The sequence below is a fragment of the Xiphophorus couchianus genome, chromosome 10, assembly GCF_001444195.1.
Source record: "Xiphophorus couchianus chromosome 10, X_couchianus-1.0, whole genome shotgun sequence".
Taxonomy (NCBI): domain Eukaryota; kingdom Metazoa; phylum Chordata; class Actinopteri; order Cyprinodontiformes; family Poeciliidae; genus Xiphophorus; species Xiphophorus couchianus.
Genome location: NC_040237.1, coordinates 14,497,991 through 14,642,169, shown reverse-complemented (window position 1 = coordinate 14,642,169; position 144,179 = coordinate 14,497,991). Strand labels below are relative to the sequence as shown.

General features: G+C 40.5%; 4 protein-coding genes across 7 annotated transcripts; 3 read left to right on the top strand and 1 right to left on the bottom strand.

The window, feature by feature from the left end:
* The first annotated feature begins 9,711 nt into the window (after positions 1-9,711).
* On the top strand, positions 9,712-17,159 carry glp2r (glucagon-like peptide 2 receptor). The gene is made up of 13 exons (XM_028030211.1): positions 9,712-10,565; positions 12,017-12,116; positions 12,188-12,292; positions 12,754-12,875; positions 13,004-13,110; positions 13,588-13,744; positions 13,853-14,012; positions 14,490-14,550; positions 14,640-14,706; positions 14,990-15,078; positions 15,346-15,484; positions 15,582-15,623; positions 16,250-17,159. Exons 1-13 carry the CDS (start codon positions 10,488-10,490, stop codon positions 16,616-16,618), a joined length of 1,596 nt encoding a protein of 531 aa, XP_027886012.1. The 5' UTR covers positions 9,712-10,487; the 3' UTR covers positions 16,619-17,159.
* Positions 17,160-24,240: 7,081 nt separating this feature from the next.
* On the top strand, positions 24,241-28,512 carry pts (6-pyruvoyltetrahydropterin synthase). The gene is made up of 6 exons (XM_028030212.1): positions 24,241-25,790; positions 26,814-26,893; positions 26,996-27,018; positions 27,131-27,187; positions 28,022-28,092; positions 28,166-28,512. The coding sequence occupies exons 1-6, from the start codon at positions 25,699-25,701 to the stop codon at positions 28,287-28,289; spliced, it is 447 nt and encodes a 148-aa protein (XP_027886013.1). The 5' UTR covers positions 24,241-25,698; the 3' UTR covers positions 28,290-28,512.
* Positions 28,513-35,532: 7,020 nt separating this feature from the next.
* LOC114151983 (myosin-16) lies at positions 35,533-85,649 on the top strand. Of its 3 annotated transcripts, none has more exons than XM_028029571.1 (23): positions 35,533-35,738; positions 52,164-52,391; positions 55,191-55,295; positions 56,836-56,922; positions 57,329-57,468; positions 60,577-60,667; positions 69,991-70,047; positions 74,400-74,486; positions 75,389-75,634; positions 75,734-75,851; positions 77,070-77,197; positions 77,270-77,466; positions 77,540-77,672; positions 78,981-79,197; positions 79,411-79,547; positions 79,638-79,741; positions 80,571-80,763; positions 81,946-82,149; positions 82,248-82,373; positions 82,442-82,612; positions 83,226-83,426; positions 83,506-83,652; positions 84,816-85,649. In XM_028029571.1, the coding sequence occupies exons 1-23, from the start codon at positions 35,655-35,657 to the stop codon at positions 84,966-84,968; spliced, it is 3,354 nt and encodes a 1,117-aa protein (XP_027885372.1). In that variant the 5' UTR covers positions 35,533-35,654; the 3' UTR covers positions 84,969-85,649. The 3 variants fall into 3 exon arrangements, with proteins under 3 accessions (XP_027885372.1, XP_027885371.1, XP_027885373.1); XM_028029570.1 differs by lacking the exon at positions 35,533-35,738 and adding an exon at positions 49,825-50,917; XM_028029572.1 differs by lacking the exons at positions 35,533-35,738; positions 52,164-52,391; positions 55,191-55,295; ... (1 more) ...; positions 57,329-57,468; positions 60,577-60,667 and adding an exon at positions 67,455-67,569.
* A 1,008-nt stretch (positions 85,650-86,657) lies between these two features.
* gas7b (growth arrest-specific 7b) lies at positions 86,658-143,261 on the bottom strand. 2 transcript variants are annotated; one of them, XM_028029573.1, is made up of 14 exons: positions 142,653-143,261; positions 120,184-120,301; positions 112,043-112,120; positions 111,030-111,118; positions 109,147-109,200; positions 104,797-104,886; positions 101,953-102,068; positions 101,633-101,707; positions 94,981-95,059; positions 92,750-92,878; positions 92,431-92,554; positions 88,952-89,031; positions 88,662-88,760; positions 86,658-87,764 (listed from the first exon to the last, which is right to left on the bottom strand). In XM_028029573.1, the coding sequence occupies exons 1-14, from the start codon at positions 142,830-142,832 to the stop codon at positions 87,651-87,653; spliced, it is 1,425 nt and encodes a 474-aa protein (XP_027885374.1). In that variant the 5' UTR covers positions 142,833-143,261; the 3' UTR covers positions 86,658-87,650. The 2 variants fall into 2 exon arrangements, with proteins under 2 accessions (XP_027885374.1, XP_027885375.1); XM_028029574.1 differs by lacking the exon at positions 142,653-143,261 and adding an exon at positions 120,457-120,560.
* Positions 143,262-144,179: the final 918 nt, after the last annotated feature.

Genomic DNA, 144,179 nt, shown 5'->3' with positions numbered 1-144,179 from the left:
TGAGAAACGCTAAAGAAAAAAACCACAAAAAAAAACCAGCATAGAAATCATGTTTTTCATTAGAATTGATATTTCATGGATCTCTCTTTGCATGCTGAACTGAACTTCTCACCTTCTCTTGCACACCCTGTTGATTATAGTCAACATTCTGCAAAACATTTCTTGATAGTTGTAGATGCAACAGCTAATTTATTTTATTTTATATTTTTTGGTGCGTCCCAATGGTCTGGTTTTTCTGGAAAAGTTCAGAAAACATGCTCTTGTTGAAAAACGGCCATAAACACAGTACCACCAATCAGAAGACAGTAAAGTTGAACCCATGTAGCCCAGATTCAAAACATGCCAAAGAACTGACACCCCTAACATGGCGGTGGCCTACAAACCTGGCCAGGACTGGACCAGGACTGGTCCAGCAAACTACTGTGAGAAGCTTCTGGAAAAAAAAAAAAAAAAGCTTTTTTTTAAAAGACATTTTGTACTGATACTACTCAAACATACGCAAACTTCTGAATCAAAAGAAGAAAAAAAAATTGTTCTGACTAAGTTTTTTGGCAATCAGCAAATATGAACAATATTGATAATTCTTACTAACCTAAAACAAGAATAGTTTGGTCTGATTTTAACTTTAGACGATGAGCAAAATCTTCCGTCTGCGCAAGTCCAACACTGATGGAGACGTGTCCCGAAAGACAGAGTATAATCGCCACTAAAGGTGGTGGAAGGAAAATGTAACTTCAGAATCGTGTTGGTTAAAATGCCCCAAAAATACATGGAAGATTGTGGTTGAAATGTGACCAAAGGAGGAAAAGTTCAATAAGGGGTGTCTTTACTTTTGCACATATTGCTGTGAGACGTTTTCCAACCTGCCACTCGAACATAAACAACAAAGATGTTTGATCGAAATCGCTTTCAATACTACTGGGAAAAAAAAAAAAAGATCCACGGCGATCGATAACAAATCATCTCGAATGTCAATGAGCTCATAAGCGACGCCGGTCTGTGTTTTGTTTACATATTAATAATATGTGACGATAATAACACGACTAAAAATAATCAACGGAAAGCTTCCATGTTCTTGCATGTGGGGTTATTTAGGAGACTTTTGCCCCCTGTGTTTACTCTGCCGTGCTGAGTGTGTGTTTGGGAGAATGTAGATGGGCGATAAATCTGCGCTTGACATCGCTCTCCCTCACCCCCGTTCCTCCCCTTCGTCTTCTCTACTTCCACCCCTCTTCATCCCTCCAACCCTGCCATCTCTAGCGTTTGCCTCTTCTCACATGTTACCAATATGAATCTGGGATTACGTGTGACTGCTGCATATTTAGGAAAAAGTGGAGCGGAGGTGTTGCGGATGCCAGGTTGGACGGATGAGAGGCATCGATCACCGCGTCAGCCCCGAGGACGCGTGGGGCTGCCGAAAGAGTATTAGAGGGTTGAGCCGGGTGTCACGGCCTTGTTAACAGCTTCATTGGCCAATGTTTTGTCCAGCAGCGGCCGTTGAAAAGTGCCCTCAGCTATTTATGGAAAAAGTGTGTGGAAAATATACCAGCAACACCCTATAGTATGATAGTGAAACCCAGAGGAAAAGTACCAGCTTGTGTGAGGCGTATATTTATGTCTCCCCCTCCCTTTATTTCCTCCTCCAATATTCTTGAGCTTCACATTCACCTTCCTTGTGTCCCTAATGAGTCACACCAGGAAATGTGGTGTCATAGCTACCAAAGTCGTGGATTTCTCTTGTCGGCTTGGACGTTTATCTCCATCGGGTCTTTCAGGTCAAATTCACTGCGGTTGGTGTTTGTACGGCTAACGTGTTTCTACAGGGCGTAGCTAAAGCATTCGATGCAATACAAGGCAAAGCCGGCAAATGTACCGAAGAAACGTGAAGGAATTTTCTGTCAAAGACTTTTAAAAAAATGTTTTTCCGGTATTTTCTACTTTGAGTCAATGTTTTTGTTGTTGCTTTATGCTGTGAAAATACAGAAAATTTCTTTTTTAAACCCGAAACGTTTGTGAATATACCAAGAGATATCTGATCCAAAAAAAATGGAAAATGTAAGGGTTTTTTATTATTATTTTAACAAATGTTTGTAGATGTATCAAATATACAAAAGCTATTTCTGACAAAAAAAAAATACTTTCTTTCTTCCAGTTTGTAAATAGAGTTGTCACACAACTGGTGCTGCCAATTCCTGAATGTTCATATGTTGTTGTTTATGACAATATCACAGAAACTAATCCTCGTTCCCTCGGCACAGGAAAAATTCATTGGTTATTATCTATTTTAGTTTTCCTCCGTAATTAAAACCATACTTAATCCCATTCAGTTTACAACATAGCAACATTATGGCAGAAATATTCTTTTTTTTTTATAAAGACCCGGCTATATGTGAATACAGCCTCAGAGTGATTTTAGTGACATTTTTCCCACTTTTTAAAAAAAGAAAATCATCATTTGAAACCGTTTGCTATAGAAGACCTGCTAATTAGCGTCGGTTTTACACTAGCAACCGCCAAGAAAAAAAAAAAAATACAAAACCATCTTCACATTAGTCACATTCACACCAGGCAGTTGCCAGAGCCCAACTTCCAGGAAAGCAGATAAATAAATCAGCTGATATTTAATTATCATTGATGCCGCTTTGATGTGTTTCTGTCCGCGGAATCAGACATCAATTTCCTCCCCTCACCGCCCTGATGCTACCCTGATGCTGTTATTTGGCTACGGAGCGACGTGGTGCCTGGAGCTGTGTCCACTATTGACTGAAGCCGTCCAGTGGACAGGATGTTCCTGAGTGTCCCCAGGCTCCAGGTGGGCTACTTTCTCTCTCTCTTTTTCTCTCTCCCTCTGATTCTCCGCGGACCTACAGGCTGTTTGTTTTTCCGGCTGAGAGCCGCCATTTGCCCCCCTGTGATCCCAACCCATCTCCTCTCTCCGCCTGGGGAAGAATGTAAACACAAGGCAAAGACGTTAGCATGTGCTGCTGTATGTGTTTATTCATCTGCAGGCAGAGTTAGTGTCCACCGCTAAATCTGCAAAAAAATAAAATCTTATCAAAGTATTTGTGGTCTACTTTCTAATAATAATAATAATAAAAATCTTAGTACACTTGAAATAAGGCAAAACTAACTTTACTTTTCTTATCTTCCTCCTGCACCTAAAAATGGACTCAGATTTTATTTTTCTGGCTGATGTTTACAGAGGTATTTAGGCATATATGCGCAAATTAATTATTCCTGTTGTCCTTCTGCTTCATTATAACACAGCAGCCTAATGTCTTCACACCATGCAGCCCCTTTACCGAGAAATGTTGGCGCTGTGAACGTGAAAGATGGCCGCGGCTCTCCCACCAGAGCAGAGCGCGGCAGGCCTGCAGGCATCAGAGACCCAAACAGTTTACACACCGGAACCGCAACATCTTAAACTTCGCACATAGCACCTGTCGTGTCTGCTAAACACTTTCTAACCCATTTAGAGCGGATCATAAACATTGGCAGGACCAGCGCTTACCTAATATGCGTTTCGAGCGGCCTTAGCTCAAGCGGGCGACCAGCACTGAGCAGGTGGTCCAAAGGGGCAAAATGCGCCTGACCTTTTATTTTTTTTAATTTGTATTTTTTACAACTTTCACTTAAAATTCACTCCCTGATTTCCAGGCTGTTTGTTTGGGTCTGAGGCTCGATTTACGTAACCGTGTTCATAACAGAAAGTCAGTTTGATTAGTGGAAAGAGAGGCGAAGTTATTTAATAATATTTCAAGCAGATTAACAGTTCCATCTGTCTGTCCAAAAGCGAGATCACACCCAGGTATTCCAGTCAGTTTCAGATAAAAATAAAAGGAGGTATTTTAACATCAAAATGACCAAAGGGTAATATTTGTTGAAATAGCTGATCATCAAGGACAAGGAGAAAATCTCTGAAGATTTTATGTGACTTTTTTGTTGTTTTATTTTTTCTTGTCACATGTATCTAAATGTGATGTGATTGTTGAATTTCTCTCGTTTTTCTTGATCTTGGACACAATTGGAAATGAGGTTTTTCATTTTAGCAACTTTTTATCCCATAAATCTCCGTTGCCGGAATTCAAAAGCTTGGATAGCTAACAAACCGACACCACACCTGGAGATTTAAAAGCTCACTGCATTGTAAATCACCCTTTGAGACCACAAACTGAGTGACTCTGATGTGCACAAGCATTGATTATAGATTTATTTTTCCTCTGTTTCACTTTACATTCTGTTGCACCACAATGGTGCATAGAAGAAAAGACAAAATACTGACATGCATGTAAATCGCAGAACACTAGTAGGCTACGTTGACACAGCAGGTCTTGATGCTCAATTCTGATTTATTTATTTATTTGTCATTAAATAACTAATAAATAATGGTCGTTCATACTACTTAATACTGCAACCAAAATCAGACTTATGTGTGAACGATTTACGAACCTAAAGTGCCCAGCATTTGCAGAAGAACAGGGTAGACGTCACACGGAGCACCGTTTGCAGAAGTAATAATGGATGCTGCTGTTTTTGTAAACACACAAACTGCCAAATCACGTTGGAAAGCTGTTCAACGTTTTGGGGAAGATGGAGATAAAAACTGTGAAATTCTGGCAGAAATGTTGCTGGAGACTTGAGACCGGTGAGGAGGTTCATCTTTCGGCAGCACAATTACATGGAATGTTACAATGTATTGGAATGGTCCAGTCAAAGTACCTTATCACGCTTAAAAGACAGCTCAGGGACCGGATCAACTTTTAGCCACATAAAACCAGATAAATTAGGCGCTTTGTAAATGTGAAAAAAAAAATTGGATTGTTTGGCAAGAAGCCACAGAAAAATTGTTTCCTTATTAAAAAATAACGTGTTTATGTTTTAGCCTGCTACAGTCCAGTTCCGGGTTCTCGACGTGACGCCTTTCACACGCTCCCAGGAAAAATCCTGGCTCATCTCACTGATGAATTCTGTAATAACCTTTGTTGGATACATACAGTAAATACTGAATTGTCATTTAGATGTAGCCGTCTTATTTAATTATTCGGCTGCATACATTTATATAGTTCTGCCTAAATACAGTTAAAGTTTGGATTTCTGGGAAGTACAAGCATCTTAACCTCTCTTAAAGATTGGTTGTAGACTCTTAACCAAGAGTTCATAGCATCTTGGTTAGCTTTTACTGCACACAACAATCTTGCTTTTCAGATCTGTAAGCCTTTATTTAAATTTGCTAGCTGCTTCTTAGATACTTCTAGATAAATTCAGTTGCATTACTGTTGGTGAAAACTGGGGTAACAGTGTTGATTTTCGAAAGACTCACCATGCAATTTATTATCTCAGATGCTAAGGAAATTTTCCTAGATACCTAGACTATGTGTTAAGAGAAGCTAAAATCCATCTACCAAATATAGTTTCCAATCAGTCCTTTGCGATTATAGCCCAAAGGACTTGTGCTACATCCTCAAACAAGGACCAGTCTGAGGCAGAAATACATTACAGTTGGCGTCAACAAGGTAATTGTGTATTAGTAGTTAGCATGACATAGTTCTTTTCTTGCTCTAAATAGACACATATGCATTACAAACAACCCATAAGATGACATAATTGGTCTGTGTCCCCCAACTAATGCTCCATTGACGCACTTCATTATCAATCATGATTATCCGGACACTGCTCTGAGCAAATGCACAAAGAGAACCGTCCTCTCTGCGACTGTGACTGTGCAAGAGAGTCAGAACAGATAAGCAGACCAGACTGCATTGTCTGCTGAATGCCCTGTCCCGTCAGGTCTGTCCCAACTGGCTGTATTTCTCTAAAAACACTGGGTCACAGCTGATTTTTTTCTCCCCCACATATTTCCTTCCCCTTATACTGGCACTTAGAAAAGTATTCATATCCCTCTCGTGTTGGAACAGGAAGGGGCCTTTTCCCAAACTGTTCCCACAGAGATGAAAGCATGAAGTTGTCCAAAATGTCTTGCATTGAGAGATCCTTTTAGCTGGAGCTATGGGAACTAAGCTCAACTCCTGAACAACGGCTCTACAACATAACCCCCTCTGCACCAAACGTTACACTTGACACAAACCAAACAATTACCATTCTCCTAGAAATTGACGAACTCTAAACTCCTCCATTGGATTTCCAGACAGCCTGGCATGACTAATCACTCCAGAGTCCTTGGTGATGCGAGGTTTGAATTAAGTAGCTCAGACATAAAAACCCATTACATGAATCTCTCCATGCACAGCTAATCTAATGGCAACATGAAGTTTGGAGGTCTGGTGACTCTATAGAAAGTTGGCAACCTCTGCACCTCAACATTGGTTTTGCTTCACCTACCACTAAATTGCTTCCACTTTTAACTTATCCATGACAAAACCATCGAATTGAACTGAAAAGTATTCCCGTTGTAAATAAATAGCGATTAGCATTTCTGATCAGTGATCTGTGTTGAAATTGAAGGATTTTCTGGAGGTTTTATGGTTTGGGGGCCCCATGCCGCAGCTTAGTACACTTCTACCTTGGGCCGATTCTGCCTTGACGGTAGAAGAGATTGGAATTCTAATTCATTAAATTTAGATGAGAGAGCAAATACTTTTAAATGAAAAATTTTGTCATCTGAAATACGTGAAGTAAATCCGCACCGTTACTTACGTCACCATCTAGACATTCATGTATCTTACTACGTTATGATGCACATTAACATCAATGGCTGTGAGAGCTTGACGTATAAATTTGTTTCTCGGCTTAGTTTTTCACAACTTTGTCAAACTGATCTTTGACCACGGGATTTATGAACCCCAGAAATGTGCAAAAAAGGATCGTCAACTCCTCTTCCTCACACCGAACGCATCTGTCACCGCGCCCTGCGGCCATGGCTCTACCTCACAATGATTCGCCGTTATCTAAAATGTTCCGATTTATGAGGTTTTTGATCTATGGACAGTATTTTCTCTGTAACCTGAACCTCATTTTCAACCTCTGTTATTCAGCCACACAGTGAGGATATATGACCCAATCGGTGCACTATATTGTCATGCTTCCAGAGCCAAAGAAATGTAATTTCAACACCACGTTACTCCCAAGTGATTGCCATATATATTACCATATCTTTTTTATTTTTTTCTGGAAGTGGATGCTGTCACATTCATTCCAGAAGAAACTTTGAAAAGCTTTATCACTGGGGAATAAGAGCTAAATTACCGTTCCACATGATGCATCGCTGAGGTTTATTCCTTTACAGATAAATATCTTTCTTCGGTTCGCACGCCTCAGGCATATTGCCTTTGTTTTTGAATCGCCTTGCTTCTCCATTTTCACCTGCAGTCATAAGTATTTGTTATGTTTGTCTCTGATATCATGAACTGAGCTTAGCTAGAGCCACAGACAGGAACAGTTTGAGGAGCTGATGAAGAAGCTGATTGTTTTCCACATAATCAATACCATGTATTAAAGCCCTGCCATCGGTAGGGTTTTCACAAATCTTACGGTTAACATAACCCGGCAAATATTGACATTTTTAGGAGAAAATTAATTATTTAAGTTTCAGTTTTATATGTAAGTAGTTGTGGGAAGCCATTTTATTCAACTGTTTTTGTTCTTTTTCAATCTTATTGACAAAAGAAATTTTCCACATGACGCTGATTGAACGGTTACATAACCATAGATGTTGAACTGTGCATTGCCCTTTTGACATCAACAGCAACTTGACGTTTTTTGTGATAGTTGAAGATGAGGCACTTAATTTTTTCAGTAAATCCTCCCATTCTTGGCAAAAAGCCGCCAGTTCCTGTAACTTCTTGGGCTGTTTTGCACAAACTGCACGTTTGCGATTTTCCCCAAAGCTGCTCAATGATACTGCGTTTAGAAAACAATGTTTTTTTTGCCAATGACGACTTGGCCCTGTGTTCTGAATTATTGTTATAGCAGAAAGTCCAGCGACATCATATGCAGCTTTTATCAGGTTGACAAAAGCTCATTTTCCTCCCGTGTTTTCTGATAACTTTCTATTTCCATCTTGCCATCAATTTTGACCAAGTTCCTTGTGCCTGTGTCACTCACACACCCTAAAATAATTATTGTTCCACCTTCATGTTTTACAGTAGGAATGGTGTACCTTTATTATATAGGGTTTTGTTGTCCTTAAATTAAATTAAACAGCTACAGAAGACTATTTTTAGAGAATCCCTGGTGTCAGCTAACGTTACTTTAGGTTCTTTTTTGCATGTCAAACATTCTGTCATGTGAACACACATTTTTTCTTAATCGTTTACAAAGATATAAACGATCTCCGTGTGTACAGGGCCACTGAAGCCTTAGACATTTCCTTGCTAACAACTTGGGAGTGTGTTAGCAAGGAAGATTAGAAGTGCTCGTCAACAAAAGATGGCGTAATCCACGACATGATGTGAATCATGGTCTTTACAGTCCATATATAAAGCTGTTAACTGTAAGTATTCATATTATCTACAGTAGGAATTGATAAGCGCTATGTTAGCAACAAGAGTTGCTAACATAGCAACTCCTGTTGCTATGTTAAAGTACAGACATGACATGCCAATGAGTGAGTGGCGAGTTGTGGAGATTTTAACACTTCAGTCTTTGCATTTACATTTCAACAATTTTTAAGCTGCTCTATGATTCTATGAGAGAAGACTTGCTCTTGGAAAAACAGATCTTGTTTTTGTTTTTAAAATTCTGTGGACAACACCTCATCACTTCCAGAATAGTGGAATACTTCCCCAGTAGTAAACCACGGATAACCAGTGACCTGGAAGACATGCTGGACAACAAAAAGGTGTTCCAGAAGGGAGACGGGATCATTGAAGAGTGTACAAAGTCAAGATTATATTGTATTCAGCATCATTTGAGCTACTGCGTTATGCCATAAACTACGGTTTTATAGGTGGTGGGCTCCACAATTTCGTGGTGAAAATGAGGCTTTTTGGAAGATGAAAAGATAGTTTTTGACCAAAGGATCACCCCAGGGGACTGTACGCTCACCATTTCTTTTCTCTTTGTAGATACCAAGTTCATAGTACAAGTCAAAGGCCTGGATGACTCTGCAGTTGTGGCTTGTGTTTGAGATGGACAACAGACCTTATAAAGAGAGACACTTTGTGGCCTGGTGTAAGACTAGAAGTCTTACGTCAAGTGTGAACAAAAGGATATAGATTTTATAAGAAAGAGGAGTATATCAAATACTATTTCCATCATGTTAGAAGTTGTAGTGGTGATGGAGGAATGTAAGTATCTGTTTGGCCACCGAAGACGGCAGGTCGAACTGGAGAGGCAACAGTGAAGCTGTATACATAAAGGTGTAGAGCAGAATCTTTAGTTCTTTCAGTATTTATATTTGAAAAAACAGAACAATCTCACTGATTTTATCTCAAACCATACGAGTGAGATTCATTATTAGGCCTAAAGTGTCCTCAGTCAAAAAAATACATTTTTGTTGAGATTTTTTGTTTAATGACACAAAATTTAATAAAGTCAAATTTTGTCGTGCAGCTGCAATTGAAACAAAAAGATTAGTTTAGACATCAATATGCAAACATTTACACCTAAAAACAAACCAAAAAAATAATTAGTAAACCTTATTCCTCGCAAACAATCTTACATGTACTGCTGCATAATTAATAAAGGCTTTGACTTGTAAAAGAACTTTAATGCGCGACATCCGGCTCCGTGCTGGCACCTCTGGCGCTCTGCTCCTCCATTTTCTCCCCTGTGTTTGGCTTCAGTGCACTTGGCTTAAACAAAGATCCCCATTAGTGTCAGAGATGCTGTTTGATGCCCCTTAACTAAGTGGGATAGTTAAACAGAAGGAAAAGCTCAGTGTATTCCCCGTCTCTCCAGTTACTGGTGCTTGCATGGCTGTATTATGATTTTTTTTAAATAGTTGGTAGTTCTTGGAATGGTAAACCTTTAGTCGTAGGTTTTATAAGTGATCATTTGCTTCTGTGTGACCAGTTTTCCTGGACAGCAGCGAGTCCAGTTATACAGGCAGCTCCCTCAGGAACTTGTCTTGATTGGTTAGGGGCTGACAGGGTGGGAGAGGCGCTCCGTCTGCTCCCAGCTGAGCTGAGTCTATAGGGAGTACAGCCTTCACAGCCTTTTCCTCATGGAAAGATGAGGTCTTCATCACCGGTAACCCTCCTGCTCTGCGACCAGCCACTTTCAGATGCCCTTCAAACACTCCTTCCATGGATTTTTGGATCCAGAAGACATTTTTAATACTTAAAGCTGGAAACCCGGTTGAGTGAGCACCACGCCATGGTTTTCGATGATCACCCTCCAACCAAAACCCCCACCGGTTCTTAAAAGGATTTTACGCAAAAGAACAAGCGAGTTCAAACAAACCTTGACCTTCCACTGTGCCGGGAGGAAGTTGGAATGAGCAAGGGGCCCTGAGGAGTCGGCGGAGGAGGATTAGGATCAGTGAAGAGAGCAGGAATGAGCTGCTTTATATGTGAACTTCCAGCACCATGCCAAACCTGCTGGCAGCCCAGCACAAGAGGATCAAACTCCTGCTTTCTCTACTTCTACTGGTCATCAGCGAGCAGGTAGTGTGCCAACGAGGCGTTTAAAACTGGATTATGACACGTAAAACACCAAAGAATCATCTTTAAGTCCTTTCGTTAACTCTGTTGGTTCTTTTCAAAAGATGGAAGGCATTTTTTAGGTGGAAGAGCTCCCTTTATACTACACATTGATGTGTAAATTTAATCTCCTATTGGAATGTCAGACTGAAAGAATAAAAATGGATGACAGAGAGAGAGAGATTAGGTCTTGTTTTTTTCCTACTTTCAGAATGGTTTTTGTCAACGAGTTATGGATCAGGTTGCGCTCTATCAATCAGCTCACACATAAACTGTCTTGCAGAACAGAAATCGGAGTGAGGCTCAGTGTTTGAGTTTTAGATGCTGTGATTGCGCTGACCTCACAAAAAACAGAAAATCAGGACTGCCTGGTCATAATATGAGAGGAACTTTGATTTTTAATCAAACCAGGTTAAACGCAACAAACCAGAATTATAATGAATCTCATTTACACAAATAGTATGGGGAAAATTTTTTTTGGCATTCATTTTTAAGTCAGATCATTTGGTAAATGGTCTGAGTATTGGTCTCAGTTTTCCCTTTGCCAGTGAAATCCATCCTGGTCAAACACTCCCACCTAGTGGACCAATTTAGATACTGCAGAATCAATTTAATTTCGATATAAGTCAACGAAAACACTAGGAAAACAGAACACAGAAATGTCCCATAAAGACAAAAACATGTTTTATGATCTGTTGGGTATTAGTAACACCTATTTTTTCGAAGTTGGTTGCAGATTTTTAAATACATTTTTATGTTTATGTAAATAATATACATCTGTAAAGACTTATGTCCAGGTTTTGATACAAAAATCTACTGTAAAGATCCACCATTTTATGTTTTGAGTGTTTTTTCACCAATATGTAACCTTTACTGGTGCTAGAGAAGAATAAATATCAAATTAATTTAAAAAACAATGTGTATACACAGTATATATATATTTCAATTTAAACATTTATTTCATAACCACTTGCTAAATATTCAGTAGCATCAACACTTTACAGTAAAAGTAATCATAAATATGAAAGTATATATAAAGAAGGTTTTAAATGAGTTTGCTATTTGGTTGTTGCCTGAAGATAACATATTACACCCTTACAAGACAACCTACTGGAATTAATGTCTTGTCCTTTCACATTTTATATATTGCTTTGATATTCACAAGTAAATTAAAATAAATTAGATGTTGACTGCAGTAAGGTTTCAGCCTTTAATACTAGACCTTGCCCTTTCAGTGGGTCTTTGCAAGAAAAATGAAAACCCCTGTCATGAGTGCATGTTATTGTTACCTTAGGACATTGAAAATAAAGGCATATCTATTTTATCCAATTCCTCTTAAAAATAAGTTATTTTCCAATAAAGCATTGAGAAACCCAACTTTATGAATTTTCTCTTCTTTTGCTGTGACTCTGCAGAAAGCGACAGCCTCGTTGCTCGAAAGCCTCATTTCGAAACGCATGGAGTACTGGCAAAACTGCAACAGCACCCTGACGTCTGCTCCTTTTCCAGCAAGTGGTGAGCAAATGGTGGTGATTTATGCATCTCAAACGGACTGCCTAGACATAATGTTCCTTTTCTTTTTTTAGGCAACTACTGTAAAGGAAGTTTCGATATGTTTGTGTGCTGGCCCCATTCATCTCCAGGGAATGTGTCTGTCCCCTGTCCTCCCTTCTTACCGTGGATCACAGAGGGTAACGTGTTTAACGTCTAATCTCATATGAGGACAAATCTGTTAGTCTGAGTTCCCATGCTTCCCTTTCACCGTTGATTCAGGTGTCGCATCTATCACCACACTTTCTCCTCTCAGGAACAAGTGTCACTAGTGCAAATGGATGTTTAAAACTGTAAAATAAAATATAATATTCAAATCTATGTTTGCATTAGGTTGGCTAACGTTCAGGGTTTCCTACACCTAAAATTTATTACGCTTAAATGTTAACACTGAGAAAAGTGGTCTGTACTCTATTTCCAACTCCTTTGGTTTTTTCTTTTCAACATTTTAAACACGTTACCTGATACAACTTGTGTAAATACCCATTAGCAGCTAAAGAGCTCATTGAAATTTAGTGAAAGTGTTTTTGCCCCTCATCAATTTGTTGTGTCAAAAATGACGTTGACCGTTTTTATTGCGCATTTTCTCTTGTTGCTTCAGACGGCAACAGGAGGGCATATCGGGAATGCTTGGAGAATGGCAGCTGGAGAAAGATGAAGAACTCCTCAGATCCCTGGCGACATGATTCTGAATGTAAGGAGGACCAATACTTTAAAGACAAGGTAGTGGGATTTTTCTTTGTTTTAAGAACCTTTACTAGTTCAAATTTCACTTTGTCTTTACAAATGACTCTACAATCCCATTTCATGACAATTAATTGAGCGTTAAGTCTCTTGTATTTTGCATCTAGGAGGATGAATTGCTGCGTCATTCCGCCCTCCGGCTCATCTCTGTTATTGGCTATTCCCTGTCGCTGTTCTCCCTCACTCTGGCCACTCTCCTCATGGGTATGCTGAGGTCAGTAGATGTTGGAGGGTGGCTCCGGTGGCCATAAAAATAAAGTTAACATTTTCATTACACAAGTGGGTACTTTAGCTCAACTTTGAAGGTTTGGAGGACAGCGGACTTAAACAAACACTCGATTAGAGGTTATAGAAACACCAGCCGTCTTTCCCACCACGGTCATTTTAAAGGGAAAAGGATTTTGGCCGTTCGAAGAAGTTTGCCCATTTATGAAAGTTGTAATTTTCATTTGTGTTTTAGCGGGGCCATGCTGCACATTCACTCGCTTCAAACGTATGGAGAGCTAAGGCAACACGTGATTAATAAATCCATTGAGCTGATCAGTCATCACTAACAACATTAAAACCACGAGACAGTTTTACCTGTAGCTCCATCATTTCCATTTCCTCCTATTTTACGGCGAGCGCCCTGGTTAATGCTGTTAAAGTTGCGCAGGAAGTTCCGATCAATGCTCCCGTATCTGCTTACCAGGAAGCTGCACTGCACCAGAAACTACATCCACATGAACCTGTTTGTGTCATTCATCCTGCGGGCGGCCGCCGTCATTTCGAAGGAAATCATCTTCCATCTCATGTACTCCAACCTGCCCAAGAACGACCCGGGGTGGAACTCCTACTCCAGCTCTGCGGTACTCTCAGCGCTGCCTTGTTTTTCATGTATAAGCAGGTTTAACTTTAACAACTTTTGCCTCATTCGTCCAAAGCGTACGCTTCAGCTTGATCTTTTCCCTCAACAGATAGTGCTACTGTGCAAGGTCTCCAAAGTGTGCATGGAGTACTTTGTGGCGTGTAATTACTTCTGGCTCTTGGTGGAGGCTATTTTCCTTCACACGCTGCTCTTCACTGCGGTGCTGACCAAGAGGTGCCTGTTGAAGAAATACATTCTGCTAGGATGGGGTAAGTCATGGGCGCATGCAGACTTTGTTACGGGGAAGCGAGGCTTTAAAAATGTCTGTCAAAAGTTGTGTAATTACTATGTACAATTGGTGTCATTGGGCTCCTTAAATCACCCTAATTGTGTTGTTGGAAGGTCCATTGGTTGAACACCCAAAGAGCCTTCCTGAATTTACACCTTGTTACGCCTGGAGGAACTCATGATGATGAGTGCCTTTAAGACATTTTCTTAAAGGCACTGTATAAAGGATCATATTACTGAATACAATCACTTATAAGTAAAAACACAACTAAAAACAAAAATATTTTCACTGTAACAGAATCGACATCATATCTATATCCTCTGAGATCCAATTCTAAGCTATTTCTGTCATGTATAAATGGTTAGGTTTTTCAAAAATAATTAGTCTGAGAAATAACAGTTTTAAAATGCTGATGTACTCGGGGAGAACAGCATATCTCGCTTCTGTCATGTTCCAGGGACTCCCGTCCTGTTCGTGACGCCGTGGACCGTGGTTAAGATTCTGTATGAGAACACGGGGTGAGTGTTTAAACACATGGAGTCCAAGTTTCTCCTTGAACCGATTAACATGCTCTCTGTTCACACTTAGCGCTTCTTTCACTCTCAAGGTGCTGGTCAATCATGAACAGATGGTTCTGGTGGATAATAAGAGGCCCGATTACTCTATCAGTGCTGGTAAGAGATGTTCCTCAGGCCACTCTGTGGTCAAGTTGACTTCAGAAATTGATATCAACTAGATTTCTGTTTGATTGAACAATGCATTGCTCAATCTGGATGGTTGCTATAAAGGAGAATCACGTGACAATGTGGTGATGCAACTATAGTCACAAGCATATTTGATATTTACTATTTCTTTTGCTAATAAAGGCGTCTTACCTGTTATGTTTGACGTTAGTGGTCATCTTACACTCCAGTCCAATGCGATGCGTTGAAATGTACCATTAATATGTTTATGCAGGTCATTTTCTTCATATTCATCAAAATTCTGATGCTGCTGTTGTCGAAGCTGAAAGCCGATCAGGTGAAATTCACCGACTACAGATACAGGTACTCAAGCCGCTGAAGCCAACTCTGGGACAAGTTTGACGTTGACATTTAGCTCCAACATTTGTAGGTTCCTGATTTAAATATACTGGTAAAATGTTAATCCCACATCACAAATTTAAATGTCACACCCATAAATTGTGGGCGTAAATGTCACCAAGCAAACAAAACCAGTGTACATACTTCAGAAACTTCTTTCCTTTTTCTACTGCAGTATTTTCTGCCTAGCTAAATTATAATAAATCTGATCGGCCTGTTTGTACCTTGCAGTTTGGCCAGGGCAACGTTGGTGCTGATTCCCCTGCTGGGAATCCATGAAGTGGTCTTCACAGTGCTAATAGATGAATGTATGGAAGGCAGCAGCCGCTATGCCCGGAACTTCATTAACCTCACCCTCAGTTCCTTCCAGGTAGTACAAAAACATTCATATTTGTACACAGGGTGTTCATTTTGGTTTTGTTCACCAACATCATCACGCTCTAAAATTTGTTCCATGTGTTTTTCAGGGATTCTTGGTTGCTGTGCTGTACTGTTTTGCTAATGGAGAGGTATGGTTTTGGTCACAGTATTGTTCTATATGAGGAAGGAATAATTAGGTTGAGTGTAACAGTGCATGTATCAATCTGCCATCAGTTTGGTGGACGCAATTATATGGTGAAAATAAAGGTAATAAACAAATATTTAAAAATAATAGACAGAAGACCACATTTTCTTTCATTTTGGTATCCGCCAGGATAGTTGGTAAAGTTTCCACACTAAAGCTAATAATAATAATGACAGACATGAGCTTAGAACCAACCAAACAGTTTGTAATCAACAGTCTGAAAACGGTTCTGGATTGTGATCAGTGGTTTCAGTGGAGTGCAAGGGGTAGACATATGGGAAGCCAAATGCGTCATAATTCTCCCAGAGATCTAAAATGTCCTGTTACACCTCTAAAAACTTTAAGTTACGCTGTGAAAGCTTGTAGCTTACTTCTAATGGGAGAGGCAGGGCTACTCTCTATGGAAAAATGTAATTTGTGTAAGCACACAGCTACAAAACCGTAATCAAACTTACTAGTGAGAAATCTCGCTGCTTAAGTAATAAGTTATGGAAAAAGACTCAAACTTGCAGCGAATACCATGGCGTAGTACTGTACCGACAGTTAACATGTAATGCTGTTTTCTTGTAGGTCCAAACTGAGCTGAAAAAGCGCTGGCAACTGTTTTTGTTCACAAACCATTTCAAGGTCCGGACCTGTTTTCGAGGAGCAAATCTCAAGCACCTTTGGAAGTGTACTCGGCGGCAGCACAGGAAGCGCTCTCGGCAATTTGACTCCTATGGCGAAGGCCCCATTTCGACGGCTCGCCCACACCTCCTCCAGGTGGCTGTGCAAGCGGGAAGTAGGCCTCTTGGACTCTGGCCACTTAAAGGCCAGGAACTTGAGGGCTACGACTCAGCAGGGCTCGACATTCTTACCAGGAAGAGTCTTTCCAGTAGCGACGGTGAGATGACGCTGGGAGAGACGATGGAGGAGATTTTGGAAGAGAGTCAGTTTTGAACTCAGTTGGTAAAATCCAACCAAATTTGATGTGCAGACAATGAATGTATTCTCCAAGTAGAATGAGCCAACTTCAGGGGATGGGAAAATGGTTTTAGAAATGCAGCTTGTTCTACAGAGACTTGTATTACCTGTACAAAAAAAAAAGAAATTCCGGTTTATGTGGCAAGGATTTATTTGCCTATATCTCTCTGGGGGTTGTGATAAAGATTCCAACCCTAGGTTTAATCCTGTGCACAAAATGGATAGGTGATGCAGCCAAAAAGACTTTTACTCACGAGCCACTCGAGCCAACCACCTACTCTGACACTTACCTTAAAGAAGCTGGAATTGCCAAACCAGCAACAGACATCTGTGTCACTGGTTACGATGGAACGCTGCTCCAAACCCCAACTTCCATCGCATTTTTACCGCAAACTCGGCTCTCCGACTACCTCCATTATCGGCTTTGAGGAGCAACAGCAGCAGGTCTCCAATGCTGCCATGGTCTTTTCCAAGGTCACACAGAGACAGTATAAAAAGCATCTCGGACTTGGCTCGTGAAAAGTGCTTTTGAATCCTTGTCATTTTCTGCAAAAATACTGATTTCAACACAGGGAGTGAAGGAAAGGAAAGCAGAACTTATGGTATAACTTCATGGTAATATGGAAGACAGCCTATCTGTGAAAAACGTGGTGTTCATTGGCTCCTTCTAGTGATTCACTCAAAGCCTCATGTAGTCTCCACCCAGTACCAATCGCTGTAACCCCTACAAATACTGCATCCATCATCTTCTGTGAATAGAAAAACTTGTAATTTGCCTTCTTTTTCTTGATTTTTGATCATGTGAAGATAATTTGCATTTTCCTGTGAATTATCGTCGCATTATAATTTACGTTAACTCTTATGTGCTAAAGTATTTCATAGTCTTCTATATTTTGGATCAACGCTGCCTCCTTTGGTACTTCTATGTTTATGTGAAAAAGCATAGAGGTTCCTCACAACCACAAGCCAAACTATTCTGCCTTCATATAATTTAAATGCAGAATTCTCCGTGAATTTAATCTGGGCGTTCTTGTGATAAAATGGACTCGACATTCCTTCAAATTGTTACTATAATAGTGAACTGATGTAGAATGAAAGTGTTTTTCTTTATAATCTCCAAACTACCATAGGGTAGGTTATTTTTGATGCAAGGAATGAAAACTTATTAGAAGTACTTCTGTAATCAGTTGCTGCTTCCTGACTTCTTTTTTTTATGAATATGGTTACCGTTCTCTTAAATTCCACAGGAACCGTAAAGGGTTAACTTGGAGTTTATTAATTTCAGTTCTTTGAAGTTAATTGTTCCTTAATCCCTTGTGAGCGTTTAGGAAAATGAAATGCATCGCTAAAAGTGGTCGAAGCTAACCAAGCTAACTGTAGCTTGTTAGCTTCGACCGCTGACGTGGGGGAACAGCTGATGGGAAAGCCGGGGGTAATTTCCAAACAAGTATAAAACCCGGAAAGCACAAAAACAAACATCTTCGTACATGTAAAAGTTTATTCTCGATGGAGTCAGACTGCACTGGAGGGGTGCAGCGGATTTGGTAAGGTATTGCAGCCGCCACGTTCAGTCAACGTTAGTAAATATAGAAACATGAAATATAGACGTAGCAACTGTTTGATGTGAAACTCTAAATTGTTAATATTCCCTAATTAGCGTTGTATTCTAGCGATATAAATATTTTTATTTCGAGATAATTTAAGTAGCTAAAATCTGCTTAAAAAGGAGGTGGTATACATTTCACTAGCCTGTGGACTTATTGACATAATTTGAACACGATAAGTTGGCATGTCATTTTAATAAAGGTGAGGGAATTACTCTATTTGGTTCACTCGTCATCCTGGTGTTTTCTTACAGTTAACCTAATCTGAAGGTGTCACAAAACACATTATATGATACTGTATTTACATTTTCAGGGTTTTATTTGTTGCTATTTCTCAGATACTAAAAAATAGTTCTGTCATGTTTTCGTTGGCAAAAAAGCCAAAACCATCTTCAAAGAGCAATTTCATATATTTAGCCAAATATTATCATGTTAATGTTGATGTGTTTAGGTTTACGCAACAAACTTTCCTATCTCTCACAAAATTTATAGCAGTATTAATCTTTTTATACTGATTTTGGTGATTTATTTTGTAAACTATGATATGGCAGGCCAGTGAAATATATCCAAATGTCACGTCATCTGGATTGAAGTGTGCATATAAATACAATGTATTTGTTTTTTGAATGTGAATAATACTGGGTCTAAAGTATATATAGCAGGCTTTAACTTGCTTTGTATCCATGTGATGCTTCAGTAATTACTGTACATACTGAACTATGAAATGTTTGTACATATCAACACTGTGATGTATGTGCACAAATAAAAACAAGTGAATTGTCATGAAATACCGCGTTCTGTTTTTCCTTCTGTTTCTTATAAAATGTCAGTCTCTAATTTTTGTGCAAATTAAAAAAAACAACAACAAAAGAAAAGTAAAGTAGGTTTTTTAGGGGGGCTTTTTTTCTGTGAATTTCTGGCTATTAAACTGGGAAGTTCCCTACAGTCTTTGACAGAATCTCTCTGTCAAAGAGAAAAACTGGACAAATGCACACTGCATGAAAAGTGGGATTTCCGACAGCTATTGACACCTTGCACTGCCGTGCGCTAAGAGATTGAGGGCCATCGGCAAGAGTTTTTTGTCAGAATGGGAACTTGTAGGGAACTGCGAAGAATTGTCAAAAACTGTGTCTGTGTTGCACTATCACCCCTGTCCCCTTGGGCCTTGGTGAGGCTTTCATATTTAAAAGAAGTTGCTGGGAGCCATACAAATGCAAATCAACTCTTGAGCACCGGCCTTTCTGACTGTCGTTCCTGTTGTAGCTCACCCATTTTCCCTTCTGTGCACCACCCAGGTTACTTTTAAGATATTTTTAAGTCAAGTATGATTCAAAATTTTAAATATGATAGAATGATTAAAAAAAAATAGATCTAGGACATAGATCTATGTCATAGATCAAAGAACATCTGGGGTTATGAATGCTTCCATCTCAAAACATCAGGTATTCTACAAGCATCTCTTGGACCATTAGCACTTTCACCGTAGCACTGCCTTTTGCAACAATTTTTAAAATGGAAAAGCTATTAATGGCCACTGTGTTTTTTCCCATATCTTTTGGAGCTGGATACTTAATAACCACTGGAGTGAGAAAAGTGGTCACCACACTATTTCTTGGTGTCACATTTGACACGAGTAACTCTGAGGACGAGAACACCGACTATGATGTTTATCTTTTCGATGGGAAGCAAACGTCAATGGATGGAGAAAGCCCACAGCAAACTGAGTTTTCAGATGCTCTTGAAGAAACTTCCCCGGCTGGGGAAGTTAGCACTGAAAATAAAGCGGCCATAAAAGACCAGACCCATAAAAAGAGATCTGTTGTAGGGGACAATTACCCCAATCTTCCCAAATCTCAAAAGATCCTAAAACCTTGGGAGATCTTACCAGGCTGCAACATTTGTAATGAGGAACAAAGACGTCGAGCAGAAAGGAATAAACGTTCGCTCAGACGTGACACTAAGAAATTTTGTTGCACCGCATTTTGAAGGACACCATATCACATCTGTCACGCTCCTCCTGATTTTTAGTAGTTACATGGAGAGACCTTGGAGAAAGACTTCCATACGGCTTCCAAGGCGATTCTGGTCCACCATCCGGCGTCTCTGGAGGGGTAAGCACTGCAGCACCAACACTGTTTACAGGGTTGCTGCAGCATCTTGTTGCAAACCTTGAAGAATCTTAGCCTCCTCCAGTCTGCTCTGTCCCTTCTTATAGACGCTTCACTGTTCGTCTTGGTCCAGTCTGTTGTCCAGATCAACACTGAGGTGTTCATATTGTTCAACAACCATCACTTCTTCTCCCATGATGGAAATCCCAGCCTGGTTCTTTATGCATGGGGTTTGCATGTTATCCATGTGCATTAATGGGTTCTCTCCGGGTGCTCCGGCTTCCTCCCACAGTACAAAAAGATTTTGTGCACACTAGATAATAAATGGATGATGGACATTTTTTTTACTTGTTTATATGAATAATTATTATTATTAGTAACAACTTAATTTCACTCTTCACCAAGTTGAAGACAAAGCAAAGCTTCTTTTCTTACTTTCACAGCAAAGACTAGCAAACAGCAGCACAAAAGCTAACCCCATTATTTTCTATGATAATACAGAAGACGATACTCTTGAAGATACGACTATAGTACGTAACGACTTCTCCAATCTTTCTAAACGTTGTGACTTACCAGGCCATTGTGGGAGTTTTCAGACAGTTCAGTCTGAAAACTCAACTTCTGAGAAAAAGGTATTTGAAGACAAGACGCATGTAGAGACTGCTCTCTTAGGGAACAATTGATCTAATTTTCCCAAAGAAGAAACTTCCCCGGCTGGGGAAGTTTGCAATGAAAAGACAGTCGAGTCTAAAAACTTAACCTCCGCTTTAACAAAAGCAGCTTTAGAAGACTGGACCCATGAAGAGAAATCTGACCCAGGGAACGATTTCTCTGATCCCAAAGAAGAAACTTCCCCGGCTGGGGACGTTTGCAGTGAAATGAAGCAAACTTCACAAAAGCAGAGGTTGAGTTTTTAGATGGGTGAAGAACTGATGGTTGTTGAACAATATGAACACCTCAGTGTTGATCTGGACAACAGACTGGACCAAGATCGGTCTTTGGACCTTGGGAGATTTGATGAAAATTGGGTTTGATTTAATCTTGTTCCTCCTGAAATGAGCAATCATCTCCTTTGTTCTCTGGTGCTCAACCTCTGCTTTGTGATTTCACTGTTGCCTTGTAGCAAATAAAGTCTTGGGTTTGAATCCCAGTCTGGTTCTGTATGCATGGGGTTTGCATGTTATCCATGTGCATTAATGGGTTCTCTCCGGGTGCTCTGGCTTCCTCCCACAGTACAAAAAGATTTTGTGCACACTAGATAATAAATGGATGATGGAATTTTTTTTACTTGTTTATATTAATAATGATTATTAGTAGTAATAATAATATCAATCAATCAATCAAATTTTATTTGTATAGCTCATTTCAGCAGCAAGGCATTTCAAAGTGCTTTACATCATATCAAACAGAGAAACACAAAGCAACATAGAATCAACAATCAAAACACGACATTAAGTCAAGTTCCATCAATAAATTTGTAATTGATTACATTTCAAATACAATCCTAAACAGGTGGGTTTTTAGTTGAGTTTGCATCCATAGAAGGTTTACCTGCTACACTCCTACTGTGTTATATGGAACAAAATACCTATTGCTATTTTTATTCCCACTCACGCTCACAATCACACAGTTTAAAACGATGTCAACAGCATTTTAATGAGCTTCTGGCACAAGGCTCCGTACACGTCTTACACGGAATTTCGAGCAGGGACTCCTCCGTCCCTCACGGATTTTTGTGCAATTCTATGGTACCTGTTAGTGTCTAGAATTTACAGGGTTTGTGTTATGCGCAGTGACCCTCAGCCACTCGCCGTAATAGCAATATTAATGTGAACATGAACATATTAGTATGTTAATCAATATACAATTAATTATATAAAATATAATTAATATGATACTTAGTAATATAGTTATTATATTGCTAAGACTATACTAAAATGATTCTAATAAATCATAATAATTATTGTTAATAATAAATAATTATTACCTGTATGATAAATAATAATTAGTATTATTTATATTGGTAATTATTATTACTATTGATAATGATAGTAGTAATAATATAATATAATTTCCAGGATTAAAGGACTAATGTCTCAGCAAAATCTAGAGAAACTCATCCATGCGTTCATCTTCAGTCGTATTGATTATTGCAACAGCGTCTTCACAGGTCTGTCCAACAAATCAATCAAACAGCTGCAGCTGATCCAGAATGCTGCTGCTCGCGTTCTCACTAAAACCAGGAAGATAGAGCACATAACACCAGTTTTAAAGTCCCTCCACTGGCTCCCTGTAGCTCAGAGAATAGACTTTAAAATACTGTTGTTAGTTTATAAATTACTGACCGGCTTAGCACCACAATACATTAAAGATCTGCTGTTGTTGTATCAGCCTTCCAGACCTCTCAGGTCTTCCGGTTCTGGTTCTGCTCTGCATCCCCAGAACCAGAACCAAACGAGGAGAAGCAGCTTTCAGCATCTATGCACCACAAATTTGGAACAAACTTCCAGAGAACTGTAAAACAGCTGAAACACTGACTTCTTTTAAATCTCAACTAAAAACCCACCTGTTTAGAATTGTATTTGAAATGTAATCAATTACAAATTTATTGATGGAACTTGACTTAATGCTGTTTTGATTATTGATTCTATGTTTCTGTGTTTGTAATGATGTAAAGCACTTTGAAATGCCTTGCTGCTGAAATGTGCTATACAAATAAAATTTGATCTTTTCCCTTTTTTTCCACAGAACCAGGACAAAACAAGAAATGTCCAATTATATCAATTATAAACAAAATGTAACCCAGTCAGCTAGTTACTCACGACCTCCAGCAGTGTGTGAAAACGTTGCAGGCCTGCTAGAAAACAAAGAGTTGAAATCCCATTGGAAAACATTGAGAGCGTTGCAATGCGCTGCCCTCCCGCAGAACGCTGCCCCGTTGAACGCAGCTGAACACGTGGTAATGAAACTGCTAGCTCACGTAGCTTAGCTCAAAACCCCTCAGGACTACTTGCGTCTATCTCCTCTGGTCCCGTCCCTCTCGCGGTGACCAAGCTCTTCTAACGTCTCCTGAATTTCGTCCTCCTCCGTGCTTTTGTCCAGTTTTCCTCTCCCTTGAGTGTGTTTTCTTCGCTTCTTGTCCGCTTGTCTCACCCTCCGTTCTCCACCATCACCGTTCTCCTGTCCTTTCCCGCCCTCCTCCTCCTCTCAACCAATCACAAGTCACGCCTCAGACGTACTGTCTCAGTGACCAATCAAATGGCAAATCCAAACAAACTACACAGCGCATCTTACATCACACCAATGCTTTCAATTGCAATATTTAGATAAAAATAATGCTCTTAGTCGACTTACAAATAATACCGTTTTAACTACTAAATAAACAATATACTTAATAGCTCCCTTTACTCTTTATATTATTTAAATATTAAAATAAAGGAAAATCCTGGTGTATTTCTTTCAGAGACAAGAATATGAAATCCATAGTTATCGCCAATGTTATGCATTAGTAAATAAACGTTCACTTTTACTATATTTGAGTCTTGTCTTGACCTATGTAAAATTTCTATTAACCTCTGGGTCATACAGTAACCTCGGTTTAACACTGGGCTACATATATTTTAAAATGTCAAAAACATTCTTATTTCTAAAACATCAAAAGATTTTATTTTTTACGTCTTTGGATTAAGAAAGCCTGAAGGTGGCACCATAAAGTCTATAATCACGTGTCCCAGACATTTTTCAGTGTCTCAGATTTTCGAGAGCACCAGCTCTTTTGTCACATTTGAAATACTTTATATCATATTTAAAGGAATATGAAACTGAAGGGACATTTATTTCTCAGCTGCTACATCATCTCATTTCTCAACGTTGCCAGGGCAAAAAGACAGCGTGAAATATGAAATATGAACAAGATAAGTTGACATAAAAAACATTCCTTTTGTTTCTGCTATTAGGACAACATAAACTAAAGCTCCTAACACTAACAGACCAAAGAACAGCCCTGTTAGTGTCTTACAACATTCTGGTAAATTACAGTTGGGAGGATTAAAAAAAAAACACAGATGGCTTTGGGATGCTTGTTTAATCTAATAAGATACAATAATATGATAATATAAGGATGAAAAGGGTAAAAAATGCTTGAATGAAAGGAGTAATTCTAAGCGGAAACCATCTGGTGACTCTCATATGACAACTGTAGAGCGTTAAGAGCCAACATGTGAACTTAAAGCGTGAAACGAGTGTGAAAATGTTGTTAGAAACGGGGCTTTCTGACATATCAAGCTAAAAAGCCAGCAGCAGGAAAGGTTTGCTGTGAGCAAAGGTTGGTGACTGGAGCGGGTTCTTCTCTGGGCTTCGTGACTTCTCGGATAAAACGCCACCAACAATTAAACACGGGGTATAAAGACAACACAAACAGCCACCAGCAGGCTGTGTCTTGAATAAATCTAGTTTGTTTTTTGTTGTTTGTTTTGGGTTCGCCCATTTAAACTGACAGAGAAGAGCAGGTTAAAATATCACACAATGTGCAAAAATAGCAATAAAAAGATTTGCACCTAGATCTGTTTCAAATGAAGTATCCTCCATCATTTTCATATTACTTCACAATTATGCCACAGTTAGTGTTGGCAACAAATCCACAAAAAAATATAAAGTGGAACATTTAACATTTCCGAGGCACTGTGTCTGCGATTCAACGGCAAAGTAATGTGATTCAAAGTCAAATGTAACATAAGAGGTAATAAACATAAGGTATAAATTGTGAAATATGAAACCATGATTGTGAATTTCTGACATAAGTTCAAAAGTTTACGAAGACCTATTTATAATTTATGATAGCATATATTGTTGTCAAAAAATATTCACGTTTTAACTAAATATTTTTTTCTAATGTCACATTTTCTAGTCCCATTTAATAGTTATTACGGTGATAAGGTCAAAGTAATTTTTTAATTGAAGTTATGGTCATGATCAAACACTAATTCCGACACTGAAAGACTTAATTATGACTCTTTTTTTTACCCTCATAATCAGGACTTTTTAGTCTCCGTTACCACACAATGCATGAGCTTGTTTTTCTGTCATGTAGTGGAAAATGCCTCCGCAGAAATACCAAACATTTTGAACAAAGATTTCTTTACTACTCAGTAACAGCCAGTTTGTGGTTCGCTGTGCTTCAACCACGTTCGGCTCCAGGTTTGACACTCATGCGGCCATGTGAGCCGTATTTACGCCCCGAAATGAGCCAATCACGGGCGGCGTGAGTCACGGTGGGGGACAGCCGGCTGTAACTCCTCTCTGTTCGGCATCAGCGGTTATTCTCCATCCTCCACTTCTGCCAAACATGGCCGAATCCTCCGGGAGCAACAAGGCAGCGGAGCGCATAGGATACATCACCCGAGTCCAGAGCTTCAGCGCCTGCCACCGGCTCCACAGGTACCCTAGCTACTACCGCTGTGTCTGAGGGAATACGACGTAGGAGGAACCCATAGTGGACACGTAATGGAGGTTAAAGTCACAGAATAGAAAGGGTTTGGATGAAACAAGACCGCTGTGCTGCCGCTGCTGGTTTTCCTGATAAGCGATAGAATATGCGGGAAATCCCGTGTAATTACATAGAAACTCGCGATGTTTTGGCTGTGACCGCACACGTCGGCGTATTTCAAAAAGCAGAGCTTATATAAAACGGGGACAAAAAATGAACTATGGAGGAGTTTATACGTTAACTACTTTAAAGAAAACGCAGGTAGGAACAAGTAATTTCGGAATTGTCTTCCAGATAAACGTGCCAAGCTTTAATGATGCATTTAGGTGCAGTCAATAGCGTCGTAAAATATAAACCCTCTTCAGGAAATTAATACAGAAACCCTTTGCTATTAGACAAAATTTAAAGGAAATATGTTAATATTTTCTTTGCTAACTATCTTTAATAACGTACTCAACCACTTTAAAATAGCTTTATTAGAGTTCACAACAGTTCAATTATTATTTTTATTGATTTATTGTATTAAAATAATTTATCTTTTACATGTATTAGACATATAAATACATCTACCTAAATTGTATCATTCCAATTTTTTTTCAAAAATGTCTTTTGTTCAAAGCAAAATAACAATAACTATTATTAGTCATGTAAAACTACTATTATTGATTTCATTTGTATTATTTGATTTAAATGATCACCTTTAACCTTTTTAAATTGGCTCCATTCTTTTTTTATGAAGAACCGTTCTAAATCATGTATAAATCTATTAAGTTGTAATATACGAAATGTTCTTAAATGCAACATACGTCAATAACCCATTGCCACATTTTTTCTTGTTTGACCTGCACTAACGGTACAAAATCTCTAACCCCTTGCCATAAAAACTGCAAAAACAAAACCAATATATATATGCATATATATATATATATGACTCCAGGAGTTTTAATTAATATATTCTCTACAACCTCTTCTAGTCTTCACCTGAGTGACGAGGAGAATAAAGAAGTCTACGGAAAGTGCAACAATCCCTACGGTCATGGACACAACTACAAGGGTTTGTCCTGCTATTACATAAACCAAATATAGTCTCAAATAAAGCGTAGATCCTGTTCCTGTTTCTACCGATTCACCTGAGCGCTCTCATTTTACTCCACAGTGGAGGTGACTGTACGTGGAAAAGTGAGTATCACACAAATAGTTTTGATAAAAGGTCGTAGTTCCACTGAAGGAACAACTACGCAATCACAACCAGTTAGCTAAAACCGTCTTTATATGCGACACCTGTTCACAGATTGATCCCGTCACCGGCATGGTCATGAATCTGACGGACCTGAAGAGGTGTATTGAGGTAAGGTCACTGCAAACACACCATCTTGAAGCTAATGCTAAAGAAAATTGATACATTTTACATATTAAACGGCAACTATCCTTTCCGAAGTTAACGTTATACAGTAAATCTGCATTTCTCTCTTCATAATTCACTTACATTTAAATCACTTCATGTTATTGTGCTGCAGGAAAGCCTGTTGGATTAAACTATGACCAGCGTTACTTGCTAGATTTTGCCGCCAACAATCCTCACATCTGATATAAAACTCCGTGACTGAGATGCTAAAGCTAATGGCTAATGGTGTTAGACTTTGACTTACACTTATAACTTCAACTTTTTTTAACATACAGAAGCCACGAATGATAGTCAAGTGTCTGTAAGTGGTCCTATGGAAGAAATGTCTTAATAAAAGACAACAAAACTTGTTTTATTGTGTAACAAGGTCAGTAGTGGGATAATGCTAAGCTTTAAGCATTTGGTATTTGGATTGTTGGCACTTTTTGTTGACCTTTCTTGCCTGCAGAGTCGAATCAGACATAAAGCTTATCATCAGATGTAAATGCTTTAAAATGTTACTACCGAACAGCTGTGCTAGTGTTAATCACTGACCGTATAAATTTCCCTCCAGTCCTCGGGAAACTTGTGGTCAAACTCTGAAACTTTCACAAATTAAATAAAAAATTTACTTTAATCTGAAAAGAGAACTTTGGACCATCGAACAAGGAACTTCCATTCAGCTCTTAAATCTTATCCTTGTTCCTTGTAAGCTTTTTTCTACTTCTACATTTTTTTTATATTGTGTTTTTGCTGTCGTATGAATATCTGGCTGACACCGCCCTGTTCATCCAACAGGAAGTCATCATGATTCCTCTGGACCACAAAAACCTGGACAAGGATGTTCCGTACTTTGCCAACGTTGTGAGGTCTGTAACCTTCCGTGATCGTCTCTCTTGACTGCAGATACGCACGTTTTACCAGATGTTTCTCGTTCACCAGCACCACGGAAAACCTGGCCGTTTACATCTGGGACAACATGGCGAAGGCTCTTCCCGCCAGCCTGCTCTACGAGATCCGGGTTCACGAGACGGATAAGAACATCGTAGTATACCGAGGAGAGTGAGCCTCAGGAGCGTTAAGTCAGTTCTGATTCTGCTCCTCGACTGATGGGAGGCTCAAATAATGTGATCTTAAGTACGTTTGGCAGAGTATGAAGGTTTTTCCATTTAATTTTACTCTTAATTGTCATTTAATGTTCAGGGGCCTCATGCATAAAAGAGTGCGCAGTTTTCACACCAAAACTTGGCGTATGGAAAAATTTAGAAAAGTGCGGCGCACAAAAAAAATCGGATGCATAAAACCGTCCGCTCACCTTTCCTTTTTAAATCATAATTTGTGGGAAATAGAGCACCGCTGCTGGTCCGCCCTGTCGCCACCCATAAATACATATGTAAATTAGTATAAATACCCGGAAGTCTGCCACCACGGGAAGCAGTAACCATGGCAACGTCCTTGTTTGAAGCAGTATAAGTATTTATAATAAGAAAAATTATATTTTTTTATTTAAAAGGTGCTTTGAGGACACATAATGTCACCTCATAAAAATAAAAAAAACATTTTAAAGAAAAAAAAAATCCAAATTAAAAAAAATAAAATAAAGAGATCCTGCAAATGCCTGTTTGAACAGCAGCGCGTTCAGCCGGGATTTAAAGACAGACAGCGAGTCAGAGAGTCCTTTGAGTGGGGAATGTGGACGTTTATTCTAAATACTAGGATGCTTTATGTCCATAAGGCGCATTCACAAAGCGGGCGACTGGACCGAAGGAAGACTGCAGCTGGACCGGTACCGGTACCGCACGGCTCTTTACGTTTCGCTCAGAGCTCCAGGATGATTAGTCTGGATTAATCTAAACACTCATAAACCATCATCAACATTTCCCAGCAGATCAATATGATCTCTGATCAATTGCTCCCTTGTAAGGAAAAATCCTTCCGTTGGCGATGTTCTCCATCAGAGCCAAAGCGCTCCACAATTACCCGGCACACCTTTACGCAGCTACTTATATACGTGTGATTGCATACACACCTGGATCACCTTAAAAATAATCAAACCTGTTGATTATTTTTAATCAGCAGGTTGGAGTTAATCTGCTGAACCAACCTTGTTTTCTTCTTTTAGTGAGAATGAAATGACCCCATAAATGCATTTCATGCGTTTCAGCGCACGGACCAATGCGTTACATCTTTATGAGACAAAAACTGGGAAAAAGTATTATTTACATTCGAGCGAGGTTTTCACGTACTTTTATTTTTATTTTCTTTATTTTGTGTGCGTGTTAGCGTCTGAGGATAAATGTGTTCAGTTTCATCATTTACGTTTAAAAAGTAAAATATTAAAATCATAAAAAACATCGGGTTTGATGCTTCTTGGTCTAAATAACACCGAATGTAGTCAGATTTTGGTGTATTTAGGTGAGTTTTGACGCTTAGTAGTATGATATTGTCCACAGAAAACGTTTGCGTGGCTGCCGCACATTTTCACGCCAGCAAAAAAGTGTGCGTATATTTACGCAAACTTTGACACAAAGTACATTTTTATACATGCCAACTTGTGCGTAAAATATGGCGCCGCACATTTTTTGTGCGCACGCACGCTTTATGCATGAGGCCCCTGAGCCACACATTTGACCGCCGTTTGGACAGTGAGAGTCATCAGCTGTATGTTTATTTTTAAAGTTTTATTCTATTTACCATTTTATGATTGTTGGTGTTATTGTGAAGCACTTTTATCCACTGCTGTTGTTTTTGAATGTGCTGCATAAATAAAGTCGACATTGAGTTGAGCTTTTTACTGTATTTAGTGTTGAATGCAGTGAGAGAAACCTCATGACGGTGCTGGTAATTTCCTACTTTTCTTGTCTTGGTTGGTTCATATACACAGAGTTGTCTCAAATAATGCCACTGGACACATCATACTCTAAATTATCTGTTCCTTTTGTGTTTGAATGCATGAGAAATATCTAATAAATAAACAAGCGAATCACAGCGATTCATTTGGACTTGCACCAAAAACAGTCGGTTGTGACATCATCGTCAGTTTCCGACTCCAGGTCCGATTTCCGAGATTTCGGGAAGCAGCAGTACAACTGTTGATTTTTTTAAAACAAATTTTTTTATTTCTTAAACAGGTTTTCCTTAGTCCTGTTGATGGGTTAAAGCGCAAAGGATGATGGGAGATGGAATGAACTGGGATATAACTTCAGACATGCACTGTGTAAATAAAGCTAGCTTGACTAATAATATCCCTCAGCCTAATGCATTTATTTATTTTATATTAGGCGTTTTTCCACATAGAGGAACTTTATAGGTTCAGCCAGTTGATTATCTTTACCTGAAAAGTTAACGTGAACTGCACTGAGGCTTTTTAACCTTTAGAGGGCGCCAAATCGTTTCACAGAAGCACGTCTTTGCTGTCAGTGACGGAAAAATGAATGAGATTTGTAATGCGAGGAGATTTTAACTATCAGAATAGCTAAGCGTCGTTAATATTTCTGTTTCTCATCAAACGTCCCAGCGGGTTCCACATAAATCCCGTCGTGCGGAAACGTATCCATGTGAGACGCTGCATTAGGGCGTTTAGTAATTCTTCTGCATTAACGGGAGGGAATCATCCGTCACGCAGACACAAAATAACACACGCCATGCCATTTTTTACAATTCATTACACAGCGTTCAGCGCCGAATGCATGCAGCCGTGGAGTCGTCTCGGTGGAGTTGGAAGAGCTACAATGACAAATCACAGAGTAAATACAGGTGGAGGTTTACTCGGCAGTCGTTGTTCAGCTTTTCTATCATGTCAAATGTTTGTTTTTCTTTCTTTAATCCCCCCAAATTGTGTCAAAATCCTTCTGCGTCCTTTCCCCCCATTTATATTATCATAGGAAACTCACAGACAACTTTTGTGAAGTAAAACAGAAGATCAGGAGGAATCATTTCTAAACTCTTAACACATATCACGTGATATTTATCTTGTAAAGTTCAAAGCGGCGTTAACCAGGTTGCATCAATGTGACCCTCCTTAAAGAAGTACCTTGAAGTGTGTGTTTAAGTGGTTAAATTAACAGTAAAAGTGCCTCCGTATTTTTGTCTTTTAGATATCTTTTTGCTGCGTCTCAATTATGCAGGAGATTTAGGACTAGTGTGTCAACAGGATGTTTAAGCACTGGGTGGAAACCCTGCCAGGAAGCGAACCCCGCGGGTACCCTTCCTGTTTTATGGCAGCTGAAACATCGTCATTATAGTTTCAGCAAAAATGATTTGCAATTTGATGTTGCTGGGATCAACCATTACAGTTTTGAAGCGTGTTGAGCCATTTCAACATCCTGCAAAGCGAGTTCAGACAATAAAATATATTTATATTTTTATTCCACCCTATGCTTCATTGCATCCTGGGAAATATGGAATAGTTTTTTGTTTTGTTTTTTTGCTTTTGTTTAAGCAGATCCTCATGCCAAGACTTAATTGAAGACTTTACAGTTTCATATGATCCCAAAGTTTTCAGATTTCGTATTCAGAGGCAGAAATTAGTACTTTTTGCCAAACATCCAAAGGTCCTGGGATCAAAGTTTCAATGTTTAGAACTTAGACACATTATCATTTACGGTATGTAGAGCAGAAAAAGTTTAGGACCAAGAATCCATCCTTGTGGTACTCCACTTCTGTCATGTCTTTGTGCCAAGCTAATTTTACAGCACCTGAGCGACCAGGCAGAAATAAAATTATAAAAACGAATTTGTTCATGTTGGTAGATGCCAACCGTATTTTTATAGTTATTTATATTGTTGTTCTTCCTCTAACAACTATATGAATTCAGGCCCCAATAGGCAGAAAATGTCACTGTGACAAAGCCCCAGGGCCGGCCCAAAACCTTCATGGGGCCCCTGAGCGAAATTTGGCTTTGGGGGGCCTCTGTTTCTGCTAATAATGTGGATTGTTGCACTCAACAGTCAGACAATATGATCCTTCGCACTCCACTTATTGTAACGTGAAGAGTGACATACCACGGCCACCAGGGGGCCCCCAAGAGCGATTAATATTTTTCTTTTGCCTCTATAAAAATGATTTCTACATGATTATGGTTTTAAAAGATCACAATTTTATAATGAAATTGTGCAATTTTGTTAAAATAATCACATAAAAATGATTACGTAAGGGAGAAAAAAATCTGTTCCATTTAGGGGTCCCCTTAGTGGGCCCGGAGCCCAAAGCAGCCAGCTTAGTTTGCTTCTGCCTTGGGCCGACCCTGCAAAGCCCACTTCTTTTTTTAGCTGTTCTTATAATTGTCAAGATTGAGCTGCCAGCTCAAACCTTTAATTAATCAAATTCCACAAGCATGCCTCACGCTCAGGCAGACAACCTTCGTCCGACAAGCCGGAGCAAGACAGCAGGAGAACCGCTTCCTGACCGAAATGCCCCTTATTTTGATTCTTTATCTCCTGTTTAGATTCCAGAAGCGTTGAGCTGATCCCAGGTCGGCGATGAATCCAGCCAGACAGCAGAGGCTTCTTACAGCGGTGGGTTGATGCGCAACAAATCACAGTGTTAATTATACACTGGCAGAAACACGATGGATGACTACTATTAACAAATAAAAGCCAATCATTATCTTGATGCCTCATGGAAAAAGATTTTTTTTTTGAGCCAGAATTATTAGTTTAATGATTATTTACCTCTATACCTCAGCAGGAGCAGTTTGCTTTTCAATTTCATCTATTTGGTTTCAGATTACGTCCACTAACGGCCCATGTGTACACTGTGTTGATTTCAGTTAATAGTGGTTTTCTCTGGGTTCCTTCATTCTCTGAAAGTCTGGACTGCAAAACATAAGACCCACAAAGACATATCCGTTCCTGTTAAATCTGGAATGCTCTCATAAAAACAAACAACCTGTGAAGAAGAAATCACAGAATGATATGATGAGTGTATTTTTTCCCCTCCTTGAGGTCATCAGTTATTGGGGAAACTGGTGTTATCTTCAGATAGGAGGCTGTAGGAATTGTACCTTTTCCAATAATAATATTCCAAAGGTCCCAGCTGTTTTACTGCGTTTAACATTTTAAATATTTACCTATTGACCCAAACAAATAACCTTTATTTATTTATTTTTTTAGGTAAAATTCAAACCAATTCAGTACTATACCAGAGAGTCCAACCAGCTCTCCACCTCTCCAAATGTTGCACTAAGTTCAAACAGAACTAACAAAAAATTAGGTGACACATTACGACCTTTCGTAGGAACGGTACAATATGAAGAATATGAAGATATTTGACTCAAACTGACTGATGTGCAGCACATTTCCCTTGCGTAGGAAACTCTGCACAACCTAACTTGCGCACAACTTAGCGCTCCAGGCAGCATCAGCCTCTGCGATCTGATTCCGTCAGAAAATAAGCCTGTAAAAAGTTTCCGCTGTCTGCCTCATTAAAACCTTCAGTGTCCTCAAGACGAAACAAGATCAATAACCCCCTCCTGTCGGTTTTTCACCTCCCCCCCACCATCTTTTCCAAGGAAAACACATCACCATGAGGGTTTTTTTTCTCCAATCCTCCCTGCAGCCAGGGGATGCCAGCCATAGATCTTTACCGAATAGAAGAGTGACGGATGTATTGGCACATCAAGCGAGACAAGCAGATAAATTAGGCCCAATGGGAGGGATTATACCCTTATTATTTGATGTAACCTTTGTAAGACCTGCTAATTCCCGTGAATAACAACTGCTCAGAGAGTTTGACGAAAACACAGATTTGCAAACAGATTTTTCATACTTTTTGATCGCGTGCTGTTTCTCTCTTCGAAGAGGCTTAAAAAGTCCACCAAACGAGATCTGGTTGCCCCTCACACTTGTTGGTTCGAGAAATCCCTTAAATAGAAACCGTCTTCGAAGTGAAGCAGGTTAAAAAATGTCAACATCGTGTTCGGATCTGAAGAAACTGAAGAGCAGACAAAACAAAGCCCCGAAATGGTTACGAAGCCACAGGCTTTGGGACTCCAGCGAATATTTAATCTACAAATAAATGATGGGAGGAAGCCGGGGTGAACATGAACACTCCATACAGAAAGACCCCAGGCTCTAGTCCCTGTCGCTGCAGTGTTCATAATTCAAAAATAATAAGGAGACTTGGCAAAGATGGCATTCGTGTAAGAAGTCCTAGGGGAAAAAAACACAGCTTTATCAAAAGAGATACAAAAGGCCATTCTCATTTTCAGAAAAGCATCTCAATGATTGAAGACTTTTGAGAATATATTCTGTGGAGTGGACAAAACAAAAGTTGAGCTTTTCAGAAGATGTACGTCCTATGAAATGTAATCTGGTGTAAAACTAAGAACATTTCAGCCAAGCAGACCAGAGAGCGCTCCGAAAGCAGGATGTGGACTACAGCGCTGGAGCTTCTGGGTCAATACAACCACAACGAGGCCTGTCACAATAATCAAGTAATCAATTAATCACATGATAAATTAAAACAAACTCAACAATTCCATTGGCATAATTTATCGGGGGGTTTTCTCTCTCTAACAAAAACCGGATGATAAAAGTCTTCAGTTTGGTACTTTGGTCTCAACTAGCTTTTTTAAGGACAATTTTGTTTACAAAGACTTCATTTTATTAGTTATTTTGTTTATTTATTTTGGATGTTGCAACAAATGTGCAAGTCTAGCTGTCACATGAGAAACAGCTCAACAAAGGCATAAAATGTAAAAGAAAAATCTTTACTTCTACATTTTGTGAAGAAGGAAGTTGCGCTCAGTGTCTTCTTCAGAGGTTTACGTGTCACTTCCTGTAGTGGTTCTTGGTGCAGCGCCCCCACAGGCGAGGAGGGGGACAGGTTTTTCACACCGTGCAGTGTGAAAGTGACCCACACCAGCTGAAAATGTGACAAATGTTGCATATTTGTTCCCCGATCGAGTCGAGTCTACCAAATTGTCAGGCGTAAAATTCTGTTTTTCCCAGCGACTCTCACAGAAAAACGCTTGGACGAACCGGTGGTGTCTGTAGAGGAATGCGCTGCTCAGAAAAAGATAACAAAGACACCAACTTTATGTTTCAGTTTTCTCAGGGGAGGAGAAGAAACACATTGTTGCGGTGGAGGCTGACAATTTGTCTCCGTGTGTTTCCCTGCTGTCACAAGGTGGTTTGGCTTCAGGCAGGGAGACAGAAAGAGATGTGCCTGTATCTGTGGGTGTGTATGTGTGTGTGGGTGTGTGTGTACGGAGGGAGTTGTGCGTGGGGGGGTTGACACCTCCTTCCATCTCTCCATTCCTTCCACACACCCTCCCTCTCAGGGTCAGGTAGCAGGCACGGCGCACCCCCCTCACACACACACACACTCCCACTGACTTGGAGCAGCCTCCAGGGAGCACACACGTGCTTCACTCCCTCCCTGGACCGCGCTCGGGCGAAGACAGCATGGGAGGCTGGGAGCCGTGAGGATGGAAAAGAGAGTGTGTGTGATCCAGACCGACTTCCACCAGTACAGACCCACCGTCGGCCTGCACGGCAGACCCCTGGCACATGTAAGTAACCTGCTATTAGTCCTCTGACGGTGTGCTCTTTTGGCTTTTGTCTTCCTGTAATCTTCTCGATCTATTCATCATCTCTTTTTTTTTTTTTTCGGCTCAGTGTTTAATTTTCGCCTCTGTCAGAGTTTGTTTTCACTGAGCTCTAAAAGCCTGTTGAACGAGCGGCTCCTCCTCTCAGGATGCCCCACGCCTTCACAGAATGGGGTTTCTCTCATCAGCAGGGGGCGATAGAGTGTGTGAGGTTGATTCTTAAGGGTTTTATATTTCTAGATTATAGTAAATCCCTCAATGTAAATCCATTTTAATCCATTTCTAATGTCTCTTCTGTTTCTCCATTGTTTCTCTTTTTCACACACACACACTCACACACATGTGCTACACACAAACTGCTAAGGAATGCAAACACAGAGAAGCATGAGGGGCCCTGAAGGCACTACCTTTGCATATTGGATTAACTAGAAACCAGATTTGAGGTTTAGATGAGAAATCCCTCAGACCTTGAAACAGATTGTCAGTTTTTCAGTACTAACATTTTTGTGCCTTTTGCTGACGGGCACGCGTAATGGATGACCCCAACATGTTTTCTGACTTTCATCAGGCAGAAGCAACTCATAAGGCAACTAATCCTGGCAGTAAGCCATGATGACTTTCCTAATCCCTATCCAAGTTAAGATTGTACTGCTGCTGCAAATTTCACTCAAACCACTTTTGGTCTTAAGAGTTTTTATTTTCAGCCATAGCATCTCATGCCTCACATGGAGATAGAAATGTTTAAATTAAGGAACATTATGTTGTATGCCGCACAATCCATTGACTTGATTGGACGAGTCTTGCCTTACCCGTTTCATCATCCTTGACCATGAGTTTGTTTTTGTGAGAAAGTTGCCAATTTTAGGACATTTAGCTGCATCTGTTTCCACAGCTTCCTCTTCTTGATTCTACCCTTCACCACACCATCCTTGCTCTTCCAACTTTCCATCTGCAGCGACCTACTGGTTCTCCCAGGGTACTCCAGTTTTCTTCCATCGTCCAAAAACATGACTGTTTGGTTCATTGGTCTCTCTACATTGCCCTTGTGGGTGTGTACATCCTGAGTGTCTCTGTGTTGCCCTGTCATGGACGGGGGATATTCAGATTGTTCCCGTTTCTCCTTTTCATTTTGCCAACCACAGATATTTTACTAGAGTTTCTGCAGAACAGCTGAAATATGATGCTGTAATATGATGCTAACAGCGTTAGAAAACCTGCTCTGACTATGTGTGGCTGTGAATCTTCATAGCTTCATCCATTAATGCACTCATCCCCTATCTGCTTCTCTAAAATTAAGTTGTAGGGGTAAACAGTCTACAAGGGAGACCCAGATCATCTCAGTGCCTGGATTAATTTTCAATTTTACAAAAGTTGCTTAAAGTTGTCTAGCATGTCGAAACACGCTGTTACTTTGAAAACAGCTTTTTGGCTGTAAGGCTCACTGGTGTCCAAATTGACTTAAGTCAGGGAATCCCATGCTGGTCGTAGAAAATGCCTTGAACAGATCTTCAATTCTGTATGATCTGTGTTGTGAGCCTTTGGACAAACAATCATTGATCACACAATTTAGTTTATTTTCTTACATCTAGCTGGCTGACTAAATCCTGGTGCTTGGTTTGTGTTGTACTCTACATCGAATCTCATGATTTTGATCACATGTTGGTAATGTCTTCTTAAAGGGGCAGTATTATGTGTTTTCCAGGCACACAGCCACAATTTATATCAAAAGATTTTAATCATACCATCATTGGAAGCCTGAAGTACTCTTCCTAGCATCTGGCGAAGTCCTGCATCCATGTTATCTCGCTATGTAATTTCTTAGTATCACACTTGCAGCTGGATTCCAGAAGAAAGGCTTTAAAAGTCCTTCATGTGGGTCATCAGGGTCTGATAGAAAACTCAACTCAGGTGTTTTTTTAAATTCCACTTCTTCTTAGTAGAATCCTGTTGCTCTTTAGATCTTTTTCTCAGCTCAGTTCATGGAAGTTGCAGTAAAGGCCGTCTTTCATCTGCCTGAGCTGCAGGCCAGCTTTCGCAGTTATTTCAGCCTAAACAGGCCAATAATAATTGAGAGAAAAAAACTCTCTGTGCTCTCTAATGTCAATAGCTACCTGCGCGGTATAATTACCGGCAACAGTCCCGTCACAGATATGATTTAGAGGCTGGTAATAACGTACCTGACCTGGAGTCAGTTGACCGTGAGGGTAAGTGAACTGCGAGGTGCCGGGGTGATCAAAGGCTGCCTGTGCTGCGCTCCGTGACCCGGATCCAGAGTTCAGCCAGAGGCCAGCTTTCAGAACCACTGGCGCTCCGCTCATCCGGGAACCGTCTACGTGCTGGAGCCTTTTACCAAAACTAGCGCTTTTCTCCTTACAACAGAAAGCAGAAATACAGCGAGTGACGCGAAGCAGGGAGAATGTGCTCTGCGGCTTATAAGCGACAACCAGCACCAGGTGTAATTAAGTCCGGCTGGGAGAGCTGCAGGGTCTGCCGCCTCACATGTTAACATTTAAACCTGCGCAGTGATAGGAAGGACAAGTGAGAGCAGCTGTCGGACAGACTCTTTCGGAAGTGTTACTATAGCTTCCTTTTGTATCACGCATTCGTGTGAAACGTGTACCGACGGCAAATTCCAACTAACTCCAAAAAATACATTTCTGTTTTCGCTTCAGTTCTTCTCTTCAGGCCTTCTTATGACGCCTGAAGAGCATGAAGGTTTTCCAAGATACTGTCAGATTCACTACAAGGTATTTAAGGTGGTGTGAATGGTGCTGAAAATGCATTTTCAAATTCAAAACATCTAACTTGATTTTATACAACTATTACAATAACAACTGTATACTGTTTTCTTGAGCTGAGGGTTTAGATAAAGCTTCAAATGTAAGAGAACAAACAGGTTTTGTCATTTAATGTTGAAGAAGCTGGAGGGAAATGTTTTATGAGTATAAATTATGCCTTATGTCATCATAATGTGTATGCTGTAGAGCTAAATGCTTGAAAAAGTGTTGTTGGAAAGGAGTTCCCCAATCCCAATAAGGAATTAAAGCTAAAAATAAGATTTGTAATTCTTATCCTACAACAATGTAATGCTTCAGGCCAACTACAATATTTATTTAATTCTTTAGAAACTTGAGATTTGACTTGGGGGGGGTTGACTTGCAATAACTTTATGCTTGTGTTGGACGCCGCAAACATCCGCGTAGACATTTTTAAGACATCATGATTAATAAACTTTTATAACAAACAGTCTTTACACATCCGTTCATCAATTGGAGACTTTTTATGTCTGTTGTACTGGACTGAAAAAGGCAGAAACTCAGCCGAGCTTCAAGTCAAAACAGGAAAAACTTCACTCATGGGTGACATCCACTCATTGAGCAAATATGGATTAGACTTTGACAAAGAACTCTTAATATGGTCGTGGCTTACAATGCGAGATGGCTTACAACGCGGAACCCCTCTGAATGGGCTAAAGGTGAAGCCATTGATGCGTCACATTTATCTTCTTTTGGTGTCCTTTCCCTTTCCCTTGGCATCAGTCGTGAGATTGATGTCGAGTGTAGTCTCGTAGTCCCCTCCCCCCCAGGGCAGCTAAGTCCGTCGTACCTTCACACTGTCTACAGGCAAAGGAAGTTCAAGTGTGTCAGGTGGCTAATCCTTGTGTCACCCGCGGGCTTAATCTTATTTAGACAACACGGCAATTACTGAAGCACACTTGAGAAAGACGATACTGTGTCTCCCTGTCTGCTTCACTCACTGAGCTGCGCGGTTTGAGAGATAAATTGGCTGTCAGGCCTCAGAAAGCAGAGCTAATGACAGCTCTTTTCCAGAGCTCCAAGCTCAAGCAGCGACAGGTTTTCCTACGCCTCTGCCTCGTCTTCTCCTTCATGTGTCCCTTTGAAAATTAGACGGAACCCATTCTTTGCTTTGAGTTCTGCTCCAAAACTACTTGTAGACGCTTGTTAGCACTTAAACTGCAAAATGTAAATAGCAGTTTGTCTGTGAGGGACAGGGTTTGCTGAGAGTCTTTTTGTGAAAATGGGCTTGGATCTGGGTTATCTGCTGCTACGAATAAGTCAAAAAAAAAAATTTGCTATGAAGCAGGAGCAGCACTTTGGTGAGGTATGTCGAGCTCTGTCTGTAATGCCAAAAAGATGGAAAAATTTAAATCCATCTTGATCAGTATCAGCTGGAAGGATAACCTGCTTACATATGACAGAAAAGCACACAGGAAGACACATTTACAAACGGAAAACCAATTTTAAGGCTCGGGATTCTAAGATGATATACTTTTACATTTGTTAGTAGTGTGTTTTTGCTTCCTCTGAATACACACATTGCTTGGTGAACTTCAATTATGGCTATTGTTAGTGAACAATGTAAAAGCATCACAGATGTAAACGATTACCATACACACTCATGTAATACATATTTGGCCAAATGGTTGCCACGTGGAAAAAAGGAATACATAGTTTAAATTTCACAAGGTTTGAACCAATGGCTTTTTGGAATTATAATGCATTCCTGTCTGAATTTATATATATTTATACATATAAAAATAAAAGTAATTAAGTAGCAATTGTTCTTTTACGCTTAGCACATAAAATTTGCACATATTTAGATTTAAATTCAGACATACCTCAAATCACCAGCATTATTCATATTTATTCAACAGTGATCAAAAAACAATGCGTTTCATTACTAAATAGGGTCTTGACATTTGATTGCGACATAAGTTTCTGTGTAATCCATCCTGGTGCATAATCAATGAATTTTAAATGCAAGTTAAACCAAAAAAATTACATTCAGATGTTGTTTACACTCTTACCACTAGATGGCAACAACGTGCTTCCACATTGATGCTAAATGTGTGTTAGTTATGCATCACCTTGCATCTTAACTGCATCGAGACCAGAAGCGGTTTGAGGTGTAGTAGTCTAAAAGAGGTTAAAATGCTTATTTTCTAACTTCCTGTAGCAGCTGTCTGTGCTGCAATGCTAACTTTAGCTTGTATGTTTTGCAAACAAGATGGACAGGTAGACATGGTGAAATTAGCTGTGTTACTTTCAGTTACATTCTTTGCTAAAGTCAGAACGTCCGCTAACAATACACTGCCTTATGAAAGAAATGATGTTCTGCTGCTTCAAGTATAAATTTTCTGTTAAACTGTTATACCCTTCAGCTACCACTAGGAGGCACTGAAAGACCCCAAATACCTGCACTACATTTGCAACTACTGCACTGCTATTTGCTTTGGAAGTTTGAAATCGAACCTTGGAATGATGTCATGCACATCTTGAATGCGTCCACCATAACAAAACAAGTCAGTACCAAATGTTACCATAGTAACAAAAATGGCCCAGTAATACAACACCAAATGGTTTAATAAAATACAAACTGTCAAAAGTGCATCATAAACACTAGCTGTAGAAATGTGGCGGCCCTATTTAATATTTAGGTTATAGTTGTATAAGTCCAAATTCAGAGAAAGTTCCAGATAATTTTAACTTGTAAATTCTCACCTTTTTTTTTTACCCCTCCAGGGGGTCTTTTGTGGGCTCTAGTGTCCCTTATATGATAGTAGGCTGACAAGAAACGGGGAAGGAGAGGAAGGAAGACATGCGGCAAATATCGTCGGGTCCGGGACGACTTGACGGCCGCGTCGAGGACTCAAGGCCTCCAAAATGTCGAGGACTCAAGGCCTCCAAATATGGGTCGCGCTAACCACTACGCCACCACGGCATGCCAAATTCTCACTTTTTAACATAAATGGAGTTTCAATTGTCAGTTTTTCACAAAGGCTACTTAATGGAATAATTTTAAATGAAACTGACACATTTGTTAACTTTACAAGGAATGTTTCATTCATCGCTTCGGTTCCTAAATCAAACGTTCTCAGCTAACTGTATCTAGTCTATATTCAGTCTGGAATTCTAATAATTATTTGCCTTCAAATGTTTGCTGTGACCTTGACCTTATTCTTCATCTCTTGTTTTGGTGAATAACCTAAGGGCAAACTTGCCATCAGATGTAAAGAGTGGAACATCATGAACCAGCAGCATCAGGGAGTCACAGACATTTGTTCGGGGACTGGCTCACTGATATCTTGTGTCGGAGTAAAGCTGATAAGGAAAAAAGAATCCACATTTGTTCTCCGCTGACACAAATCCCAGCACACTCAGCAGCACCACATGTTATCATATGGCTGAGCTCGACCTTTGACATTCCTCACCCCCTGTACCACGTTGTGATCGGGTCTGGGTGAAAGAATGCCTTCTGAAACTTGCATGTGTGCCGAGGCTGGCTGCAGGAGGATGAGTTACACAAATGTGACCAGACAGATTGAGTTTTAAAGGAACTAAAGGCTAAAAGAGAGTAAGAATTGGGTTATACGAACTGGAACATACATTTTAACCAATGATGTTTAAATCTGGAAAGAGTAGATGTCCATCTCTGAGGGAAGATCCCTGATATTTTAGCAGAAAAAATGTTACAGTTCAATAGACCATTAATTATTTGTTTTTTGTCAATTTTATACCTCTCCCACCCCCCAAAAAAACAAAAACATTTTTTGCTAGAATTTGTTTAATAAACGACTTCTTAAACACGTTCTAACATATTTCTTACCACTATTTAACTGCAGGCTGATTCAGTGACCTTACAGCAAGAAGGTCCTGGTTTCGAATCCCAGATTGGGGTCTTTCTGCTTGGAGTTTGCATGTTCTTCCTGTGGAGGCGTGGATTCTCTCCAGGTACTCTGGCTCTCCCCCACAGACTGTTAGGTTTATTGGTCTCTCTAAATTTCCACTAGGTATGAGTGTGTGTGTGTGTGTGTGTGGTTGTTTGTTCTGTGTTGCCCTGAGATGGACTGGCAACCTAAATGAGCCAAATGAAAATCAGTTCCCTTAAATTCAAGTGTATCTATTTATATTTACGGCACATTTCCGATCCCGGCGTTTTGTAAAGCTTCGATTGGCTGGGTGAGATTTTTAAAAAAATTTTTGCCCCTAACATCATTAACATAAAAAGATTGAAAAAGCATTTGACATATTTGCTTGTCGTTGTCCTGCGTTTGTCAGCCTAATTGTTTATATTACGATCAGAAGCGACATCAGACTGTGTGAGAGAAAAACCAGTGGTTGTAAAAGTGCTTTTATTGCAAAACAAAGACAGAATTATAAGGGAGAACATTTTGAGCTAGCTCTATGTTTTCATTGGAAATTTGCACAATTAGCATTACCAAACATTAGCTTTTTTGCGTATAGCCTTGAGATCCAGATGACAGTTCAGTTTAATTCAAGTTTATTTAATCAAAGACAAACGTTGTCTTGTATGATGGCTTTCTAGATACAACGATTTGCAAACAATGTCCTTAGCTAAAAAGGATAAATCACAGCAACCTACTGTTCAATCTTCCTGTTATCAGCTGTATGTCTTGCTCTCTCTCACTCTCTCGCAGCCTGAATGAGCTTGTTTGAAATACAAATTCCTTCCAATTTACTACCATCTGCACACTTCTTCATAATTGCTCTTAATTATGTCAACAACTCTGAAAATAGCTACTTTAAGACCTTCTTCACTGTTTACCACAAACAGAATTGTTGCTCGGCAACCTGGTAGCACTTAGTCCGATGTGATCCTGAACGGATCAAGCAAAGACCAGTAGCTGATTTTTCAGTGAAATTTTTATGAACCTTATTACCTTGTCAAAAAAATAATATAGTTATTAAAATTATTTAACTTAAAAATATCTACGGCGACTTTCAAATAGTTTAGTTAACATAAAATTGAACCTCAGGGGCGTGCCGTGGTGGCGTAGGGGTTAGCGCGACCCATATTTCGAGGCCTTGAGTCCTCGACGCGGCCGTTGCGGGTTCGACTCCCGGACCCGACAATATTTGCCGCATGTCTTCCTTCCCCGTTTCCTGTCAGCCTACTGTCATATAAGGGACACTAGAGCCCACAAAAGACCCCCCGGAGGGGTAAAGAAAATAAATAAATTGAACCTCAGGCAGTGAAGATACATCCCAATCCAGCTTTTGTTTGTGTAATTTTGGCATGAGCTTCTATATTTTCTTAAATGTCAACAAAGTGTCAACTGATTAAGTTTAAATTTGGATCTACAAAGTTAATTGGAAAACAAAAAACGACTTTTTTTTTCCAGGCAATTTTGTGATCAAATGTAACAATACCAGGAACCCCAGCACTAAAGCCTGAAGCTCCTCTCAGTCTCTATTGTGGGAAACATTCAAAAAGTCGAACTTGTTAATTGACCTTTCGTCCTTAAAGTCAATTAACTTGACTTTTTTTTTGTTTTATCGCGTTGATGCAATGGAAAGCCGGTAGGAGGCCAGTCAATTAAGAGGCAACAATAAGCGTTGCACACATAAGTCTGCGTGTGTTTGTGCTCATGCATGCATGTGGATGTATTTTAGAGGGCAAAGTGCGCATAAGTGAATGAGAGAGAAAGACAGCGGTGGGGGGTGGACCTTCTAACTCCAGACAGATGTAAACCAAAGTCAGGGAGTTTCAGTCAAAGAGCCAGTCGACTGAGCCGGACCGTCGAGCCCGGTGTGTGTGAATCAGTGTGAGAGTCTCTGGATGCTGCGTCAGTTTCTTTCTGTTTTTCTTTTTGTTTTGTTTTTTTAATTATCCCTCCTGCATGCTCACTCAGACGAGGAAGGGATGAGGGAGAGAGAAGAGCTCAAGCAAGCCAAGGAGCAGAGCGAGTTGCTCCTGTCCAGAATCCATGAACTTGAGGAGGAGAACAATCAACTTAACAAGGAAAATAATGAGGTGGTCGCCAAATGCCAAGTCGTAAGTCTCCGCTGCATCGTTGTTGTTCTTTTTTCTTCTTCTTCTTCTTCTTCTCATTATTTTGAAACAATTTCCCCAGGGGGGATAAACTGACGATACTTTAGGACTCATTATTTGTGATTACGTCTAGGTTTCTGCTTGATAAAGACTTTTCGGCATGATTGTTGGAGCAACTATTAGGAAGGTAATGATACCCTGAGAGGGATGCTGCTGCTGCTGCCATGGCAGTGGCTAAGAATATCTTAATGCTGTGGTTGTTACCACTTGCTTTTACCATTTTCCATCACCTAATTGTGAGAGCAGGCAGAGAGAGTATTTTTCTAACAGCAGTGCATTAAGGAGTCGTACTCTTTCCTGGCCTTAAGCTTAGTTAGTTTGTGAATGTTTTATGTACTGTGAGGTAGATGCTTTACCACAATGTCAATCGAAGAAGAAGAAGAAAAAACCCTATCTGAGGTGCTTGTCTCACCATAAATGCTGTAAATGTAACTTAATCACCCTAAAATACGAGGACTGATTACAAACTGTGTGTATTTATCTGTATTTAAATGCGTTATAAAGGTATAATACATGTTACCTTTATATTTGCATTTAGTGATGGCCTCCATGTAGTTAATGGAGGTTTTTGCCTCCTCTCTGGGTGGCATTCTCTTTGAAAAGAAGGTAGAAAGTAAATGAAGTGCAGCAGTAGTAGTAGTGTGAGGCATCTGTTTTCCTTTAAGCCAGCACAGCAGCAACACTGAATCCATCAAACCTTGCTGAACGGAAGCTGTGGATGAACATGAGATGATTCCATCTCTAGAAACATTTCAAGGATTGGAAATTTAATTGAAGCAGATCTAATACAGAGTGAACGATTTAAAATAATTGAATTCAGGTGTTCCAAACACTTTCTTGTCAGCGTTGTACAAAAACAGCGGTGTGGTGTAACAAGTTAGCTTGTGAGATTTCCTCACTTCTAACCATTCAATGCAAAGCATTGATTGTATTATAACACATTTTAAGCTATTGGGAATAATTATGTCCTTCAGATTAGCTCGAGAACGCCACTGCAAAAGTTTCCACGATCAACCTGCCGCATCCAAGTCTTAGATAAACTAGTACGCAAAGTGCTGGATGTCGAAATGTAAACCACATCGCCACTGGACTCTGGAGGACTGTGTGTTCCTCCCAGTGAACCAGTCTGGGATTGACAGTTTCCATTAGAGTGGCACTGGTCTCACTATGTTTCTGTGTCAAGTCAAAGACTGGTGCAGAGGTGTTTATAGTGTGTCGCCAGTTTTCGGTACTTGGACGTTCCCCATTAGTTCAATTGAAAGGAACTCTAAGTGTCTCGGTACATAAAGATGTTTTGGACAACTTCATGCAACCAACTCTGAGGGGAACAGCTTGGGGTGATGCCAACATGGCTGCACCAGTATACCACTGGATTGGCCTTGACATAGCACCTTTTGGATTCAAGTTCATTTGGCAGCAAATATTGATTGTTTTGTTTCGTTTACAAAGACCCAGACAACCATGACTACTCAACTGGCTTTACACTTTGACTCACATTCATGGTCATTTGTACCCCAGTGAACAGGTCGGTAGGCAATGTGTTGTTTTGCCAATGAAAACGGTAGAAAGGAGCTGCAACCAAACTCACATTCCCTCCCTCTCTTGATACAAATAACATTTTAAAGGATTGTGGTCACTACCTTTCCAGCTTCTGTGGTTTTCTAGTAGTCCCACTGTAGGTTGTAAAATCTAAAAAAAGGTATTCAACTTTCATACTTTAGAAAAAAAGAGTTAGCATGTGAAGCTTTAGATCCTCAAATTTCTAAGTTTTCTTTAATCATACAACCTTTGAACAATCAGTGCTCTACAAATGATAAGTAGGATGGATTTCGGTTTTCAAAGTTAGAATTGACTCAACCACCAAAGTAAAGCTTTTCTTCTGTTTTCTAGAGCATTTTGATTATTTATTCACAGGTAATAATTGTTTCCAAACATTAACTGGTCTACACTAAGAACAATAAAATGATGTAACTTCAGTGTTACATCATGTTAAAAATGAATGCTAATAGTTTGACATATTGGTTCAATGCAGGGGATTAAACAAATGTTTAATATTCCCAATAGACTTTTTCAGAAATGATTATTTCTATTATTACTATTATTATTGTAGTATTTTTATTTATCTTGATCTCTTTACAAACTCTTACAGTATAAATATAAGTTTTTTTTCCCCCAAATCTAGACACAATCAGCAGAAATATTTACTTCAAATTAGGTTCAGATGCCGTGTAATTTCTTTCCTCTTGTGTTTTTGATGTAAACTCCAAATGAAAAATTTTTTCACATAAAATATCCAAGAATTTGTGGTTGTAATTTGACAAAATGTCAAAAAAAATTCTAATAAATAAATAAATAAAATTAAGGGTTTCAAATACATTTGACGATCAGCATAACCTGCTTTTTTTTTTCTTTTCAGCATCCAGACAAGTTAAAAATCTTTATTTCTTTTTTATACCAACCGCAATATCGTTAAAGATTTAGAAACCGAAAACCTATTGAGAAGTTATTTATTAGGAAAATAACGAGTGTGTCTCCAGAGAACCTCTGCTGTAATGGCATAGTGGTTCGTTTGAGTGTGACGGAGTAAATTTCATTGGGGTGCAGAAGATTTAGTGTGAAAGTATGGATCAGCTGTGCTGCTGCCAGTGTTTGTGGAAAAGGTTCCCGGCCCGCGGGATTTCATCTTTACTCCAGCTGAATTGCTTAGCAGAAGTCAATTTAACACACCATCAGCTGTAACAAGGAGCTGGGCCTCTGATTTGGGATTTTACTTCTGTCTGGGTTTGACAACTGGGTCAGTGCTCTTTAATATGTACAGTGGTGTTTTTTGGGGTTGTTTTTTTTAAAACCAATCCTAGACAATGTCTGTAAAGTCAATTTGTTCATTAAGTCACGGTTGGTTAATCTGCAATGGACAGAAATTGTTGTAGTTTTTTTTCTCCCAGAAATGTAGCTTTTTCTATTGCAACTAACCAGGTGTGCGCTGGCTCCCAGCATGTTTTTCCTCTCTGCTTAGATTAGCCAGCCATAAATAATGACATTAATCTGTGGAGGAGACAGATCAGCCAGCATAATTCATTTCATGCAGCCCTCTGATCTGACTGAGAAATGTGACCCCATGTCAGAGCTATTTAGTGCCGCTGTGGTGTGTAAGGAAGCCTTCCAGTTTTCCATTGGAAATCTTTCCTGTTTTTCATTAGTCTTCACCCGCCGAAACTGCAGGGACACCTCGGACGTTTTTCATCCGGGACAGGAGAAATTCCTGCCTGCTAATCAACCTTGATGTACGTGTGCCCCGTTAGGTCAGACAGACTTGACATTCCTTTGATTTGCTTTTTCGCAGACATGCTAAACGTATGGCTAACTCCTGGTTACTTAAACTAGAGATTTCTGCTTTCAAACATCTGCATGTCTGAGGCTTTCCCCAGAACTCTGCTGTAGTTTTCTGCGAGAAGGCTCTGGTAGCTGGTCCAGCTACAAAAAAGATTAAAGCTAACACAGGTAGCTAAAAATCTTTTGAACCAAACGCTAACTCCCTTTTCTCGAACTAGCATGTCTCGCGAATCAGATAACCTTTCCATAACTCCAGACTTATATTTCAACTGGTGTAGACAGACATTGAAATTTACAGAAAGGTTTGATATAGTTTATAAAACCTAAAAATCAAAATTTTTTTGACAATTAGCTTACGTTTGGTGAAGCTAACATCGCAGATTTACGAGAAATGAAGCAAAGTGTCAATATGCTAAGACGATAGTTCAACATCATTTCAGTCATCATGTTAATGAACAGCCTGCTCTTATGAGTGGCTCTAGTGATAAATGTGGATGTCTGAGTGGTCAATGTTTCTTTAACTAAGCTAAAAATGGTGTGATTAGGGTTGTAGTTGTTGTCTGCGAGCTCCAAATGGCTCACATTCCAGAATTTACCCCAGAAAACCCACCAAAGCTGATGACAGGGTAGTTCACCAGTGGCCCACTGTGTTTTTGTGTTAAAAAAAAATTAAAAGTTACAAAAACTCAGAGGTGCGTGGGCAGGTGCAGGGATGATGCGACTGGTGCGCAACTCCTGGTGCCCAGTTCAACGCGTCAACTATAAACATAGCTTAATCTGTCCTTACCATCACTGTTACTGGTGTATAAAAACCCTATTTAAACTAAACATATAACACTTAGCCTGGTGGCCCACTAGGCTTATAGACCGCTGGGGGTAACCCTGTGCACACCGTGGTGAAAGGTTATGTCAAGACCTTAACTGTAACAGACCAGCTAAGGCGCTAGCCATTGTTTTCAATGGGAAAAAAAACCCATTAAAAATGTGTAAAAGATAGAATCTTAAGTATTTGCATGTGCTACGGTTTGATATCTTCATTGTCATTGTGTATTTAAAGCTTTAAATAAAGTCAGCCTTGACTGTTTGTGTTATAATGGGGTTTAGTCACTTTCACAAAGCTCTGCTATATCGTCCAATGAAGGCATCTGACAGCTAAACCAACGTTAGCCTCTGGGTTCATCACTCATCTGCTGTGAGGATGTTGAAAGACTACAAGCAGTTAAATTCCAGGCTTTCTCCTTCATGGAGACAATATATCAAAATCCTGACACAGTACACGAATATGGGTTGGATGAGGCGCCGCTGAGCCAAACGTAGTAATTAAACGCAGAAGAGGGGCTTCGTTCTTAGGACGTCGTCTCTACCATGTAATTCTGTAATGAACAGGTAGTGGGATTTTCTGATTAATGAATGACTACGGCTGAAAGACTGTCGCGCATGCTACAAGGAAAATGGACTTAGTGTCTCATGCCTTCCAGGCTCACAGACTTGACTTGGGCGCATTCTTTCACATGATTCATTGCCAGGCTGCTTGTCAGATATGTTGGTGTTGGACATGACGGCTTCTCTCTGGGCCACGGCCCGAGCAAGACCGGAGTCTAAAGATATAGTTGGGAGTAAAGGACAAGAGCCTGGGCCACATAATTGCAGAAAGCAAAATGCATTCTTAGAAAAGCATTTTTGTTTCTATTGTTTGGTCCCGTTGGGTTGCACAAAGGTTCTCTTGGCATTGGCAGCATCTTTAGATTCATTCATTTGAGCAAAGTTAAATTTTTCTGCATCCGGACGCTGTGGATTTAATTTTTTTTTAACCCCTGTTAAGCATTTTACTTTGAATTTTCAAAACACTCTACTTAACACTTAATAGCTTTTATTTCTTTGATCCGGTCTGTGCAAACCTCATAAGTTTACTAGAAATTGTTGGGGCTACCGGCAGCATTCATCTTCACCTCATGACCCCGGCTGATGTTGACGTAGATAGAGAAACGCTTGGTCTAGTTTTGAGAGTCTCTGTGACTTCATACAAACAAAAAAAAAAACAGCCACGCTTGGGTTGAGGCACAATACGCCTAGTTGTTCTTGCTAAGATGAAGGCCGTGGCATTGTGGGCGACTGTGTGGGCATGTGCCCAGAAGACATTTATGTCAATTATAACCGGGGGAAGAAGAAAAAAATGCATTCTTACTCTGCATTCGTATTCTGCTCTTGTGTTCCTGGCTTTTACGGCTCGTACGGTGAGTGCAGAGTTCCTGTGGTCACATAGCTCAATGCTACATGCTTTTCCTCTGACCGGCCACTCCCATTCGGAGGGATACCTGCGGACCACCACCCCTTCTTCCTCCCTCCCTTCCCAGCAAGCAGTAGAAAGCCACCTGTTTCTGGAGGAGGAGACTGTAGAAGACAGAGAAATGCATAATGCTGTGAAACATTGCAAGGGTGGACTGCACAAAGGCTACTTTCAGTGGAGAACCGACGACGAGATGCAGAGGAAAGTCGGGATTCCAGCGCATTCTGAAACGAAACACAAACGTTTGATTTTGAGTTAAATAAGACCTTGCAGAAGAAGAGGATCAAAGCAAAGAAAGAGTGAAGTGAGAAAGAGGATTTACCAGGAGCACCTCAAGGGATCCAACACAAACCCACCTGGAAGACTCAGAGCAGCTGCACACAAGTCAGGGGGAAGAGGAGGGAAAGTGATTCTGTCAGAGAAGTTCCAGCACCGTGGAACGGGCAAAATCTACTAAAAAAAAAAAGGACGTGATACTGCGTGACGGTTTGCTGAGATGACGTCTAGAGGGAAAAGTAAAAAATGCCACTCCCTCCTTAATAACTCTGAGGAAGCCAATGGGACTAAAGTTGATCTTGGAGCGGAACCAGAACCTGATGACCTGGACTGGGATGGCTACAGCACCACCCTGGAGCACAGACTGGCAGCTGTGGGTATCACACACAACATTAAGGATTGTTGAGAATATCCCGGGAATATGTACTTACTGCGGTAGAAAAAGGAGACATTTTTAGTCTTAAAATTGCAGTATGATGTAAAATCGATTACATGTTATGATGTTATTCGCTCATCATAAACATATTTCGAGCGTTGCTTTGATTCTTTCACGCATGTCTGAGAAATCCTTTAATCTCCCGTGGCAACCATTCGGCTGTGTAAAAACACCTGGGTGGACATAGCTCCGCCTTTGAGACTCAGCTCCTCCTTGGAGCTGCAGTTTCTGAGCTCCTTTCTAAGAAGCAGCTGGACTGACTCCGAAAAGAGACTGAATACTCGTAGAAATCAGTGAAATTCAGACATTTGGAGAAGCTAAGGCAGAGATTTAACGGTGGTAAGGCTTTTCTGATTACGCTGCCGGTATTCTAGAACGAACGCACAGCTCAGAAAATTTAGGAAACGCGAAAAACATTTTTAATTGTCAGTTCAATATTATTTTGAAACTACACCTCTTTGTTCATTTAATGAGCTTATTGCATGTTTAGTTTAATAAGTAAAAGAAAAAAATATGCTAAATTTACTTTTGAGGAAAGGACCATAAAATAGATTTTTAAGCCTGTTAATACTTCCAACTTGGCCATTTTTGCCCACGTGGCAAAAAGTTTGGATATCTCTGCACTGTAGTAGAATCCATCAAAACTTGTGGTTCCAAAGCTCATTCTGCACAGGTTGATTGTGATGACAGGCCCATAATGAAGCCCAGTTCAGTAAAGTAAGCTCTCACTTCTGGACCCTTTCACCCATATCGCAGCTGGTGCTCAGAAAAAACTCGCTGATCCGGTCAGATCTGGCGGCCATTGTCCTGCCTTTTACCTTTTATCTATGCGAAAAGCAAAATAACAAAGCAAAGTTTTCTTCTGAGTTGAAGGTGGATATGTTTAGTCTTGTGGCATAACCTGCAGCGAGAGCTTTGTCTGAAATAAATCTGTTGGTGTGTGCCCGGCTCTCCTTTATTTCCCTAATCCTCTCATATTAACCGTTAATCTCTTGTGCTTTTTATTAATTGAGACATTTATTTTTTCTTCCCAAGGACCTCCCTCATTCTCAACCGGTTCATCAGCTTTTAGGGCTTTGTGGAACAAAAAATGTTTACAAAGACAGTAGAGAGTGGACAACAATTTCATACAAAATCACGCTTGTATGATTCCCGGCCTGAATCGATGTTTGTCCGGCCGTAGGAGCAGGAGAACGTCCAGGCGTCCGAGCAGCGCTGCACCCAGCTGGAGGAGGCCCGGCGGGAGCTGGAGCGCCAGCTGTCGGACCTCTCGGACCGCCTGGAGGAGGAGGAGGCCTGCTCGGCAACACTGGTCCTCCACCGGGACAGGCTGGAGGCGGAGTGCGGCAGCCTCAGACGAGACCTGGACGATCTGGACAGCGCGCTGACCGCGGCCGAGCGGGACAAACAGGTAGAGCATCGGCACCATAAGAAGCTTTTATTTTTTTTGGTTTATCTTTTTGTTCCACCTATAATACCAATTTGGAATCAATTAGTTCAATTAGTGATGATAAATAAAGTTTGTATTTACTTACATGCAGGATTACATTTAGCAGTGAGTAGTTGAGGTTGATCGACAGCGCTAAGACCCGCCTCCTGGCTCTGATTGGTTGTTTTTGGTCCGGAGCGGTGCAACCGAGGGAGGAGGAGGAGGACGAAGAATATTGATATTTTCAAAGGTTACTTGTCTCATATTAAATTGTCACTACATGGTGACAATTTAAACAAATATGTAAAAATAACAAAAAAAACCTTTTAAAAAAATGAAAGTTACATACTGTAGTTTTAAATAATATTAAAAACAAAAACACACAGTACGTTTTAGGCAGATCCTAAATACATTTTCTTAGTGCCAAAAATCCTCTTGACATTTCTAATATTAATAATGAATCACCTTTAGTTTTTCCAAGTCATTTTAAGCATAAAGGTCATTTTAAAAACACAACTTTATGACACCAAAAGAGCCTTCTGGGGCAGCTTTTTATGAAGCAAGATCTGCACTACCTCAGTTTATGTGATAGACCAAGACGAAGCATCGTCTTTAAACAAATAGTTCAAGTGCAAGTAATAATATAATAATAAAATAAAGTAATAATAAAAAAGTGCAATAATTGGCCTCGCTGGCCAATCCAGGTACAGACAGGACTCCAGTAAACATAGTGGGAAATATGTAGTTCTCCCGCCTGGCTCGGCTGAATATTATGTTTAATTTCTTTTCTGTCTTTTTGCACCTTGACTTTAGTTCTCTTACTTATTAAGTGCTCTGGATTTCATAATGTGCTGTACAAGTACAAGACTTTTACCATTTTAAATGCAGGCCTCACTTTTCGATTTTTATTTTAGAAACTACACAAAGTTTCTAAACTTTGTGTAGAAAAAAAACCGTGGTGTTTGTATGTTTTCAGTCCTCTAGGAGCAGAGACTCTGGAGGAGCTGCAGAGTTTCACAGAATGGAAGCGCAGTTATGCTTTTTCACAAATCACCAAATGTATGTAAATCTACAGAATATCTGAAGAAACTTTCAAACAGCTCTTAAGAAATTTTGAGAAAGGTAGCTTTTTTTGTTAGTTTTTTTTTGTGTGTAATCCAAGAAATGGTTTTCCCATTGCTTATTGAGGCGTATTATTAATGATAAAACGTAAATAAAATCATGTAATCATTTCAAAACTGATACTTCTTGTTGCATCGTTTTATTGTCTTCCAAGTGACACATATAACTGGCTGGATCAATATCATTTTAAATCTAAAATGTGATTAATTTTGGATGAAAAACATCCAAAATGTTTTCCATCCAACATTTTGCGTCACCATCCACCCAGCTGACGCACTAAATGCCAACGAAACCCATTAAAGTTTGCGGCTGAAGCATGTCAAGCATGGAAAACGTTTGCGAGGCATAAACTCCTGCTCCAAGGAGAAAACACACAAGACGAAACACAAACTCGCTCAAACCACTTCACCGCAAAAGACGCAAAGATCCTGAAACGTATAACTTTACACCACCACATGTTTGACCACATGTTGGGCTTTTAATTACCAATTACGCCGCAGATATTCATGCTACAGTCTGTCCCTCTTTAACCTACAGCTGTGCTGTAAATTTCAGATCACAATAAAAACATCTCACGGCCAACTTGCGTCGCTTCCCTCGAAGTTGGCAGGTTTCTTAAGGCCGTAACCAAATCCCGTCTCCTGTGGTCAGACGCCGATGCCAGAGGCTACTCTGCCATCTCCGTTACAGCCCTCTCACCGAAGCCTTAATCTGTTTATTTGCGGCGAATAAAGGGATTAAGATGCTATCTTTTGTTCAGGTGTGCCAGTGCGTTCTCAAAATGTGCGTGAACTGTGGTTGGGGTGGACGCTGTAGAGCTGCTGGGGCGCACGGGAATCTACTTAGATCAGTTTCAGTTAAAGAAGATCTTTTTTCTCCTTAGATCGGTGAGGATTACCAAAATTATTTCTACTCGCTGTGAAAAGAAAAAGCTTATCCTGATTTAATCACAGACATTATTTGATACAGCATCTGTAATCATCTGGGTTCATCAGTGAATCACTTAAATCTGATGTAGTGATGGGCGATATTATCACGATACTTTGTGGTAATATTGTGATACGGACGATACAAACTATTTCTTCTTTTTTAGGTTTCTGTATGGCTGTGGTTGAATTGTACAGCAACTACAGCTGTAAAATAAGCTACCAGTCACATAAAGAAGTGGGATTTGTCTCGCTAAAATACACACAATTACTGCATTTAATCATATTTTCAAAAGTATTGATATTTATCGATACTCTCGTGAAACAAGCATTAAAAATAACAATCCAGACAATATGGACAGTGTTTTTTGTTTGTTCTAAACATTATTTGTAATTTATTGTGAACGCAAAAAAATATAAATTTTTATCATGGCAAGAAATTGATTGTAATAAATTAAAAGTGATGCAATTTTCATTTATTGCTGAATGTGTTTGATCCAGTTGAGCGAAAGATCAAAAGCTTCTGTTTTGTAGATAATAGTAAAACGTATCGCTTCTGTACCAGTTTTTATCTCAGCCCATATGTGTGTCTTCAGCTAGAATTAGTGTCTAATCCTCCGAGAGGAAACGTCGACATCTGTTGGAAAAACGCCAAAACTATGGAAATCGGTTTCTCTGATGAAACCGGGTACTTACCGGTTCCACAGTTCAGCATTTGTCGTTTTGTTTGTAGCTGTCAGACGGCGAGGTGAGGAAGCTGACCGAGCAGGTACTGCAGAGGGACGAAGCCGTGCAGAAGCTCCAGAGGGAGAAGGAACATTTGGTGGAGCTTAGCCAGGTGAGGATTGAGGAGGCGCGCTTTATGTTGTGTGTGTATCAGGTGTTGTCATGTCTTTCACCTGTTGTGGATTCAAGAAACATTTACCCTCAGCGACAGTCCCTGAGACTGACGCCTCTAGGTTGGCCATGATGTCCACAGAAATGTTTTTGAGACACTCTATACATGAAAAACTACAGTAAAAATGTCCTGTGTTTCAAGATCTCGGCCATGGTTGTTCAGTTAGTTTCTAGCTCTGGTATAATCTGACATTTCAACAGGTAACTGGCTCTAAACACACACCTGACTGGTTTATCATGGGTCAGACAACTCTTAACATTCATCAAATGCACAAACTGAACTAAAAATTGAAACCGTTCTTCAGGTCAGGCCTGGGAAAATGACCCAACACCCTCCTCAGAGCCTTACGTTCTAAGAACCTGCCACTCTTAAGTGTGCTTTGGTTCATTGTGCGCCTGTAAATGTTAGCTGTCATATCCTATCTTCTAACCCCGACCCCACAGCCAAATCAATAACACTGAATGTGACACAAGGAGGAGCTGTTCAAATTCCAAACAGGTTTTTCCCTTCTGGACAACGTACTTTCAACGGATCGTCAGGCTGGTGGGCTTCAAAGCATTGGCAGGGCTTCAGAGTTGAGAGTTTGCCGCCATATTATCGGGGTCAGCTATTGACTTTAAATAAAATCTGACTCGGCATCTAGAAATGATCTTTTTTAATGCGAGTGGAGAGAACTTTCCAGTAGCCTTTGCACTTCGCTCTCTTGTACCGTGCATGTTTTTGTGTGTTTATTCTGCTCTCTACCACTGTTCTTGGCTCACTTCTACTCCGACAGTCACCTCTGAGCTAATGGCCATTTTTAGCCATTAGCTTCAAGTCAATAAAACCTTGGCTGGTGGGATTTAACAAAGATGCAGAGGAAGTAAGGAGTCAGACAAACTCATGAAGCTTACAACCTTGTCCTTAGTACACCTGGATAACAAAAAATGAACAAACTGCTTCTTCCTAACTCTACAAGTTTGGACTTCCACGGATCTGCCCATTTTCGTTTTTATCAAAACAGTGAGCACGCCCTGTAATCGGTGAAACCATGGATTCTGCTCTCAGATGGAAACTCCTGAGATAGAATGTCCAGCCATCAGTTTTGGATTTTAGTTTCAACCCGAAACTGTCTTTTTAAAGTGCATTTTCATTTTGCTTAAGTTGTCTTTGCCTTAAATTAGCATTTGCTTGAATATGTGAAACATTAATGTGACACAAGAAATCTGCAAGGGGAAAATTGCTTCTTCGTGCCAATGAACACCTTCTGACAATTTCAGGGCTTTAGCGAATAATGACTTCATGTAGCAAGATAAAAAGAAATCAGATGGCCGTAGCTCAAACAGGAGATGGCCACATTTGACATGCTTTTTGCAAAGAAGCTACTCCAGTGTTTCCAAAGCTGCGGCGTTGCCATCAGACGGATGTGAAGCCATGTGATGAATTAAAGGTTTAGGAACATGTGCAGCCCAGGCTCAGACATCTTGTTTCTATCCAACAGCAAGCGATTGAGGATCTGCAGATGGAGGAGGACAAAGTCAACCTGCTGACCAAAGAGAAAACCAAGCTGCAGTTGCAAGCCGAACATGTAAGTCTACATTTTCTGACATCCAACATCTCGGGGTGGAGTGATATATTCAGCTCCTGAGATGAAACAAGATACAATAGTTCGGCGGTCGGCTTTCTTTTCTATCAGCCTCTGGTTCAGCATCTTGGTCACAAAGACCTAGATTAGATATGTGCAGGAAGACTGACCTAAAATTTAATTAGTAACATTAATTATCAAAACAAACCCCAATGCAAACAGCATTTTTCAACGGCAATAACATCAAGCTAAAATAAAAGTCACTGGCAGTGGAGGAAAAACCAAAGCCCAAATCCAGCTGCCTGCAGCATTCAACGCCAGCCCTCTTAAGAGAACCAACTTTAAAACCAAAAGTACGAACTGAACCGTGATTGTTGTGTACACTTGTATCTTCTTGCCTGTTTCCCAGTTGGAGATCCAGCTGGAGCGGCTTCAGCGTGGCGAGCCTGAGAAAGCCAGGAGGAAGCTGGACGCTGACAGCAGATCTACTACGGACAGCTTAGGAGAGGTGGAGAAGATGAGGAGTGGTTTGGAAGAGCTTATCAAACGGTCAGTAGGTTTTATTTTCTGATATAAAAACTAATTCATAGCAGAAGCAGCGGGTTGTCATGGCAACCTACATACGCTCTTACAGAAACCTGTGTATATTCAGTACTGGCAAACTGGCAACAGGCAGAAAGAAAAATGTCCAAATGTTGTTTGAAACGGTATTTCAAAATGCCTCCATGTTAGCATGTAAGGTTTAGGCCAGAAGGATCAATAGAAGTCATGTTAAAACAGCTATGCTAGCAACCTAGCACCGCTTCCGTTTTAGCATGACCTCCATTATGGTTTTTGCATTTTGTTGACCGTTAATCGATAGCTAGTTAGCTACCCAAATACAAATCTCCTTTCCTGCCTCTGAGTGGCCTGCTTCTGGCCTTTGTAGTATTCTAGATAAGTTTTCTCTTGTCACATTTTACAAAAATGTTAGCAAAGTAGCACAGAACATATTTTAACAACTTGACCCTCTGTAAGTAGCTCTACAAAAAAAGTAATAGTATAATGAGGCAGAGATGAAGCACCAAGCAGTCTGTCATCTCGAACTGTATCCCAACACTATCCATGGATTGGAATACAGATCGTTCAGAAAATTAGAATAGTATTAAGTCCATTTATTTCAGGAACTTTATCTCTAAGTGAAACACATTAGGCAGATTACACAGATGGATGTTTTAAAGTTTTTATTTGTGCTGATTATGATGACTTTACGCTTACAATCAAAGAAACCAGACATTTAAAATTAGGATATTGCTTCATACCAATAAAAATGACAACAAAACCTAAAATCTCAGAAAAATAAAATCTGATTTCACTCGAAATAATAATAATAATAATAATAATAATAATAATAATAATAAAACCATTGAAAAAATAAATATACAGGCTGTAAAACATCCATTTTCAAAATGCTAAAAAAAAAAAAAAAAAAAATTGTGGTTTTGTGTCTAAAATCTCGGAATTAATCCAATATGAACACATACTTAATAAAAAGAAAGTTTAATACCTGCCTAGAGGTTGTCAGTTGTAAAAACTGTCAACCTGAAAAATGAACCTCATCTGAACCCATTTTCTAATTGACTGAATATTACTGTACAGCATCCCAGGTTGGGCTAAATCAAACCATTTCTTTTGGATGCTTGCTTTGGTGCCGTTGTGTCTGCTTCTGTATGCATCTCAAAAAAGCTTTGAAGACTGGATGCTGTCATTTTAGTAAGGAAATACAGCATAAAACAGCTTAAAAAGCAAAGTAGAGAGCTTATCGCTACCGTAGCTTAGCGGTAGCCATTGAAATACTTTTGACTCTATGGATGCTCACCTTTCAGAATCAGGCTGTCTTTTCTGAGTAGTTTTCATATAAGGTTCTCAGTCATGTTCAGTCCTTTAATTGTATTCCTATTTAATGACAGCAGAGAGGTTGGTTGAATAAGTACCTGCTTTGACCCGTTTCCTAAGCCACGATAGGATTTGTCTCTTTAATCTCTGTGGAATGCTTGATAATATGTAATTAGCCGTGAAAAGCTCAAAGACAAGTATAAAAAAAAAAGAGAGAGAAAAATTCCAGTTAGTGTTCATATTTTAAACCCTGCCACAATCATAAACATTTACAGAGCATTAAATCCAGCTCTTATATAAGCCACAACCATATATCATAAAAAACGCCAATATAAGGCTTAAGAGAGCATGGGGAGGGTTACTGATGGGATCTACTCTGCATCGAGAGCCGTTGTGTTTCCAGCGTCTTGCGCAGCGAGATTTGAATCATTTGGAGTGTCAAGAGCGTTCAACGAAACAAAAAAATAACTGGAGCTGGCGCGTCTGACACTCCCTCGATGCGCCTCCACATTGACTTTGAACGTAAACCAGACACGCGAAACGCTAGGTGTAGAGCAAAAGGTCAAGCGTTTGCATTCAAAGTGCAAACGCGTCGAACTTGAAGCGTGGGACGCGTTTTTGACTCGCGTAACGCTTTTGTTGTGAACGCACCATAACTCACTCCCTCTTAGGTCACCTAGCAACAACCTGTTGAGTAACTGGCGCAGCAGCAGTTTCAGGTTTTGCCACCGCGCCTCATAACTACTTAAAATTAAACAACGGTGAAGCGTGAAAACTGTGGATAAAACAGGAAAAGGTCACGCCATCAGTTTGGCTGAATTTCAGATATTTAAAACGAAAAGCAAATCAATAATTTTTCATATACAGTGATATAAGATGCTTATATCGGGATACGTTTTCCCAGCCATATCGTTCACCTCGACTGAAAAATACAACCAGCGCTTCAATAGGACAATTTATATTACAGTATGTTCATTTGTTTCAATGGCCTACTTCAAGTCCGAAATTATATCCAGATAAGATTTTACGTTGGCTTGGCCCTTTCACAAGATGGGGTTGTCATTCAACTTCAGATTTATGCTCTACTTTGTGCTGTTTTTTTTTTTTTTTTTTTCACCCCTCCAGGGGGTCTTTTGTGGGCTCTAGTGTCCCTTATATGACAGTAGGCTGACAGGAAACGGGGAAGAAGAGGGGGGAAGACATGCGGCAAATATCTTCGGGTCCGGGAGTCGAACCCGCGACGGCCGCGTCGAGGACTCAAGGCCTCCAAATACGGGTCGCGCTAACCGCTACGCCGCCACGGCACGCCCTTGTGTTGGTTTTTTACATAAAACTCCCCAAAAACACCTTGCGGTTTGCAGTGGTAGCTTAGCAACGCCGGGGGGAGGGGAGGGAGTTCTCCACAGGCGAGGCATTCACCAAGATCCCGACATGTTGCTATCTGCCCTCCGTAGTGTGACAGCAGAGAGACGTATTTGCTGTACCTCGCAGCTACAATCAAAAGAAGAAAAGAGCCAGGTGTCGGGGGAAGACGCAGACTACACACCACCAACTCGGCATGACCCCGCTCAGCATTAATAAAGACGATGAGTCGCCTCGTTTCAAGTCCTTCCCGGGATATGAAATCTGTCAATTCAGCTCGGCTCACGGTTCGGTGGAGCTTTATTGGATGCTGTTGCAATAAAAAATGACACGTCGAGAAGCTCATCAGTCACCTGTACGCTCCATCGTTTCTGGTTGACTGAAGGTTGTATTTTTTGTGTGCTCTCCTCCTGTGTGAAGGAAGGACTTGGAGATCAGCGGTGCCAGCGCCAAACTGGAAGCAGAGGAGGCCCTCAGCATGGAACTGCAGAGGAGGAGCAAGGAGCTGCAGGTCAGGAGCGACTCGGGTTTACGTTACAGTTAGCAGCTGGAAAGATCACCAGGTCAAACACTGAGAGGAGAAACACATCATGTGGATCGACTTGTTTCCTTCGTTAAAGATGCTGTGTTGTATGCTGCACTGCAAAAAAATCTAAATCTTAATCTCACCAAGTATTTGTCAAGTTTCTAGTGCACTTGTCAAACTCGAGGCCAAATCTGGCCCGCTGTAGCTTTTTATGTGGCCCTCTAGACTCCAAATTACCTTCCAGTTTTTCACAAATCTGCAGAACTTTGTTGACACAAAGTCAACAAATTTCCACATTTCTTTCTGATTTTACTGCAGGTCTTTCTCAAAATTGGTTAAAAACTTTCAGTTTAAGTGAGCGCTGCCTCAGCCTGACTTGATGTTAAGTTATAGGCTGTAATTGATACGAGTAATAAAAAGTCACAGTTAACATCAGACAATAGCGCAAATATCGTAAAAATTTGTAAGCTGCTTGCACCAAAGCAAGCCTTTCTAAATTGGCACCACAAAATCAGTAAAAAACCAAAAAAAAAAAAAAAACACAAAACAATCACAAAAACTTGAAGGAACAGCTATTCATTGATATTTTAACAGTCCAATTGGTTTTGGCAATACTTTCTGGCACAACCGGCCCTTTAAGAGCACTCAGATTTTTAATATGGCCCAAAATGAAAATGAGTTTGACACCCCAGTTCTAGTGTGAAAATGTTAGAAAACAATAAAACAACCTTACAGGAAACTTTTCAGCAAAATATAGGAGCTTCTTAAATCAATAACTCCTTAATATTGATGAAACAGTACCAGCAGATTATTTCACTTATAACAAGAAAGTTTTTCCCAGTGAAATAATCTACCAATTGAACTGGTAACTTTTTCATCAATATCAAGGAATTATTGGCTTCAAACAAGCTGCTATATCTTGTGGAAAAGTTTCCTGTAAAGTTGTTTAGTCTCATTTCAAGTTTTCTAAGATATTTTCACTAGAAGCTTGACTAAAAATACTTGGTAAGATGTTTTTGTTGTTGGACATGAATGTGGTGCTGCTGAAGTTGATGGGTAACAAGTAAGGGCTAATTAATTAATCTGTCCCGTTTAATTTCTGTAAAATATGTCAAACATAAAAATACCATTCAAATTTACAAATAAAGTATTTTCCTCGTGCCAGTTTTCTTTTGCTTTTAAGGTTTTTGTAGTTTTTTTTTGTCAAACTTACTCCATATGTTTCAGACCATCAAACATATTTTAAGATCTTATTTATTCATTAATGGGGAAAAAGCTATCCAAACTAAACTGGTCCTATGAGGAAAAAGTAGCTTTCCCCATAAACCTAACAATCTAACGGTCAGACATTCTCATAAGAAATCACTTTTGAGATGCCATTCTTGATCAAATGTAAATAAAAACAGACTTTTAAAAAAAAAAGATCCTCTAAAGTTGTTTTACTGTCTTTTGAGATTCTTTAAAATAGATATTTAGAAACCTTTATTCTGTTGTGTGAAACATGAGAAAAAGCTGTTTTTATTTTATTTTTCTTAATGGACCACATTTATTTAGACAAGCATAAAACTTGCAATATATGACCTTAGTTAAAACATGGACTGCTTTATTCTACCTCCCTTATACATCCTTTTAAAAACATAGTTTTGGTTTCGTGAAGCTTTTATTTGCAGGAAAACAACCTGATTCTTAGTTTCCCCCCCAAAGTCTTGCTCAGATCTTGTTTTCATCAAGCCGTGTGCGGTGTGTTTTTGTGAGCTGGATTTTACAGTTTCACTGCCAGGCCCAAGCACGAGTTCCCAGCTCCTTACTAACTAGCTGAGTAGAAGCTGACGACTCGGTGGACAGACACATTCCTGCCATCTGCTTGGTGATTGGATCAATCGTTTTCCTTCTCCCAGACCGCCAGGATCCGGTTTGGAACCGCGGCCTGCAGGAACCCACCTGGACCTGCTGCCTCCACCTGATGCTGTGACAGTGTACAGTTAGAAATACGCTCTTGTTTTGACTCGGCTTCGTCAGCGTCATTTATGAGGAAGCGAGGCGATATAAAACGGACCGGGCCCTTGTTTCATTGCATTGCTGAATGATCTGCTCTAGCTTTGGCCAGCTGGCTAACAGATCAGCTTAGATCCTGTCTGTTTCACAGGCATATGTTGTTGTCTGTTTTCTCCAAGCTGTTTCTGATAATAGTCTTAAATCTCATGCTAAATGTTTTTATTATTATTATTATTATTTATTGTCAGTTGGAAGAGCTAACAGAGTTTTTGTGGGAGAGTTAAACTGAACGGACACAGTGAAATAAATATCGCAACAAATCAAACATTGGATTTTGATCCAATGTTTCCTATGGAAAAAGCTGGGCAGTGAATGTTTATTGATGCGGACATGTTTGTAGTATCTACCAGGAGGTGACTGTGTACTTTGGCTGGACTAAATACCGTTTCAAAAGTTTTTTCAATCATTACATTGGAGATAAAAGGTTAAGGAGGGGAACCCAAATGTTCCTCTCATAAATGAGTATCGCTACAAGGAAATAAAACAAATTTCACTCATGTCTAAAGTTTTATTTGTCAGGTTGTGATCCATAGTAAATGGCTCATTTTAAAAAAATCATTGGCCAACTGGTCAATGTAAGCATTGTTTCTCTGACACAACCAAAATATTCATAACCGCTGAGCGAATTTCCTATTTATGTGCCGGCTAATATCAGTACTGTAGCACAGCTATCTACTGCTGGAGGTTAGAAAGGTTGCCGTTTAAAAAACTCGAGCCAATTCTGTGTCAGATTCTCCATATTTCCACTGAATCAGGCACTATGTGTTGCGTTTAGTTCTTCGTCTCCTTCACCTGAAGAGGAAGACGGAGAACTAAGAAAGTGCTCAATGAAACTTTACCGTATTTTGAAACAAAAGATCAAGTATCTGTGCAAGCTAACATTTTGAGCGTAACAAAAACACTCATTTTGACCCAGTCTATTGATTTTTCCCTGTGGCGTCCTTTTGTTGACGTAGCGAACATCTTTGTTGTTTCTCGGGATGTTAAGGTAGAATTGGCCAGTAATAAATATCACTTGTGGAAGGTCGAGTGTGCATGCCAGGAATGATTGCTCAAGTTGTTCTCACTTAGCAAAACCCAAATCTTTAAGATAGATTTAGATGTGTGCTCTAAAGACCTGAGACTTGACTTGGACTTTGGGTTTGGGACTTGAATCTCAAGAATAATCTTCATCTCATGTAATCAGGGCTGAAAGTTAGAATATAATTAATTACTTACTTAAACTGAACTATCTAATAAATTACTTTGTGTTTTTTCAGCCCAGAATAAGCTTGTCTTACTACATCCTTGCTGTTAAGGGAGCGTTGTTACGAGGAAAGACACTTTCAGTTTTTCAAAATAAAATCCTTTCTTGTTTTTTGTTTTTACTTCGAGATTTGACATTTTCTCAAAATCCTTTCCACTAAATTACACTTCTTTATTTTGTAATTTATAGAATACCTTGAAACATTTGCAGTATTTAGACTAGCCAAGGAAGGTTTTCAATACAGATGTGGTCAAACTATCAAATTCTCTGACTTGAAAAGCCTCCAAGCCCGTCTTTGAGTCCAGCCAAGATCCGAGTCGGCACAAAAATCTATGGGATCAAAAACAGTCCACATATGTAGAGCAAGAGAAACTCGTTCAATTGATTTATCTAGGAAAGAGAGAGTTGAATACAGAAAGACGTCTTTCATCTATGGAATCGTCATCTATAGAAAGAGAATCCTCAATGAGCCCCTCCATGAAGGTGTAAAAGTTATACAGTAACGCCGGGTCAGGTATAATTCCTATGAAGAAAACATCAGGAGGTTATCAACGAAAGGTTCTGTTCCACTTGGCTTTTGGAAGCTCAGGATATCAGCAGCTTTAAGGGTGACGAATGAACGACCAGAGGATGCTAACGGAGGGCTTGTCTTTGCAAGCCCTCCGTTAGTGACGGAGGTTAACGACAGAACGGTCCTTGGCGTAGCACAACATTTTTATAAATATGTTAAGAAATCAGTGCAGCATCTTTTATTTGGATTACACTGCTTATTGTTTGGTGCCACCGTTGTAAACTTTGTCCTGAGGCTTTCTTGGGGATCTTGGTGTGTCATCCAGATAGCATCATGTCCGACAGCATGCATCTCTGTCACTGGCGTGTGTTTAGTCTATGTCTGTCGCTTACTTGTAGAGATAAGGATGTCTGGGTTTAGGTGTAGATGCAGGTGGACAGGCCAGTTAGCTGTCTCCTGACCTCCATCGTCTGCTATCCTTTGACGTAATGGTCGCGCAAATGCGCCTGTGGACTTGCCTGGATTCAAAAAAGAATGCTTTGTCTGTCATGAAAACTGAAGCCGCCTCCTCATCCCATAATTCAAAGCAGTTGGCTTAAAGGGCGGCCTGCATGCTTCATTCCTCACCACAGACCCAGGCTCTTTAGTAGTTTTATTGCGTGGCCATAAAGCAGTTACCCTCAGCCGGAGAGCTTTGGGGTCATCTGTGTCTAAAGAGATAAGAATCATTTTGGTTCTGCAGCAGATGTGTAGCTCTAGGTGTTTATACTGTGCCGCACAACAACAAAGCTTGGCATGAGTAAATGTTTTTCATCCATAAGCCTTATGGAGTGAAAGATGTAACCGAAAGATGGTTACGTTTTCATAGCGTTAGATTCAGGGAACAATTGAGGCGCCTTTGTGATACTAAATATTTTGAACTGAACTTGAAGTTTTCTACTTTCCACTTTTGCAGTAGAAGTTCATGATTTAGGAGCCATTAGCTTGTGTCCATCTCAGGTTTAATGGCGTTGTTTTCAGAGATGAGGAGCCTAGAAACTGAGTTATTTTATTTTACTTTTCTTCCTGGGAACTCAGTGAAGATGTCTCTGATAACCTGATGGACAAGACGGTCAATACTACGAAAGCAACCTGGCTTCCTATGGACTAGGAAGGGTTTACAACGATTCAAGGAACTGCGTGATCTGATCAGTTTGCCTGTTACTGATCTACTTATCTACACAAACTCCAATACAAATATCTGCTCTGTTCTGAAATACATCTGTTCATTTTTTTAAAAGTTGGAGCTGATTGAGAGACTTTTTGTGGCTATTGATATTTAAATACATAAATTCTGTTGAGGTTTTTACAACGCTGTGTAGATTTTAGCCTTTCTTTGTCAATGCTAAATAGACTTGAGTTTTCATACACATTTATGTAGATTGGACGACAGATTGTGGAAGGAAGCGAAAACTGAACTCACAACTTTTCAGATTGCAAGGCGACTGATCTTGAGCAAAGTTTGTTAACATGGGACCTGCTGGCCCATCCGCCCATCGATATCATGGACAAACTCATTCAGTCAATATGAGTGACTGCGATCATGTGGTGAAACAAAATATAAAGCTGTTTGTCATCAGCATAAGCATGATTTAGAGATGGTGTAATTCACTATAAACTGAGTCTGATGGGGATAAATGAGAGTGACTAGAGAATGGAGCCTTAAGAAAACTTAGAAACAATGTTTGTTTGCTCTGGCTTATGAATGTCAAAAGACACAAAAAAGGGCGTGGCTTACGACTCCCAGCCTTCACCTTTGATGGATTTCCCCAGTGCCGAGGGGTCACCGCCCAAAGGCACTCGGTGCTTTAAACACAAGCAAAGGTGTTGATTGTTCACGTCTGCGTCAGATTGCGCTTATTCCACAATTGGGTTAGGGTTAGAATTTCAATCACAAAAGTACTGGGTGATAAGATAGTTCAAAAGTAGACTGCCACATGAGCCAGTTTGGTGTCCAACAGTAACTTGTGCATTTGATATTTCGTTAAATAAATGGCACTATTTTAATGTTCCCCTTAATTTGTACCTATTTGCTACAAACACACCCAAAATATGCCTTAAAAGACTTTGTCCCGATGCATCTGGAGTGTATCCTCGATGGGCTTCATCTCAAGATTCAGCTGGCCTAACCTGTTTCATCACCTTCAGTACGCGTCTTTGACCAGGTGTACAGGGCCTGTCGTCACGTTCCAAGTCAAATCAATCAGACAACACTTTTACTGCAGGGTTCCGACCGTCCAAAGGCATTTTGAAGAACCAACATGTAGGGTCTTGTGTCGCTACGAATGAATTACAGTATTTTAACATGAGTATTTTACAACAGCACTGAGTCTGAAATGTTTTTTTTTGTTTGTTTGTTTTTCTGGTGAACAGGCGGGGGGTTAAAAATGTTCTGTTCAGAGTGGATCCTACAGGAAATAACAACCCACGCTGCTGAAGATCCCCTTTGACCCATGTGAGGAGACATCGACTCTGAGGCCACATCTGATTCCAGTTTATGGACAATTATTACCATTTCAAAGAGCAGCAGAAAAAATGAAGAAGAAGAAAAAAAACAAGCTCATGCAAATCTGAAGATTGAACCCCTCAACCAAATCGAGCCATTTTTTTAAATTTTTTTAAACTTTATGATGTTATCTCCTCTACATTTCCGAGTGAGTATGGAGAGATGTGAGCAGTCACTTAGTCTGGAGCCAATTTTATGTAAATCTCCACAGCAAACGCTGGTACGCTGCACGTTTTCTACAATTGTTTCTGGACCACTCGATGTATTTTGAGGCAGCGGAAGGTGGGAATTTAATGAGAACCAGATATGTGAGAGGGGGACTGACAGGAAGACGGAGAGAGGCTGTGTGTGTGTATAAGGGGGTGTGGACAGTAACATGCCGGAGGGGATCAGCAGCAAGGTGTGTGTGTGTGTGAGTGTGTGTGCGTGTGCGCACATGTTTGGGACAGTCAGTCTCTCATTCAGTCAGTCAGTTGGACTGCTGCTGCCTCGCCATGGCTGTTCTCTCCACAGATGTCCTCCGCTGGCATGTAAGTCAAACATTTCTTTGAGTCTATGTAAACTCTAAGAGACCAAATGATGAGTTATTACATAAGAGTAATTGCTGGCAACAAGAGATTTTTGCTGGATCAAAGGTGGCACGGGTCGCCCTGAATGGTTACTTTCGTCAGAGTCCGAGGCGTCCGGTGCTTTTGGAGGTTTCGTGCGGCGTGTTGCCGGCAGGCGGCTTTCACCGCCGTCAGTGAGCCGCAGGCGGCCCCCGGGCTGCGCGCCATGTCAGACACAACTTCCTGACACCGAGACAACGATAGAAACCGAAGATAACGCCAAACATGACACAACACGGCAGGCTGCGGCCGTGCAAGGGAAGGGGGCAATAAATTTTTATCGGCAGTAGAAAACACAGCTTTGGCAGGAGATGAGTGCAGCAGAAATGTGCTGTGAGTGATTTATGTTTGCGAAAGCATTTTGATTGTTTATGATGGAGAGAAGGAGGGGAAGCACTTCAGGTTCACTTAGTTTGAAAGAATATCTCTGTAGCACAGAGGTTGCATAGCACTGCAATGTCTTCTGTGTTGAGTCAAAGTTACTAATTGTTACTTTTGTAACATTATACCTTATCATCATTGTTAAACCTTGATATTTTTGTACTTTATCATAATTAATGAAGCATAATATTTTTATATAGTAGGTTTGTATATACAAGAACACCATTAAATTGATCAGCGCAGGATCTTTTGCACTTTGTTGCTCTGGAGCATGCATCTTGGGATGTTGGCATTGCGTTGACACAATGGCGAGAAGGAACAGAAAGAGCAGTGACTATAGAGAAGCAACTGTTGCTACTAGTCAATCTGAGAAGGGTTATGATGCCAGTTCTAAACAATTTGAAGTTTCATTTTTCTAAAAATGGAAACATTGTTCACACGTCGGAGACTCTTTTCCCAGGAATGGACGATCCAGTACTCTCCCCAAGGACAGGCAATGTGCAATTGCAAAAAAATCCATCTTGGACTCTACAGGCCTCAGTGGTCGCTTTAAATTTTAATCAACCAAATTTATTTGTATAGCACATTTCAGCAACAAGACAGTTCAAAGTGCTTTACATTGTAAAAACACAAAACAGTCACCAATTAAGAACCCAGTAACAAGCATTACATTTTATCCAGTGCCATCGTCAAAATCATCAATGTGCATCAAATATGTTGGCTAATGTTCCATTTATTATGATTCAAAAGCAACTCTGAACATGTGGGTCCTGATTTAAAGGAAGCCAGTGTTCCAGCTGTTTTGCAGTTTTCTGGAAGTTTGTCCGAGATTTGTGGTGCATAGAAGTTGAATCTTCTCCGTGTTTTTGGTTCTGGTTCTGGGAAGCATTGAACTAAACATTCTGCTTGGTGATCAGTAATATTTAGTTTGCAATTATCTAAATGAATAAATAACATGGTAGAAATAAGACTCTGGAAACAAACACCCATTTTCTTTCTCGCATCAAATGCTGAATGGCTAAAATAATTGCTGTTAATTTTTAACTATGCAACTTTAAAAACAGCACCCATAGTGGTCAACATGGGTAATCACAATAAGCTAATTTAGCCTGATAACGTTGATGTTCTTGACATGGCAGTCTCTCCTAGTCCTCTTTTATTCTCTTTCATTTCTAATTTAATTGCCTTATTGGTTTTGATTGGCCGTGAGTTTATTGTTTACTCACCGCATTATTCATCCAAGGACAACATTTTTAAAATGTTCTCATTTTTATATTTTTTAATAGCAATTTTTTTTCATTGGACATTGTTGTTTTTAATCACTTGAAAGGGTTGTAAATTAAATTAAAAATCCATTAATCAGGATCCCAAGCTGATAGCTGGGATTTCGTCCGGTGTTTACGATCTCTGGTTGTGTTTTTTTACACAACCAGAGATCGTAAACACCTCAAGACCCGAAGACACCTGAAGGTTAATTGACCTGCCGTTAATTGACGGCGGGTCAAGGTTAATTGACCCGCCGTGGCTCTGACTTTTAGCCAGGGTTGTAAAATGTAAACAAAAAAAACCCTTCAGCCAAATTCCTCAAATGTCAGACTAATGGCATCGGTGCTTTTTGGTCTCGCTGACCAAACGCAGCTCGGCCAGTCCAGGGTCATGCTGAAGATAATCACCGGTGGCTGCAGGACATTCTTTCTCTAAATTAGTACCTGAGGAAAAGACAAAAAAATAAATAAATAAAAAAAGCCAGAGGCGTGCCAAATCTCTGGAGAACGCAAAGCGCACGAGACGGGCCCGACCGCACGGAAGTGCTGGCCTGAAACAGCGAAACGTTTTTTTCTGCTGTTGTAATGACAGTCTGTAGTTGGAGCACGTTGTAATATTCTTGTCATATTCCACAGTTGAGTGAGAGCAGGTTTTTGCTTCTCGCTCATGGAAATGATTCTCTGTGTGTCTCTCTAGGCCCGCATCGAGGAGCTGGAGGAGGAGCTGGAAGCAGAACGGGCCATGAGAGCGAAGGTAGAAGATAAAAACTATCAGGTTCTCTGTCGCCGCTTTCTCCTCTTTAAATGATACAAACGCAGATCGGCTGGAGAGGCGATGAGCCGAACGGCTCTGTGATCAGGTTAACTCTGATCACGGTCATGAGGTGGACAACAGGTTGGTAGATGAGAGAATCTAGCTGCATATTCAGCTAATGAAGAGACCACTTCACTGGTTATCCCACCAAATATTGATTTCTGAACTCTTCCTGAGTTGAAACATTAGTATTGTTGCTCCAAAGTGAATATTTTTAATTTTCTGCTAATAAATACTAAAAAAACATTTTCAGAGATGTGTTGTCAGTAGTTGATAGAATTAAAGAACAGTGTTCATTTTATTCACACGTATACCTATAAAGGGTAAAATCAGAGAATCTGATCATTTTAAGTGTTTTTTTCCAGAGCTGAATATACACTGCTCAAAAAAATAAAGGGAACACTTAAACAGGTGTTTAACACTTAAAGTGTTCCCTTTATTTTTTTGAGCAGTATATAATATATAAATATGCAAATTGGAATTACGAACATAGATTTGATCAGTGGAAACAAGGCAATTTTGAAAAAAGTCAGTAAAACGTTTTTGAGCTCGGACAAAGTATTTATTTATTTTTTTGTCTGTATCGAAATCAGTGTATTTCGATACACTTTTTTCACATCACCACGAGTCATGTGATCGACAACCGGACGTTGCCACGGATGGAGAAGACAGAAGACAACAGGGAGTGGCAGGAGGACGATGGAGCGCCGTGTTTTTTAAAGACTTACCGTGTGAAGAAACGTATTCACATCAGATTTAAATTGTGGTTTCATATTCAGTGTCCACACCGCAATTGTAAAGTCGCGTGTGTTTTTTTTATCAACGTTAGCGGAAAATCGCACTCGTTTGTAATGGAAACGCATTTCTACTGTCGGAAAGAAGAGAAGGAAAAGCTTTAGCAGGTTCACTTGCTACTGCTCCGCTCTGGTCATCCCAAACCATCTGCACCTGTGATAACAAAACGGTTTGGGTGAGACCTTGTGTTTCTGATCAGCACACAGGGGCGACCCCCGGAGCACAGACAGGCTTTTTCCTCTGTCTGATGTTTCCCATCACACACCACTGAATCCCCAAACCTCGGCCCTGCAGGCAAAATAAACACCGAGACCTTCTGCCTTTCCACCACAGAGTCCAACACATCCTCGCTGTTAAGTGAAGCTTTCTGAAAACAAAACACGTCTGCGTCATATAAAGCTTATCTACTGAGGAGCTTCAAGTGTGTGTTAGTCCCCTCTTAAAGCCTGTGTGTGTTTAAGCCCTCATACAGTAGGTACTTCACCCGGAGTGTTGAACGGAGTGACAGCGGGCCTGAGGGCGTGTTGTCCACACCTCTCCCCATTGTGGGTGGTATTCTGTTAACGGTGCTAGCTGGGAGCCCCTCCGGCCCCCGAAAAGCCGCAGAGCGGAGCCGGAGGCACGCGGAGGCTTGCAGGTCTTTATCTGTTCGGCAGCCTCCGTCTTCGGAGCGGCTCAATTACAACATACCTCGGCTGCAGACAGGCTCGCCATTGTTAGGCTCTGCTCCTCGGGTCACACTCGGCCTGATAGCATCAGGAGAGGCAGAGCGACAGACAGCGCGCTTTTTTTCCAGTGGATCCTCTCCCGAGTGGAATGCCAGGCAGCCAGTCACACCCACACACACACACGGTTTCTTACAGAGGCATATACGCTCTAACGAGGCGCTGACACCAACGCTGTTTAGTCCTTAACTCTGGTCAGCCTACAAATCTCGGTATCAATTCGGTTGAGGTTGACCTCTGGCGCAGTTCGAATCCACATGTGGATTCTAGCAGACTGGAGTCCGCTCCAAAAGCAGGAATTGGACAATAGAGCAGGGCATTCTGGGTAAATACAACCAAAACAAACAAGTCTGAAAGGCAAACTGTCAGCTGAAAATGGAACAAATGCTGCAACTTTGGTCCCCAAACATCTACTGGACTGTGAGGTGTGAAAACATCCCAACACTCAAAGCTCACACAAACATATGAATCTGTGAGCAGCTGGACATCTGTAAAGCTTAGGTTTCTTCAGCAGGATGGATGAGCACCGCAAAGCTTTTCTGTAAACGCGCCTTTGTGCGTGTGTGTGTGTGTGTGTGTGGGCGTGTGTGTGTGTGTGTGCACGGAGACAAACAACTCCTCCACGTTCTTGTGCAAACGGAGGGATGACTCTGCCGTCTGCAGCTGCAGCAGGGCGCTCTCGGGGGGGGTCCTTCCAGCTCATGAATGGAGGGAGCGGTGTCGGGTGGTGTTGACTCAGCCAGCGGAGCGGTCCAGGTCCAGGCCGATGAGTGAGCCCAGTGTTCGGCGTTAGAGGGGGCGGGGCTTCACAGGACAGGTGGACGTTATTTTTTCAGGGCGAGCGGGTGGGGGGTTTGTTACGAAGGCCTCCGGTGTGAGGCATCTGTTTTCCGTTGCCCTGCCAGAGGTGTGCAGGCGGATGTGGCTCATTGTTGTGGTCCGGGGGGCCTGAGACTCACGGCTAACTTGTCTCAACATCTACGCCTGCCTTTAAACCGGTTGTAAAAAAACCAGAAAAAACGGGGGGCGCCGTAAAAATAACAGGTACGTCTGCTTTGCTCACGAAGAGAGAGTTTTACCTCAACGTGACGCGTGTGGCGCTTTAGAGTAAAAAAAAAACAAACAAAAAAAAGCCTTATATTTTTTATTTAATAATTCTTGCAACGTGAAGTTCAAAATGTCACAGTATTAACTTTCCTTGTTATTAGTGTTGTTTTATTTTGCGTTCACCTCGTTGGAATCATTCAGTCAAACGGTGTTATTTGGTATTTTTGTGGCCGAAACTAAAGAAACACAAGCTAATAAGGTCGATCATGAGATGTAATAATTTTAAGCTTGTGGACATAATTTTATAAGGTTGCCACGTCACCAACATTTAAAATAATGACAAAACTCCTATAGCATTTCAATACCTGTCAAAGTGAGATAATACGGTCACAGTACGTAATGCTTTCAGTGAGGCTCATTTGTCAGATTCAAAGGACTTTTTGAAAATAACTTTACTTAAGCAGGTATTAAAATGTTTTGATCGGTCAGATGTGATACATTTATCTAAAATGTAGTGTTTTCATTAGCTGTAAGTGCAAATAGAGGCTTGACAACAGTCTGTGTTTTATTTCAATAAATGAATTTTTCAGTAATACTCAAATTTATTGAATATAACTGTACACCAGCACTTCCTGTTGTATTTGTGTTATTTCCAAAAAATTTTTAAAATAGTATCAAAACGGTTAGCTTAACGGTGTGTTCGAGTTGTAGGCAGTTTTTTTTCCGTTTTCTCTGAAGCGCCTAATGATTAAGGTCAGATTTGTTTACAGTGACTCAATTTTATTTGTTTTTAGTTTGTTTATGTCTTCTGGATATTTAAAATGTCTTCCAGGTCCAGCATTAAATGTTAGAAATCAGTTTATTGGTCTTAGAATGCATGTACTTACTACTATTATTTCTAAAGTATTTAAAATACAACATAGCAACTGAACTGCTGTACGGACATATAAAGCTGTAGGTGGACAAGGTCAGGAACTTAGCAGAAAACAATAAGACAACCATAAGAACTTGTATTTTTATGCCATTTTTACGCTGTTAGCCAACAACGCTCTCAGGGCGACGATATTATCGCTTATCGCAATAATTTCGGAGACAAATTAATCGCCCAATGATGTTTATCGTGACAGACCCTCTTGGCCTTTTCAAGTTATAGACATTTTGAAGTCTTCAGCATCACTTTGTGCTGGAGTTGTTTTACAATGACTCCATCTTGGAAAACCGTTTCACATAAACGATAAAATTCCCAAACATTTCAAACCCGTCATCTTTTAGTCCTAGATTCTGACTAACAAGGATCTGTCACGTGCTGTTCATTACTGCAGCGCCACCATGTGGATGAAATATCAGTGGTTTGGGTTTAATGGACCTGCTAAGTTTGATGTGATCACATGAAGAAGCTGGTCTAAGAGAACAACGGCTCTTTGCTCAAGAATGTTAACGAAGAACATCAGCAGTAAAACAAAGAGTATCAGTTAGCCTCAACAGGAAACAGGAGCTCCATGCCTGTGTCGTTCTTATTGGATACCACTCTACTGACCTCTGACCTGAGAGCTGTCAGTCTTGCTGGACCCCTGCAGGTTAAAGGTCCCACCCCGTCAGGTGGTGACTGATTCAGATTTACTTTGTGGCTGCTCTGAATTCCAGAAGATGTGTCTTGTCCCTCTGTTGGTTAAAATGTGCGCTCATCATCCTGAAGATGCTTTCTGACTGGAGTGCGTTTGGCAGGCGGAGAAGCAGAGAACCGACCTCACCAGGGAACTCGATGAACTCACCGACCGGCTCGAGGAGGCAGGAGGCGTCACGGCTTCACAGGTTCGCCCACTGAAAAAGGATAAAAATAAAAAGTTTCTCTTAACACAGCAAACGTCCTGCATGTATTCTGTATTTTGTTGGGATTTGATGGGGAAATACAGACACACAAAGCGACACACAACCTCGGTGTCTAAGGTGTTTAATTTATGCCTCGTTTCATCTGACACACCAAAATGAAATCATTTGCAACCATTTTCCATCTGAACTGTAAAAATGATGACATTTATGTTAAATCCAGCTGGTCTATGAAGGCCTTAAAGGTCCAAAAAAAAAACAAATCCATTGTGGAGCAGTTTAAACAGGGAGTCCATTAAAGAGTCTTAAATTCATGCATTTTAAAATAAGACCTTAAACGTTTTAGATTCATTTAAAAATGCATATTGGCGTTAAATTACACTAATCGCAAGTCTTAAAATTTGTTGTGGCAGGGAGATTTAATCTCATTTTCTGGTCTCAGGACTTTTCTGTCAGGCAAAAGGTTTGAGGCTACCGATAAGTAGCTGTCAATATATGCTAGCTAGCCAGCATGCATCAAGGATAAATCCAAATTTATTCCCAGTTGGCTATCCACTCATTTCTGTTGCCAACACATGCTAGGCTAGGTGCAATCTGTGTAGAAAGTCTTTTAAGCTAGGCACAAAACCACTTCACCTTGCAGCAGGACACCAACCAAACTTTATTTATTTATGTATTTATTTTAATAGGATAATTGTAATTCAGTCTGTAGAAGTGGAAAGCTTATAGAGAAATATCCCAAAAGTGTTTTTAATCAAAAAAAAAAAAAAAGAAGAAATCCCAATAAAATGCACTGAGGTTTGTGGCTGTACCAAAATATTAAAAAACACACCTCAGTTTGGGACGATTAGAGGCAAACGTTCACGACGAGTTTGTGTCACAAACAGATGGAGGCGAACAAGAAGCGGGAGGCCGAACTCCAGCGTCTGAGAAGAGAGCTGGACGAGTCGTCGCTCCAGTCCGAGGCGCTGGCCGCGTCCCTGAGGAAGCGGCACGGCGAGGCCGTGGCGGAGCTGAGCGAGCAGGTCGAGGCTCTGCAGCGGACCAGAGCCAAGCTGGAGAAGGACAAACAGAACCTGAGGATGGAGGCGGACGACCTGGCCGCGTCGGTGGACGGCCTGCAGAAAGCCAAGGTCGGGAAGTTAGCAGGGGCGTGTGGTTGGTGCGGTTTGAAGCGGGCGGGCGATTTTGCTGCTTTGGTCTCACGCGGCTGCGTTCGCGTTGCGATGCAGATGTCGTCAGACGGCCAGGTGAAGAAGCTGGAGGAGCAGCTGTCTGAGGCCAACAGGAGAGGAGACGAGCTGCAGAGGACGCTGTCTGAGCTCAGTGTGGCCAAGAACAGACTGTCAGGTACACCGACTGCAAGTTAGAGTCAGTCCCAGTCAGTAAATCCAGTCACCGGTGAGAATAAAGGCCTTGTTCCAAGTTCCCCTCAAAATTCATAGAGGAGTTAGACGATCTTTACAAGGCAACAGCAGCGGAAAGCAACAGCTGCTAACAAGTACCAACTCAAAGAACCTGGGCTGCAACTAACAATTATTTTAGTAATCGATTAATCTATTTGTTCTGACAATTAATCGATTTATCAGATAATAAAATTGGCACATTCTGCAGATTTTTCAGTTAACCATTAACAGTTAACCTTTTTATACGATATTACAAATCTATTATTAGATGCAAACAGTCAAATAATTGGATTGCTTTTATAGATAAGAAAACAAACATTGTATTTTGACAATTATTCTAGTAATTAATCGATTGCTCTGGCGATTAATCGATTAATTGGGTGAAAGAAAATAAAACATTGTATTGTAAAGATTTTTCTAGTAATCTATTGATTATTCAGATGATTAATTGGTTAATTTTGAAAAAAAAAGAGAAAATTGAAAACATTGTATTGCGACCAATTAGTCTAGTTATCTGTCAGTTATTCTGACAATTAAACGTTTAACTGGATTAAATAAATTGGCACATTCTGCAGACTTTTAATTTAACCACTTAATAATTTTTCATACTGTGATACATGGAAATAGCCATATAATTGAACGAAATAAGAAAACAAACTTTGCATTGTATTCTAGTAATCGATGAATCTATCCTTCTGACAAATAATTGGATAGAAAAATTGGCAAAAGCTGCACATTTATTTAACTACATTAGTCTTCTTTATGCAATATTAGAAATATATCCATTGATGAAAATAACCACATAATTCAATTCCTTTTTAAAATAAGAAAACAAATAGAAAATGTACATATTTTTAAAGTTTTTGTTTCGTCTGACTGGGATGTTCTTCTTGATGAGCCTCCAGTTAATGATTAATTGATTACTAAACTAGTTGACGATTATTTCCACAATCGATTCCAGCCATACAACAAATACTAAAGTTTTGAGTACTGGAGGATAATGTCCATTGATTTAGTTCTAAACACAAACTCGGATCCGGGTGTTTGGACGCTGTTGGATCTTCTTCACAGTCAGGTCATCTCACTGTATTCTTGTTTTGTGCGTCCAGGCTGTACTAACCTTGCTTAGTCGTCAATAATCATCTCTTCTGCTTCCCGCCAGCCGATAACGTCGACGTAAGCCGACAAATGGAGGAGGCGGAGAGCAGGGCGAGCCAGCTGACCCGCTCCAAGACTCTGCTCCAGTCGCAGCTGGAGGAGCTGAAGAAGCAGCTGGACGAGGAGGTCAAGGTCCGTGTCTCAGAAAACACCCGGACGGATTGGGAGCAAACGTCCGATGACCGTCCGCGTCTCTGTCGCCAGTCTAAGCAGGCGGTCGGCGGCAGCCTGAGTTCGGCGCGGCAGGAGTGCGAGGTGCTGAGGGAGCAGCTGGAGGAGGAGCAGGAGAGCAAGCAGGAGATGCAGCGCCTCGTCTCCAAGCTCAACGGCGAGCTGACGCACTGGAGGACGAAGCACGAGGCCGACGCCATCCAGCACGCCGACGAGCTGGAGGAGACCAGGTGCCGCCATCGGCTAGCGCTCTGCGTGGGTTCTGTAATGTACGACCCAACGGTAACGTGGGATTTATCTCAGGAAGAAGCTCGCAGCCAGGCTTCAGGAGGCCGAGGAAGTGGTGGAGGCCACCCAGGCGAAATGCTCCTCGCTAGAAAAAACTAAGCAGAGGCTGCAGGGAGAGGTGGAGGAACTCTGCATGGATCTGGAGAAGGTAAAAAAGAAAAAAAAAACGACCCACATTAAGGTCCAGTTTACACAGAACCACCCTTCAGTTAAAATGTTAAATTTTTGCTGCATTTCAGCCGCTCGTTTACCAAGTCTCTGGCTGCGTCTCTGTTACAAATGTGCCCAAAACTTTGTCCGCCAATGTCGAAAACACAACTTAGAAACTGTGTTGTTTCCATTAATTAGGAAATTAAAATAAAATCACACAAGTAAGTTTGTTTACACCATAAGTCATTAAAAACATGATGTGCCGTCATCCTCCTACCACTTCCTGTTGTCTTCTTCGTCATTTCCGCATGTGGTAACGTCGGTTGTGAATCCCATGACCACCGTGATGCGAAAAAAAGTGTTTCCATAGCAGTTTTACACAATGCAGTAGGCTAATTTCAATTCAGCCAAAAAAAAAGTTTTAACGAAAAGTGTGCTTTTTCAAAATTGCCGTGTTTCTTTTTGTAGTTCCAATTCGTGCAGTCATATGGTCAGTGGAAACGCAGCTTCAGGTCTCAGACTGAAACCTTTCTATTACAGTCCCGCAGAAGTACAAAGTACTCCAGAGGAGTGAAAGTCCGATGCCAGAGAAGTGAGCTAGCGATATTTCAGAAGAGAAAAGGTCGAATGACAGACGTTAGTTTCGTCCAAACAGTTGTGGCCCTAGAGAATCTCTTACGATGACAGGCTCGTCCAGTCGTGTTGCGCTCTGATTTTGTTTGTCCAAACGGATCTCGTCCTGGAGAAACGGCCTGTTATTCGCCAATCCAAACGATTGCGGCTCTTGAGAAACGTCTTCCTTTGGAAACGTCTAGTTCGGTCCAATACTCGCACTGCCACCCTTGTGTCCTTGAAAGGGTTCGGGTGCGCAGTGTGTCTCCGGAGTGGACTTTAGCCCTCTTTGTGCCCTTGACCCACAATTTGGACTAATCTGCCTTATCCAAGTGGACTGAGGTGAAGTGTATTACCCACAATTCATCGCTTCATGTGAAGTTTTGAGTTAAAAGACGGAAATATGTTCACTGAGCTAGCCGTGTCTGTCACCCCCCAAAAAAGATCGGTTTTCAAATAGAAATATTGAAATAATTTTTTGTTTCACTCGACCGTACATGCGTGAACACCATCAAATGTTGCTTTGTATCCAAGAAATCCTAACAAAGTCGACCCAAGGTGTCTTGGCTGTGCCGTGTAAACATGGAAGTCTTTCCAAAATCAGTTTCTGGGCAGTGTTCTCGTGTAAACGTAGCCTAAAAAGTTGCAGCAGCAAACCTTTTCAGTGCAGTCACAGCATCCCACCTGACCTCAGGCCAGCAGCTGCGGTCAGGCGCTGGACAAGAAGCAGCGTGTGCTGGAGAAGCAGCTCGGCGACTGGAAGCAGAAGTGTGAGGAGCTGGTGGCCGAGGTGGAGGGCTGCCAGAAGGAGAGCAGGCAGCACGCCGCCGAGCTCTTTAAGGTCAAGACGGCTCACGAAGAATGTCTGGAGCAGCTGGAGGCTGTACGCAGGGAGAACAAGGCCTTCCAGGGTAAGAATGACACGCATTAATGTTAATGTATTGTCAATATTGTCGTTGTAGGACTTAGATTTACTGTCTATCGTGCAGTTTGAAGCAGAATGAGTTGCGATGCACACGTCTTACATCCAGAATATCAGATGCTCACAAAGCTTTAATCCAGCAGGAAATTTAAGCTCATTGTGACGACATCTGAGTTCATTGTTGTTGTTGTTCATTGCACAGAGGAGATAGCTGACCTAACAGACCAGCTGTCCGATGGAGGTAAGTGTGTCCATGAGCTCCAGAAATCCAAGAAGAAGATTGAGATGGAGAAAGAAGAGCTGCAGGCCTCGCTTGAGGAATCGGAGGCAGCTTTGGAGGTTTGACACGACATCGGAAATGACATTTTTGAAGCAAAATGTGCGATTGTTGTGGTAAACCATGTTTTTTTCCCCCTTTGTCTTCTCCAGGTGGAGGAGACCAAAGTGTTGAGGCTTCAGTTGGAGTTGTCCCAGGCTAAAGGAGACTTGGAGCGTCGACTGCAGGAGAAGGAGGAGGAGGCTGAAGCGGCAAGGTGAGTTTCTCCTCCTTGTCAACTTTAAGAATCTATGCAGAGAATGACGGCTGAATCAGGGTGTCCACACGTCCTTAAAAAGTCTTACATTCATGAGAGGCCTTGGATTCATTTAAAAATGTGTGTTGTCCATATGTTAATCTGTTAATCTGTTAATATGTTTTATATATTCATTTAATCCCATACATTCTTGTACATATTGTGTTTTCTTTATTTGTTGCGAGACTTTTCTGTCAGGCAAAGGTTTGAGTCACTCATCGCGTTCTATGACTCGAGGTGGTTGAGAAAACTACCTGCTAATTTACATTTGCAAGCTAGCGAGAGTAAATTAGTTAGCTAGCTACTTTGTTTTGTCAAAAGTAAGTGCAAAATTTTCCCCATGTGGCAGGACAATGGTCAGTTTGACACTGGCTCACTTTCGTTACCAACCCCTGCTAAGCTAGGAGCATTTCTATGCGAAAAAACTTTTAAGCTAGGCACTATGCAGGGTGGAGAGTCATGTTCAATGTGAGGCACACAAATTCTCTACTCAGAGGCTCAAACAGACCACAGAAATAATTTTTTTTAATGTGGTTGACTGTAACACAGAAGGGTCCTCCTAATATCTCTTATATTTATAGCTTTTTTTGGTTTAAAGTTTGATTCAAGGTGGCATTAAAAATGTTCTTAAGTTTGACTCGAACTGTGTCTTATTATTATTATTATTCTGCATTAATATTTAATGCTGCGGGGGAACTGTAGAGGTAAGCCAGAGGCCGCTTCGACTTTCTGAACGAGCTTTCCTGCCCGTTTTGAGCTGCACTCTGAAAAACGACTGTCGTCTTCTCAGAAAAAGCCACCAGAGGGCGCTGGAGTCCCTGCAGGCCAGTCTGGACGTGGAGGTGAAGGGCAGAACAGAGGCGCTGAAGCTGAGGAAGAAACTGGAGGCGGACATGAACGAGCTGGAGGTGCAAGTGGACCTGCTCACCAAGAGCAACGCGGAGCTCAACAAGAACAGCAAGAAGATGCAGCAGCAGATCAAGGTCCGCTCACTTTTTTCTTCTTTTTTTTAACGTCTTATAAACTGGTTTGATTATCCAGCCACAAAAAACGTCTTTGTTTTCGACTTGGGTTTTACGTGATGGAACAACACAAAGTAATGCGCAGCTGTGAAATTAAGGAATATTGATTTAGTTGTTTTCAAGATTTTTGACTAACTCAAAAAGCTGTCCGCCTAAACTAATCAACTGGGCAAAAAAAAAAAAAAAAAGCAAAAAGATTTCGGATATTCAGCACTGATACGGGATATTCTGTTTTTCTTTTTCTTCCGATATTCACAATTTTCTGAGGAAGAGAAAAAATTCAGTCGCTCCGTTGCATAGAGTCGGTGTATTTATGTCCATCCATTCGTTGCTGCTTCCTCCTTTAACCATTTTCTTGCGACATTAAATAATGGAAACATTTCCTGCATGTTTGGCTTTTTTTTCCTTCGGAGATCTTCAAGGAGTAATAAAAATCCTCGCAACATTTTTTTCCACTAAATTTCCTACATAAATCAGAACTTGAAGTGGTCACTAAGGGCTTTACAGATGTTTGACGTCTACGTTTACAGACCTTTTTTGAGATAAACGGTAATATTGTTTTGAGACCATTTTAACTCCATATAATGTTGATCACGTCAGAATGCAAGAGCACATTCTCAAATATCAATTTTACATTCCAATGATTATTTAACACTGGAACTGTAAGACATTTTAAATATCCAAAATAAATGAACAAAACAACTGAAAAAAAACAAACAAACACATAAAATGATTGATAAATTCTCTGTAAACCAAAATGGGTCTATTTGAGACCAGAGCACCAGACTGAAGACTTTTATCATCCAATTTTTGGTAAGAAAAAGAGAAAAACGAATCTTGCAAATGAAAACTGTTGAGCTTTGTTATAATTTATAATTGATTTATTGCTCATGGCGACAATCCAAGATACCTGTTAGGGTCTTCATAAGACGTGTGCAGAGATTGACCTTCCAGCAGGGCGACAACCCCAAACCTACAGCCAGATGTTCTCCATCCGGTCTTGCTGACCCTGAGCCATTTAGCATAGCTTGTTGAAATGTGCAAACTCAAGAGAACTTGAAAAGTGTGCACATTTGCGAAACTCTCCAAGGTCAGGGTATACGGATGCTTCCTTGAGGCCTCGTTGTTCCGTTTCCGCCGCAGGAGCTGCAGGCTCAGCTGGAGGAGGAGGTGCGGAGCCACGAGGAGCAGCGGGAGGAGCAGGCGGCCCTGGAGCGCCGCTGCGCCCTGCTGGTCAGCGAAGGCGAGGAGACGCGCGCGGCCCTGGAGAGCGCCGACAGGGCCCGGAAAGTCCTGGAGACGGAGCTGCAGGAGGCCAACGAGAAGCACGGCGACCTCAGCGGACAGGTCGACACCGGCTTTCTGTTCCCGTAACACCCATTTGACACCAATCGGACATTTTGAACTTTTTTTCTTAATTGTTTTATGTTTTTTGCCGCGTACAGTTTCAGTCCGCCCTGACCGGGCGGAGGAAGCTGGAGGTGGACCTGCAGGCTCTGCAGCAGGAACACGAGGAGCTGCAGACGGAGATGAGAGGCTGCGCCGACAAGGTCAAGAAGGCCGGCTGCGAGGTAAGACTCAGGACGCCGCCGTGCACCGCGTACCTTTAAACACGCCACAAAACGCTGTGCTCCGTCAGCTGGCGCGAGTCGGAGAGGAGCTGCGGCTGGAGCAGGAGCACGCGCTTCACCTGGAGAGGGTGAAGAAAAGTCTGGAAGGCCAGATCAAGGACATGAGCGGCAGGCTGGACGAGGCCGAACAGATGGCTCTGAAAGGAGGGAAGAAGATCATCCAGAAGCTGGAGGGGAAGGTCAGTTCCTAGAAAAACTGCTTCATTTCTCGAATACTGACGATCCACACTGCAGGTGGGCCGGACAAGTCGGTGTCAGTATCGTGGTGAGATCTGTACTTTTAAGATTTCACTTTGAAATTTCAGGTGTAATGTTAACAGAATAAAAATGCAGTTATAGGAGAACGTCTTAAAATTACGAGGGAAAACAAGCTGTTTTAGTAAGAAAGAAATCTAGTGTAATTAAATTTCAGTTATTTTTTTATGTCTTACTTCGCATAAAGTTACTACTTAATTTTCCTAATATTACGGCTTATTATGTCTGACTTTGTTCTCGTGTTATTTTGACTTTGCCAGATGACTTTATGGCATGGCTTCGTATGACTCTATTTATTGTTATAATGATAAAAGAAAAAAATCTTAGATGGATCTTTTATATTTTGTCATACAGTTGAATTATATTATAGAAACAAGAGGAGTCCCAAGAGCCTTGGGACGTGCTGAAAGTGAAAATGTTTCAAAAACATGTCATTTCCGATAACCAAAAATTCGACAGCCCTACCTGTACTCTCTTTATGTATGTCTGCGTAGCACATGCTCAGGCTGCACCTGTAGAAAACGTGACTCTGTGCAGGTCAAGGAGCTGGAGCTGGAGCTCGACTCGGAGCTGAAGCGGCACGCCGAGGCGGTGAAGATGCTGCGGAAGAACGAGCGGCGCCTGAAGGAGCTGCTGTTCCAGTCCGAGGAGGACCAGAAGAACCAGCAGCGGATGCAGGAGCTGGTGGAGCGGCTGCAGAACAAGATGAAGGCCTACAAGAGACAAGTGGAGGAGGCGGTACGCCGCGCCGCCGCCCTGAATTGTCTGGGTGGCTTTGTGCTTGTCTGCGTCTCACCATGTGCTGTCGCCCCGTCAGGAGGAGCAGGCCAACATAAACCTGGCGAAGTACAGGAAGACCGTCCACGAGCTGGACGACGCGGAGGAGCGGGCCGACATCGCAGAGTCGGCGCTGACTAAGATCAGGACCAAGAACCGGGGCAGCTTCGGCAAGGGACACTCCTCTGTAAGGAGAACAAAAGTCATCTGTTTCTGACAAACCTGCTCCCCGTCTGCAGTACAACATGGAACTCCATTTGTTTCGCTGGGATTTTATGTGATAAACCAACAAAACGTTTTGCATTATTGAGAAGTGGAAGAAATGGAGGTTTGCTAAAACTGTCTTACACTTAAAAATAGTAAAAAATTTAGCGTAGGGAAAAAAATCAACTAAAAATATACTAAATAAACTCGGGCTTCAGTAGTTTATATCAGAGCTTATTCATGTGGTAGAGTGGCCTAGTCAAAGTCCAGATCTGAATCCTACTGAGAATCTAAATCAATAGGAATATATATCGCGATACACACATGATCAATATCAGTAACTAAAATGCCTGATAGAAAGTTAAACATTCATTATATGGAATATTCCATGAACTCAAGACGCTGAACCGCACAGCATTCTGGGAGATGCAGGCAGAGGAAAGGCTTTTGCTGCTCAACCGCTCACGCCCAGCTAAGCATGGCACCAACTCACTTGCTCACTCCTTGGCTACCTAGCAACAACCTGTTGAGTAACTTGTGGTTACCTAGCAACAACCTTTTGAGTAACTTGTGGTTACCTAGCAACTACCTGTTGAGTAACATGCGCAGCAGCAGTTTCATGTTTCACCTCTGTTCCTCATAACTGCTAAAAAATAAAAAACACGACGACAGTAAAGAGAAATCTGTGGATAAAACAGGAAAGATTACACCAGCAATTTGGTTGAATTTCAAATACATATATAAAAATTTTTTATAATTCTTGATATCCACTGATAAGAAAGGCCTTTATTCTGATAGGTTTTACAGCCATATTGTTCCATCCTGGTTATTGTTGCTATGAAGAATGGCAGAAAGCAGAGGCACAAACCCCAAAAGTTTTCCTGCTGGTTTTTGGTCCTGCAAACTCAGGAATACAAATACAAACCACACTTCAATGCGGCAGCCCAACAAAGAAATTAAGAAAAATAACATAAAATTTAATTAAAACTCGTTGAAGTTTACGGCGGTAATGTGGCAAAACTCAACAACATTCAAGATACTATAATACCGTTTAATGTTTAAGGGAAAGCTTATGGATTGACCCAGTCGGTGTGAGTGGGTTTGGAGTGTGTTTCCGTCCTGAAAGCAACGTGTTTTCTCCGGCAGGGTTACAGCACTCCGTACCCGGGCCTGGTCCGGTCGCCCAGCTCTGTGGGATCCGAGGGAAGGGGGGAGAAGATCCTGAATGACGACAGCGAGTCGGTCAGCTCCCTCATTCCAGCTTACCTCAACTCTCTCAAGAAGCTCATGATCGATTAGCCGGACTTTACATTCGAATGTCCTCTGCAGAGACAAGCAGCGCTGCAGCGTTAGCGTTGGAACATCAGCAATACGTTACCAGGACTTTTATGTTCTTCATATATAATGGGAGTCACAACTTCCTGTGTGTTTTCCTGTCCTCCTCCACCACTGACATGCTCCAGCTTTAAACATTTCTGCTTTTAAACGCAACAGCTGATTTTTGTTAATGCAAATGCTAAATTCCTGTTTGGTGTTCTCTGCTAAGCTTTCTTAAAAAACAAGTCGTCTGTCTTTCCAACATTTAGTTCTGATTTAAAATGCTTTCAGGGAGCTTTGGTTGCTTGAGTTGGTAACTCAGATGCTGACATGGGGAATGGTTTCAAGATCAACAAGCGATAATTCAATCAATTAATGCCCTGTTTCCTATCAATGTTAAGTGTGTTTTCAATGTATTTGATCTAAAAGTGTAACTCTGTCCAAACCTGTACCCAAAGCTTTATATCGGCGCCTAATGATGAAAGAAGGCCTGATCAAATCATGTACTGTTTTAATGTGAAAATGTCTTCTTTTATAAAATAAATACTTTTTCTTTTCTGCCTTTTCCTTTTATTTCCAACGTAAAACAAATGTTTTGACATTAGATGGATTTTTAATTATCCACAGCAAACTGACCAACCCTTAATTATTCATAAAAAAAAAGATATTCAATTTCTTCTTAAGTGATAAAGTAAAACAAAACAGTAATACTGTCAGGGTTTAGAAATAATCAAAATTGCTCAACTTTTAGCTTGGACAAAAAATCCATCCGAAGGAACTTTCTTCATTTTTTTTGTGCATTGTATTTTATGTAAAACCTTTATATATCTTTCAATCATAATAGTGTCTTTCTTTCTATTTCACATTCTTTAGAGACTCTTTTAAATGGAAAACGCATTTTAATATTTACAATGGGACACCAGAACATTATTAAAATAGATTCATTTTCATTTCGGCTTTAATCTTTCAGCTCTAAAGTGCAACTTCCTGACTGTAAACCTGCGTGGGGAAAACTCATCAGTACATCCTGTAACCATAAACGTAGGATTTATGATATTATAGATTGTATAGATCACACAAATCCTGACTGACTCTCGCATTGCGCTCTCCTTTTTTCATGTGGGAGATCATCCAGATTCGCCTCAATTTTTATTTTTTTTATCACAGCCGATAGTGACACAGTGTGGTATTACCTAAAATTGCACCAGTCAAACATAATATGATAAACAACTAGTCGGGTTAAGTTAGCCTTCCTGTGTTTCCTTTGTAGACTCCAGTACAGAATGGACCTGATGACGTCATCAACCCAGCGGTGGAAAAAATGGCGACCTCCGTGGGTGAAAAATTTAAGAAAAGATGCACATTTTTGAAGTAATTATGAGTTTTGGAGTATCACAAACATCAATTTTTTTTAGGTAATAGGAAAATTATAGCATATTTAGGCCAACATGTTCAACTAGTCGTGACTCCTTTACAGAGCTAATTGGCATTAGCTTGTTCCTCCTTTCTGTTCTCTACAAATGACTGTTTGCCAGAGTCTTTAACCATGTAGTCTTTTTTGGTTAAATTTATTAGGTTTATTACCACATTTTCATATAAACAAACTGCAAACACAAAGTTGGCTAATCCAAGCTTTAACATTAGCTCACGTTAGCTAGGTCTGCTTTTTTAAATAGATTACAACAGTTTTTCTCTCAGAAATATATTTACCAGCCCGTTTGTGATTAATTTTCAGTAAAAGAGGCATGTTTAATTTTTGTTTTCTTATTTTAGAGGTCAATTCATTTACAATCATACATTAATCATTCCAGAGGGAAATCAAATGCTGTTGTAACTCATCTTATCCAAGGTTCTTCAAAGAGATCGTAGATGCTGATGGCTGTGGGCAAGAAAGATCTCCTGTAGCAGTCTGTGCTACAGCTGTTCTGCAGAAGCCTCTGACTGAAGACTCTCTCTTGTAGTAAAACAGTCTCATGAAGAGGATGCTAATTTTCTTGATTTTATGAAGAATCCTTTGCAAAATAATCACCAGATAATCACCTTCTTTATCAGGTGGTTCAGCCATTTTAAGACAGTAAATATATCATTTGTTGAAACTTAACAGCCCATGAGCTTCAACAGAACATTATAGCAACAGTAAAAATCACGGCTCCACTAAGTCACAAAGATGTTACCATTACTGAATTATAACCTTATTGGGCTTCGGAGTATCATAGCAACACTCTTAACCTTAACTGCATTTAGTTTTAGCAGCATCTGTTAAATCACGGCAGTTGTCATGATTTAGCATTACACTGTCTCAACATTTACAAAATGTACAAGTCGGTGCTACTTCATCATTCACCTCACCTGAGTATCCTTTAGGAAACAATTCCCACTCACAGTTGCTATTTTCCCGTTCAAAGAATCAGTGTAACTCAAAACAAAACTCTGCCGCCGCATCTGAAACGCCTCGGCGTTGTTCGAAACTTTTCGCTCGAATATGAACGTCGTCTTCGTCGGGGCCTGGGGGAGGATCGGCTGACCGGTGAAGGTCCGGCGAGCTCGTCCTCGGTCTTGCTTGCTGCGACGCGTGAATTAGTGGGGGAAAAAGAGGTACAGATCCCGTCTCAGAGCTCCCAGTCACATCCTCAGGCAGAGAGCTGTCCTCACTAACCCCGGAGTTCAGATCTCTACATCGACAGGCCTGATTTCCCCCGTCTTATTCTCCCGCACCCACACCTCTCTGTCCTTGATAGGGTCCACACACTGCAGGAGCTTGTCCACCGGCTCCATAGTCTGCAAAGAAAGCAGCTGTTAACTGAGAACAACGAATACGAAGCTCCTGAGTAGATGGATTTTAATGTTTTTGTCAAGTACTGCGAAACGGCCCTTTGCTTCCCTCTGCTGGAGATAATTATATAACGCAGGGAGTCTCTTCCATAATAGTTTCAAAAATCAGCACAAGATATTTTGAGAAAAACTGGGAAAAAGCTCAGTTTTTTCTGGGCTTTTTCACAGTAAGAAAGGTTAAAAAAAAGGAATGCAAGTTATCAATTAATGAGTTAATCCCAAGTTAACTGCTGTTATCGATCGACTAACGATTAATTAATAACCGGACACTTTCTTAAAAACCCCAGATTTCTCTTGTATCAAGAGTCTGACCGTCTTTCCATAACATTAAGGGCTACATCTTTAAAAAAATGAAACCTCATTATATTTGAACTTTTCTTTGTGTGAAGTGTGTTAAATACGGACTGAGTAAACAGAAAATTGTGGTCAAAATCCACTGTGCTTATTGGCATGGGGTCTTTTTCAACCGTGTTACAGATTTTTCTCTGTTATTCTAACATATCCTCGTCTTCGTAGCACAACAGAAATTTTTGGTTGAGAAGCTGACGCTGCAGCACTGCTGAATGACCGGTCTAGTAAGTTGATAACTTAAGGAACTTGTCGAGTGTTTATAACTCAAAACAGAAACGTCCCACACTGGACTCTATTTGAACCGTTTCTCTTTCCTGCTCCGGGACGCTCCGCCATCTTTAATTCTGTCTTTGCTTAAAGATAGCCAGAGGCGCCGTCTTCTGGAGTAAACTCTTGGCAGATGTTACGAGTTAATCAAATAAAACTAATTTTAATCTAATAAACTATCAAACATATGTTAATTAATTGTTTGCAGTTTTTCGGGCCACTCACGCTTTGGTTGAACATGTCCGTCTCGTGGCGTAGAGTTGTGTACTGACAGAGGTGCTGCCTGATCATCTCCACCCGCTCCACCTCCAGTCTCTCCAGCTCCTGAGGAGGACGGGACAAAAACACCTGAACCTCTGTTTCAGACAGCCCTGCTTCACACACACACACACACACACACACACACACACACACACACACACACACACACACACACACACACACACACACACACACACACACACACACACACACTCTCTCTCTCTCTCTCTCATCACAAACTGGTGTGTCCTTACCAGGCTGGTTGTGACCATCTCCTCAAACCACTTGGACTGAGACTGGTTATACAGGTCGACGGAGCGCATCAGATCATCCCCTGTTGGGAGGTTGAGGGGGAAAAACGATCATATATACAGGAGTTCATTCAAGAAATACACCAGTCCCAGTATTCCCAGTAGTATGTAACACAAAACATCCAGCAGGTGGAGTCACAAGACAAATTATCCCTCCAGGTGTCTGTCACACTTGCAGGCTGTTGCACAGAACCGGGAGCTCAAACTGTTATTCGAACGCAGGGCAGAGGATCTGGGCTGATAGTGGATTTCATTACGACAGAGTATAAAAAGGAGTGATGACACATCCTGTGTCCTGTTGACAACAGAAAAACATTCATCATGAGAGAGATAAGATCTGGGAGGAATCGATGCTGGTCAGCATCTCCTGTCTTCAGCGTTAGCTTGCGTTGTCTATAAATGAAAGCTCGCTAAAAACAAACACAGTGAGGGCACCATGGTAACTGACTTCAAACATGCCCACAACAAGCTGCTTCTCAGAATGCTTTTAAACCTCGATATAGATCTTATTTAACTTGCTGTAAGAAGGCTTGTGCAGCCATTTGAGTTTAATGCTGTTCGGATCATGAATTAGAAGCCTCTGGTTCTAATTCATGATCTGACTTGTTGCTTTTCTGACTTCTAAAAGTCAGATAAGCAACAAAACGTGACGTGTTACACACAGAAATCAATGGAGGCACCATGCATAAACACTAGGAGGTCATTGGCAACAACAATCTTCAGTGTGGGTGCTGTTACTGATAGAAGATGACTTAAATGTTACTTTTTCGGTAGTACCTAGCAACGACTCGGCTCAACATTACACAGGTTGAGGAGTGGGTGGGGTCATCATGTAGCTGGGCTTCCTCAGAGTCCGAAAAGTAGAGCGACGAATCCTGTAATTCAACAACGGAGGACATAGAAGCCATATTGGACATTCTGCCCAGTCTGTGGCTTTTTGTCCGACTCAGTCGCTGTTGTGAATTTCTACAGATGGCGGGTTGTGACTCCAGCTGTGACTCCTCCCGCTAGCACAGGAAAAAAAATATTTCATGGCCTAGTCAAAGTCCAGAGACAGAGAAGATTGAAAGGCCGTTCAAACAGATGCCAGCAAAGCAGAACAGAGTAATGTTCTAAAGGTTCTTGGTTCTGTCTTTTTCAAGTTAGTGTTCTGGTTTCTGGAACATAATAGTTTGCAGTCAACGAGATCTTCTAACAGCTTAGCTAAGAATGTTCTCGTGTTAAAAGACACAAAAACAATAAACTCAAAGAAGCTACTAACATTTGTTTATTCATTTACCGTTAATACAATGGTAAGATTATGAAAGGCATGAAAATCTGAGCACAAATGACTTTATTATGAGCAAGCAGATGCCATGATTTAGTTGTTTTGGTCAGAGTCTCCTCTCTGGTTTCTGCATTCTGTTTTCTCCATGTTGCATAAGGAGCAGGCAGCAGGGCTGGCTCTGTGTGAGACTGTGCTGGGATGGAGCGTTCCTTCTTCCATGTGACAGCATGTGGTTGTGCCTGTTTGACTCACAACATCACCGTCTGGCTGAGAGTTTGCCTCTTAACCATGGACATTCCTGAGGTATCGCACCTATTAAACATGAAAAACCACGAGGCCTGCTAGGCTTTTATTTTTTGTCATGGCATAAAATACTCAGATAACTCAATTTCCGCATAGAGTCCAGCTGAAATCACTGTTTATCTAAAGGGCAGACAAGTTTCCAGCCGTCGTTATTTTGCTTTACAATGACAGGCACAATGGAGAAGGTTTCAGGATGTCTCCAGCTGCCCAGGTTCTGACATGGTTAGGCACCGTTTTATTTTCTGCTTTACTCTCAGGCTTTGTGGGGCTCAGTAGGTGGTAAGGGCATGGCGTGACACGGGAGAGTATCAAAGAAGTGGCGCGTGTCCAAGATCACTTGTTGATTGAACTGTGTCAGGCAGCGCCACCAAGGCTCTGAAGGGTGAAACACATCGTTTTGTCTGGAACATAAAACTGGTAGCTGTTTCCATTAGGTAATACGATTCAGAGATCTCTCTCTTTGTGCGACGGCTTAATCCTTAAGAAAATCCCTCATCTCTTCAATACATTATCAGGTTGCAAAGGTTCCTTTATATCCCATAATAAGTGATATCCAGCTACCATAGCGATAAGCCGATAGTATTGTTGCTTATTCATTATGCCTACACTGACGCTTCACTCATGACGAATGCTTGAAGTGGCTCACAGTGTGGCAGATCTCTTCTGAATAATCGATGTAATAATCACGTCGCCACTAGAGGGAGCTCAAACACTAAGTGGAGAGAATTCAACTTTTATCCCCAAAAACTCATCGTTGGATGGTAAAAAAGTAACTTATTCCGCCTTAACGCAGTGGTACACTGTACATTTAACGCTTTATTGCGAAACCCACGAAGCCATAAATTAACTTAGTGGGCGGGATGTTTTTGGCCATCAGATAATTAATGGTTGTGTATTTGTGCAGCATGTGGGAGTGCACCTCCCCCCTTTCCCTTCCTCTCCTGGGGTAATAAAGCCAGTTTGCACCCACAGCTCTCAGTCTGGTGTGAACAGACTGATGGAGCAGGAAATGTTTCTGTTTCTAGCCTTCATCTTGCCTCTGTAACACTCTGGCTTTAAAAATAATAAATAAGTGTTTGGGTTTTTTTTAAAATCCCATTGTGGCTCTCAGCCCCAATAAAGTGCATGACTGGTACAAAAACAGACCAACTCAGCAAGTCGGTTCACAGACAGCCTCAAAGTGGCCGATCCAATGAAGGGGCTGAAAAAAAACAGCGGAGGAGGATTCAGATGTAATTTCCTTTAAGATAATTATTAACAGGGATTAACTGGGAGTGTGACTATATGACTCTAGGAGATTTTATATGGATGACTTCACCACGATTTGGTTAACAATTATAGGAAGATCTAAGAGAAGAGAAAACATTCAAAATGATGAGTGCCCTCTGTAAAACTAATTATTGGAGATGGACCTTTAGCTGGACCAGCCATGATTGGTGGATCTGGCAGTCAAAACGTCATAAATCCAATTGTTTTCCAGTCAGTGAATGCACTATACCTACAGAAAATGCAAACATGTCATGCTACCATCAACACTCTTCAGTGTGAAAGTCCTATCGGCGGGGTGTTGAGAATGAAGTTAAAAGGCAGGAGAAGGTATTCAAAAGGCAACTATTTATTACACACACATATCTGCTGTTCTGATGTTAAAGACGAAGGTTTCTGCAGACAGGAAGTAACTCTTCTATCCCATAGCCAGCGTGTCCCCAGAACAACACCAGTCAGTCAGGATTAACCAGCCTCAGTGATCACAGCAGACGTGCGACATAAATAAGCAGGAGGTGCTCTGGCCGAGCTAAAACAACAAACCCAGACGTGGGAACCCCGACCCCAGGATGACCTCTGCTCTGACCTGCTTGTGTGGATTTCCTGCGAGCCTTCTTGATCTCCTCCTCGGTCTTGCTGGTGAGCTTGCTCTCCAGCTGCTGGGTCTTTAACTCCAGCTCCTTCTGTCTGTCGGACAGAGCTTTCCGAGCCTGAGCGAGATAACAAAAAAAACAACAAAAAACTCCAATATGAAACAGAGAAAACAAAAAACACTTACTTTGAGAGAACCAAGTCCTGTTGACTAGGTCTTTTCTTTAAAATGTGGTCCTTTCATCATAGTGATGAAAAAAAGATGACTCTCATGGAAGATGTGTGGAAGATGAGCAAACTGAGTCTGGTCTCACCTTCTCCACGGCTGCGTAACGGCCGACAAGCTGCTTCCGCAGGTCGGCGATGTGGTGGTCGAACCTCTTCATGTCCTTCTTGAAGTTCTCTCTGAACGTCAGGAAAGGTTTCTCCACTTCGCTCTGGAGCTGCTCACAAAACAAACCAGAGATCAGCACATCCAAAGAACAAACAAAAGAATGTTTACCCCGTTTCTTGAGAAAGGGCAGAGCAGGAGAACCGTCACATGTGGACCAATCAAACCTGGACTGAATTGTTCTACACTTCAGTTTTCCTTCAGTCTGAAATCACTGCTCATTTATAGATTTGCATGTTTTCAGGTTTTATTTAACGTGGGAACAAGTTTCCATCACTAGTTTTTATCTGGATTAAACTGATGCATCACTATTTGACATCCTTATCTACTGATGCTTTTCCTGAGAGAATTATAAGCTTAGGCTTTGAATCACAAGAGGATACGATTTCAACCCGTTTGCATACGAATATACACCAAAAGCCTTAATTAGCTCATGCTCTTGAGTAGCTTTCCACATTATGTCATCATCCTCTCTCGCCGAGCTTGTGAGGATGATAAATCCGAAACTACGGACTTATCCAAACCGCTCTGCTTCCTTTTCCTGATTCCCGAGCCTGTGGAGAGTTTACGTAAACACAGGCGCTTCCAGCAAAACGAATGTGACAAGATCATGTCAGTTTTTAGTTTTTGCAGCAAGTGCGTCGCTGGTTTAATGATCCTAATAAGAGACGTGGCGTTCTGCCCCAGCTGTCAGCCATGAATAAGGAGTGCAGCTCCTTCCTGTAGTCGACGCCGCAGCCCATCACTCAAAGATCATTCCCACTCAAATCCTTCCTGTCTCCTGAGAATCTGGAAGAATGCGGCACATCTGTGCATCTCTGGAGCATAACATGACCGAGGACGGGTTTCTGCCTCTCTCTCCTCTCCCATGCTTCATCTTCAACTAATCAAACGTGAAAAGTTAATTGGGATGTGTGTTTTTCACACTTGGAGGCCTTGCAACTGACTGTCGGTGGCATGTTTTCTGAAACGATCTCCTCTTATTTGCAGAGTTGCGTGCTCAAATGTTGGAAACTTGGCCTGAATTGAAAGCAGAAACAAAACACAAACACAATCCAGACTCATTTGCACAGTCAGCAATAAGTCTGTTTCCATCGTCACAGAGAAAGCAGGAGGTCGCACCACCATACAATAGAGATGGTGACGAGCGGGTGGGTTAGCGTGCGTCTTCAAACGAGGGAAAGTGATTCGCAGATTGCAGGACGTGTTGGTTTTTTCTCTAATTTTATCACAATACAAACCTAAATGTATGGTATTAAAGATTTTATGTGACGCATCAACACAAAATAGTGCAGCCGTTGTGAAATGGACATAAATGGTTTTCAACGTGTTTTTGGGGGGTGGGGGGGTTATAAATAAAAATCTAAAAAGTGCGGTGTAGATCAATATTCAGCCCCATTTCTGTAGCATTCTGAAAACAAATCCAACTGCCTTCAAAACCTGCTTCAGTCAGTCAGCTGAAAGGCCTCCATGTGCCTAATCAGTAACTAGACTCCCCCTGAGTCTGACACAAACTCTGTAAATACAGCTCGTTTGAGAAAGATGCAATAGTTTGATCTTATGTTTTTAAAGGTGCACTATTATGTGTTTTCCAGGCATATAGTGCCATTTTATAGCACAATAAAGTAACTATGTTACCTTCAGTTGTTATAAATATGCTGTATGAATACGACTAAGAAGAAAATTTAAAGCCTTTAAATTGGGCGTCTGTGTCTTTAAGAAACTCCTGCTCTTTCTGAAGCTCCGCCTTCAGGAAGTCATCGCAACCCTACGAATGGCAGAGAAAGGGTCTACGATTCACTGAAAATGGTTAAATCAAAACATATCAAGTTGTTGGAATGGCCTGGTCAAAGTCCGAATCTAAATCTATCGAGTATCTGTTGCAAATTTTGGGCACTCCGTCAAATCTGACAGACCAGAATAAAAGAATAAAAATGTAACTCTGTAGCTCTAGATATCCAAAGCTAGTAGAGTATTCTAGCATTACACACAAAAAAATATATAGTTCCACAAAGTACGGACTCAGGTGAGGATCCCACACTTCCTTCCTGTCCTGATCTGTCGGAAACGAAACCTGCAGGCAACAGATTCAGTGATGCTGCCTTAGCTCCTTCTTAACCTCAGATCTAAACATCGTGAAGTGAAGCAGATTACCTTTGAAGAGAACTTCAGATGAACCTCGGCTTCATCTGCCAGGCTCTTCTTCAGCTGGGCCCATGCCTCTCCCAGAGTCCTGGGAACAGATACGACGGGCGGAGTTAGGAGATCACAAGCTGTAAATACCTTCATCAAAACGACGCCACGTGATTTATTAGATGAGATAAAACGGGGGACGGGGGGAGTTGCCATGACGATAGGCGCAGGTATGAGGAGACAAGCTCGTGACACACACACACACACGCAGACTGTCAACCGCACACAAATGGGGCCCAGGAGCCGCCAGTGCAAAAGTTCATTCAGACACAAGCAGCCGATGAATCAAGCGAGCTAAGCCGCAGTGAGTTCAACGGGCCATTGAACTACAAGACATCAGATATCCGAGTCTCCTCTCAGCCATGAGCTCAACACAGCCGGGAGACACTCATCGTTTGTCTCTTTAATAATCCAGACGTTGGGTTTGCCTGAGAGAAAGGAAGAAGAAGAAAAAAAAAATACATGGGCCAGCTGCATGACCCTTTTGTTTTTCATTAAACTGAGGACTGTAAAAGCATCAGCCAGCAGGCGGATAGTCAAGAGGCACAAGGCCACTGGGATTCAGGACCGACGGTCTTTTTGGGCGAGCGGCTCGCTTCAAAGCCTCGCTCTGAATGGAAGACATGCGCGGAATTCCCTCTCTCTGGCATCCAACGCATTCCTGACGCTGGCCGGGGGAAAGCCTGGCACCTGCGGAGCCGCAGCCTCCAACACATCCAGAGCTGCAAAAAACCCATTTCACAGTGAATGCTTCGAGTTGTGACCAACTTTACGAATAAAAAAAAAAAAAAAAGGAAGCAATGACTGGATATGTGTCTCAAAATTAAGGCAACTCTCCATAACAAAAGCCGACTAACAACCAACTCAAAATGAGGCGGAATTATAAAAATTCTTCATAATCTTCTAGGTCCAACCAAATGTTACAGACCAGGGGTGTCAAACTCCAGTCCTCAAGGGCCGCTGTCCTGCAACTTTTAGATATGCCTCTGCTGCACCACACCTGAGTAGAATAATTAGGTCATTAAGGCTCTGGAGAACTGATCTACACAAGGAGGAGGTGATTAAGCCATTTCATTTCAGCGTTTTGTACCTGTGGCACATCTAAAAACTGCAGGACAGCGGCCCTTGAGGACTGGAGTTTGACGCCTGTGTTATAGAGTAAAGATTCCCAGCAACATGGAAAACCCACAAGAAATAATTATCAAGTCAAAGATGAGCTATTTTTAAAATTTAAATACATTTCACCCTCTAAATCTGGAGATCACAATATAAATCCTAAAATTTGGAGTTTTGGTTCTCCCTCTTGTAGGAATGCACAGATTTGAAAATTTGAGACGATATCCACATCCGATATTAGGACTGGACGACACGACTGAAAAACGTATCACGATATAAGTGCTTCATGTCAGTCGATATTGATAATTATTGATTATTTTATTAATTTATTTATTTTTTTGCTTTATATATCTGAAATCCAGCCAAACTGGTGGCATGATATTTCTTGTACTTTAAGCATTTATGAGGCTCGATGGCAAAACCTTAAACCGCTGCTGCGCAAGTTACTCAACACGTTGTTGCTAGGCAACCACACGTTACTCAACAAGTTGTTGCTAGGTAACCAAAAAGCAAGTGAGTCAGTTGATGCCACCAACCTTGCGTAGCTGGCTGTGAGAGGTTGAGCGGCTAAAGCATTTCCTCTGCCTACATCTCCCAGAATGCCTTGGGGCTCTGGATAGAATAGTCAAAGTATTGACTATTCTATCGGAAGTATTATTCACTAATATTGACCATGTGTCTATCATGAGATAACTTGTTATTGAGCCTCTCTCTCTGTGCTGACTGTGTGGTTTTGTGCAGACATTCGGTGATATTTGCTTAGTGATTCTGACAGAACGCAGAGAAGATGTACAAAAACTGAGCTATTACCACTGGAATGTCGACCCAGGAATCCCACTCCCACCACTGCTGTGATCCATGTTTACACAGCATAATATTTACAGCCAGATGAACATTTGGTTGTACAAACTGCAGGCTACAAGAGAAAGATGATACGGCTTAAAGTGATGGTTTCTGCAGTGGTTTGCTTTAAACCAAAGCAGCATGTTAGACACAGACGACATGGTGGAACAATGAACATGACCAAAGGAACCTTTTTTTGTGAACAAGCAACACTCTGAAACTTTCTCAGCAAACCTTCAAATAACTCACAGCTGGTGAAAGGAAGAGTGGAAAGAATTGAACAAAATGTAAGGTTACTTCATTAGTCTCTGAAAATATGGCAAAAGGACCCAATTAGAGTCAAGAGAAGGTAGATTCACTGAATCTACCACTGCATTAGACCCTCCTTTGTGGCTTAATAATTACTAATAAATTCTGACATGATAAAGAACTGAGCAATCCTGGAAGCAGCATTTCTTTTTGTTTTCACAGAAACAGACAGAAACTAGGAATCTGTCTTTTCGTGAACAGTTTTGAACGGTACATTGAAATTATGCGCTTTTTGACATGTTTTTTTTATTAACTATATTAAATTATTTTGTACAAGTTAGTTGCTTTTCTGTTATCTAGAAATAAAACAAAAATGTCCTGATGTTCTGTTTTTTACAGCTCTAGGCTAACAATCTTTAGCTTCTTGGATGGCAAAGTTAGCTTTGAGTGAGATGGTTAAGATTGAAGTGTGATGGAGCTCAGAGATGTAAAAACATTTTCAACAAGAAAGTGTTGAATTCTTTCAGGCTAAATACTTTAAAAAGACAGTGAAGATGAGTGAGAAGACAATTTAAGAAAACGACAAAGCCCTTTAAAAAGTGATAGGGATATAAGGTTTTGCTCCAGTCTTTGTTTAAAATTGTAAAACTGCCTTTATATTGCATGTCATGGCTGTGAAGAGACCATTTTATTTGCTGAAGCAAGTCCAGAGTTAACGAATAAATGTGCTGTAGTTGACATGAGAATGATGGAGAATACAAAGAAACTAACAGAAAACATAATGTTTGTGTCTTGTGACTCAAAGTTGTAGAAGCTTAGTGCCACTTCAAATACTATTCAGACTCGGTAAAGTGGATCCGTCAAACGTCCACAGCCCTACATGCCCCTCTGACAGGCAATCGTTTCCAGCAACACATTGGATTTTAGAGGGAAAGTGATCTCCTGCTGCAGACCCCCTTTGATTTTGCAAATCTGATACGGAGTAGAATCTGCAGCTTAAGAAAAAATGTCACATGCCTCACGGCCACATCTCGACCAAACAAATGGTAAATTCAGGAATAAACAGACGGCTGGTTCTGGTCGGATCGGAGGAACCGAGCAACAAAACGCTGATTGTCCCGTCCAACAACAGAGCCAGCCTGAGGCGAAGCATAATGAAAGTATTCTGCTGGACTTTTGTGGGTGTGGGCAGACCGAGCAGGCTGGCATAAACTGGATTCTGTTAAGGACGGCTCCGACCCACTCTCTGTCATCATGTTAATATGATGGAGCTAGCTTACATGTATGTTCGCTAAACCCTGCAGGGGAGGGTTAGCCTCATTAAACATTGCTAAATTAAGCAGTCACCTCCAATTCCCCTCCTTTCTTCTGACGCCACACTAAGAATGTAATTAAATCTATAAATTCAGAGAGGTACCAACAAAAACAACAAAACATCTGTAAAATTCACAGACTAGCAGTTAGCAAGCTAGCTACCTGTTAGCAACACTAGCCAGCAAGCGAAAATATTCACATCATGTATTTCGCTGGGTGTTTTCCTTTATCATGAATTTAAATCATTTGTCTCTAAGAAATAAAAACATGAACTGAAAAGACAACTGCCTTACTGGCATCAAATTAGCATCACTTTACTAAATAAGTATTGTACTATACGACTGTAATTTTGCGTAAGAGTTCAGACAGAGTAGCCTTTGATTTGGTCAAAGAGTGATCTGGGCAAAATGCGGATAAGACACTCAACAGAAATACTGTAAAATATTAAACATTCCACAATTAATATAGAGAAACAAGAAATTATAAGTGGAAAATAGCCATAAAAAATACTACATTTATTTATGTAGTGCCACTTTACAACAAATATCAACCCAAAGAAAAAGTAAGTGCGTAAATATGCATTAGTAGAAACATGAAAGAACATCTGCATGGTTGGCCTACGAATATATTGCTGAGTGTGGCAATATTGATCACCGTTTTCTGACTCTTTAAATTCAACACAAGGGCAAAAATATTAATATCATGCTGATTTTTCCAGAATATCACTTGAAATATAATATCCTACCAAAAACTGCACCCAACGCTGAACACATTGTTTTTGTTATAATTTTTGACTAAGCAGCCAAAGTGTCTGAATTATGAATTTTCCCTGCTGCCCTAGAACCCTAACCATAAAATACCAAAAATGACATTTATGAGTTTATGAATTATAAGAGGCTAGTTTTTCACTTGTGCATCTGCAAAACACACACACGCACGCACGCCCGCACACACTCCCCCACACACACACAAAAACAAGTTGTCATGTTGCTATGCAGAGTCACCGTTTCCTTCTGGAATTTCTTAATAAGACGAGCTAAATAGCAAGTGTCACGGTCAGAGTCCACAGCTTCTCATCTTCTGCGAGTCGTGTCTCGCTCGGCTTCCTGTTACTTTTCCATTTTCATTGCTCCTTCAGCAGACCAGACAAAGAGCTAATCTCAGCATGAACCTCCAACCCCTCTGCTGTCAGAAGAAGAGCCACTGAAAACTTTCTTACACTCTGCAGGAGCCTCACGGAGGCCCCCATCGCCACCGCGTCACACCTCCTTCCTCACTCCCTCCTTCCCAGGCGTGGGTTTTTGCCCTTCTCTCCTCTGCTCAGCTGTAACAGCCGTCACGGGTTGCAGCGTAGCGGCACCAAAATGTCCTCAGGACCCCAACTCACAACGGAACGCCTCGACTGGTCGGTTATTTGACGTGAAGCAGCCTAAATGTCTGACTAATTTAACTTTACTGCAAATTTACACCAAACAGAACTACTTGAAGCTGAGGTGAAACATCGATTCATCTCTTAAATGTGTTGTTTTTTTTAAATATAGTGATGTGGAAAGTTTTTTTTGCTCATTAATTTAACTTTAAATGATAAACACATGATTGTAATCTTGACACAACTTTAAGTAACACTTAATTTGAAGGGGTGTGAATAAGACTGACATGACACTGTGACAAACGACATAACACCTGTTATGAACATGAAGGAGTCTTTATGAATATTTATGACTTGTCATGAGGTGTCATGAGGTAGATAATGACACTTTTAATGCAAAGTTGCTTTAAAAGTTGCATTAAAAGTCAATTAAAAGTGCCAATTTTGCATTAAAGTGTCATTATCTACCAAACAATGCCAAAGAAAAATGGACTTTTAGTGCAACTTTTAAGGCAACTTTGCATTAAAAATGTTATTATTTACTGAATGACACTTCACACACTTCATGAATGATCACGACAACAGTCATAATCATTCATGTTGTGTTGATGACAGCGTCATGTCAGTCTTATGAACACAACCTTCAAATAAAGTGTTACTGGTATGGGTAAGCAGCCCACACTGCAAAATCACAAAATATTACTAAGTATCTTTAAATTATAATATCTTGTTCCACTGGCAGATTATTCCACTTATAACCAGTACTTTCCCCTCAATATTAAAGAGTTCTTGACTTCAAACAGGCTTAAAAGTTACTTCTAAATTAGTTTTATCTTATTTCAAAGTGTTCTAAGATCTAAAAAATTGGACAAAAAATACTTGATAAGATTTTGCATTTTGGCAGTGCATGCTTACATGAAGTGCTCTAAGTGAAAATATGAATTATTGTGCAAATAAACACACCCCTATGTTTAATAGAGACAATACCCAGTCTCTTTTAGATTCTATGTCAATAAGGAAAAGCTCTGTGCAAGCCCAAACCATTGACTGCCATGCTAAATAGAAGTGTGCATGCTACTTTTGGGGTTTTGTTAAGCTTCCCCACCAAAAAAAATAAGTTTTTTTAAAAATTATTATTTGTTAAAATGTAAAGCGAAATAGAAAATAGCAACAAATGGACGACAGATGCTGGAGGCACTGTTGATTTTTGAGCAACAAACTTCTTTTATATTATTATTATTTATTTCAAATATGCACATGATGCCTTATTAAAAATATATTTTATTTTACAAAATGACATGTTTCACAACATCAAATAAAACTTAAAGAAGCACAATAGACAAAGAAAATAGATAGAATATTCGAAAAGGAGTGAGAAGAAGCAAAGTTAAACAAAATGTATCTTTCTTTGACCTGCTTGAATATCGTTCCCTGATTTATAAATATTTCAGGAAAATATTCTGCCCTATTCTAACTATTCCTTTCTTTCAACATAGTAAAATATGAAAATATTACTTCAAAATACAGACCCTAGAAGTGTGGACTTCAAAATCTGCGTAAGCTTAAAGCAACAAACTACGCAGGCCAGGCAGGCGTACCGTTTCTACAGTACTGACGTGTTTCTTTAGAAAATATTCATTTATAGCAGCCATGTGTGTGACAGCCTCCTCTGAGACCAATAGGTGGGTGTAGAGTTTTTTTTTTTTTTCCACTGTCACTCACCCTTCTTCCTGGCTTGCTAGAGGGATCTGCGAGAGCTTCGAGAGATTCTTGGCGTACTCTTCTTCTATCTTTATCCTGGGAGGGACGGAGAGAACTCGATTACAACACAGCTTTTATGAAACTTGGTTTCCATATGCGTTTCCTCTATTGTGCAATAAATGGAGTGATGTGCAGCAATGAGCAGAAGAAGAAGAAGAAGAAAAGGCAAAACAAAACAGGAGGAAATGGTTTTGCTTAATGACAGCTCCTTGGTTTTCATGGTAACGTGACAAAAAAAAAAACAGTGCCGAGCGATGAAGGAAGATCAGAAAAGCCGATACCTTTCTCGTATGAACTCGGCCATATCTTTCTGCATCTGTTTACCCTTGAGCTGTTTCTGCAACAGAACCTCGAATCCAGTGATGCAACCGTTGCCCTGGGGATCCTTCCTGTCAGCCTGGGAGATAAACACAGCAAGTGCACAAGAAATGCATTGAGGAAAAAGAACCAATGAGATCAGAACTACATTAAAATGCAGCAGAGGTCCGTTTCCACCGGTTTTGCACCCCGACAGATTGACATTTCCGCCTGTTCTTCCACGCATAGTGTGGACAGAAGATGTTGGTTGTTTCCAGTAGGGATGCACAGATTGCAGTTTTCTGACCAATCACCAATCTCTAAAAAGCTTGACCTGCCAATTCTGATTTTGACCAATGCTGATTTTTTTTATTCTTTATTTTTTGTATGAAAACGTTGCAAAATGTGGCGATAAAGTTGCTAAGTTGGCAAAAGTAGGGAAGAGGGGGCGACTATTGCCAACCGCGCACTTACAGATTTCATGTGTAAGTATCGACCAATCTCTACCAAATCTCACAAATTTAAGGAAATCTGGGCCGATTTATCGGTACAAGTCAACTGGATTGAAAAATAAGCACAAAATTAAGGCTGCAAAAGGGAAACATTCTGGCTTCTGTCAGAACAGACAATTTAAACTCGTGTTCTGGAAACAAAATGCAGAAAATGTGGTGAAAATCTGTGAGCAAACTGCAGAAAATCATCTGAAAGAAATGGAATTAACGTCTAGAAAATCTAAACTAGAACCAGCAGAAGGAAATGAGGACTGTGGCTCAGTGGAACAAAGGTGAATGTGTCGAGGAACCCTTTGACCGCGTCATTGGTTAAAGAGATGATGCGGTTCCAGCACAATAAAACACATGGAGGGAATGTCTTGCACATTTTTACAGTCAGTGATGATATGTGGGTACATGCCAGGTGAAGGAGGAGGGTAAATGGCAGCCTTTAGCTCTACAAGTTTGCACAGGTGGGCATTTCAGGGTGCATCATTCACACCAGTCCTGCTTACTGCTCTTTAAGTGAACTCTACTTTATTTGCCAAGAAAATCCGGTTCGTTTAGGAAGGTGTGAATGCGTCATCAAACTATGAAGTGGACCAAAAATTGAGAACTCTGGTCCACCTAAAAACCTGGTTGAAGTGAACTCTAGTGTGGGTTGAATCCCCATATGAATGGCAATCGGACCAGAGGCCACCCCAAAAGCAGGAAGTGTGTTATAGTCCAGGGCATCATGGGTAAATACAAGAAAAACAAATGCCTGTGCCTTGCAATAGTGGGAGAAATGGCTCATGTTTTTTTGGGTTTTTTTTACCAAAAACAAAATTCTTCAACTGCTAAAATCTGACACCACTATTTTTGTTTACATTTTGTAAAGAAGGAAGTTGCCCTCATGTCTTCTTCAGAGCTTTTCATATTGTTTCATTCAGTGGTTCTTGGTGCAGCGCCACCACAGGTGAGGAGGGGAAAAAGGTTTGGCTTGTTTGACACAGTGTAACGTGAAATCAAGCCGATGCAGCTGAAAACGTAACAAATGCCGCAATTTTGGTCCCCGATCAAACCAAGGACTCTGATGGTGCGACTTCTGACACAAAAATAAATTCTACTAATTCTCAAAAACATTTTGCTTTTCCTTTTACAGAGAGAAATCTTTTTCCAAAACACGCGATAAGAATATTCCCCCCTCTGGAAGTGACTGCAGTGTGTCAGAGTGCTACAAGCACGGCGTGCACCTGGTAGAGATTACGCTGCAGGGGTGGGAGATGTCCAAACAGAGCAGCAGAGGCCCGCTGGCTCGCTGCGTTCCAGCCCGTTACTTGGTACCGTGTCATCCCACTGTGCCGTGTTCTGTATCACGGAACAGCCCGGCGCTGACTCTCTGTCTGCAGAGTGGACTCACGTCGAAAGATGAAAAGATCTGGTGTTATTTTTTGCTTAGGTTTTTTTGTTCTCACTGACTCATAAGGAAGCTAGCTTGGAGATTTTCCCCCCTCAGGAAGAACTTTGTCAGCAGAGACAGAGTCTATAATTTCTCCTCCATCACAACTCGTTTCCCCTAGTAGAGTATCTCCATCTTCCAGCTTCGCTCCATAATTTGTTCTCTAGTTCAAAATTTACAAAATATGTTGAGAGAAATAATCCAGAGATGGAAACAAATGGAAGGGAAAACAACGTGTTTGGCCGTGAAGCCTCTCTATCCACTTTAGAGGTTCACATGGTGATTTGATGATGGTTTTTTAAAACATGTCTCTGCAAAGCCTCATGCAGCCGAGTCCAAAATGATTCAACTTTAAAGTAGTCTTCCAGTTTCAATTGGAAGTAGTAATAGCCTTTTGTTGGAACTCAAATCTGATGGATAATCTGTGAGGTAAGAGAAAGATTAAGGTGATGACACGGAGTTGCTCCAACCTCATGTAATTTCCGAATTGAGATGAACTTCTTGGTTGGATAAAAATAATTTTAAATAATTAAAATGACTTAAAATTATAATTATAATTTTGAGCTTATCTGTAGGTTTTCATCAGGCTACTGTTACTCCTTCACCAGACACTCCTGGTGCTAAAGGCTAATGCTAACGCTACAATTCATTTTGCTCTATTCGTTTCCAATAGATGCTTGAAGTAGTGTTTTTCTCTTTTGCCATCTGCGCCTTCGGATTAAGGTCAAGCCTTTTTTAAACCGTAGTGACCCTGAGACGGCCGTTCATGCTGTCATCAGTTCCAGAATTGACTATTGCACCCAACAGTGGAGAGCTGTAACCATCCCCATTTTGTTCAGAATGCTATGAAAACTGAATTGCAGAAATGAATGTGCAGAACCTTGAGGAAAACTTACCCAGAAGTAGTCACAGTAGCTCCACTCGTCGGGTTTCAGCAGCTGCTGTTCGGCCATAAAGATTGGAGACGGAAACGTCACACAGTTGATCTGTGGGATGAAGACAGAGAGAGGTTGGTGATGGATCTGTATCGGAGTGTTGGACCTATTAAGAATAGCGACACTATGGTCATTAGAGAAGTTATTGGAAAATGAAATCTGCATCTCCATAAAGCTCATCAGCAGAGGCGCTTTCCTCAAGCAGCTCAGATTTTTCCACCACTATTTTTCCACACATTTGTTTTATTATATAACACTTTGTTGGTTTTTGACCATTGAACTCTGACATGTAGGTAAAGTTTACTTATTTACTCACTTAATAAACTTTACATGAACATGCCTGCATGCAGCACTCTGCGAAAAGCTTGTCTTTCTGCCGGAGAACTGTCAAGTCAGCAGTTTTCCCATGATTGCAGTCAAAACACAGCAGTCTATAATTTTATAAAAATATTTCCTCTTTAATGTGGAGGTTTACAGGGAAACTGAATTTTGAGTTTTTATGAGCCGTAAACCCAAATTCTAAACACTAACAGAAATGAATGCTTGGAAAATACGACTTTTAAGTGTTATTAATCTATATAACATTTTAACTTCACTCTTTTAAAGTTTAATTTCAGAAAGAAAGTAACTTTTTGAAGATATTCTGACTGATTGAGATGAATGTATTTACATACATACATGCATCTTAATATAGTTTGCACTCTCGCTCTGCAACCAGGACACACCAAAACAGAGAATGATTTAAATACGACACAGCTCACCTCTGTTTCCCGTTTTTATTCATCTTAGGGAAGGTATTTTCAGTGTGTGTCGCGGTGGTGTTCTGACACAACACTGTGAATTTATCAACCAACATCCTGAATTACCTAATATTGCTTTTTAAATTGTCCTGCAAAAGTTAACAGCAGTTTGTCGGTTTTCTTCCCTGGAGTCACCAGCGCTATACGTCTGATCAAAATGTGATTGCAATTACTTCTTCTATCACATGCAAAAAGCATAAATAACTGCTTTCAATTAAACCACGAAGGAGAAGTAAGTTTCAGTGAGCTGCAAGTTTACCCAAAATATCGCTAAGGTTGTTTTTTTCTTTACATCTTTTGCGTCGGAGGCGTCCAACAAAATATCCCCCAGAAAAAAACAGAAAATGCATCTTCATAACCACAACTTCTGTCTTTCTCAGCCTGCAGGGAAGATGCACAGCTTTGTTTCAACAAAACGTCAGTGGCAGCCCGTTGGCACAGCCTCTCTTTGCAGAGGAAGCTGGTAAGCAGAAGTCTGCTGATGACTTTTCCAGAGGCAATATTAAAACTGCCATGGAAAGAAAAGGAGTAAAAGGCCTCTTTTCCAAGTTTACTTTGGAATATGTGCTATAATTTCTCAGAGGGAAATGCCTCCTCAGTAGAGGTAAAGGGTTAGAGTGTCAGAAGGGCTTTAAACAAAACCCCTGCTTCCTTTTGTAAAGATCTCCAATGAGAGGCTACATTTGTTTGACGCATTCCTTGATGAACAAAGGCGATAAGGAGCGTAAAGAGTGAGAGTCATTGATTCGAATTATCCCCAAATTTCTAACATAACATCCAGCACCCATTCCCGTTGTGACAATTAAACTACAAACTTAAATGCACCTTATTGGTATTTTATATGACAGAAAATAAAAAGTAATCTTAAATATTATTTTTCTTTTAGCTTATTTTTCTAAATCCGAAAAGCGTGGGGTGTCCCAGTGCCAAGGCAATTTATTTGGTGTATGTAAACTTCTGGTTTCAAATGTAACTAATTTATGAATCTCGGTTTGATGAATTCGTTTTTTAAACACCTAGTCAAAAACACAAAGCCAAGACTGCCACTAGGTGGCAGTAATTCACCAAATTGGTTCAAATTGTAACATAATTTGCTACAAAGTAGTGTTTTCCTTTAAGAAAAACTTACCAAAACAACTCAAGAAGCAATCCTGTGTCTGTTTCTACTGTCTGACTTTGTTTTTGTTTTTTAATATGAGCTAAGAAAGTTCAGCATAAACCATGATGTCAAAACTTTTGTTTTACGTGTTCATAAAACAAAAGTTTTATATTGGGTTGAAGAATAAACTCTTCTAAATTTTCACTCCTTATCCACCTATGTAATCTTATATACATATTTATAATAATAAAACCTATCAATATAGTATCTATTTAAGTTTAGCTACAGTGGATGAAGATTTATTATTTCTTTCAATTTCACCAAGAAACAAAACTAGTGTCAACACAAAACACACAGACAATAATTGTCTAATAATATTATATGTTAAATCCAGCAATAATCATCTGTCTATATGATCATTTGAACAGTTTTATGTTTGGACTTAAGTTCAAACCTAAGTTCAATATTCAAATGATTCCACACACTGACTCCACTTACTGATACACAAACTAAGTGGAGACTATGCTCAACAAAATACCAGCATCTTGCAGAATTAGCAAAACAGTTTTATAATTACAACAGGTCAACAGACTCATTCTTCACTTGAGTTTAGTCTCGTAAACAACAATAAGAAACAGCCCAACTCACAAAGCTGCTGCTATTGTTAGCACTTTGTGAGATGCTGCATACGCCTCTCAGATACATTTAGAATATAAAGTCTTAACAATGAACATGCTCTAAAAGCTGATGTGAGGAACTGTAATTACCACGTCATGGTTAAACTGCTAAATAAGCATCGACTGTGAAAAGTGTGATTGTCAGTCATTTTCCACAGTCACGTGTTGCTAGAGTGGGGCCTTGGTTATTAACCGAATAATTGGCAGAGATTTTCCAACTGCATGCTTGTTTAAAAAGCCCGTCCCCTCCGTCTTAGGCCTGCAGCGGCTGCATGTTCCAGTTGTCCACATGGGAAAGTTTCAGAAAGCTACCACCAGTTTCTCACCAGACGCTTCGCTGAACCAGCTGTGTGTGTATCTACAGCTGTGCAGCTACTTTTGTTTGTTTTTTTTGTGCATTTGCAATTAGCACAAACAGAAGTGGCCTGAGGTGTTTTATGTCTCATGAAAATACAATACAGTGAGACTTTCATCCTTTGATCTTGCTGGAAAGAGGCTTTCTTTGCACCTACCTCACATGTGAAAAACAAACTAGACGTGGGTGAAGCATGGCTTCAGCCAAGGCTGCTGTGTGTACGTTACAGAAGCTGGTCCGTCTATGCTATTTCGCTAACACAGGAGATCAAAATGAAATGTGACTCCCATCACTCCGAACAGAACTCCCAAAGAGTTCTTTTAAAATAGCTAAATGAACCTTGTTGCTGAAATCCCAAACTAATTTGGTAATAATGTTAGTCATTTTTATCAGCCCACATGCCCAGACAGAATTTGGCAGGGGGAATCAGACATTTCGAATGGACTAAAATGCTGTCAGCTGTTGAGCGGTATGTGCGAACTAACTGCTGCCAATGGTCATGCGATGACTGTGAGATTCACACAGCTGGGCCGTTTCAGCATACCACATGTTGATGTTTAGAGGTTCTAAACAGAGTCGGAGGGTCGACAGCTCAAGTGTGAAAAAAAAGTGAAGTGCTCAAAATGTTCTGTTAAAACAACAAACTGTTGCTTAGACAAAGCAAATGTGCCACCATGAAGCAAGACTTTACAAGGCAACGGTGGACATAAATGCTTAAACTCAAGGTGCATTCACACCAGCCCTGTTTAGTCCGCTTTAATCAAACTCTAGTTTGTTTGCCTAGAAAGTCTTGTTTGTTTGAGGTGTGAATACGCAATCGAAGTCTGATGTGGATCAAAAAAGCGAGCTCTGGTCCACCTAAAAACCTAGGTCTCGGTTCAGTTGAAGTGAACTGTGGTGTGGTTCGAATGCATACATGAATGCCAAGCGGACCGGAGATTGCTCCGAAAGCAGGAAGCGAACTATAGGGCCTTCTGGGTTCATAGGCTCATTCCAAAGAGAAAAAGAAAAAAATATTACCAACTTCCTGCAGTCAATAGCTACAGACTTCCAAATTAGCTGAAAAACAATTCATAAACAGCTTAATTGAATCAGTTATCATGACCAAGTAGCTGCATCAAAGCCTTAGATCGACAAAATGTTCGATGCAGTGCTGCCACTGGACTCTAGAGCAGAGGAGATATGTTTGGCTGGATGATTAACTATCCCACTTTGTCTGGCAAACCAATAGATGAGTTTGGGTTTGGCAGCTTCCAGGAAAAAAAAGATTGACTGAGTCCATTGTGCCAAGTGTATAGTTTGGTAGAAAAGGAATAAGGGTGTAGAGCTGCTTTTCAGGAGTTGCTCAGTTAGCCATTTCTTCCAACCACCAAAACTCACCGTAACTGTTGTCTCCTTGTTCTGTTTCCTGGTCGGTGATGTTGATCCCGGGCTCTGCAGAGAGAAGAGGAACACTCCGTCAAAGCTCCGGTCCTCTGCGTCAGACATGACTGCACGACACCAACACTCTGTCACTCCAAACAAACACGCAATGTGATCAAAGTTGTTTTCTATGCGTTGGCCGAATGAGTCCGACTAGTGCATTCTGTTCTTGTGCTGCCAATGTTTGTGTGTGTGGAGGTAGTTCTGCAGAGCAAAGCAAAGAAGGATTGCTCTCTCTCTCTTTTGTGCAGGAGTGTGCATATTTGTGTGTGATTTCAATCAATTCGGTAGAGAACTGAAATAAAGTCTAGGTGAGTTCAAATGCAACAGAGATGTATTTTTATAAGGGCGTATTTCAACACCTAGTCTGTAACACCACAAATAGCTGTCCGACATAAACCATTGATTTGCCAACAGGGTGCACCGTTTTAAATGGGTGCTGCTGAAATCAATTATGGATATTGAAGCAATAAAAGGGGGACTTTGAGGTTCTTCTCAAACCAACTGATACAAGCTTTCAGGTTGGCAAAAGATATCAAGAAACTTGAGATGGACTGACCAATCACTGGTGCCGAGTCAGTGACTTCATTAGAAAACCCCATGGTGAGAAACCCTGGGGATCCATAAAGCACCTTAACGACTCTGGAGGTACTGGGCTTTCTGCAAGGAGTCCCATGATAGCTGAATCTTTAACTTCAGGAGAACCAGTTGAGTTTGTGTCTATGGAACATTGGAGGTTACAAAGACCTTTACGGATGCCTGGTTTGTTGACGTGGATAGGACTCGAGAGCATGTCTTTTGTAGAGTCTTGCAGGATATTTTGGGAGTAACATTTGGTTTACATTGGCCATAATAAGCCAGACTTGTTCAAACAAAATCTTGGATTGCCACCAGGTTTATTTGGTCCAATTCTGTTGATGACGTTAATGAACAGAATTTTCAGGCAAAGACACTGAGCAAAAGATCTCAGACTTTGGATCTTCGCTTTTTAAAAATGATATGGTCCTTCTGGCCTTCTTGACTAAGCACTTTTATTTGTAACAATCAATGGATTCTCTTTGGGGGGGGGAATAAAAAATGAGGCGCTGGTTGAGGATTAGCACCTACAAATCTAAAGGCGTAGTTTGAAGTTAGAAAAAGGTTGAGTACTGCCTCTGCTTCCGGATTAGGTTACTGCCTCATGTGGAGGAGGTTAAGTTTGTTTTGGTAGTATTGAGTGAGAGCCTAACATCGCAAAGCTACCAACAGGTCTAATTTGCAACTAACAGCTATAGGCATGAGCTTTGTGGACTGACGTTGCAGCTTTTCCAAGTATTACAGGAGTCGCTTTTGGTCAGGATGCTCTCTAGATGGGTTACTAAGAAAAGTGTCCTAAACATCTCCTTGAGAGGCAGACCCAGGACTCACTGGAGAGATCTTTTTAGATCTGCACCCTGTAATTGAATGTATGACTATAAACTAAGAAGAGTATGGAGACATTGACTGTAAGTGGTGGGCGGATGGTGTGTAATATCTCCATGACTACTAGGCTAATTATGATCAAGGGAAAATATACTGTAGGAGTGTTTAATCAGCTCCTACAGCCATCAGCTTATTTATTTAATGAGGGGAAAGAGAGAGGTGGTTTAATCCTGACCAAAAAGAAAATCAAAGATTAAATGAGAGTGGACTTACAGAAAAGATTGCTGGACAATAGTAGGTTTTAATTGCTATGATGAAACAGATTTCAAGGAAGCAGTTTAAAATAATTCAAATCTTGTCTTGAGCCTTTCTGAATTGAAAAAAATAAAACAAAACAAACAAATGCCAAACACAAAATAACAAAAGCAATGAAGCTTTACCTGGGGCTCTGTGCTGCTCTTCTTAACCAGGCTGTTGTGTGAATGGTCACCGTGATGCATGGGGCTACCGCCTGAGTGGAATCCATTCACTGCACGAATAAATGAGACAGAAAGGTGAGATGAAGAGTTACCAGGTTTTCCACAGTGAAGACGAGTGGGTAAGTTTCAGTCATCAAGGTGTAATGTTAGTGATGATGACTGTGAAACTCCAACTCTCACAGTCAGAATTCTGACTTGCAATTCTTTGTGATGGTTCAATGCCGAGTTCAGCTGAAACCACAGAAACCTGCTATATACACAATTATGGACAAGCAAAACATTTACAAGCTACAGCAATGTAGCTGTCTAGCTAGCTAACATAGCCTTAACCAAAATAAACCCACTTGTATAACAATATTAGCTACATTTCCAGAAGCAAATGAATTAAGCTAAAAGTGTGCTAAAACAGCATGTACATTTATGAAGTCATTTCTGCCTACATCCCCCAGAATGCTGTGCAGTTCTGGATCGGAGTGATCAAATATTCTATCAGATGTTTTGATATCAATCACATCTCTATCAATATATGTTATTGATTTATTGTCCTATTTCCTCGTGGGGTCAAATTCAATCTTTCACTCGTCACACTGTCCTTCTCTAAGCATTTGACTAGAAAGCACATTTTCAAAACTTTACCATTCAGACTGTGACATTCTGGCTTTTTCTTCCTAACAAGGGAGATGAATGAGTGAATGAAGTTTGTTTCCGTATGTGGAAACATCCAGAGAACCTTCCTGCCTCTTTCTGCCCGTTCGCCTTTAGGAGCAGGGCCAAAGCGGGAGACAGAGGACTCCTCAGTTCCTCAGTTCGCGGCTGCAGATAAAGTTAGTCACAGGAAGTGTCTGTGTGTGGTGAGCATGAGCCGAGGCTTTGTGCCACCGTGGAATCTTAGGAGAATTCCCAGCCCCAGGGCACTGACACTTGAGGAAGTTGAAGTGAAAGAAACGGAGTAGAAGAGAGAGCAGTTAAGGCACCTGCTGGCAGAGAGTTCTTGTGTCGGACGGAGCTCTTGGGAGTCCCGGGGACGCTGGACGGCTTCTCCCATGTGGTCTCTGAGGGAAGGAGGTGGGGAGGGGGGTAGAGAGTGTAGGAAGTGTTAAGAAACAGTTGCAACTATTTGTGGGAAGGAATAAGAAGAAGTGATTCCATCTACAGATGCAAACTTGGCATTTCTTGCAGATGGCAATAATAATAATCATTTTTAAAAAACACTCAGACTTTTCTTTCCAGCCAGTACATAATCACTTAGGAGTAATAACTTTGATATCTAAATTATATAAATTCAATTCAATTCACTTCAAATATTCTTTAGTAATCCTAGAGGAAAATTAACTCTTATAACTTGTATTATCGAAGTTTCTTCAGAGTTGTTGTAGTTGGTGTGGGCTGAAAGAAGCTCCTGTTGCAGTCAGCATTACAGTGCATCTCAAGAAGCCTCTAACTGAAGACATTTTTGTTGTTGTTGTTCATCCTCTCATTAAGAGGATGCTCAGAGTTTCATGTGCTTCATAAAATTATGTTTATGTGACAGAGGAACACAGTAAGTGTAACATTTTCACACCTGATAATCTAGCAGACTCGGTTCGAGTGGCGACCAAAATTGCAACAGTTGTTTCAGCTGGCGCACTGCACTGTGTGAAGCAATCCAAACTCTTTGAAAAACAAGTTCACCCCCTCACCTGTGGTGGCACTGCACCAAGAACCACTGAAGGAAACAACATGAAAACCTCTGAAGAAGACTTGAGCGCAACGTCCTTCATTACGAAACGTAAACAAAATGAAACTTTGTCAAATTTTATTGTATTGTAGAACTTAATTTTTGTCTTTGCCATTTCTACTACTAGTGCTAGACTCACACGTTTGTTCAGGTTAAATTTACCCAGAATGCCTTGCACTTTAATCCACCTCCAGCTGTTGGAGGAGTCTCCAGTCTGCTTGGCATTCACATATTCATTCAAACCACGGCAAAGTTCACTTCAACCGTACCGAGGTTTGAAGGCGGCGCTTCGGAGTTTGATTACGGATCCACAGCTCTCCAAATGAACTCTAGTCAATCAATCAATCAATCAATCAAATTTTATTTGTATAGCCCATTTCAGCAGCAAGGCATTTCAAAGTGCTTTACATCATTACAAACACAGAAACATAGAATCAATAATCAAAACAAAGCATTAAGTCAAGTTCCATCAATAAATTTGTAATTGATTACATTTCAAATACAATTTTAAACAGGTGGGTTTTTAGTTGAGATTTAAAGAAGTCAGTGTTTCAGCTGTTTTATAATTTTCTGGAAGTTTGTTCCAAATTTGTGGTGCATAGATGCTGAAAGCTGCTTCTCCTCGTTTGGTTCTGGTTCTGGGGATGCAGAGCAGACCAGAACCGGAAGACCTGAGAGGTCTGGAAGGTTGATACAACAACAGCAGATCTTTAATGTATTGTGGTGCTAAGCCGGTCAGTAATTTATAAACTAACAACAGTATTTTAAAGTCTATTCTTTGAGCCACAGGGAGCCAGTGGAGGGACTTTAAAACTGGTGTTATGTCTATCTTCCTGGTTTTAGTGAGAACGCGAGCAGCAGCATTCTGGATCAGCTGCAGCTGTTTGATTGATTTGTTGGACAGACCTGTGAAGACGCTGTTGCAATAATCAATACGACTGAAGATGAACGCGTGGATGAGTTTCTCTAGATCTGGCTGAGACATTAGTCCTTTAATCCTGGAAATGTTCTTCAGGTGATAGAAGGCCGACTTTGTAACTGTCTTTATGTGGCTCTGGAGGTTCAGGTCAGAGTCCATCACTACTCCCAGGTTTCGGGCTGATCGCTGGTTTTCAGTTGTAATAACTGAAGCTGTGCATTGACTCTAGATCTATAACTCTAGATCGTTCCTCTTTAGGTCCAAAAATAATAACTTCAGTTTTGTTTCTGTTCAGCTGGAGAAAGTTTTGGCACATCCACACATTTATCTGTTCCAATCACTGAACAGATGTTCAGTGATTGGATGGGCTCTGAGTCACCTGGTGACATCGTAATGTAGAGCTGTGTGTCATCTGCATAGTTATGGTAGCTAATATTTCCTGTTATAACCTGAGCTAGTGAGAGCATATAAATATTGAATAAAAGGGGTCCTAGGATTGAACCTTGGGGTACCCCACATGTGACCTTTGACCTCTTTGATGAAAAGTTTCCAATTGAAACAAAGAAATCCCTGTTCTTTATGTAGGATTCAAACCAGTTAAGCACTGGACTGGAGAGTCCGACCCAACTCTCCAGTCGATTATAAGTTGTTTTCCTGACTTTATTTTTGTGTTTTAATAGTGTAAAGCACTTTGAACTGGGCATACTGCTGAAATGTGCTATACAAATAAACTTGATTGATCGATTGATTAAAGTGGAATAAACAAGACTGGTGTGAATGTCCTCTAAAAGTGCAAGGCCTAGATAAATAGTTTCAGATGAGAGCAGATATACAAGTTGCTGATAAATAAAGAGAGAAGAACGAGATAAGCTGCTGGACGACCTTTGCGGAAATGGAAACCTTACATAGCTCCAAGTCAGTCTTAAATAAACAGACTAGATCATAATGAAATTCCTGATGTTACAGGAAGCTGAACATATGTCGTTTTTAGTGCAAGACCTTATTTCTTTGGAACTATCTCACCTCCCAATTAATCAGCTGAAGCCATTTGTGGGTACTGTAACTCAAATCTGTGCTTTGTGTCAAAGTTCCAGCTGCAAAAGACTCATAAAAGAGAAGAGCTCTCTTTTACTTACTTCTCTCTGGCTATTCTTGCTTTGACTAGGGCTGGGGAAGACATGCGAGGAGCTTTTATTGAATTAGAGCCTTTCGGCTACTCTGCTCTATTTATCCCTGCTTAGCAGAGAAAGGAAGCAGCTGAGCCAAGCCTATCAGCTCAAATGACACGGGCGGAGAGGGTATAACCGGCAGCAGGCTGTGTGACTTCAGGCGGGATGTACAGCATTAGGCCAGAGCCTCTCCTCACAGGCCACATATGCATCAGTTACTCCTCTCTCTTCTCATAAATCCCGATCGATACTGAAGGAAACACTGGGTAATACTGCTGAAATATATTGTTTCTTATTGGATAAAGAAAATTGCTTTATTAAAATCTTTTCCCTGTACACTGGATACAGATGGTGGGGCTTCATGAAGAACCTGTCTGACAAGTTTGAATGGAAGATTTGATTCTAGAGGTTTTGCATTCAAATTTGTAGGCCTGTCGCAATAAGTAATAAATCGATTAATCGCACAATAAATTAAAAAAGGCATTGATCATTTGCATTTGTTTGATTTAGAGTTTTTCTCTTTCCTCTCTCTCTTGGCATCAAAAATTATTTGGATGATGAGACGGACTCTCTGCTTGCTTACGAAACATTCTCTGCTTGCTTCTGGAACAAAAAAAGCAAGCACACCCAGTAAAACGCTTTAATTCTATTGGCTTACAGGTTGCCAGGCGACGGTGCATTTTTGTTCCAGAAGCAAGCAGAGAATGTTTCGTAGTCCAAGCAGAGACTCTGTCTGAGCGTGAGAAGAAGTTTTGAATACAATCATTACAAATTTTGAGAAGACGTGAAGTCCTGCTTTCAAAATAAAAATGTAAGCAAAAGTATTAAAAGTTTTGAGAAATAAATACATGAAATCCTGCTTTGAGACTGAAAATGTGTGCTCTTGGATTATGGCAGAAAAATTCCCCCAGTCTCTTACGGAGAAATTCCTGAAAAGTCGTATGAATAAAGGAAATCTAAGCCAGAGAATGCCTAGTATATGTGATTTATATGGTATGAATTCATAGTAAAGATAATAAAATTAGAATTTTGAATTCTCTTTTTACTCTTAAGAGGCACGTATTTCTTTTCTGTCCAAAATTTCCTCATTTTGCAAACATGATCTTTTTCCACTCAACAGCCGACCGAAGAAGACTCGATCTTCGCTCACCTACCGCATCGACTTATTGTCCACCGCACAGCCTTAGTAACGGGAAGCATCCCTTATTTAGGATTCAAGAAGCAGGGGGGAAAAATGGCCTAGTTAGCTCTAACTGAGATATATTTTATTCATAACCATATGACAGAGGTCTCTGATGCTGCCTCCTGTTGCTCGTAGTGACAGAAACCCATCCACTCTGGCAAGGAAACAGGAAAAAGACTAAAATTTACGCTTTGGGTTTTTAAAATACATATACCTCAACGCCTTTTCTGACCAGTTTGTCAAATATATCATGAAAGACTGCCCAAGTTTTTGAATAAACATAAAATTGGATGGATTTGGTAAGGTGTGCGCATACCGCACTCTCACCAACACACCACCTCAATCAGACTGGGACAAACGGAGACTGTTAGCAAACCGCAGCACCCTGCAACACAGGAAGGAAAAAGTCAAAGAAAGAAAGAAAGACAAGGACACCCAACCCTCACCCACCCACGCTGCTTTGTTACCATGGCACTGTCATAACACAACACACACAGAACAGTAATAAAACTGAACTTTAGAGTAACAATGGCAAAGACAGGTAAAAATAAAAAATAATATTAGAGTTGCTATAAATATCAATTGTTGGAAGGAAAAGGTTATCAGCGCTGCGCAGCTTTGCTAAAATAAACGTTCTAAATGTACCCGAGCTCGGCTCACCATCTTGCAATGGCGACAGAAGGAGAGAGAAAAAGCTTCGCTTCATCTTTCTGACAGAACCTCGGAGCCACCTAACCATATCCTCAAATACGAGGAGGAAGACGAGGAGGGAATCCCCTTGCTCTCGTGCCTGGGTGGAGCGCCGAGCCAATTTTAAACCTCCTCTCTCATCTTTCAAGGCCGCAACCCCGACCGCTGCCACCACAAAGAGAGACGTACAAGATGCGAACATCCCTGACGGGGAAATGGTTACGGTCTTTAAAGAACCCTTTGCCACAATCCCAGCTAAAGAGGGTGGACAGGTGCAATGACATGCTGCGTAAACAAGCTACGCTGGTCCCGTTTTCATTGCTCCTGAGAGATGAGGATTCAGTTGGAAAAGTGCCTGATGCACATCCCTTAAATTTCTAAATTCAAATTAAATGGAAACAAACTGACTGGGAAAGTGTTGACGTGAAAATTGGCGACTTTAGGACACCAAATATGAAGCTCTTAAAAGTGAGTCAGATGTAGCGTTCTGCAAAAGCACTTTGCCTTTCCCTGAAACCTCGTCACAAACTGTTAAGTTCATGTTCAAAAATTGCACTAAAACTGCTCCTTCTGTTATTATTTCTAACCAATAAAATAAAGGATGACGCCTTCGCAGAACAGCTTTAAAGAATTTGCAGTTTTGTGAAGGACACTTCCTTCCTGCAGACTTTGAAACAGAGTTGATGCAAGTAAGGCCACGCACCAAAAAAACAAAAGCACTGAAATGAGCAATTACCACACCAATTTCAAAACTACGTTCTTTGGTGACCTTCAAAACAAAAATCGGATTCATTTAGATTTAGGTTCCGTTAAATGAACATAATGTGTGAAGACCTTTCCTACTGATACTAAAGAGTCAAAATAGTTGAGCCACCTACCACTCACAAACATTCATTCAAACATTCAGAATATTAATGAACAAACAGCGTCATGAAGACCAACAAACATAGGACACAGGTTGGGATAAAGTTGTTGAGAAGTTTATTAATTGTACACTCTACAAATCTGTCCTTTGTGGGTGATTGGTACAAAGAACGCCATAAAAAGTTACATTTCATGTTCACCACCAAGGAGACAGGAACTATGTTAAAGAAAGCTCTATTCAGATGAGACCTACTTGAAACATGGTGGTGCTCAAATCATAACTTTACTTGACAGTAAATCTAGAAGCTTTGACACGGTGGGGTCGGTAAGGGAGTGGCAAGAGGTCTAGGTAGGGTGAAGTATCATCAGCCAAGTATGTGAAAGTATGTGGAAATAGTCCACAAATCACAAAATTTGGAAGAAAACAAAGGCAAGTTTTAGGTATAAAAGTCTCATTTAGTTAATTTGTGATTGTGTCATTTATTTGCACTATTTCAGTCTTTAAATAACCATAATTTGCACTTAAATTTCTACATTTGTCAGTCTGATGACATCATTTCTAAATATCAAATCAGGTGTTATGACTGTACAGTTACTCAGTACTTAGGTCTCTTTCTAACATTTAAAGGAATTTATTGGATAGCTACTATTTACTTTTACTTGAGTAAAAAAATATGTTGAAGTATTGCTACTTTCACCTAGGCTACAAGAAGCTTCTGAACATAAGTATGTTTTTAAAGATGTGAAATTTGAGGGGGCAGTTGCCCCCTTCTTGCCTCCCTGTAGCTCCGCCCCTAGCAGTGATGCTTGTTATCAGCAGGGAAGGAAAATATGGTAAGAGTTGATGGGAAGATGGGTGGAGCTTTGGGCAAAACTCAAAGAAAACCTTTTATAGGTTCTAGAAGACCAAAGGCAGATGTTCACTTCTCAGCAGGTTGGTGACCCCAAACATAAATTCAGATCTACCGCAGAATGGTTCAGATCAAAGCATATTTAGTCACTGACAACTTTCTGTCTGATCTGACTATGAGTGAGAAAAAAAGATTAGCAATAATTTCACTTTCTAGAGAAAGAAAGGTGGTAGATTTCTATCAAGTGTTTTCCCACAACGTAACGTGGTATTTCAGTAGCAAAAGAATCGCTGAAAGTAAGATATTCTTAGCTTCCTCCTCAGCAGTCATGCACTACTTAGTGACAGTCAATCAGATAAAATCCCAATACAATACAGTGAAGTTTATGGTTGTTATACGAGAAAAGGTGTAAAAGGGGAGGAAAACCTTTTACAGTCCACTGAAGGCCCATCATTCTACAACTCTCTTTTTAGGACATGGTCTGTTATCACCTTGAGACTGGTAGCACTGCATTCTCGCTCGTTCGAACAAGAGTTGCCAAGTCAAGAAATGACTGCCATCAGTCAGCTTTTACAACACGGCCACGCAAGGATAGTAAAGGCAGACAATGAAGCAGGGAATTCTGCAATGGCGGTGAACTGAGGAGGGAATTAAACCGTCTCCTTGCCAATATGTCCGTGAATGTTGTGTTCAGGGACACAACTGCTGATCATGGAGAATGAAACAAGCAGCAGTACTGGCAGACCGACAGACAGAGAGCAAACAACCTAAATGCAAAAAATCTATGTCGTTCATCACAATACAGCAGTCAGTAGACGTTCAAACTCAAAGAAAGGGTGGTGGTGAACTATTTAAATTAATCAGTTCATTTTAATATGATTGAACGCCATTGAGTTTAGAACAGTGGTCGTAGTTTAAAACACTGCAATCCATTCAATGAAGGATTTACAGCCTGATCTTACAGGCACATCTAAAGAACAATTTGAATTTTGTTCACATTTTTTAATTGTGAGGGGAATAGGGATAAGAAATGTTTCCCGGAAGCTCTGGGATAGGAATGTGATGTTTTACAATGTAATGTTTCCTTTCTAAGATAATAAAAATTGTGTTGCAAAAAAAGTGAATTTTGTTAAAAAAAATTTTTTAAAAGTTTGACATTTTTTGGCACTCATGTCAGAAAGTGAAGCTCATATAACATGTAGAGTCATTACAGACGCAGCAAAAAATATTTCAAGCCTTTATTGCATACAATAAGGGATCATTTTTACTGAATCTAATGAATTGAGTGACAAAATATGTTGAACTTTTTTGTAATATAAATTTTTTTAGATGTAACTGCAGTATTTAATCTAATCTTTAGAGGTAGTGGGAGGCAATAATTGCCCCATGAAAGCTACCCCAATGCATCCACGTTGTTCCAAGGCATTCTGAGGTTTGTAGTTTTAGTAATGCATGCAATGTATAGCAACACTACTTATAGTGTCACCTTCCTAAAATAATGGCTAGGTGGGGTTTTTTGCCAAAAGTGATATATTTTTTTTTTACCTTAATCATCTTTTGGTAGGAAGGAAGTGATTTTGTCAAAGTCAACAAAACAAGTACAAGAAAAATTTAAAGAAACAACTTAGGCCATTGTTTTAGGAAGATGACGGTATTTGAAAAAAAAAATTGCAGTGCAACTATGAGGCCGACTAAACGCAGTGCAGTATCAGTTTCTCTCACCATTGTTTGCGGTGTTGACATAGTACTGCTTCCCTTGCGGAGACATGTAGCATTTCCAGTGAGGAGGCAGAGGCTCTCCGATGTCCTCGACAGGCAGCTGACTCAGAGACGCTGTCCTCTGTTGACAGAGAGAAGCAATAAATGTTAATAATCAGGAAAAGGGCTCATCAGCAGCGTGCTAGCTGTGAGACAAAACATTTATTTCCCAAGTGTGCTTCATCACCGACATAAACCGCTGAAGACAAAGATGTGAAAGAAATTAAAGAAACGAACGTCGGTAAGGATCCTGCGCAAAATGTGCAGCACTGAGTCCAGCCAGGATCTCATTTTCTCAAGTGTTTCTAAAGTAAAATGACATCATGGTGGAGCGGGCTCTGCCGCAAAAAGAACAACAAGCTGCAGCGGGAGGACTGAGACCCGCCGCGGCGGAGTCAGCATATGTGCACACGGTGAGCAGCTGAGCGCAACATGAGAGCGTGTATAGGCAAACTACACACATCTGCTGCTGATTAGCGGGAAAACAATGGGTTGGAACCGAGGAACGCAGTGAGGGGATGCTCTTTGGAGGCCGGAGAGAGTCAGGATAACTTCCAGCTTCTGTCCAGCGAGCAGCGTTCATATCTGGCACGACAGGGTTCGTTTTAGGAGGTGCAAGTAAAATTTAAGCAGCCGTTTAAGTATAGAAGTCCTTCCCAATGTAGCACTTGTGGAAATACTCTTTTCCTCATTACTATGTTCAGACCTACTTTGTGGAATGTGTTGCAGGGATAATAAGCAACCATGTGTCCATTTTTACACATGTAGGTTATGCTTTGTACTCAATTGTTGATTTAAAGTCGTAATCAAGTCATAGTCCCTTGTGAAATGAACAACAGAATGAAGGCAGAAAGGTTTTGTCATCACCCACAGTGAAACTAGTCCTGCTCCACATGAGTTGAAGTGCCACTGAGCAAGGAAGAAGTCATGACTCCAAAAGCAACATAGTCGAATAATTTTCTTTTTTTATTTTTTGCAATTTTTGGAGAGATTGTCCTGTGCTACATTTTTTCATGGATCCAATATTGTTCAACATTGACCTACTGTTAATAAAGCCACTAGCCCCGTTTCTGTTTGGTTGCAAAAAAAACAAATGATATTGATTAAAATCCTGCTTTTTCCAGACTTTTTTTTAAAACTAACATTATCAGTTTTAGCTACATTACATTGGAAGCAATGGGGGATGCTGGGGTTGTGTTTGGCGGTTTCTACTGAAATGAGCAACTTTTCTTGAGAGAAACTTTCACCAACCAGTTGAAAAAAAAATTTGTTTTACAATGAAAGAAAAACACAGGGAGATATTAACAAAAGTCTATGTAGCTGTAGCATTGTTAGACAAGAGGACAAAAAATGGGACAACACGTCTGAAAGGTAATCTCCTATTGTCACTGTTAACTGACAAGCTAGGTTTAGCATTGCAAAACAGCTAGCCCCTTGAAGAAGTTAGAAAAGTAGCTAGCTAGCTAGCTGCTAGTTTGAGAAACTATAGAACTGAATGTGCCCATAGCCTTGCTCATTAACTCAAATGAAGTAACATTTTCTAAGTTACCTGTGAGAAACACAACAAAATCCTTTGAAGCCAGATTTTAAGTTGGGAAAGTCCAAGCTTGGCAAGCAGCAGCAAAATTAGCATTCAATATGGCTGCTTATAGTGAAAGATGCCTGCATGAACTGTTTAGCACTTTTCGTTTCTTAGTAAAATATTGCAACGTTCTGTAAAATATCTATTGGTAAACATGTCCCTTTTTGTGTTTGAATATGTACAATGGAGACACTTATATAGATTCCTATTAATACTTATTGACAAAAAGCTACGAAATGCTTTGGCTAATTTTGCTAAAAGAGTTCTAAGCTGAAACTTGGAATGAGACACCATCAAACATCCAAGATTTTACTTTCAAAACAAAGAAAGAAGTACTTTTATTTTTGGTGTTCAAAAAAAAAGACAGATTAGAACTGAATAGAGTAAGCAAACCCGTTCTCAGGGTAAATTATTGCTTCAAACGACCTCTGCTGTAATATGGGATCATTGAAACAGCACATCAATTTAATTTCATTAGATAACACAGCCCTTAGCCGTTGAACACATATCATTACTTCATCATCGTGTTTCTGTTGTAACCAAACACCATTATGTGCCGAGTTCAACCCAATCTGTCCCTGAGAAAGAGCTTTTAGAACCACAGAGACTGAAGCCACAACATGCTGTTGAGGCTAGGATGATACCCAACCCTCTCTGGACCCACAGGATGAGAGAGCAAGAATATGTGTGGGTTAAGACTGCGTGTAATTACACAGCATCCAACAACATCGCAGCAATGTTTCCTCTTTGATGGTCCCGGGGGCTGATGTTATATTTGTCAGTGTTCTGTTTTGGAAAAGAGGAATTACTCAAACCATCCACTAAAGTCCCTCCGCTGAAAACAATGGCTATGAATGAAACAATGAACAAACAACAAGCCATTAAAATAAATTTTAAAAAGCTATTTTCACTCAGGGAAGGTCACTGGATGAGATGAATGTGTTCTGAAAAAAAAAAAGATGAAAAAAGGTTTTTGTAACTGTCAAACTAGTTACCAGACTTTTATTTGCAACATTTGTAATTCAAACAGACACTTCTAAGAATGCATGCAGAGAATCAGCTGGAGACCAGAATATGCTGGTAAATCAGGATAATGTGGATATTGAAAATTGATTGATAGACAGCAGAACAATATTAGTAAGGAGCTGAAAACTAATGTCAGAGGGACCCCATAAAGCAGGGGTCTCAAACTCAATTTACCCGAGGGCTGCTGGAGGTAGAGTCAGAATCGAAAGAGGAAATGGGGAGATTATGTCACTACAAGATGATGATCAAATAAATTCCACTTCTCCATACCCCCTTTCCAGGCATATTCACCAAACAAGTGGTGTATTTGTGTGCAATTTAGTATGAGAGGGAGCTATGTAACAGGATGCTGCATTCACACTGAGGATCTTACAAGTCCTAACTTTGCTTTGTGTGTTTTTCCTTTTTTTTGGTGGAATGTATGAAATAGGTTCATTGATTCATTCCTACATCGATTTTGTTTTGTGAGCTCTGGCAACTTTCAGACTGATCTCTGGAGATCCTCCAACACTGGCTCTGGTGACCTCTGAGCTGACCTCTGACATAGTTCATGTGGCCTACAGGCAAGCCTCACAAACTCTGTGCTTCTTGGACAGTATTTTTTGGACTTTGGTTTTACTCCTTCCAAACTGTCCAAGAAGCACAAAGTTTGCTTCTTGGACAGTTTGGAAGGAGCTCTTATTTTATTTTTTGGACTTTTTAAGAACTCCCTCCAAGGCCCTCACTGGGTTCATGACGTTTTAGGTGTTATTGATTGATCAAGGGATCTGGAGTCTACCCTTTGGGAAACGGGGTCTGTCATGTCCCATGGTACTTTGAGTTTGTGTTGTCATTATTTTTGATTGCAAGGCATTGGAGTTCCATAGGTATCTCATTTCTCCATTTGAAACCTAGTCGTCTGGTCACTTAGGGTGCTTTCACACCGGATTATCTGTTAAGACTCGGTTTGATTGGGGACTGGAATAGCAACACTTGCTACATTTTCTGCTGGTGGTTTTAGCGGTTGTAGGATTTCTCTCTCGTCTATGGGAAAAGACCATGAGCCATTTCTCCAGCTAATGTTAGAGTCTTGTGTTTGTTTTGGTTGTATATAGTTACCCAGCGCTACATAGTCCAACTCTTGCATCCGCATATGCATTCGAACCACGCCAGAGTTAACGACCAAAGAACCAAGATCAGAATTCGCTTGTTTTCGCACATCAGCATTCGATTGTGCATTCACACCTTCCCAAACAAACCGGACTTTCTAGGCAAACAGACTAAACAGGGCTGGTGTGAATGTAGCCTTAGTGCTTCCCTGATCTTCTGATTCAGTGTTCTCTCTGTAATCTTTTGATTATCATTCATTCTGATGTTGTCTTGTGTTCTGTGTGGACTATTCACTGTCCTTCAGTCATCTATTCCTGCTTTCCACCCAGGTGCCAATAATTGTACGAATCAACTCACCTTGATGAGAATTACTGTCTACATTTGGGTCATCAAATAACAGAAATCATGACATGGGGCTGACAAAACTTTAAGAGTTTTTACCAGTACTTTTTTTTTTAAGAAATAGGAAGAACTAAACAACGGGGTGGAGAAGAAAGTGTTCAGGATCAAGGCAATAAAAGACTCCTGATTGTCTTTCTCTTCTTGGCTATTTCCCAGTTGGCTTGTTTCTGGACACTTGTTTGTCATCAGTGAACTGATACCAAAGTATTTATTTTTCTCTGAGCTGAGCAGAAGCAGGCGGAGGCAGATGGGAGTGGGCTGCTTGAGTTCAGCATTGCTAGAGAACATAAAGAAAATCTGGGACATGGAGGCAGTTTATAATTACTTCTGCACTGCAATAACAACAACAAAAAAGAGGAATCTGAAATGAAACCCTCCTCAACATAATCAAAACCTGAGTCCGGCATGAGTGAGAGGATGGGAACACCTTGCGGTGTGAAAGTGAGAGGCAACTTGCAGGCTGCGCTTCTTTTTCCAACATATGCGACGATAAATAATGCACCGTTCCAGATGGTTTGCATTCCGTACCGCAGACTGCCTTCGGCTGCACATTCGCAGCCTGGCTGCATCGCCGCTGGCACGGAACTCGTCAACTCACGTCGACCGCAACAAACGCTGCTGCCGCGCCAACACACCCGCGTTACCGTTCGACGGATGAACTTTTAATTGAACACGCATCAGTCATTACTGCTGTCAACTTAAAGACAGGACAACGTGAAACCTAAGAAGCCTACTATCTGAGCAAGAAGATTACAAGCTGTTTTAATTAAGTTATTTCCAGACATAACAATTGAGCAATTATATTACCTGCTATAGTCAACAGTCATCTGCTGGAGGTAATACTTTCCTTTATTGTTTTTCTCTGAAGGTCACCATGGTAACACACTGAAGCTTTACAGGGCATGTAGGATGCACGCAAACATTTGGAACAAGGTTCTCTGGTCAAGTTTATGATGGAGTACAAAAGGTCGTTCTAAGAAAAGAAAATTTATGAAAAAATAAAAATTACCAGAATAAAATCAGAAAGCCAAATATTACGATAATAAACTCAGATTATTATCAAGTATATTATCGAGAACAGTTCTCAAAACAGTTCTGTTATGATAACAGTAATATTCTCATAATATTACAAGAAGACGTGCAAAAATAAAATCATAGTATCTTGAGAATGAAGTCATATTATGAGAACAAAGTCGAAACAATCTAAACAAAAATAAAGTCGTCGTGTTACGAAAATGAAGATTACAGGAATAAAATTGCACGAGAACAAAGTTGAAGTAATACAAGAATAAAGTCATAATATTTTTCGAATAAAGTTGTAGCATTATGACTTTATTCTCATACTATTTCTGTTGTATTCTCATAATTTTATCACTTTAATTTTTCAGCGTGCTCCTAAAACTCCGTTGTGCAATCTTGACCAAAGTTAATGCTAATGAATTTTTGGATACAAAATCCGGTCTCTAGAAGTGCAAAGTTGAAAAAGACACACCTCAAAATACCTGCAGCTTTTACTTCTACAAAAGAAGTACTAAATACAAATACACGCCACATTTTTTCATATGTTTAACTGTAATAATTTCAAAACTCCTGCACAATTTTCCTTCCGCAGCTCAATCATGCGCTACTTTGGCTTCAGATAAAAATCCAACACGACACACTGCAGTTTGTTTGCAACGTGACAAAGGCTGAAGGGACATGAATACTTCTGCTGTGTGTCAACAGTAATAAAAGGCAGTGAAAGGGATCATTAGTGCCTCGTTTTGTGGACATGCTTGAAAGCCTTTATTAGAGCGTCTGAAGTCAGAAGGCGAGGACCGCTTTGAAACGCTTCAGCCTTCCACGCGTCAACCGGTCCAGTCTGACGCGTCTCATGATGATGAATTCCTACATGCCGACCCCGACCGCTCTTTCTGACTCAGCCTACTTTTGTTCTTCTGTTAGTTTCAAAAACATCCAACGAGCAGCTCAGATATTCTCCTGTCTGAAGCAAAGAAAAAAAATCAATCTGTTGTATTTCTATCTTCTTAACTTTGATTTTTTTTTGTATATGCAGTCATGTTCAATAAGTTTGAATATCATTAAACAGTTCAGGAACTCAATGCACTAACAAACTATATCAATTCATTACAAACTCATGTTTTGAAACCATTTACAATGACTTTTACAATTTTAAACTGGTGAATAAAACAATAAAGATCAGAATGTGATATCAGAGTAATAAAAAAGTTGTTTTTTTTATTATGTGGCCTTAATGGAAAGTGTTTTTAAAGATTATTTAAAGATTATTTTCAAATGGTACATTCACACTCTGACAAGTGAGCCCATTTGGAACGCATATTTTAATTTATTGAACACAACTGGATATTAAAGAGAATTTACTGTAAACTATAAACACAAAGTCAAAACTGTTTTTGATGTTATTTGTTTGCAATATTGCACATTTTTTCTTCTACATTAACAACAGTAACCTACAAAGTAAAAATTCATTTAGGACAGCGTTGCTAGAAAAAAAAACCTCGTAATGATTTAAATATTTTTCTCTCAAAATAAAGGTTGAAAATTTCAGACTTTCCGAATGCAACATTAACAACAGATGCCGCAAGATGCATCTGCATAAATCCCGAAAAATCTTTTACTAGATTCACATACAGATCTACAGCTGAAGAGTATTTGTAATATTCATGATGCCTAACAGAAGCAGCCCAATGCATTCCTCATCGTCCTGGGACTGTAAACAGAGGCAGGGACTTTCTTCCCTAAATAACAGACATTTCCCACATGTTTAAAAAAAAAAGGAAAAAAACATGCAACATCGCTTATTATGGAAAACAAAATATCTCGTGGTTTGTCGGTTTCAGTGACGCTGGCTCTCCGCCTGGAAAACCAAGCGCAATTTGTTAAATTCCCTCAGAATATGGATTCAAGCAAATAGCTGGCCTCGCGCTGAGGCTGGAGAGAAAGGAGCCGGTGTTGAACTAAAGCATCCAGTTCACCTTTTACCTGGACTCTGACACTCAGCTGGAGCCTACAGGAAGTATGCTGCTTGTTCCCACTTCACAGTCATTAAAGGGAAGTTCAAACCTAACCGGATGAGCTGCACTGTAACCCGATTACTAAAGTGTCAAAAAAGAAGCGTTTGACTCCAGATTGTCTATTTGACGAATCCAGGCAGTGGGGTTTCATCGGACTGAACCGGACGGGCTGAGAAGGTGACTCGCGGTCACCATGGACGCTGTCTGAGATCACATGGTTGTTGAAATTCGCCCACTCACTTTCTTGCGTAGGGGCGGCCAGAGTTTCATCAGGATTACTGGACGGGATTTAGGGCCTGAGTGACTCAGTGCCTCCTGACTTTTGAGTGCTTCATTCGTGATGGGAAGTTGTGAAAAAAGAGGGGTTTTTTGTTTTCATTTGTTGCAACAAGTGAATGACACAATGAAATGAAACAATGAAAAGTCAGAAATTTAAACATTGAAAAATATACACCAAAAAAAAACAGTTTAATTGTTTCCTGTATTATCTCATATTGGCACACATAGCCAACTATAGCAGTAACTCCAAAATAAGGCTGTTATTATTTGCAAGTGGAGCAGAAAACTAAAGCAAGGGTGTCAAAAATGCGTGGGGAGCATTCGCGCCCCCTGCACTGATTTAGTGCGCTCCTCCAGCTACAATTCAGCACAGGGAGTTGATACAAATGGAGACAGAAAACTGTGCTCAGAAGCTGATTTAAAAAAAAGCTTTATCTTATGCTGCACATTGGTCCTGGAATAATTTGCAATAAGTCACGAATACTCCAACAAATTGATATCTGAAACTCTTCTTGGAAAGCTGCTTAACTGAAGCGTGTAAATACTATTCTTAAATTATTTTACGAGGTATTAATATATTTAACAGTTTTTATTTTGTGTGTATGTGTAGTGGATTTAATGATACTTTAGTTGTCTGTACCTTTTATATATTGTTTCGTGTACTGAACAAGCGCTTGCCTATTAGGCAGGTTGCCCTCAAAAAAGAGACTTCATCTCACACAAACTACCTGGCAAAATAATGATTAAACAGATACAAATAAAAAACACTCAATGTAGTCTCTTCTCCATTAATCCCATAGTGAATAAGACCTGAGTTTTTAAATAAAAAGCTACCCAAATCCTGTTCTTATTGTTGCAAAAACAAAAGACTATTTTTGAATCAAGCCCAAAAGGATTTGCAAAGTGGATGTCTTTCTTTTAATAAGGAAAGGAAAAAACATTGTTATGTTTTGGATCAACATTGATTTACACATCCATGGTGAAACGTAGTGATGGATGCAGCACAACTAAAACCCGGTCAAAAGTTAATGAATGGAGGTATAAATAGGCTACAAAAGACATGAAAATGTGGCAAAGAATCCTAAAGAAGCAGCCGGCGCTGCAATGGAAAGGTTTATATCGAAAGCATGTTAGAATGGCACAGTCAAAGTTCAGACCTAAATCTAACAGTCTGAGTCAAGACTTGTAGGCTGATGTTCGCAGCTAAGTGATGTTTTATTGTTCTCCACCAGCGACAATAGATAAAGTTCCAGAGAAGGCAACAGAGATGCAAACCTGATACCGTACACTGCCACAACAATTGTTGGACGACATGTTGCTCGCTGTGAGTTTGAACAGAATTTTTGGCCGTGCTGTTTGCTACAGAGATCAGAGGTCTTGCGCCGTAAACTGAGGGGCAGGTCCTGAGGAAAAGGCAAACAAACGTCCAGCTGTATACATACTGGAGCGAAGCTGTAAACAGCCACAAGCGAGCGCACAGAAGCCTCTTCCATGGTGAGACGTAAACAGAGGGTGGGAGGGCATCTTTAGTTGGGAGTTTCAAAAAAACAGCAGCAGAAAACCAGGTGGCTCCTTCTCCCAGTTTAGCGTGTCAGAGGGTTCTGGAAACAGAGGTATGGCAGACACAGGAAGTGTCTGTTTCCTATTATTCTCCAGTAAATACCTCCACCTTCCCTTTCTGGGACACGAGGTGTCACGTCCTGGGTTACTGGATGTTCACACGCATGCTGCTCATGCTGCACAAATGTTGATTCGACACCATCACCCAAAAGGTTAGGGTCGGGTCACAGCTTACAGGGCTCTGATGGATGGGTTACTTGATGAAAAGATACCCTTTAAATCTAGATTGCCAAATGAAGTTCTTGAAAAAAAAAGTAAATCAGTTCAAGCAATGAAGACTCTCCATTACATCTCTTTCAGAAAGGAAATGTGTTTTGTATTGGCAAAATGATCAATCCATTAAGAGATAGATCCTCCAGAATATTTAAGCAATCATGAAAATCAAAAATGTGATCTTTGTCCAATCAGCGAACACACCATCACGCACTTATGCAAAGCCAAGGCAGCCTAAAAATGGATTTTCTTTGCAGCCATATTCAAGAACCGTCTCATTTGAATGAATCATTTGAATCATATCCATCATTTTAACATTGCTGTTTCTATACACTTTTGCACAAGTAGCAAAATGTAGCATGGCAAGGCATGAGAAAGCAGCCAAGATGAAAAGAACCACGCTCTGACAAGGTCAAGAACATTTCCTTTATGCCACCTTAAAAAGAACAAGACATTGGGAGCTTCCAATCAAAAAACAAAACGTGGCACAACAGCTTATTCTTTTACATCGCCAAGAGTTGTAAAGGTCATAAGAAATGTCCTCATAGAGTCCTTAAAATGAGACAAAATGTCTAATTTTGTGACATTTCTTCAAATTTCCAGAGCTTTATCAAACTTTTGTTTAACTCCCACCGAAAAAAATACGCCAGCATCAGCAGAAAAAGTGTTAAATCTCTTGATAAACAAAAGATGTGCTCACACAACGATTTGCCAACAAATTCTTTGGACCAACACATCGCATCGCGGCTGTTAACAATCTTCCTGAGGGGGAGACTGTAACACTGACCTCCTAACCCCACTCTGAGGGAAGAAGTTTCTCACATGTACTGTTGGAGCTCGGTGGAAAAATGCGCCTGGGATATGGCCGGAGCGACAAGCGGAGGAGGAGTGAGAGAACGAGACATTCCTCAAGTGAAGGACGGAGTCAGGCAGAGGGACGGGGAGCGTATCTTTATCGAGGAGATATCGTTTTGGTTCAGGGGCAAATGTGGGAGCCTGAACCAGAGCCTCATTCCCCAGATCTAGACACTTGAGGCACTCACAGAGCAGAAGGGATGCACATGCATGTTCAGGCATGCACTCAGCCACACATGGATACTGTACATATGCTCGCACAAACTGTCATTGTTGACTACGAGTGTGTGTGTGTGTGTTTAGATGTTTGACTGCAGCTAACAAAGCTTGCTCTGTCTCATCCCGCCCCCTCAGAGTTTATGTGAATCTCACAAGCCTTGCCGGTCTCTCTGGGACTCCTCCGCGCGTCCACCGTACGTAACGTGACCGACGCTGACCGGGGGTCACACACACACAAGGCGCTCTCCTGAGAACAAAACCTTATCTGGATCAGATATGTTCCCAGGATCAGATATGGTAGCATGTCAGCCCAGTTCTGCTTTCCACTGGAATTGCAGAACCTCATCTGCAGCTGCACAGCAAACAACAGATTTCCCAAAGGACACAACCATATCTTAAGTGTTTCACATGTCTAGTCAGAAGGAATTTTGCTAATCTAGTTGCTCAGAAGTTTCTATGAGTCAGTTTGACTCTAAGCTACAGGTGTGATTTATTCTCCTCCAAACAGGCCTGATGAAACAGACGAAAACACATGCCGGTGGTTAGGATTGTGTATACTCGGTTGGGAAATGTCGGAAGGTAGACTTATACCACTTTACAAAGAACAATACGACTGACTGTGTTTTTTATTCCCAAGTAACTTGGATTTCCCCCATAAGTACTTAACCTAAATCAATTGGTCTCTTGCTATTAAGCTTATGGAAAGTTCTGAAGTTTTTGTACAGATCAAATATTCCACCAATAGGGGGCAGTTTGGCAGATGAACGTCAGCATCCGGAGCAAACAAGGGTAAGTTACTAAAATAAAGATATGCAGACGTTTTAAAAGGTTACTAGCCTAGTAAAACTCAACTCTTTGTTCTAAGTTCTGAATTACTTTTGGGAGATGAGGACTCTGTGGAAGTTTAAAACAATTGGATTTAATTTTACCCAATCATTAATGCTTGCCCGTAATGTATTAACGCGCCAGGTTGGTTGTGAAGGAAGCTATGCTATGACGCTTACCGGAAATTGCATGCGCTACAAACAACAATCCCCCACTGCGAAGAGAGAAGTGCCAGCTAAACAATATGTTTGTCAGCAATAAAACGTTCCTCCTGCTCCATCTTTAATTGCTCAATATTTGGAAGCGTGACCAACACGGACTAAATGGCTTTATTCGCTTCCTACGCTACAATTGTCAATCTACAACCACAGGCAGACTACCATTCAAAAACATCGCAAGACAATCAACGTCATCGTTCTCAACTCCTCCTTTTGTTTGCTGACAGGCCGGGTTGAAATTCATTGTGAGAAATCGAGCTCAAAGGGAGAAATCCCAGGTGAGGAAATGAGGTTAGATGAGAATTGAGCGGAATTGCATGGGAAGGCAATGGCCAAGCTGAAAAATTATAGCTGAGACGCACAGAGCAATCACAACCCCCTCCCCAAAAACACAGAGAGTCAGCATGTGGAAACTAAAGGAGTGCCACCCATCAGTCTTAATAAGATAGCTCTGTTTGGAAACTTTACTTTGCAAGCTATTGGCTGATCTCCAAAGTAACTAACCACAGATTACTTGAGACAACAAGGGTTCTGTCTGTAGCATTAATGGGAATTAACAGATTATGACCAAGTCGTGTTTAAATTTAATTTCCCATTCAGTCATAAAAACAAACATTAACTTCCTTTGCCAACACCCCAGCAGGTTAGGGCATATGGTCCCCCTTTCAGAGGCTGATTCTGTGGCAGCGTTTAAAGAGAATTGGACTCTCCACTATCATCTGCAGTCCCATGACTCTTCAAGACAGAGTCTTTTCTCAAAGTGAGCAGCTGATGCAACCTTTCTGAACAAGACAAGGACTTTACAAACTGGCATTTTATAAATGATGACCTACTGTCTCTTGGAGTTTTGTTTACTTGTGAGACTAAGACAGAGCATGAGATGGATGAACTGGGGTATCATCTGGGTGCTGCTTTCAACTGTCTTGATGAAGAAATACCTGAGTTGAACGCCAAAGCTCTCAATTCACCAGAGCATCTCAACACTCCACTATTCTTGTGAAAGACATGTCAAAAGGGCGGGACCCGGAATATACATCGGTAAAGTACAGAGGGTTCTAAGCCAGGCTCAGCCTTAGAGACAGAAAACCAGTTCCTTCAGCATAGTTTTAAGAGAGGAGTGAGCAGAGGTGCCTTGAAAACCTTTGGGTGGTTTCCAAGGCAAATCCCATTAGGGGAAGACTTTAATGCAGAAAACAAAGCACAGTGGAGATCCTTCTTTCCCTTATGATCAAGAAACTCTCTTGAATTGTCAGGAGCAATGAGGGAGTGTTGCAGAGGAAAGGGATGTTGGAGAAATGTGTTGTATATTTTCTGTACAACACATTTCCAATCCTAAATTTCCTCTGCAAAATTCTGAGCAAAGTAATAATGCATAGATTAAAATATATTAATTCATAACAGCGACATCGAGAGGGATGGATGAATAAACTGATGGACAGATGGATAGGACTTGTGCACAACAGGACAGGGAATGAAGTCTCAAAATACACATCCGTATTTCTCTGCATTGTTTTTTATTCTTCCCTACAACTGGAAACTCCCTTTAAATTTTCCATATTTTCCAGATTGTGCTTGAATTCACGAATCAATATCAGAAACTTTTTTTCTTGTTTCTTGAAAATTATTCATCATTTTTCTGTCTGTGTAACTTAAAGCTTAACTTTCATACTTTTGACTGTTGATGTTCAGAAATTTTATTCCTGCTATTCTTTCCTTCAGCAAAAAAAAAAAAAAGCTAATCATCTGGCTTGGCTTTTGTGGTTAACTCATAATTCAAGTCACTTAATGGACGTTCATAGAAACAAAAACACTGCTATTTAAAGAACTGAACTTAGCACACAAGCATTAGAAAAGGACTTAAAAAATGAACCACAGTATTTTCATTTGGACCTTTCTCATGAATCCCTGCAGACTGCAAGAATCAACAGCGGAGTAATTCAGAGGATTTTGGCTGAACTCTTTCGGTTATGGTGACTAAAACTTGGGAGAAGCCAGAGTTAAAAATAACAGTAATTACTCTGAATGTATTCTGGTGTACAGTCAAGCTGCAGTGATGAAAGCTTAAATTAGCTCTCAAATTCTGCCTCGTTATCTTAATAGTTCCAGCGGTCGTGTTGGAGAAGCTATCTGTTTTGACCGTTGCTAGGAGCAAAGCTTTATTTCTGCACTACCTGTTCCACGAATAGATGGAATAGATGTGCAAAAGTCCATAAATATATTTTGCCTAGTGAAAATAAACACCAGATTGTGGTTTATCTGGGCCTTGCAGTCGGCACTTCACAACCACTAAAGCTGATATTTCACACCTCCACTCTGAATATGTTCTGCGAAACCAAATGACTGTGTTTCTGGATGATATCAGCACGGTGGGATGGTGGCGGTGGTGGTGTTAGTTTTCCAGCATGGAGGGGAAACACCCGGCTGTGTGCCGGAGGCTGCGCGGCAGTGATGTGACCTCAGGCGTTCCTCTGCAGGGATGAAACCCAGAGCCATCCAAACCCCCACTACAAGCCTGCCGCCGCCCGCTGTTTCATAACAGCTGACTCTGCAGCGGGAGAGCCTCTGGAGAGACGACAGGGCTCGCAAATTCACCACTTGTTGCAAAGTGCTTCTTGTAGTTCCCTTGGCTACAGGTAACATAATGAGAAAGGAATTCAAAGAGAACAGAAGCAGTGATGCTGCAATAAAAGAGGCCAGTTCAAGTTAGAGATTTAGAGACAAACAAAAATCTAGGATGGGATCTAGATTAGAGAAAACCAGGTATGCAAAAGCTTTAAAAAAGTTATTGTTTCAACCCTGCTAAAATATTCCATGATACATTATATTATTGTACTCTGCAACTTTGTTATTTGGGTTTAAAGGTAAAGAAATTAAGTGGGTTTCTATTCCGAATAGTGCATGTACACAGAAATCATTGGTGTGGAATTCACAGTGTTCTGCTGAGTCATGACAGGGTATGTTACTTTTTCATGGCATTGCTGTCTCGTAGAGAATACTGCATGAAAGAAATGTCAATGCTCTATGGTGGTAAAAATTAAAAAATAAATTAATCTGAATTAATCAGGCGGTGCTGCTAGTATTACTGTGAGTTTTAAGCATCTAGCATCCCGAAGTGAGAATATGCAGTGTTATAGCAGGTCATTACTGCAATATTTCGGTCACGGTGGTGTTGATTCTGTATCCTTAGTAGCTTTTTAGAGATGCTATTTAAGAAGTCTGAAAATCCTGTGGCATCCTGGAATGTCTAGTGATTAAATCATGAGTGCTACAGTGTCAATTGTTAGTAAAGCTGTGAGAGAGAAGTATTTCGCTGTGGCATCGTGCCTTCTTATGTCATTGAAACAAAAGTCAGATGTTTTAGTACAAACAAGACAAATTTGGCTGTGATGGACAATCTAGGTGCTACACATTTTTGCTTCACGTGTTTATGTTACTATTGTGAACATGAAAGAATCTCATCGCAGGCCGTGCCGGGTTACAAGACCGACAAACTGACTTTGAATTCAGAAATGATCGAAACTCAAACTGTAAGAAACAACCACTAAGACTCTCAGCCAAATGAAGGCATTGCTGTGGTGAAGCGGGGGAGGAAGGATCCCCCTCCAGATGGCTTCAATTACATGTTAACTGCTCATGTTGATACGGCAACAATTCTTAGGGAGCCCTGGTTTCTTATGGAAATGTCATGTTGTGCCCCCAGAGCTCTGAAAGAATGTAATACAGTTGTTGAAGCCAGCGACCCGGTGTGTGTCAACAAGGCATTCAATGACAGTCGTTTTGGAGATGGCCCCAAACAAAGACCTCTGCAGGGCGTCCTGTCATTCCCCTTTTTAAAAGACACTTTCAAGCCAGAATCTGCTGTAGCTATGCGCTGCAATCCTTGGTAAGTGTTGTGTTCAGACTCTGCAGTATGACTCTACACTACTTGGAAAAATCCCATCTTTAACTTGGGTAGATCTATTCACGCATGGGAAACATAACTTATATTATGTTCATTTAAAACATCAGTAAAAAAAATAAAATAATGATAATTACATGTCAACCAGTTGATGGAGAAGAAAATTACTTTCTGTGCTATGATCACAAACAAAACTGTGTGGAATTTGAAATACATTACTTCACTGGAATTGCAAGATTATAACAATGAGTTTTGGTAGCAAGTAGCATTCCAGATGGGTAAAAGAATGGATGAAAGATTCAATTGTCTTACAGGTTTAGCTCTTAAAAGCCTTTTTAGAATGCAGGCCATCACAAACATTTTAGTTGTTTTAGCATACTGCTGGCACTGGCTGGACCTGTTTCAGCTATTAGCACTTACTACGGTGAGACAACGGCCACATCTGGTTGAACGTACCGTGCCGCCACCCAAGGCAGTTTGTATGCAGATCAAGTCTTTGTATCACCTTACATACTTTTGACTTTTCATGCCATCACCAACACTTTACTTTATCTTAAATCTGTTCACCTAAACACTATGGCAGTAGCTGGAAATATAATTTGAAAGGTGTATTTGTTGGAAATCTTTTGGTATCTACATATTTATTATTTTTTGTTGTCTCGAGTATAATTCAATAATATTGTTTCTATCTGAAAACTTTTTTTCCCTGTTTACTTTTTATCCATATTTGGGGCAGTAGACTTCCAAAATAACAGATCTACAAAACAAAACAAAATGACTAAGTAACTTTGTCAGGACGCAGCAGAACACTGATCTCTGTGTACATGCACAATTCAGGGCATCAGAAGCAACAAACATACTTCAAAAACATCCCAAGGATTAACTGCTTCATGTTTAGATGCAGGTAACAAGACACACAACACTGTGACAACCAATTTACAGCTGAATGGTCAACGGAGTTGGATGCAAAACTTTAATTTGGAGTGTACAAATTGACATTTGTAGGCATGAAATGTCTCAAAGTATATTACTCCAAAAAGTCAAAGAGACATGACGAGCACCTGCCATGTTTTCTAGGGTTTTATAGCTGGAAGCTGTTGAGAATAAATAATTCTGTGTTTTCCTTATATTTCTAATAGCTAGTTGCTGAGCTAAACTTAAAGGAAATGACATGTTAGGAAATGCAAATGAGAGTTTGGGTTAGAGGAAATGACACACTAAGGAACGCCCTCTTTTAGGGCGTGGCTTAGATAGAGGCTAACAAAGGAGATCACAAACTGTTCTGGTGCCATGTTGTCTGTTAGGTGGCAGGCCATATTGGACCAAGTGCATTTTGGTATTAAAATAAATGGAATTCATGAATTCAACTCACTGACTCTTCTTTAACCTTATACATCAAGAACTCAGCATGGAGAACGGATAATTCTCCACAAAGCCATCCAACTGCAAGACATTCAGCAATATATCAGGCCTGTTTGGTTTGGTTTAACTAAACTGCACTAAAGCCATCAATGTGCATTTATTCACTGACCTGGGAAAATATTCTTACAGTGCTTCAATTAAGTTCAACTTCATTGCTATGAATGGAATGGATTTGTCAGAGTGCCAAAAGAAAGTCATTCCTAAGAAACTTCTGTCTATAAAGACTTAACATACTGTGTTGTGTTATAAGACAGGTTAAATGTGCTCTAGTGAAAACATATCAGACACTGGTAGTGATTTAAGGGTCACCGAAGCAGATTAACATGGAGACAAAGCACAGTTATAGGACATTACTCCTGAGGCCGACGCACAAACAACAACACAGTTAGAGAGAGGCTTGAAATATTCCTGGCAGGTCTAATCACCACAGGGAGGCTGGCAAATTACCTGCAGCCAAGCAGGTTGACTGAATGATTAAATAAAGAGTGTGTGTTTGCTGATAAAAGCTCTCTCTCTGTTTTGGACGAAACCTTCAGGAAGTTATTAGGCGTAAAAACATAAGTCATCATTACTGTTTCAAATCATTTTTTATGATTGTTTTTTTATTCCCCCCTTCTTCCTCATTAGATGAGCTGTGGAGCGCAATAAGCAAAGCTCTGGAATGAATCACTGTCATATGGCTCTGGACGCTCGGTGTCACCGTCTCCTTAGAAACATAATATCCTGCTGGCCTCCTTCTGACCCTGCTGGTCACATTGGGCTTCATTTCAGGCCTCTTTTATCAAAAAAGCAAACAAGATCCATGAACTTTGTATCCCTACTCAGAAATGATATTTTAAAGATTCTAAGCTTCTGTCGACATTAGTTAATCTCTTTGCTAATTACATTAAAAATATATATATACTGCATGGAAAAATATTTTGTGCAGCATGTTTGCCAGATTATGTGATCAACATAATTTGTTTCTGAACTTTTTCCACCTTTAATGCGACAAACGTCCCAACAACAATATTCAGTTTCAACATTTTGCATTTTGGATCCACACCTGCCATTATGTGTATCCTTCAGCTGAAGCAACAGTTAGCAAATAGGCTACAAAGATTGAAATGATTTCAATTTACAAAGGTATAAATCAGGAGGAGGGTACAAAAAAACCCAACACAATATATACATGATGAAAGTAGGCTACTAGTTACTACTACACCACCAGTAATAATGGATTGAAACCCTTTATTACTAAGCAAACATCCAGGCCTAGCTTAAATCTCCTTTGAGCCTTTAGTCACAAAAGAGAAATTTTTTTTTTACCCCTCCAGGGGGTCTTTTGTGGGCTCTAGTGTCCCTTAAACGACAGTAGGCTGACAGGAAACAGGGAAGGAGAGGGGGGAAGACATGTGGCAAATATCGCCGGGTCCGGGAGTCGAACCCGCGACAGCCGGGTCGAAGACTCAAGGCCTCCAAATATGGGTCGCGCTAACCCCTACACCACCACGGCACGTCCACAAAAGAGAAATTTGGCACAAAAATATCACTGAACTTAGCCAAAAACATTATTAGAACATTATCGTTCTAATAATGTTTTAGAACAATGATTTACATAAATTAAGAATTAGCATGTCTGATGACAAAATAAATATCTAACTGCAAAACATCTGATAGCCTATCTGGTAGCTAACATCAGCTTGTCTGATCCCTATTGGTCCTTTATTTAAGAAGTGAAACCCAAAATGGTGGAGCCAAAACCTAGAACTTTTATCTGGACCCAGCGTAGCGACTTGTTTTGTAACTTCTGTGTTTTCTCACATTTAAAGTATGCAAATTTAGGCTGCTTCGCTGTATTACCCACACGACTTGTGGCAAATAGCAATGCAGAGCAAAACCAACTCCAGGAGACATAAATATGCACGCAATGTTTAATACAAGAGTATTGATATCAAATAACTTGAGCTTGAACCCAATATTAAACAATATTGTAGTATTATACAAGCACTTCATTACACTGGCAATTAAATGGACAATGGTTTGTTTTGCTTGGAACAATGAAGTTGGTTGTAGGAAACCACAAAACTGAAGGTGACAAGTGACACATCACACCCTAATCTCCCCTCCACTGGGTGTCCCAACAATGTCGGCCTTCATCTGTGTGAATGACGCACGTCAAGCCAGTGATCAACTGTAATTGTGAAAGTACTACAGAAACCTGAAGCAGCAGTAGGGATGAGAAACGAAAATACCCCGCAGCGGGGAAAAGCAGAAGTGGCTTTTGGTTCCACCGTTAGTCATTTCTCCGTGCCGTCCTGCGGTTTCCACAACACGGAACTTTTAGACGCACTCCAGACCGCGAAACTTTTCGACTAAGATTGAATTTATCTCATTTTAATCCACCAAAGTCGCTCTCATTCAGCGCTGCCCCGGTTAAAAGCAGCTGATATCAATCGTTTTTCCCCGCTTCATGATTAAATACTCTGTCCTGTTCACTTCAAACAGAAAGTAGAGCAGGCGTCCGCTGAGGTAGATGTGAGGTTAGGTTTGCAGCGACAGCCCTGCAGACGTCCAGCCTGGCTTGGCTGCGTGACTGGACTTTTCATTTGACTCAAATAAAAACAAAAAAGTGAAGAAAGTGTGTGATAAGTCCACCACAGACTGAGATACGTGCAACAGAGTGTGAGACTGACTGTAGATAAAAAATAATAATAATAATAATGATGTGGCCGTGGCAGAGCAGATTTCTACCATAAAAAAACAAAAACACATTTTCTGTATGTCTAGATTAATTTCACACAGCTAGTGGGGAAAAAAAGATGTACATTTGCAAGAAAAATAAGGTTCATTTTCCACCATAAAAGGAATGAAATGTCAAAACTTTGGGTGTTCTCTTACATAATGTAAAACATTTACATTGAGCACAACTTGCATGTTTTGTAGCAAATATCTGACTTTATTATCTTTGTTAACTTCTGAGTTTTTTTCCATGTAACTTTTTTTTCTTTTTACTTTGCAATGCCAGAAAATATTATGGCTAAGCCTTTAAAACATGGAAAATGACAGTTTTTTCTTGGAAATTTGTGACTTTTTGACAGAGAATATCCATGTTTTTTTATAGTAAATAATCTTTTTGGTTGATACTTTTTTAAAAAAAACTTTTATCTACATTTGCCCTAATGCCCCCTCATACGTACGCATGAATGAATCAAGGTTAGGGATGTATGCTTGAATGGATAAAGGTGGATAATCTTATTACTGCTTCATAATTGTAGGACCGTTTTTTTCTTTGTTTAATTAGTGTTAATTAAAATTAATCAAAATTGGAACGGGAAGGTCAGGCTTCGAAGACAAAAATAATAATGTGGCATCATAAGAAAAGTCTAATCAGTGCATCTTTACAATTAAGAATTGGTCATAATTTAGCACTAAATTTGGTGAAGATGGATCCAGCTTCCCTCCATAACTCTACTTGCTCGTTACTGTCATCATTCGAGCCCCAGATGTCTTCCATTTCCAACAAATATTTGCTTTTCTCCAACTTGGACATTCAGAGTTCCAGCCTGACCACAAAGAGACACGCGACGCCATGAAAGAAAAGTTACCAAGAAAGCCATTCAAAACGCTCCCAGTCAGATGCACATGTGAAACAACAACGAAGGGCGCGTTTATTGTCAACGCGTCGAGTTTGGAGTCCAGTTCCTGTAACACCTGGGGCACATAAAGAACCACTTCATTATGTTCTGTGCAGCTTTTTTTTTTTTTTTTCCTATGCAAGCGCACAGATGATCAGTCAAATTCAGAAATGATCAGAGATAGAACAGAGAACTAGCTCCAAACACCAAAGCGCCAGTCGAGCAGAACCGGTCCAGATGAGTTCAAACTGATCCTGCACAGGTTGGTGAATGCCGTGCAGCTTAGCACCTTAGCGAAGACCCCGCCCCCGTCCCGTTCGGCTTCGTTCCACAAATGATAAGATAAGCGTTGTTTTGTCTGAGTGCGAGCGAGCCCAGGAGAACGGGGTTCTGTGTGGAGCGCTTCCCAGTCAGGGCGGAGAATGTGATAAAGTTATAACAAACTGTCACAGTGAAGGGTGGTGCCACTGGCTCCTCCACTGTTATCATCAAAAAAAAAAAAAAAAAAGCAAAAACAAATCCTAGCAGACACAAGGTGGTGGGCAGTGGTGACCTTGAGGATGGTCAGGAGGGGGCTGTGGTCCCACTGTTAAATTTGTGGTTTTAATGCAGATTAAGTAGAGGACCTGAACATTTTTAATAAGTAAAAACATAAGTAAATTGATTGATTTATTTATTTTATGCAGTAATTTTTTGTGAGCTGTCACAACAAATTTTAATGGACAATAAATTGTCCCAGAGGTTATTCTGATAAATGATAATACTGTTTTGTTGAGGTCGTTTTCAAGTGATATATTGCTAATAGCATCATGATAGTAACAATGAAAGAACATAAACAACAAATAAAATGAGTTATGAAGTCTCTGTAGACAAAATTGTCCTTCAAAACAAAAAAAAGTGAGTTATGACCAGACTGAAGACTTTATATATGTCATCTAGCTTTTGGTAGAAAGTGAGAGAGAAACGAGAAAAACAATAAGTCACGCAAATGAAAATGATTGAGCTTGTTTTCATTTATCATGTGACTTATTGATTTATTGCTTACTGCGACATGCCTGCTTGCCATAGCCAGGAATGGAGAGCAGTGCATTGCATGTTTACAATTTTCTGACTGCAGACAGAACGGCTGTATTTTCAGAAGCGAAGGCTCACAATCACAAATTTCGTTTTTAGTACTTCTTGTAAGAAACTGTTTCTACTTTAAAGGGATATGTCCATTATGGCTACAGGAATTATGATTTTCTCCCCAATCCTTTCGAAACACAGAGCAACACTACGCTTTTAACCATTGACTGCAAAGTTAAGGACAGCGGGTGTAGAAAGAAAGACGGACAGACGGACAAAGGGACGTTCTGATGACAGAAGAATGTATGCAAGGAAGGAATGAAGGAAACAAAAATGTAAACAGTGGGATATTGAAAACCATTTCCACACTGGGAAAGTACTGAAATCCAATGTCAGAATTTTCCAAACTACATCTTTGATGGTAAAGTTCAAAGATACTCTTAAAAATATGGGATCAAAATACAGAAAAAAAAAAATCCAGTTCTTCAAACTGTCTTCAAGGAACTGAACAAATCATTTAAATGGACTGTGATGGAATAACATTTCCCTTTATTCTTCCACTTCACTTATTTATGCATATGTCATTTTTTCCCCTCCATTATAGCCAGGTTTTTAATAGCCCTTATGTGAAAAATAATAAATAAAACTTCCTAAATATTGCTGTGGCCTTTTGGTTTTGGATTTTACTACTCCAGGATTGGAAGTAGCCCCCTCTCCCTCCTTCCCTCTGTTGCAGCAGATCCCCACAAAACTGGGGATCAGACTGGGTGTGAGGGGTGGGGACAGCAGGGGTTATTGGGGGGCATTCAGAGAGAGAAAAGACCTGAGCACATCCCTGGAATGTGTTTGGAATGAGGAAGTGGCCCTGCCTGCAGATTGTTGGGAAGGTTGGAGTTAATTTGATAAGAAAAAGAGAGAGAGGGGGGAGAAAAAAACACCACGGGAAAACAATTTACCAGCGCTTCAGTCTGTGAGACAAGTTTTTGTGTCTCTGGATTTCTAATATTGAGCTCGTTTTCATTAATACCAGAAGCACAAATGAAACAAATTCCAAAATAAAGTGCTTACCTCCAGAACCTGCACATAACTAGAAGGGAACCATCCCCTGGCTCCATCCTTCTCCCCTTCCCACCATCCTCCGGGCAGAGCCTTGGTCACCTTAATAGTCTCCCCGGCCTCGAAACTCAGTCCCTGCTGGTGCTGCTCCCCGCTGAACGGGTACAAAGTTTTGCAGAACGAGCCAGACATCTCCGGAGCAAAACTTCCCACTTAAGACAGCGGTGCTGTGGCCAGTGATGAACTCTTTCCCCCTCCTCCTCCTCCTCCTCCAGGTTCGCTCCGAATAACACAAACTTAAATGTTCAAAAACACGTGCGAGTGGCTTCGCTATCCAGTGATGTCCTCGACATGTGGGTGAGGCTGGTGGGAAGAAGGCGAGCAGGTTTTTCTCCTCCAGCTGCTCCTGTCAGAGCGCCCCTCGGTTACCGCTCCGTTGCTCCAGCTGCCCGTCCGCCAGCTCCGTCAGGACGCGCGCGCGCCGCCGTGAGGCTGAACGGTAGCCTGAAGGCAACACACCGGAAGTTAGCGTGGTCTGCTTTCAAAATAAAATCTTCAACTGTCGTTTCGTAGACCGAAAGTAATCAACGGTGAGTTCACCGACGTAGTCGTAGAGTAATACCCGTACACTGTTTGTATAACCTGACCAAATTCAACCGTTCTTCGCGGTGTTTCTGAAGACAGTGTCCTCTTTCAGTTGGACAGGCCACGCCCCATCCACACATCAGCAAATGGTCTGAAAGCGATTTCGAAAGAAGATGTGTATTTTTTTCGAAATGAAAAAAATAATAATAATAATAAAATCCAGCAAACAAGTTAATAAAAAATGATGTCAAGGTTATAAAACAGTGACTAAACCGTTGAATATTCAATGAATCACTGTTCCATCCATCATTCGAAAACTGGAAGCGTTTGCTCCTAAATTGGCAGAATCATTAAGAAGAGAAACCAACAGCACCATGGTGATTCTGGAGGATCCACCTCTCCATAGGAAGAATCTGTCCTTAATTACTGGTCACACACCCAAGAAATCCAACCTTCATGGGATAGATGCAAGAAGTAATGAAAGTACGTTTGAAAGAGCCATGTAAATTCATGTCTGCAGTTTGCTACAACGCAAGTGAACACAGGCGAAATCTCAAACAAGCTTCTTGGGTCAGAAAACAGAAAAAAAATAACTTTTTTATAGTGTAAATTGTAGCAACATCATTCTCTGGCCCACTTTTCTTCATTGTGGTCCGGAAAACCGATCAGATTTGATATTCTGTCCCTCAGGAAAGGAGGAATTATGAAAGTATCAAATGTCTTTGTTTCATCAAACTGCAGTGGTCCAATCCAATAAATAACACCAAGCAAGAGTCAGTAGCAGAAAAAGCTGTTTCATGTTAGCAGAAAGGATCTGACAAGTTTTTCATGGGCTCTCTGCTACTCAACCCATAAACGCATTGGCATAAGAAAAATACACAGGTTTATCAACGTTCAAAGATAAAAGCATGGTTACAATCCACCACATAAATGTCCTTGTTTTTTTCCCCTGCT

Excerpts from the sequence above, each read along its gene's own strand:
- glp2r (XM_028030211.1), top strand. The coding sequence starts at position 10,488 with ATGCCAAACCTGCTGGCAGCCCAGCACAAGAGGATCAAACTCCTGCTT. Across the intron at positions 12,876-13,003 it reads ACCAATACTTTAAAGACAAG|GAGGATGAATTGCTGCGTCA; the intron begins GTAGTGGGATTT and ends TTTTGCATCTAG. Across the intron at positions 13,111-13,587 it reads CTCCTCATGGGTATGCTGAG|GAAGCTGCACTGCACCAGAA; the intron begins GTCAGTAGATGT and ends TCTGCTTACCAG.
- pts (XM_028030212.1), top strand. The coding sequence starts at position 25,699 with ATGGCCGAATCCTCCGGGAGCAACAAGGCAGCGGAGCGCATAGGATAC. Across the intron at positions 26,894-26,995 it reads TCATGGACACAACTACAAGG|TGGAGGTGACTGTACGTGGA; the intron begins GTTTGTCCTGCT and ends TTTACTCCACAG. Across the intron at positions 28,093-28,165 it reads TACTTTGCCAACGTTGTGAG|CACCACGGAAAACCTGGCCG; the intron begins GTCTGTAACCTT and ends CTCGTTCACCAG.
- LOC114151983 (XM_028029570.1), top strand. The coding sequence starts at position 50,765 with ATGACGTCTAGAGGGAAAAGTAAAAAATGCCACTCCCTCCTTAATAAC. Across the intron at positions 77,198-77,269 it reads AGCTGGACGAGGAGGTCAAG|TCTAAGCAGGCGGTCGGCGG; the intron begins GTCCGTGTCTCA and ends CTCTGTCGCCAG. Across the intron at positions 79,548-79,637 it reads AATCGGAGGCAGCTTTGGAG|GTGGAGGAGACCAAAGTGTT; the intron begins GTTTGACACGAC and ends TGTCTTCTCCAG.
- gas7b (XM_028029573.1), bottom strand. The coding sequence starts at position 142,832 with ATGTCTGGCTCGTTCTGCAAAACTTTGTACCCGTTCAGCGGGGAGCAG. Across the intron at positions 109,201-111,029 it reads AGAGCAGCACAGAGCCCCAG|AGCCCGGGATCAACATCACC; the intron begins GTAAAGCTTCAT and ends TTCTCTCTGCAG. Across the intron at positions 87,765-88,661 it reads CGGACATGTTCAACCAAAGC|ACTATGGAGCCGGTGGACAA; the intron begins GTGAGTGGCCCG and ends CTTTCTTTGCAG.